Source organism: Gouania willdenowi, chromosome 4 (genome assembly GCF_900634775.1).
Source record: "Gouania willdenowi chromosome 4, fGouWil2.1, whole genome shotgun sequence".
NCBI classification, from domain to species: domain Eukaryota; kingdom Metazoa; phylum Chordata; class Actinopteri; order Blenniiformes; family Gobiesocidae; genus Gouania; species Gouania willdenowi.
This window is the reverse complement of record NC_041047.1, coordinates 14,406,403-14,550,581: the sequence shown is the minus strand read 5'-3', so window position 1 is coordinate 14,550,581 and position 144,179 is coordinate 14,406,403. Positions and strand designations below refer to the sequence as shown.

Below are 144,179 nucleotides of genomic sequence, written 5' to 3'. Positions count from 1 at the left end.
TTCATTTGCAAAAGCAGATAAAACTCTGTTTTCATAAGAGTTAAATCAAAGTTAAGTGGCTTTGACCAAGAAAAGTGACATCATCTTTCAATAGTCACTCAACTATGATTTGACTCACATTACCTGAACTAAATTATGATAAAACTCATTTATCAAAAATGTATAAAAACTGAGTTATCTGGTTTTTGTAAATGCACTCTTCACATATTCCTGTAGGTGTGCATCAAAGTCTGGGTCCTACAATATTTACTAGAAAATAAACTGTTAAGTTATCTCTTTTATGTATGAACTTTGATAGTGAAACTGGCTGTAATGTATATGATATAATATTGTGACTTTGTCTTTTATTTTCCATTCATAACTTCTCTTTATTTTATTAGCTAGTGTTAAAACGGGCATAAACTCCACTGGGTCATATTCACCTTTTCCAGATAGAAGCCCTTGGCATGGTGAGGTCAATGCATTTAAATGTGAAGTAGGAGCTATAGGCCTGCCTTTAATTCCTTTGAGGATGTGACCTCAGACACTGAAACACTGGCAGCATGTTGAGCCATTTAACATGGGGTCACAGCAGTGAAACTGGACTGTTACGGGTTTGAGCAGATTGTTAGCGCTGATAGGAAAATTAGTGCTGATTCACAGAGATTTCCTTATAGACAATTACACTGATGACTCATTTGGAATTGACTGCCTCTGTTTGTGTGTTTACGTGTGTCTCGGGGGTATATGTTTGTCCTCTGCATCATGTGTGTGATCCAAGGCCTCATCAAGAGCCTTAGAATATCATTGGATCTGCAAGTAATTTGTTCCTTATAATCTTTAAGGAAAGGAAATTTGTCGTCAGGCTTCTGATATGCCTTTATTTACTCCCCAAGTGCTGTTGCTTGTAGCTGCCATTAACAGACTGCAAACAACTCTGTTATGAATTCCAAAGGGAAATTGAAACAAAGATTGAACTTGTACAGATTTTTTTGCAACCAAGAGCAGTGTTTCTCAAATGGGGGTATGCAACGGCACTGTATACATATACAAAGCATAAGTCTTGGTCCCACCCCATGCGTGAGTTGACCGGAAATGATACAAACTCTAGGTGCCACTAAATCAGTGTTTTTCAACCTTGGGGTCGGGACCCCATGTGGGGTCACCTGGAGTTTCTGAAAAATAGATTTTTTTAATAAAAAAAAATAAATAATAATAATAATAATTCAAACAACACACAATCTTAAACAACTGTGTTTTTATATTTTGTGAATCTAGTTAAACTAAAATACAGTAATAAAATAAAATATCTGAGCTCAAACATGATCAAAAATTAATTCTAGAAAAACATTTATTTGGGGTCGCCAAAAATTCTTAATATTAAAATGGAGTCACGATCGAATAAAGGTTGGAAACCACTGCACTAAATAATGTTTCTTTCCACTTATTTACAAAATAAGATTATCTAAAATGTGTGTCATCACTCGTTCACTCCATCATTATGCTCTATAGTTGTTTTTAAATAGTTTTCTAAGCAAAATGTTGTAGTCTGACAAAAGGGGGTATTTGGATTCAGAAATAAGATAAAGGGGGTACTTAAGCCAAAAAAGTTTGAGAACGACTGACCTAGAGTATAATGATTTATATACAGTAACAACTGTATAAAACCTTCAGGCTACTCCTGATATTTGCAGTACTTCTCTTTGCTTCTACACACCAACCACTGGAGTTACATACTCATATGCTTCATTGGACTTTCAGGTAGAATTTCGAAAGGGAAATATGTTAAACTAACATGGCACATGTGTGAAATCTATATCCTTCATATATGAGATTTGCATATTTGTCAATACGTATTGCATTCATGCTCAGGTAACAGGTCTATTTTAAGGCTCAGTCTTAATCACACCCAGGCTTTCCTGTAGGACATCCAACTCTTTATCATAAAAAATATTACCTAACTCTTAAGGCAGGAATGATGACAAAGAAAATAAAATTACATTAAATGCATAAACTCCATAGAGACCCCAACAGGCGATGACATGCCCCAACGATGTCTAGATATCAGGTTTTAAATGCAGGGTTCAACCAAAAGCTGTGCAGCACTGAGACTATATGGGCATGCTATAGCATGAATGGGTTCATTATTGTTGGGATTGAATGGCAGTGGTTGACTTACACCCATAAATGTAGATTTAAACCCTCGTCTATATCTGTAGTTGGTTCAGTATTTTAGAAGCATTTGTAGTTACACTCCATTATTTATTAAAAAAAAAGCTATTTTTTGCTTTTTAGAAAGATGATCATTAACAGCAGGCTTGGATATCTGCCTGTAGTTTTGCCATTTCTGAAATAGCATCAGAGGAAATATTCTCATTATCAAAACATTTGGGGGGGATTCCCTCACCTTGCTGCACATTTCCACTCGTCGTCCAAGATTGTACAACTGGTCCTTGCTCATTACGGGCTAGATTTGGACAGCCTCCTACTTAGATTTTCCGCTTCTGGTGCTGAAAAATAACCCCTTCTTAGAGCTTTCTGAATACCTTGATGGAAGGGGCTCGTGTTCTTCCAGATCTGGTGACATTTGAGAGGGTTCCACTTCACGATGTTTACATGTTCCAGTTGCACTTACTTGAGCTACGGGAAGGCTGCATGCTAAAAAAAGAAAGAAAAAGAAAATAGACAGAAACACACTGCTGCGTGTTAATTGTTAGCATTCTTTCCAAGCACCTTCGTGCAATGTTTGGCTTTCTCTTGCCATTTGTTCATTATAGAGTCAGCAGTTTCGTTCATTTAGCTGGGGATTCCACCTTTGACTGCAACTGGTTTGTGTTCCACTTTCTTTGGATAGTCTTTGGGATTTAGACAAGGGTGTGCTTTCCATGCATCCATGAGTATAATTTCTCTTTTCAATATTCCACAAATTTGTTTAACCACTCTTTTTTTCAATGCTCTGCTAACTTAATGAAATTGGAAGTCGCTTAGCGGCATTGCTCAGCGATCTCATTTTCAAAAGGTTGCTGGGTTATGCGCCATTCTATACATTAATATCTACTCATACCCATTGCAGCAATAGAGGCTGATTACCAATGGCCTATAGACGAGGCAGTTAAAAGCATTCTGTATTTTTTTTTCCAGCAGTAAATTGGTTTTATAGGTTATGAGATCTTGTGTGACCGTGTCTTCTATAGAAAGCTGTGCGTTGCCTATAGGGCGTCATCAGTTCTCTGCCTACCATCGATGGAGTCTTCCTTGCCTTTGTTGGACTACTTTGGAACTCAGGAAATAATGAATCATGCCTGTAGTTGATGACTCTTTTGTAGGATTTGAGAAATGCACAGTGCTTTACCGCTCGGTTGTGGGGGATTAAAAATAGCTGCATCCTGATGTTATCTGTGTGGTTAAATGTCTGGCTTAGTGAGAGTGTAACAGCCGAAAGATGATGGTAGTGATATTTTAACTCTAACAGAAAAAAACCAGCCCATAAGTAGCTCCAAAGTACATTCCCCATGGTGCGAAGTCTGTAGTGCTTTTTAATTGATTCCAGCATTTTCTGTTTAATAACCCATCTGAGATTACACAGGGCTTTAATGGATTCACCCCTCGACTTCCAAAAGGAAAGAATTTGTTGGGTTAAAATCAGTTATTTTTTTAAATTTTTTTTTATGTGAGGACAAATAATCAGGTCGTTACGGAAAACCATAAAGTGTTTCTGAAATCCAGGCAAAACAAATGGGAAAAAACCAAGTTTGCCTTATGACAGGTGAAGCCTGTCAGAAAAACCTTGTAGAAAATGATTCCTCGTGTAATATTCCGATGTCAAAACATTTTCTTAAGAATATAAAACAGAAATAGTCAAAGTTAGGTCACCATTGAAAGATATTACATCTTTTTATGACATGGATTGGCAGACTTTGAGGTGAAGTTTTTATCCAACAACACAATTTTGAAAGGACGTTCTTTATTCCTGTATTTTCCACTAGATATTAGTTTGATTATTTTTTTTCTTATTTCATGGAAACGTAAGGGACCCTGTTTGGACAACATAAAAGACAAATGTTAAAGGTGAATTAACATAATTCATGATATCTTGAAATATGACATTGCATTTTTGAGAGCCAAGTACTCTGCCATCAGTGCATGTGTGTAGCATGTTCAATGATCTCCCCCTGCACAGTCAGATCTAAGACCCTCAATAATTCCTTTGTGTCGGGCTGAATGGGTCTCATTGGGAAACCATTTAGAAATGTGGCACCAAATACATTTAAAACATTTCTAGCTCAGGTATTAGCTTATAGCTTCATTTTAAAACCAGTGAGACAATGATAATAACTGAATATGGTTATACCAAATAGCCAACATTTTCAAAAAGGAGCAACACTGCACTGTAGCTCACTTGTGCATTTGTCAAATTATGATATTTAAAGACATTGAAACAGGTCTGTTTTTTTGGCCTCTTTTCTTACTCTGACAGACATTTTGCGCCATTTAAAAAAATTCCCTTCTCTGTCACTTGCTATTCCGGGCACCTTTTTTTGGAGAGGCATGGTGCAACCCGTGTTTACTTTCTACAAGATCACAACATGGCAAGCCTTGATAACAGCCATGAATGAGCCGTATCCATGTTTGTGCTCTTTATTCAGCCACTTGTAGCCAGGTCGGGAGGTCTGGGGGTGTGAAGAGGCGAGAGAACAAGACAAAGCCTTCAGAAGCACATGCTTGTTATCTGGCAGCTCCACCTCCATTGGATATATAGCTTTGAACCTCAATATCTGCCTGAAAGGGACGTGTTGACTGAGATTCAACATGTTACATACATACCAGGATCATTTCATTGAGCTTTAACTGAAATTTGAAAGAATTACTATCTGATGGCAATTACAAGACATGATGTTGATTCATTAAGGGTTTTTTAGGGTATTATGGAAAAAAAGTCATGAATTCATTTCAGTAAATCTATCATTTAGAAATGAAAAGCAACTCAAATGACCTCCCCTTCATTAGCAGTGATTGAGTCTATTGTCTACAGTTCTCAACTGGTCACACACTGGGACCCACATTTTGCCACGGTCATTGAATCGCGACTCACTTTTTTTTTTTTAGAATTCATCCAACCAAATTCAGTTTTTTAAAACCAGCTTTTGAAAACACACATATGTAATCTTTTTTAAAACATAAATCTATATATTTTCCTGTGCGACATGCATTTCACATGCCTGTTAAAAAAAAGTTTTTTCCAAAAAGAAAGACAAGTCCAACATGAGAGACATTAAGTATTTATTTATTTTTGACCAGCTGCCCACCACCCAGTACAGCTCTGCGACCCACTTTTGGGTCCCGACCCACCAGTTGAGAATCGCTGATCTACAGCTTATCGGAGTGTATAGTGCTCCTGGCCCACTTGACACATCACGTCAAATTGCTCGAGAAAAGTCATAGAAATGTTATTTTATTAATAAATGTTTTAAAACATGAACTTAAGAAAAGGACAAGAACTCAAGTGAGGAAAACACATTTTGTTTTTCTGGTGGCTTGTTGTAGTTGCATAATAGTTTGAAAAAAATCAAGATCAAGATGGTTACTTTAAAGGTCATGTGTTCATGAAAGTAGGAAAATCCTAACGGTGATTGGATCTTTTCCCTTTCCATCAGTGCTAATTTGTGAGTTGCTGTTGAGCCAGGCAATGTTACATGCTTTAGTGAACCCCAGTCATCCCACATCAAAACACATGTTTGTTTAATACAATGTGAGAACAGCGTTTTCCATCGACTTTGTTGCATGTGTGTATTAACTTGATAATACCCGATGTTGACTTTCTAAATCACAAGATATTCCAAAGGAACCTTAAATCCTATAAGTTGTTGCTTCTAAATCACTCAAAAAACCAAACCAAAACCACCTAATGTGTAAAACTTTGACATGTTTCTCATGGTGCTATAACAGTGAGCTACTTGGAGTACTTTTGCACATAAAAGTGGGAGTCCTGGGCAGCTTTTCAAGCAGTAAAAGGGTTTGTTTCCATTAAAATCTATGAGGGGGCTATTTATGATGGTGTTTCCCAGTGAGTCTGTGGGATTCCCTGTGCGCTGCTTTTGTTTTGTTTTGTTCTGGATGTTGGAATTAATATGTTTCCAATGATGACAAGCCCTCACGTAATCTCTTTCAGATTCCCAACAAGTTTCATAAATCCTCCTTTTCTCATTTTTTTGGTATTTCAACAGTCAGAACGATGAGTAGAAAATGTGATTTATAATAGATTTTGGCATCTATTTGAAATGATTTTACAAATGACTTATGGGTTAATTGTGTAATGGTCTTCCATTGATCATTCCCACACACGTTTTACAGCTCTCAAGCTGACAATGAACAGATAAATACCTCTTTTAACCCAAATTAATTTCAAAGTAAAGTAAAACAACACATTTGTATATTTATTCTATTCTTGGATGCACCACTGTAGATATCATTATTCACTAGCAAGTGACAAATCCAAATGATAACAGTTATATAGTTCTATAACAATAGACAGCAGTTGAAGTCACACTGTGTGTACAAAATAAAATAAACTACACACAGAAAGGACACAAGTGTAAATCTCGGGGCTTGAACCTTGGACCTTCTTACCTCTACACCAATAATAGCTATTATTAAAAAAATACAAATGAATACTTTTTTATGCATTACAAATACAATCTGGATATAATTATCTCAGTTTTCTGCTTTGTGAAATGCATTTCAAAAAGCAGATTCAAGTTTTTCTGATTCTGATTTCAAATATAATGAAACAAATTTAACATTCAGGAAATTCTTAAACACTGAAACTTTGGATCTCGATAGGCTAGGTTGAATATTGAAATAAAGTTCAAAACACTAAGTAAAATAGATGAAAACTGTTTAATATGTGTCTTGGTACAGTCATTACGTGATTACATAATATGTGTGGTAAAAGGCAGATCCATTGATCCAAATCATTACTGCCCCTACTGTAAAATGGCTTTTGGAACATTTTCTCTTCTAATATTGGAAAGAATGTCATATTAACATGTCATATACTTAATTTTAATTAACGTCTCAATAATTTATCATTTTTATTTCACAAACAGATAATTCTTGATTGTAGGGTGTTGGTCGAAATCTTAAAAAAAAACCCTGCTTGTTGAAGTTCATGCCATCTATTGGGTAGATCAGTAGGTCAAACTGGCCTTGTTTGACGTCATCCACTACTTTAGTGGCACAGTGTTCCCTAACAAGTATTGGGAACTGAGACTTTCACAACAAATAGGTGATTAGCATCTGAGAGAAAACAAATGGCGGACTCGTTTTGAAGTCACAGTGCAACATTGCAAGGAAGATTGCAGGCAGGTGGAGCCAATTGGTGAACAATGGTCCAGTGCCCAGTTTGAAGGGCAGATGATTGTTGACAGATGGGAGCCTCTGAATGCAAGAGGAAAGCAATCATGTGGGTGAGCAGGACAATAATGTGGGAGGTCGGCTTCAGGAGAGGAGTGCTGCTACCAAGCAGATGAAAGAACAGCCTGACGTCAGCCGTACTCGGTTTACCTTTGCCTCAAGCTTTGGTGATGTTGTATCCCTCTAATATGAACTGCTGTAGGATTTAAAGTCCACAGAGGCCATTGGAGATGCATATTTAGAAGATTACCAGTAGCGGAAGCCTCACATATAATAATAATAAAAAAAACTCTCTTTTAACGGGAAGAAAGCTCCAGCATAATTAAACTATAAAATCACCTGCCTCCACTTTTATCATTGACATCCATTCGTCCAGCTTGCTCCTTTTCAGGTTGCGGAGGTCTGCTGGTGTCCATCTCCAGCTGTCATCAGGTGCTAGGCAGGGTTACACCCTGGACAGGGCGTTAGTCCATCATACATGACACAGACGCATTCAAAGAAATCCCAAATTGGACTGTGCCACTTTCTCCCAACTTTTGTTTTAGCCATTACGTGAACTGGAGTGGGTAGTTTGTCAACATGTGACGTCACACAGTACGAGGTGCCATACAGCTGCCGTAAACCCGCAAAGCTGAAAAAAATAAACTAACCAAGTCAACTTATGAATAAATTACATTTACAAAGACAAAAACTAATAAATAAGTGCTTGAATTTAAGTTAGTTATTTTTGGTGTCACTTTACTTGAAGTTTTACACATAAAGGCTGACATTACGTTGTCATTATTATGACATGACACCTGTTATTAGCATGAATAAGGTGTCATAAAGGCTGTCATTAACTTTGTTACCTTAATCCCTTTATTACCCTAACCCCTAGCCCTAACCATAACCTTAAGCTTCACCTTAACCCTAACCCTAATATCACACAACACATAACCTTACGACAAGGTGTCCAAACAGACACAGAATGTGGGGGGTGCACTTATCCCCCACTTCTGTTCCCTGTTCCATTCCAAGAGAAGAACACAAATGACAAGCGTCGGCCCATGCCTGCCTTTGATTCCCCGTTTAACTAGGAGGGGCTCAGAACTCCTCTGGGGGTCTCATCGAGAAAACACATTCCTTTTCCTAACCTTTACCCTACCTAACCGCACTAGATCCCCCCACCTAACCCAAAAAATGTCAACATAGCTCCATGGATGTCATCATTTAGTGAAAGGTGAATAAGGTGTCATGAAGGCTGTAATTAAGTGTCGTTCATTACCCTAACCCCACCTACCCAAACTAGATCCCTCCACCTAACCCGAAAATGCAACATAGCTCCAAAGTTGTCAGAATATAGCAAACAACACTTAATGACAGCCTTCATGACACCTTTTTCATGCTAATGACAGATAATGACAGCGTAATGTCTGCCTTATTATATATAAAACTTCAAGTAAAGTGTAACCTCAGTTTTTTTCAACACTAATTTTAATTTTTATTGCAGTTATGAAAATGTTTTTTACTTCTTGTTTTTGTTTGTTTTAGTTAACTATAATAATCTTGCATCTCGCTAAGCTCTGTCTCAACCTCAGTAAATTGGTTAGACGTCACCATTACTACAGACACTGCCCTTTGGGGTCGACATCAGGGCCCCACTAAGCTGTACTGGATGAGGCAGGGTATAGAAGATGAAATATTTGAAAACATAGATTTGATTTTGTCCCAAAGCAGTGATCCTCACAGTTTGACCAACTGTATGTTGTGCTAATACCATGAAAATCTATTGGTTAGTGGGTGATGTCAGTACTAGGTAGAGTAAGGTCTTAGCAATAGTCTGCTACTAACTGACAAAAGTAAATTCATATCTAAATATAGAAAGACTGCATGATTTAGACTTTACAGATACGTATTCTGACATGTGGGGACAACAAATCCATTGCATATGTTTAATACCAAGTAAATCAAAACAAATGCAGAGCTTTGTGTAAAAGCTAAAGAGATTATGCACAAAGATGCAGCTATAATTTTACCTTTTAATTGGAGTAGCGGTACACCTGGAATCCCTCTCGGGTGGAAGTGACACTGAGAGATGCATCATCGTGATGTGATAATGATTTTACCTCTGGGCTTTATTCCGGCTGTTACTATAACAGAGTCCGGATCCATGCAATATACTATTAGTTTCAAAACAAAAAATAAGACGAACTAGAGGTGGAAAAGATAGCTGGATAGAACAACATTAAACAGGGTAGGGCTTTAGCAATGTATTACAATATTTCCAGGAACTTCATCTGTATCTGAGTCTGGAAAAGTTATTTATTCAATGGAAAATGTTATCCAAATAGAGTGGAAATCTAGTATTGAGATTTACTAATTTAACTATTTCACTTTTTCCATTCCATGCTTATTCTACTGGCGCCTTTCTCCGCTCACATTGGGTGCATTGATAGTGACACCCCTTAAAAGAAGCCAGTCTGTCACATACACACAAACAAACATTCACGCACATATTCAAGGATAACATCCATACAAACATGGTGAGAACATGCAAACTCCATACTTAGAGGGCCTAGGTCTCCACCCACCAGGAATCAAACCCATTGGGGATTCTTGCTTCTATTTAACGAGCCAGAATATAGAATATAATAGAATATTCTGGTCTTACAGTTTTAATAGCTCCTTTATGCAACACAAACACCGTTTCAGCACAAGCAGGAACAACTGTGACAGCAATAAAAATAAATGAAAGCAAATGTATTCAGGATTACTGTTGTGATGCACTGTGTCTACAATAATATTCTCAAGGCTACCTTGTTTGTTTGATGTAATTAGGCCGAGTCGTGCTGTTTGAGCAAGCACAGAGAGGAAGAAAGAAAAAGAACGGCTTCTCAACTAGAAAAAAATGCCTGCTTTCCCTCTGCTGCATTTGTTATAATAAGTCAACTAAATAATACTTATTATTTGCTTGAAGCTAAAGTATTCAATCAATGCAGTATATTAAATAAATGTGATATGATAAATAATAATAAGATGCACAAGGCTTTTGTTGACCACAGACTTATAGAAACAAATCTTACCAGTAAAAACTACAATCATGTGTCAGATGTTTTTATGGTTATTTCATATTTTATTTTATTTTTAGAAGGGTTAAAAAACAGATGGATTTTGCTCCAAAAACTAGGAAGGAGACTTAGATGAACTAATATGTCAGTTAATGTAAAATCAGCTGAGTTTATTTTAGCAGCCGTCTGTTTTGATAGTAATTTGTGCTGCTCATTTCATAATGTTGGTCTTGGATCTGGTTTAGTGAGAACAGAGAGCTTTGCTAGATTAGCCATCTGCACAGTGTAAACAGAGACCTATTCAGCAAAGAAAAGAGGTACAGGCATGAGATAACAGTGTTATCTTGTTAAAGGCACATGACGGACCAGATGCATCTCTGAAGCTTAATCCAGACATGTCATAGACCACTGTAAATGAAGAAATTAATTAAACATGAAAAGAAAACCCACTTTAAAACCAGCAGTGGCTTCAACAAATCAAGCGTCAGTAGGACGAGAACAGCATGAGAGTAGAATGTAGGAGAAAAGACATGAACCCAATGAGCATACAGCCAGGGCGTTGTCCGTGCAATCCGCTGATTTTTCTTAGAGATTTCTGGGTTTGTGAAGCTTCGTTTTAGGTGGTCCTATGGAAAGTCAGGCACCGGAGGGTTTCCCGGGGTCTGTACAGTGTTGAGCTTTTTTTCTCAAGGTCCTGGTGTAGGTCTAAATGTTATTTTTCTCTCCTTACTTTCTTTCACTGTTACTTTTGTTTTCTTTTGCCTTAATGAGACTTCAAAGACCAAAAACCCACAGCTGGAATTTGATGTTGTATGAAGTCATTGGACTTGGGCACCTTGTGTATACAAGCGTTAGATGAGCCTGGTATGCTATTTTGTGGGAATTGTATAGTTGCAGTCTAACACCATCTACAACAGATTTCAGTCAGGGTTTTGTAAGCACCACTCCACTGAAACAGCACTGCTGAAAGTGTCCAGCGACATCCTGATGTCTGTGGACTCAGGAAGGTGTACCGTACTGCTTTCTGTTAGATCTGTCCTTGACCTTTGGCACAGTTGTCCACTGCATCATGGTAAATCGGCCGCAAGATCTGGTAGGAATGTCAGGTCCTGTACTTGAGTGGTTTACCTCATATCTGACGGTTGGAGCTTCAGTCTGTCAGTCAATCACATCATGTCAAAGTCAGCTGAGCTATCCTGGGGTGTTCCTCAGGGCTCAGACCTAGGGCCACTTTTGTTTGTGTTGTACCTTCTCCCTCTTGGACAGATAAGTAAGAGGTTCAGTGATGTGTCTTATCACCTGTTCGCGGATGACATACAACTGTACTGCTCGTTTAAGATCTCCGAAGTCCACAAACTTACCTCTTTAGTGGACTGCCTGTCCCGTGGAAAGCAGTGGCTGAGTGAGAACCGTCTCCAATTAAACTGAGAGAAAACTGCATTACATGACATGCATTGTTGTCACTGACAGTGTCATCCCTGGTATTAAGCAACACCTGGGAGACCTGAGCATGTCAGTCAAAACTAGTTTGCGAAACCTCAGAGTTATCTTTGATAAAGACATGTCTCTAGTGCAGCATTCGAGACAGTTATTAAAGAAATGTTTCTTTCAACTGCGTAATATCGCCAAGCTGATACAGTTGGTCTCACAAAAAGAGCTGGAGACTATTATTCATGCTTTTGTGTCGTCGCGGTTGGACTATTGTTCACCTAAATAAGAAGGAGCTGACCCGCCTACAGTATGTTCAAAACTCTGCAGCAAGGCTCCTGACCTGCACCAACAGTTGAGACCATATTGCTCCTGTTGTGAGGTCTCTCCATTGGGTCCCTGTTGCCTTCAGAATCCTGGTTCTGACTTTCAGGGCGCTTTACAGACAGGCTTCAGATTATATCACTGATCTAATTCAACCCTACAATTCAGCTCGGAGTCTGAGGTCTTCAGGCCAAAACCTGCTAATGGTCCCTCGAACCTGTAACAAAACTTGAGGAGACTCTGGAACAAACTTCCTCTGTCCTTGCGCTCCCTTGATTCTGTGGAGACTTTTAAAAAGCAGCTAAAATACTTTTTTTATACAGGCTTTTTAGAGCCAATAGAGCTGCTTTTATGATTGTGATTGTGTGAAAAGTACTATATAACTAAAGTTTACTTCCTTACTTACCTTGCTTGTGATGTAACAAAACACGCCAGTGACAAAAAAGCCTGCAATGTAACAACTATATGGTACAAATCAGTAATTCATGTGCAACAATAGACCAATAAAGTTGATGATAAAAAGGTTAACAAATTTGTTTGTTCATTAGCATAATACGAAGCATTACAGCCTTAAATTACAGTAATAAATGTCACCATAGACGCATTCGATCATTTGCACTCCATAATGTAACACATGATAATAAAACAGCACTAAAAAACCTCATCATCTCCTCTTTTTTTCCTCGAACATTTGAAATGCTGGGTTTTTTGTTTTATATTTTAGATCAAATTAAAAACGTGAAAAGTTTAAAGCAACTTCTGTTTGATTTTATTTATTTTTTCTTATCAGAAATTAAAAAAAATATATACTGTATTTTATATATTTCAAGTTCTTCTGTCCCATATCTTTTCGTTAAATCTGATAAATGACTCTCAAAACAGTTGGGAAATGTTTTCAAACTTACAAAACTATGATTGATAAGAACAACAGGAGCAAATCCCCGCAAAAGACTATTCAAGGATATGATGTAGATATTTATGCTAAAGAAATGAGAGAAAGCTAACATGTGTAGCATTTGTTTTAATCGTGTACCATTATTGAAGGGTTTGTTGAGCATGAATTCAAAGCACAGATGGACTAATTGAGGTATCAGTTTTTTAATCTCTTATCTTAAAGTCTGTGTAAAGCAGAAATAAATGTGCGTTTTGATTTTTTCACACCACTGAAACATGTGTCATTGACCACTGAGCCAAATTTGAAAGATGAAAAAAATCACCAAGTATATGAAATTAGGTCTCAAAATCATGGAAAAACAAGCAATTCTCTCTGCTCTGAAACGCTGAGGGCGTGTCAGTTAGAGGAACCCCGCCCACGCGCAGTAAGGGCGTGTCTATGGGAGAGAGCAGTGTGAAAGCGGCTCGATAGCGCTTCTCCCATTGTTTTTCCAAAAGTGCTTGGATTGGACCAAACGAGGTGTCAGCGGAAAGGTCTGCTCGGCTCGAGTCCGAGTATGTGCATCTCTCCCAGGTAGAGTCAGAACTGCGGTCACGGTGCAAAAAAAAGACTTTGAGACAAAGAAAACTGGCTGAAGTCCTTGAATATAAAAATCATTTTTTCTTGTTTTATTTGATTTTAATTTGGTTTAACATTTGGACTAACACCCACATATAAATTATTTGTTTAGAAACTTAGTTTTCCTTCATTTTGTGTACTATTAGACATTTGTTAGACAAGTAATGGCAAGTATTCATTGGTATATTTTCTGTACTGGAATATCTTCTCTCCAGTTCTGACATATATCACAACAGTTAAAGAAAAACACATGTAATGTGACAAAATCTCTATACAGGACAAATGAGCTGATGAGAGAACTTGAAAACCTTTCTGCAAAATCATAGGTGCGTATGCTCAGATCCGTTGTGCACCACCCGTGAACCCCAGATGCACAAACACAGAAACAGTAACGTGATCCGTCATCTCTTCCCTAGTAGGCAGATTTATGCACATAAATCATTTCCTATGCTGTGTTTTGGTGGATTTATTGCAATAATAGTCCATCTCTGCCATTCCCATCCTGTTCCCCCGGTGCAGTCCCTGGGAAAGAGCGTTGCCGGTCTTAACTTTTGGTCACATTGGGTTTTTATTACCTTTGTCTAACCTCAAGGCCCCTAAACCTAATCATGTGTTTCTATGGAGTTACCTGCCCTATCTAATCTCTGAGCTCTTTGAACCAGCAGCAGGCCAGTGTGTTACAATATTTTGGAAATTGCTAACATGACCCCTTTCTTCTGTTTGATCGTGTTGGTTTTACAGGGAGGGGCCGCTGGTAAAACACAGAAACCGCTTGTACAATAATACCACTGCTGTCTTGTCTAATAGATGTCCTGGACGTGTGTCATTTGTTACTGTGAGGTCGATTATTGTGCTGTCTAAGATAGAAACATGTACGTGTCCAAGTGCGTGTGTTTTTCTGCTGCCATCAGCCAATTCTACTCCATCCAGTCCATTGTCATTGGGTTCTTTGGCAAAACACTTTATGCACTCTTTAAATTTATGAATGACTTTGGCGATCAATTTTTTTTCTAAGTGCTTGAATGACTGTTACTCGATTTGCAGAAAACACAATCAATCTTGATTATAGGTTTTTAAAAGAGTAGTTTATATTTCTAATTTACATATTTAAGTAAAATAAATAAGTGACCGCAATCAAATTTAGATTGAAGGCCAAAGAGCATGTCTGGAAACTTTTTTAGTCAAATCTATTTATTCACAAATTGTTGTTGAGACAAGACCACAAGTAAAAAATAAAAGAATATATATATTAATGATATATGATGATAATTATCTCACAAAATATTGCCTGAAAGTTACGTACTTTTGTGAATAGACCTTAAGATTCAGTAAATGCAGCACGCACAATTAAACTAGGCTTGTGTCCCACACACACGCACGAATACACACAGCCAACCTGCTGCTGCCTGACTGAAAAGCACAGCTGTGAGAAAGTCGTCACTACTAATGGAAAATGTCATTTTCAAGCTGAGAAGCCCATAAATATTCAGTACTCTTTATGACCATTATAAATAGATACCAAACACTGATTTTAAATAAATGATGTTTAAAAAATAAATGAACTCCTCTGATTATAAATGGCTAACATCAAAGGAAATGTTTAGCATGTTTCCCCCCTTTAAAATTGATAAATAACAATATTACAATAACAGCTTCTGAGAAGTCCAAGTTACTGTAGCACCAACACAGATTCTTGTGTTGTTTGTGGTGATAAATGAAAACAATATTAAAGAAAATACATAACCAAACAAAAACATAAACATGGAAGAAAATCTGAGAAATACACTATAGGTCAATGTAAATATTGCACCAAAATCAACAGATTCACATCAATAAAACGGTGGCTCCTTATGGATTTTAAGGTATAAAATCAAGCAAAAAAATACTTTAAATGTGTTTTTATAAATATGTTTATTAGTAATACTTTGAAGGCACACTCTGTAACTTTTGGCCACTAGGGGCACTAGACCGATAACCTTCACAAGCGCCGCAGCACTGTTGCAAAAATTACCAAACAGTCAGTCTTGTCTTTTGACTGTGTATGCAGACAGTAGTTGACCTGTAACTTCGGGATAAGGATTGGCTCCAAGGACTGGGGTGCAAAGCGGGAATGGGCTTTTGCACCACGGCTACAGTCTATGGGTTGGAGTATGGGCTGGAGGAGCAGCCGCCACCGCCGCCCTCCTCCTCTCCCCGCTGCTGGAGTCCCAGCACTCGGCCTTCCTCGCCGCGACGGTGGCACTTCCCCCCTACTCCCTAGCCTTGCTGCCGTTGTCGGCCCCCTTCGCCGAGGGTCGGCGTAGAGGGGCGAACCCGCGCACATTGGGAAATACAAACTACTCTTTTAAAAACCTATAATCAAGATTTATTGTTTTTTCTGCAAAGCGAGAAACAGTCATTCAAGCACTTAGGAGTGGTTTTGCCAAAGAACCCAATGGACTGGATCAAGTGCAAAAACTCAAAACAGAAGTCAGATATGAAGATAGACGAGGGGTTTAAGAGCTCAATTTTTGTGTGATCTGGAGATAATTACATACACATTTTAGGTTCTTCTCATTGTTATTGTGAATAACCAAGCAAGTCATTTAAAATAATTTACGAAAGCTCTTATAAAGAATCGATGAAACAAACTGCAGGAAGAAGAACTGTTTTTGGCTTGTCGTAACTTTGTTCACTTTGCCAATGAGTTGCATTCGCACAGCAAAACACATTCAATATGACTGTGTCCTTCTGAAGAGAGGAGCCATCAAGTACCAGTAGTCAAGAGAGGCATTTTGGTTCTACTATTCAATGACATCATTGAGGAGTATACCCTCATTAGACCAAAGGGAGGGAGTGCAATTAGAAAGTGCAATTAACCTTTAAAAGGCTGCCTATCTGCAATTAACAGGGATGAGTAATAGCCAGGTCGCCGTTATAAATCCAAGGCATTGCCATCCTCAGATCCTCCCGAGAGACTGCAAGGGCACCATTTAGGAGCTTGGTGCATCAAAAAAAGAAGATACTGTTAACTCACACTTTGGCACCAGTGGGATACTTTGTTAATTTGAAAATAAGCACATAAATGCAGTCATTTATTTTTTTTATATTTTGATATAAAGTCAATACTTATCCTTTAAATCTATCTTTGGATCTTTATTATTTCCTTGAACCTTTTACAAATGCAAACATTTTGATGTAATGGTATTAAAATGAGTTATTTTACTTCATGACTCAATTAAGAACTTTACAGCAATTGTTCCTTTCCACCTTTCACAAAAATCTTTTTTCACAGATCGCAATTTCATTTAGCAGACACTTTTATCCAAAGTGACGTACGGCACCAGCAGTTAGGATTAGGGGAATGAGCAACATCCCACATTTTTAAGATGTACATTGGACTAGCACACACTTCACACCAACGTCCTTCAACACTTTCTTGTACCGTCATTGTTGAATTTTACAATAATTTAAGACTTTTTTTTTAAGACAGCACAAACCATGCCCATGACTCCTACCCAGTGTAATTTGATTATATTTTTGAGAATACAGCAGCTTTTACATTATACTTCTCAAATCTATTTTAAATCAGTCAACTCAATACCAGTCTCAGAAAAAGAAAACAAAATGTTTTTTTGTTTTCCAATGAGCTTTTTATCCATTCCTAAACAAACAATCCAAACCATTGGGATCATTCAGCTTTAGCCAAAGTCTTAGAATCAGTTAACGTTACAACACAGCGTTTTATTGCTTCATTAAACAAGCTGGTACATGTGAATTACACAGTGGTAAATTGAATCAAAAAATAAACGTCAAAAAAAAACTGACTAAACAGTCCAAAAACTCTAGCAGCAATTCCTACTCGTTAAGTTAAAACCCACTTCCCGCCGCGTCACTTTACAGGGCTCTGCTGTTAACTCTTAGTTTACCTTCTTGGAATGGCGGCTTTGTCAAAAGGCTGGTTGTGATTGGCTTGATCACCATTCAATCAATCTAACTGGACCAATACATTTTCAACAATAATCCTTCTGTAAAAAGTGAGGGGGATAAATTTAAATTTTTTCTGAAAGTGCAGGTGTCGTATCCCCCGCATCCCCAACGGGTGAGCCACACCTGCCACCACCGCTCAAATCTTCTTACCAAGAGAGCATGCAGCACTCCGACAATGCCCTGCCCTGACACATCAGACAGTGGGCAGTCATCACATCATGACGTCTGTGAGTGATCTGAGGCATGTTTTAGGATTGATAAGGTTCACAGAGCATATCAGAATATTGTGGCGTTGCTTAAAACTCCCACCGACACATCAGCTGCTGCCACTCGCCTCCTGTGTTTCATACGTACCTATAAATGTGTGACAAACACCTGAGTATACAAGGGGGAGAGAAAGCACTGACTCACTTTTTCATTTCACGGTTGAGGAGATTTTTCAAAATTCTGATTTAAACTCAAACATGATTCAGCCGTTATGTAGCTCTCACGTTCATTTTTGCACTGTTATCAGTTGATATTGTGGGTATTTAGCTTTTCTATTAGAGTGTTTGATGTGCCTGTTAGAGTTATTAACATGATAATGTTGATCCAAAGCAAGTACAAGTCATTTTCTCAGAGCAAAGACTAAATATTTTGTGTACAAGCCAGACTCATTCCTGCTTAGCTGACTGCTCACTGTAGGCTTGGGAAAAAGATGCTTGAAATGCAACATCCTTTTGTACAAACTCTCCACTGTCACAGAGCTTGTACTTTCAAAAGTCAGTTTATGTAGACGTGCTATAAGCAGAAACCCTTTTACTACTGTAAAGACCACTTAAAGAAATCATACCCAGTGATGATTTAATACATATGGCAACTATCACAGTAATGTCCTCGGCTGTTTTCACAACACTCTGATGAAGTCGATGAGCCAGGAAACGTGCAGTTTATCCGAATGGTCTCTTTGGTGTCTTCAAGTTTTTGGCATGAAGAATGAAATGAATGAAGATGTTCTGTTGATTTCTACCACCAGGAAGCTTCAGATAAGTCATTTGGTTTCTATGTCGCTTTTTTCTGTGTATATTACATAACAATAATGTGCAATCTGGGCTGTTTGAGTAGTGAGTGGCTTTATGGTCAAGTGTTAAGACTGACTTCAGAAGATTTCAGGGAGATCTGTGTGTCAAGGCTGGGGGTGCAGTATGTAGGCCTGGTCCTGTCAGACCGATGAGGAAGTCGAGTGCTGTTTAATATGAATAGGCACATTTCTGTAATGTGGAGATTGTTGATCAACCTCTAGCCTGCTAAGTTTGAGAATTATTAATTTATTAATACTAATTCATGCATTTCTATCGGCCTTTAATTCCTACCTGGACTTGAGCTGACCCCAAATCTGGATCAAGTGTTTTGATTAATGACGCAACAAAAAAAAACATTAAAATCCAACATTTGAGTTAATGGATAACCTACTGTTCCTCTTAAGCTACCACCACCTGTCATCGGCTTTCAAGACTCTAAAAGTTTGAGTTTGACACATGTGCTGTCGGCCAATCACGGCACGCAAAGGTTAACAGCCGCACTTTAATTATCTTTTCAAAATCCATCAACAGATTCTGGGCATCTCTAAAATGACTCTTTCCCAATACATTAAAAAAGATGTACCGGTAACAGGGGTGTGACGTGACTCAATTGCAACACAGTTGCAGAGTGAAAGAGGGCGGGTTTCATACCAAGCTGTAACCAGGAAGTGACTCCAGAGAAAGTGCTGGAGAGTCCGGAAAGCTTCGTCAACAATCTAACCCAAGGCTCCCTGGAAGATTGTGAAACTCACGCCAATAAATCTTTTGTTTTGTGTATTCCAAAACCATTTCCCTATTCTTTTCATGCTGCTTTGATGCCAGGAATCAATCCCTGCCTGCCTGTGTGAAAGATGGCACCTTGAACACTGAAATAACTCAAGGTACACAAAATGATGTGGTACAGCTAATAATAAGGGGTTAGGGCTAGGGAAAATGGTAAGGGTTCCGGGTTACGGAAAAATGATATCTATTTAAAAACACCACTTTAAAATTCCCTCAAAAGAGCAGGGGAAAAAATCATTCCTAGCAACACAAAAATGATGAAAGCGTGTTGGTAGGCATGGAAGAATAGATTTCTTTACGTCACAGTTCCACAATCCTTCCGTGCGACTGGGCTGGATAATCACGTCAGGAGTGAATAATCTGCAAGGGTTCATATACTGGGTAGATTACTAATGAGGAGCAGGAGTGAATCAGGTGTGAGCTGTAGGGGGCGTGGCTTAAGTGAGTGGGAAAAGTAGGAGCAGAGGGTTCATTGAGCTGGAAGGCAGCAGCAGAAGAAGAAGCACTTAGAATAGAGATCATTCGGCAACACAAAGTATGAATTCATGGGCTGAATGATGTCCTCACGTGTCTGTGCTTCATCTTTTGTTCTCATTAATGGTTTTACTTCAGTTGGTGTGCTTAAGAATTTGTGCTGATGAAGCTACATTTCCGTGTAAGTCTAACACATTTTGGACGACAACAAGGTTTTTGAGAGGTGCCAACAATTTGTTTATGTAATGAAACCCCCATTTGCACTGAGCAAATGATGAGGATTCTCAGAGTTAATGGAGAAAAGCATATGTCTAATGTAAACGGGTTAATAACAAATGCCACAGACAAAGTTTTATCATTTATAACCATAGGTGTACATCAATAAATGTTACAGTCAACCTTATACAGTATAATCATATGTAAACCATCATTGGTGTACCCAAATTTCTTCTGCAGTGTTAAAGCAACAATTACTGACGTTACCAAAGCGGTTTGATTTCCTGCCAGTTACTGTGAAATCATGGCTCAAACAAGTGCATAATATGTGCAGATAGAAAATAAAACACGGCGATCAGAGCAGTAGCAGGTTACCGCACACACTGTTTTGTTTCTAGTAGGAGAGCCGTAATGTTCTTTTAAAATAAAGCTCTGAAAAATCAACAGAACTTCAAGTCGTGGCTGAGAACACGTACACAAACACTCGACCAGCTCGGCAGATTTAATCCCTGAAGTGGATGTGGGTAAATCTTCAATCGCTCACATGAGTCAGTGATTTTTAAGGGGCAAATGTTTTGATGTTTAGCAAAACTTCAAACAAATGGAAGCAATTACGGCACAACATACACACATACATACACGGACACGAACACATTATTTGTTCATTGTAGAAATAATAAAATGGAAGCCCGTGTCCACAAAAAAAAAAAAAAAAAAAATCACCAGGGCAAATCATAATTATGAGTTAGTTAAGTCATAAATATAAGATAAAAAGTCATAATTATGAGTTAGTAAAGTCATAAATATGAGATAAAAAGTCATAATTATGAGTTAGTAAAGTCATAATTATGAGTGAATAAAGTCATAAATATGAGATATATAGTCATAATTATGAGTCAGTAAAGTCAATTATGAGTGAGTAAAGTCATAAATATGATAAAAAAGTCATAATTATGAGTTAGTAAAGTCATAATTATGAGATAAGATGTCAAAATTATGAGTTAGTAAAGTCATAAATATGAGAAAAAAAGTCATAATTATGAGTTAGTAAAGTCAATTATGAGTGAGTAAAGTTATAAATATGAGATAAAAAGTCATAATTATGAGTCAGTAAAGTCATAAATATGAGAAAAAAAGTAATAATTATGAGTTAGTAAAGTCATAATTATGAGTTAGTAAAGTCATAATTATGAGTTAGTAAAGTCATAAATATGAGATAAAATGTCAAAATTATGAGTTAGTAAAGTCATAATTATGAGATTTTACTTCATAATTATGAGTTAGTAAAGTCATAATTTTGAAATAAAAAGTCAAATATGACATAGAACGTCAGAATTATGAGATAAAAAGTCATAATTATGAGTTAGTAAAGTCATATTTATGAGATAAGTCATAATTATGAGTTAGTAAAGTCATAATTATGAGTTAGTAAAGTCAAAAATATGAAACAGGAAGCCATAATTATGAGATACAAACAGCATTTGTCTACCAACACTGAACATAGTGCTTTGAGAAAATTATACTTGTAATTTGCACTATATAAATAAAGTTGAATTGAATGTTACCATTCTTAATTACACTTTGAATAAAAATTAATTCAAAAGTTCTTAGAATTCAACACATGGTACATAGTGTATGAAATAGAAGTACATAAATACATCTTTATTGCAAAATTATTTCATCGCATTTTTGTATGTTTCTTTGCAAATTTACATTAAAAATCATGTTTTCATAATTATGACTTGCCATAATGATTTTATTTTTTTTTAAAGTTTTTTTGTGGCAAAAACAGGCTTCCATAATTTTCAGATCAAAATGTAACGTCAATAGTTTTTTGTTTTTTTTTAACTCAGTTTTCATCATCAGTGTCAACGACTCGTAGTCCATCCTATAACTGGAGATGGAAGTCATGGTAAGCCATATAGGTACAGTATATATATTGAGAGATTCCAGATATGCATAAGGCAGTGACCAGCCATCACCTGACGGAATGTCAAATTGTAAAGTGACTGAAGAGATTATCAAAATAAACGCAATGGTCAATCACTGTGCTCGCTGTGATGTGAGAGGACAGGTTTAGGCAGTGTTTACCAAACCACTGTAACAAGCTTGGCCCACAAATGTAGTATTGTAACTTTTACTGCAACTACTAAGTTATAGGATCAATCTTATATCAATATAATTATATGTTTGACTTCAGCATTTGTGAGTGGAAATAGTTCAGACTCCTCCATGTGAACACGTGGCAGTCTATAGCAAATGTATGGAAAAAGAGCAGTAACAAAATAATAATATATAATGTAAAAAAAAATGTGTAATTACTGATAAATAAAATAGGTGTATTACCTAGGCCAGTGGTTTTTTTGGACCAAATTTCTTTAACTTCTGAATCCAAGTACCCCATGTACAACATTTTGCTCAGAGTATTATAAACAAAAACTAGAGGGCACAATGATGGAATAAATGAGTGATAACACAATTTTGTAAATAAGTATAGTGAAACAGTAGTGCCTCCTGAATGGATTTATTTTTTTTTTTTATTGTTTTTATCATTTCTGGTAATCTCCTCTTGTATTTTCAGTTCAAGTTTTAACCAAGATCATTTCCATCATTATTATTATAATTATCATTTTTAACAAAAAATAAATAAACATCATAAAACCTCAGATTTTTTAAGGCTTTTGTTTGTTAATTTTCCAATTTCTCTCTCTCGTGTACCCTTTGTTGCACCATCGCGTACCCCCATTTGAGAAACACTGAGTTAGGCAAATGGAGGGTATTGGGATAATTTAAAAAAAATAATAGCTTTTTTGTACATTTTTTAATTAAATTTGTAAATAATTGTTTAGATATTTTTAGGACAAATCCTGCAGTGTTGCAGACAAAATAAACTCAAACCAAGCTCCAAATATGATCTGTTTTTCTATCTTGGGAGATGCATGATATCCGTACCATTATCTAATTAAATGTGCGTCAGAAGCAAGAGGCATCTACATGATCTTTTTGATATTATGTATGAAATCACTCCGATCCTTTGAGACGATTGCGGCAAAAGATGAAGAGTGCAAGGGAGGTGCTTCAGGATAGTGGTAGCAAGCGTACACCAGTGACCTTTGGCTGAGCCTCCCTACTACTTGCACCAGCGGAAATGTGGGAGGGTGGGAGAACACACACAAAAAGTGCAGTAATACTAAAGAAGGGAAGGAGTGAAAGAGAGCAAGAAGCCACAGGAGTGGGGAGGGGCATGGGGGGGGGCAGAAACCGACAGGAGACGGGCTGGAAACAGAGAGAGCAAGACAGAGTGAGCATGGCTGATTAAGGGTTAGAGTTTACCAAAACATGACTTAAGCAATTAACTGTGAACAACCCATTCGAAGACGTCAACAAACAGCCGAAGAGGGGTTCCCGAAGGTAAAGCCACCACAAATGAATTTAAACCACACATCCGATTGCCTTATTTTGCATTTAAGGTGCCTATTCTGCCTTTCTAAAAATGCATGGAAAGTATGATATCATGTTACAATATTCCAGTTTTTCTTCGATACAACCAAATAAATGAGTTTGCCCTAAATCACCATTCCTGCTAAGTGTCTATAACCCCACAAAGGTCAGGTATCAGAAAAAGACAGCTAGGTTTTTTGAAACAATCCCACAGCCAGTCCTTTTAACACTTAGTTAACTTTGACACATATTAATTGGGACAAATAACATTTCTTCAGTTACTTTTAATGCATAATTATGAAATAAGAGATTTGAATACATTTTGTTGGTCTTCTGATCCATTCTTATCCAATCTGATCCGTACAAAAAAGGTAGGACGTATATGGGGGTGATTCAACAGTCAACAATATTACCTGAATTACTTGTATATATGTTCATATTCATATTGATCTTTATAATAATAATAATAATAATTATTATTATTATTATTATTATACTATTTCTGGTTTGTTTTGGGTTTTTTTCGCACCATCTATCAAGTAAAATTCTTCGTATTTTCTAAAAACTCAACTTGGCAATAACACTGTGTGAATTTATGCTTTTATTCTTTAAGCCTAAAGTCGAGTCTGGTGTGAAAAATGTCCTTCTTGAATGTGCCTATGGTGCATGGTGGTGTATGTACAGTATGAATGACAATAAAACTATATCTATATCTCTAAACTGATTCTGATGTCATGTGTTACATTTGCTGTAGTATATCTCAACCATGGTGCCTAATTGGTAATAATAATGGGAACACCCTGGCCCAATAACACAGCTACAGTAAACAATCAGGTACAAAGCAGATTACTGGACATGTCCACTCTCCATATAACCCAATAATCTTCTAGATAAAAGAAAATCATATTATGATGTTCCTAAAGTGATACACCTGGGTTTCATTAGCAGGGATTGCACATATTGTTTAACACACCATTAGGCACTAAAGTAAAAAGCCTGTTTTTTAATGTCGTCACAACATGTAATTGTTTCCTTGTTGCTATAAATATAAATGAAGGTGTGGCTCACACATCTGTTAAATTCTCCTCCTAAAATTGAGACGGGCTTAATACTTGAGTGTAAATAAGACGACTGACCTTTATAGTAAATTAGGCATCCAATCCCTGAAAACACACTGCAACCTTTGCATGTCTGAAAGCAGTTTTAAAACGAAATGTTATGTCTATAACTTCTGTTCCCTGAAGGAGAGGAACGAGGTACAACACATATAGTATGGGATATCACGCCCCCGCGTGGCCTACTGAAGAAAACCTCTAATCACGCCTTTAAGGCAGATGATCTGTGATGACGTAAATGAGGCTCCGCCTGCCTCATAAATACGCTGTCATCACAGTCATCCTTCAGTTCAGTAGCCGCTCTTCACCGAGCCCATCTGTGTAGCGGGGCAAAGAAGTGTTGTACCTCGTTCCTCTCCTTCAGGGAACAGAAGTTATAGACATAACATTTCGTTCCCTTTCAGTCGATTCACTCGGTACAACACATATAGTATGGGACATGTATACACGCCCCGCAGAGCAGCTATGAACCGGAAGCCAACCTCCAGCACCTCTAGTGCATGCTAGACCCAGTGGAAAGAACCGAATGGGCCACCGAAGGGGCCGTTACATCCAGACGGTAAAACCGAACAAAAGTGTGTGGTGATGACCAACTGGCAGCACGACAGATGTCACTCAAAGATACCCCCCTAAACAAAGCCCACGATGTACATACGCCCCTGGTCGAATGTGCTCTTACACCCTGAGGTAACTGAAGACCCCTGCTGTTGTAGGCCAGGGAGATAGCCTCCACAATCCAGTGAGAAAGCCGCTGTTTAGACAGGGCTTTACCCTTAGCTGGATTAGCAAAACACACAAACAGCTGGTCACATAAACGCACACTCCTAGTGCGGTCTATGTATTCACGTAGAGCACGTACAGGACACAAGGAATGTAACCTCCTTTGCTCCTCAGATGCAAAAGGAGGAGGGCAAAAACTAATTAGCTCAAAAATCATGGAGCTATGAGCTGAAGGGATGATCTTAGGCACATATGCCATGTTTGGGCGTAATGTGACCTTAGAACCATCTGAAGTGAACTGGGTACAAGAAGGATGCACTGATAAAGCATGAAGATCGCCCACTCGCTTAGCGGAGGTCAAAGCGAGAAGTAGTGCAGTCTTATATGACAGAAATTTCATATCTGCTGACTCCATAGGCTCAAAAGGGGGGCCACAGAGAGCATCCAGCACTACAGTTAAATCCCATGAGGGGATGATGGATTTCACCACAGGCCTCAGCCGGCGAATTCCCTTTAAAAAACGCATGGCCAGCGGATGCGCACCTGGCGTCACTCCATTGAAACCAACATGGCAGGCAGATATAGCCGCCAAATAAACCTTAATAGTGGAAAAGGACAGACCTTTATCCAACAATTCCTCAAGAAAAGTCAAAATCCCCACAATCGAACACTGAAATGGGAGTACATCTCGGTCCTGACACCATTGCTCGAATGCTCGCCATTTATAAGCATATAAGCCACGAGTGGATGATGCCCTAGCACTCTGGATCGTTGCCACCACACTTGGGGGCAGACCCTGAGCCATTAAATTTGACCGTTCAACAGGTAGGCATGTAGCTGCCACAATTCCGGACGTGGATGAACCACTTCTCCACCTGCCTGCGAAAGGAGGTCCCTGCGTAGAGGAAGCTGCCACGGCTCCGCTGCCAGTAGATTGATTATCTCGGCATACCATGATTTCGCAGGCCACCGAGGGGCCACCAGAATCAGGGACAGACCCTGACGACGCACTCTCTCCAACACAGGCAGTATCATTTCTACTGGGGGAAACGCATACAGAAGCATGTTGGGCCATGGGTGCGCTAGCGCATCCATACCCAGAGGTGCATTGTGGTCTGTTATGGAAAAGAACAGGGGGCAGTGGGCGTTTGCCCTGGAAGCAAAGAGGTCCACCTCCGCCCTGCCAAATCGAACCCATATCTGAGCCACTACCAAAGGGTGTAATCTCCACTCTCTCACAAGGGGACCCCCTCTGGAGAGAAGGTCTGCACCCAGGTTCAGGCGTCCTGGAACATGAGTGGCTCTCAGAGACAGAAAATGAACGCTGCCCCACATCAACAGAGAGTGAGTCAGTTTTAGCAGGGGAAGTGATCGTGTACCCCCTTGCCTGTTTATGTACGAGACCACTGTAGTGTTGTCCGTCCTGATCAGAACATGTTGGTCTGATAGCACAGAGCGAAAATACTTCAGGGCCAAGAAAGCTGCCAGCAGCTCCAGATAATTTATGTGAAGCCTGCTCTGTACTGAGGTCCAGAGTCCTCTCACTGCTGCTCCGTTGCACAGAGCCCCCCATCCCATCAGGGAGGCATCTGTGGTCACCACTTTGCGAAAGCACACCCTCCCTACCGGGGAGCCCTGGCTTAGTAACCCGGGATCCCTCCAAGGGTGGAGAGCCATCATACAAGACGGAGTTATTATCAACATCCGCTGGAGGTGACGCTGTGGACACAGCCGGTGTGAGCGAGACTAGCGCTGAAAAGCGCGCATCTTTAACAGTCCGAGCGGCACTACAGCAATCATAGACGCCATCATGCCCAAAAGCTGCAGGACCAATCGGAAACGTAGTTTGCGTCCCAGTTGAAACTGAGCGAGGCAGCGGTGAAACGCGGCCACCCTGCCCTCCGACAGACGCGCTCGGCCGGTTAAAGAGCATATCTCCAGACCGAGGAAAGAAAACTGCTGACTCGGGGTCAGCGAGCTCTTTTTCATGTTCACTGAAAAGCCCAGAGCTCGGATATGGGACAGAACAAGAGACAGATCTGCTGCTGACTGCTCTCTCGAACTCGCTAACAGAGCCCAGTCGTCCAGATAGGCTAAGACACGCACGCCTTTCTCCCGCAGAGGAGCTAACGCCGCCTCGACACACTTGGTAAAGGTGCGAGGGGCGAGCGACAAACCGAACGGAAGCACAAGGTATTCGTAGGCTACACCTTCGAATGCAAACCTTAGAAACTGCCTGTGGTCCGGGTGTATTGCCACATGAAAATAAGCGTCCGTGAGATCTATAGTTGTGAACCAATCCCCCGGATTGATAGCGCTCAGTAGCTGTCTGAGTGTTAGCATCTTGAACCTGTACGTCCGCAGATACCTGTTCAACACTCGCAGGTCTAATATAGGACGGAGTCCCCCCCCTTTCTTCGGAATAATGAAATAACGGCTGTACCAACCTCTTTTCATCTCCGAAGTGGGCACCACTCTCACCGCTTTCTTGCTCAAAAGCGTGTGTATTTCCTCCCTCATTACAGCTGCAGCCTCCTTCTTTACCACTGTGTTTATTACAGAAGTGAAGCGTGGAGGTCTGACCCGGAACTGTAACCGGTAACCCATAGCAACGGTCCTCTCTACCCAAGGGGTGAGTGCGCATGCGCGCCACCTGGGAAGGTGGGCAGCGAGCGGACTGACCTGTAGCACTGTGGGTGGAGTGCTGCTGCCCTCTAGCGTGCTGGGGGGTAGCAGCCTCACATGACCGACCAGGTTTACATGAGTTGGAGCTTGTGTTGTTTTTCTTTGTTTTTGTATACAAAATGCACTTTTTATTGAGTGCCACATGGGCATATTTGCAGTAGGCACAGAGTGAACCTTTAAAGGGGCACCAAGAAAGTGACGAACATTGCAAAACTTTACAGTAACCTGAGAAACATTCAACACCCCCGAACTGGGGTTTATAAACAGAGGTAACAGATGTGCATTTGTGTGCATGGGGGGATTGTGCTTGGGAGACTGTGTTAGGAGAGAACAATGCCTTTTGGGATTGGGCCCCTGAACAGAACTCGGCCGGCGCCTTTTCGGCGGCAACAAAATAGGGACAGCAGCGTCTCCCTGCTGCTTCAGTCCCTCTCCACTCAGTCCCACTGCTAGGAGGTGTGTGGCTTCTTCCGCCTATGCGCTGGGCCCTTTTGGAAGCCCTGCGGCGGACCTTTGCTCCAAGCCGAGTGGTGTGGAGCATGACGAGGAACCTGCGGCGCAGGAGGCTGCACCTTCCCCGGTTGTCCGAAACCTGACGGAGGTGTAGCCTTCTTGTAGGGCGGCGGAGGTGGCGCTGCAGGCCTGCGTGCACCTGCCGCTTGTTTGGGCTTAGCGTCACGCCTGGGTATGATGCTGCGCAGGGCTTCAGCTTGTTTCTTCCCTAACTCAAAACGTGCCTGAATGGCGTCAAGAGATTGCCCGAACAAACCCATGGGAGATACCGGCTCGTCCAAATAAACGGCCCGGTCTCTCTCTGGAACATCCGATAGAGTCAGCCACAGGTGTCTCTGTGACACCACGGTAGACGCCATTCCTCTGCCGAGGGAGAGCGCTGCACAGCGGGACACCCGGAGGATATAATCCGTGGCGACCCTCACCTCGTTAAGAAGAGGAGCCAGAGAGCTGTCGGGGGGAAGCAGCGAACTGAGCTCAGCCAGCCGCATAGCCTGATAGGTCTGCAGCATGGTGACAGAGCTCAGTGCACGAGCGGTGCCTGCCTGTGCTCTGTAGATTTTATCCAGCTGCGAGGAGGAAAATCTACAGTGCTTGGAAGGAAGCGATGTGGGGCCGCTCACGCCATGGTTGTGAGAAGGCGCCAGATACGCAGCCAGAGAAGGCTCCATAGGTGGAGGGTTGACTAAGCCAGCCTTTTCCGCTCCATCCAAATCCAAAAACTGTCCATAGCCGGGCACCGTGACGCGGGTAGACAGTGGTTTGTTCCATGTTGATGTCAACTCCGAGATAAAATCCGGGAACATGGGCAGGCTATTCTTAACCACCCTAGGCTCGGGAGGGAGAAAAAATCCCGCAAACCGTGACGGTTTTTGAACCGGGGGAGGAGAGGGCCACTCCACTTCCAGCCTCTCAGCTGCACGGCGGCACAGAGAGTAGAAAGATGTGTCGTCCTGGTTAACCGGCGCAGCAGCGGCGGCACATTCTCCAGGCGACAACGCATCTAGCTCATCCTCCGACAAACCATGAACGTCCAGACCGATGTCCAGCACGTCATCGTCCTCACGGTCGGCTTCTAGTCCTACCAGAGGCAGGTTAGAGCCCTCGGAGAACTCCGGCTCGACCTCGGCCAACCCGTGCACGTACTCCATGTGGTCAGCCCAGCTAGTAGCGGGGACTTCGACCACAGGTTCCTCATCACCAGACTCGGACGAAGCCGGGTCCCTAGACTCGGATAGGAGAGGGTCATGCCGTGCGACCGCAGCTTTTCCCAGAACCTTCTCCACGAAAGTGACCCGCCTTTCCAAGGTTGAACGCCGAAGCTGGCGACAAAACGCACAGGACTCGGGCTGTGTCAACGCTCTCCTGGCGTGGACTATTCCCAGGCAGACGGGACATGCTTCGTGCTGGTCCTTATCGTGTAAGGAGAAGCCGCACCCCTGAGGACAGGGGCGAACAGAAGACTTCTTCCTTGCGTTAGCCTTCGTGCTCATTTTGATACACCGAAGCTTGTTAATAGAACTAGCGCTCCGCGGGCAGCAGCAGCAGCTGCTAACACCAACAGGAGCAGTTAAACTAATTCTAAGTAGGCAGTAGCCAAGGCAGAGACAGAGCTAACTAGCAGCAGCTTGTTAGCTCCACTCGGTAGAGGTGTTCTTAGCGAGGTGAAGAGCGTAAGAACTGAAGGATGACTGTGATGACAGCGTATTTATGAGGCAGGCGGAGCCTCATTTACGTCATCACAGATCATCTGCCTTAAAGGCGTGATTAGAGGTTTTCTTCAGTAGGCCACGCGGGGGCGTGATATCCCATACTATATGTGTTGTACCGAGTGAATCGACTGAAAGGGAACAGCAGGTCAGTTTTATTACATGCCTTCAAATAAAAGCAAACCCACCTTGACAGAAAATGGCACCTCAGTCCAATGACGTACAAATTTAGCAAAGTTAGCATGACAGTAAGAGGAACGTTTTAAAATGAGCGCAATATGTGGATAGTTTAGTTAACTAGTTGTTATTTATGTGTGTAGATTTCTATAATTCAAGAGAAAAAGTACGGAGCCCTGCTGAACAGGGGTGTTTGTATTTTGTAAGTAAAGTAGTCTTGTGACTGGTTCTTCTGCATAATAAACAAAAGTCTCAAAGGAATGAAAAGGGAGAAGAAAAAAAGGGGCTTTTGAATCGATGATCGATGAGGGGACTTTATTTTGACTTCAAAGCCGTTGAGTTTTGCTCAGTCTGGGTTCTGGCCCTCTGTTAGCTCCTCCAGTGGTTGGAGAAAAAGCACACGATACATCTCAGTCCTCACTGGAAACCAACCCCTGCTGTTGCAAACAAAAAGATTTCAACAATGATACGTTCTCCTACTCTGGCACTACGGACCAATGGTCATTTTTTTCCCCCCATTCTCCACATTTCCCCCCATTTTTGTCTTCTTTTTGGCAGTTGTTTTTATTGGTGGTCCTGTTTTGTGCTTAGTGCCCGTGGGCACCTAATTGAATGATTCTTTCATTTTCTCTTTCTTTGGTTTTTCTTTGTGACCAGGTGCGTGCTGGGAATACCTACTACTTCTATCGGAGGTCATGTAGACCCCGCTATTCAACGGCGTGGCTTTTTTCTTTGTGTGTTCTGAGTGATGTTTACCATTGTGAACTAATCATGCAACAACTAATTCAATTAAGGAGGCCAAAAAATGGAGCATTTCCCTCTCTAAGCTTGTGAAAGTGCCAAGATGAGGTCCAACCTCCACTGACGTCATAATTGTGATTAACTCCCTGCACAAACATAAATCAGACTCTTTTTCAAGCCTATTTAGTTTCTAAAACTATGTCTAGTTCCAGGACCAATGTCACCGCTTCATCCCAGAAATCTACTTTTACATTTATTTGTTTTGAAATTCTATGCTATTGATCTCTTATTAAAGATGAAACATAGCTCCAGAGGTAGTAAGCCTGTAGCTTCTGCTGACTTATCACTGTTTTTTCTTGGCTGAAACTTTGCTTGAGATGCACAAATGTTGCTTCCACTGCAGCAGCAGCAATGCAGAGGCTGAGCACTTATGAGCTCTGTATAATAAATAGAAACAACAATGGGGCAAAGAGACAGTATATGGTGTGGACTGTGTGTGTGTGTGTGTGTGTTTTTAAACTGTGTCATGATGATGATGAACATATAATTCTAGTTTCAGACTTGTCAGTTTGAAAGAGGAACTTTCAGTTTTTGCACTTTAAAAAAGTTAAATATTTTATTTATTTATGGTTTTATTGTATATTTGATTATTCTGTTTGAAACTTGAAAAGCTCATACAAAGTTCAAAGTCAAATAAATTGAAATGTATAAACTTGATGACGATGATCATCATGATGATGATGATAATAATAATAAACTAAATACATTAAAAAAATTGTGGGTTTTTATCATATCGTGACCTCAGTATCATTTCACCTCTACTTTTTATTTATCAATTATTATTCAAATACTGAGTTATAATCCTTCTTTTTAGGACTCCAGCATCATCTGCATCACAAGTGTCAAACTCAAGGCCCGGGGCCCAAATCCGGCCCTTGAGGCCATCTAATTAAATGAATGTATAAATGACCAAATAACTCAGTTGTAGATATCTCAGCATTTTTTAAATACACAAATTCAATGAAACTCAACAATATTTGGAGGAGCACAATTTTCCCACGCTTTTTGTCACATGACTGCAGTCATTTTAAATCTCAAATTGTTTAAAGGTCTCAATTTTTTCACATAATTTCCCTAAATTAAAATAAAAATTGGTCATAAAATCAATACAATTTAAAGCTGCAGTTTGTAATTTTTTTTTTTTTTTCATTTGGTCAAAAATCCATAATCATCTTATCATATTGTATTGTATACTGTAATCCAAAGTGTTCTGAGTGGACAGTGAATCTCTGCTCCTTCTCCTGGCTCTGTAAATGAGCTTTAGAAATACAGGAGTCTGGACTTCAGCCAATCAAAGATCTTTCTACCAACAGGGCGATCCCATGAGTTGTTTTAAGCATTACTATTGACTGCTTGAGCTGCTCGTCAAAACTTGATGCGCGTTCCCGAGATTAGACTAGGGACAGTCCAATGGCATTATATTCCATCTGAAGTGTCTAATGCGGCTTTTGGTACAGCGGTTACACGGCAAAGCAAGAGGTAAAAGGAAGACTGAGATGGAGAAGCAACGGAATAAAGGCACAATTGTGTTCAGGAGGAACGCTTGTCCGCGGAGTCGGTGTGTGCAGCAAACTGAGAGCGATCCGTATTTAGTCAGCACAGTCCGCCCCAAGTCAGAGAGAGAGAGTTTTAACAGAGGGAATGAATAGCTTATTAAAAATGATTTAAGATGGAAATAACAGACTCAGTTAATCTGCAGTGTGGACGGAGTTTGTTCTGATCAGCAAGGATCAGCTCGACTGCTTGTGTTTGAGGAGCAGCTGTGACTCTGACCCTCTTACTCTGATCACAGTAGTGAGTGATATGTGCGTTCATGTCTCTGAAACATCAGAAAACTCTTCAATAACACAAGATAAAGTTCCTACATTTGTTACTAGTCTCTATGGAGAAAACAGTCCTCGCAAAGAGTTCCACCGTGTGCGCAAGCACGCAGAGTTTCGTTCAGGAGGGGAGGGGGGAGCGCCTCAAGATTCTACAAACTCCAGCTTTAAAAGAGAAAATCCTGCGGGACTGATATCCGTCACTTACTTTCTGGATATTGTTGGTGCCTTATGTACTTTTTGAATCATTTATACGGCATGAAAAGTGCAAACTTGGGGACATTGATATTGAAATTATTAATTTCCCAACGAAAATCTGCGGCCCGCTTAAGTTCAAACCACTTCGTATTTGGCCCCTGAACTAAAAGGAGTTTGACACCCCTGACCTCCATCCCTCCAAACAGAATTCATAAGCTTTCAAAATTTAAGTGAAACCTTAGTGAATCATAGAAGACATTATTCTGCCTTGGAAACAATATGGACAGTCAATTTTCTGTGCTGTTGTATGAAGCATAATGCAATGTATTGGCCTTCTGCAACAAAAACTGTTGATCAATGAACAAAGTCATTTTAGTATAATGGTGACAAAGCAAGGTTAATTGTTAACATTGCATGCAGTTTCTGAGTAGAATGTGTGCTTGTGTGAGTCAGTGCTGCACTGAATGTGCTTTTTTGGTGATGACTTCTCTTGCAACCCTTGTTGAGACAAAATGCTAATTTCTCTATACCAACTTCTGCTTGACACCATTAAAAGCTGTTCAGACCCTATAGTGTGCTTAAAGATAAAAGGGTTCATAAAATGCTGTATATTCAACCATGCAACTGAGGCCCAAGTTACAGTACATACAATGCCAAGATTTTACCCCCCTGAGCGTTTGGGGCAAACAGCTATGGCATGTCAGGAACTTTAAATATTCCATGGTATTTCTTATGTTAGATCATGTCCACAATAATATGTATGATTGATTTTATGGAGTCTGACAATAACCTGCTTTTGACCTGCATTGAAAAGCTTTGACGATAATGAGAGTGGAAATGGTAACTTTTCTGTGCAGCTTGTCAACACTGCCCTGTGTGGCAGAGAGGTAGGAGACAACAGTCGCAACCCTGCAGGTGAAAGAAAAGTTACTCCAAGTTATACGAAGCCTTTCAACACGATAGCACTGTCCTCACAAGGATACAGACCATTGTGTGAAGGTGCATGCTCATGCTCAATTGCTTGTGGTCTACCAGAGTTGATTTTTACGGGGCTGTTTTACAAATCAAGACTGTGGTAAAAGTTAGTTCCTATAATGGAAAAGGAGGCTGGTTTTAAAATAAAAATAGAATTGGCCTTTATTTTTGCTTTATTTTATTTTCATGAGGGCAATCAAACAAATGCATGCTGATGGGTGGAATGTATGAGCTTAATGTCTGCTTTGGTATTCGGCCACTTTGCTTCAACTCAAGTAATTCCTGTTATGGATACAGTGTGGGAAAACTGAGCTCATATAGCATTGCTATAAACCTTAGAGTATTAATTTGACTTCACTTGTGCAGTGCTTTTATCACATCTGGGGCAGTAACTCACTGCTTAAATCACATTCATCCATTTACTCACACATGCACGCACACACACACACACACACACACACACACACACACACACACACACACACACACACACACACACACACACACACACACACACACACACACACACACACACACACACACACACACACACACACACACACACACACACACACACACACACACACACACACACACACACACAGGTGGTATTCTTTACAAGAGCCTGCAAAAAATTGGCTAAATGAATTTGCCAATCAAGTTTCATTTTGAAATTTTATTCTGTGATACTCAGCAAAAAGGTCCTGGGGTGGACACTTGGGTCCTATCTGTGTGGAGTTTACATGTTCACCCCGCGCTGCATGGGTTTCCTCCCACAATCCAAAATTATGACTGGTATAGGTTGATTGGAGTCTCTAAATTGCCCACATGAGTGAATGTGAGTGTGAGTGGCAATTATAATTGTGCTTTTGTTTAGAGATGTTTGATATTAGCCTTTTGCGTATATCCGATATGCCAATATTGTCAAACATTACATTTCTGATTTTTGAAATTTAGGTGTCATTATGTATGTATTTCTCTTTGGAATTAATAACACATAACTAATTCAACCTCAGGTATGGAAAAAATGACATATTTTTTTCTAACATGTTTTTTCAAACAACACCACATTGGTTTTTCAATACTGGTGGAAAAACTGGTACTAATATTACATTTTATGGCACATTTAGGCCGGTAATATTGCCCATCTCTACTTGTGATGATGAATGGATGGATGGAGTCACTGATAAAGATAAATCATTTACCTAACATGAGGATAGTTAACAAATGACTGTGAAATAATGACAATTTCTTTTTCTAAAGAAGACTAGACCTTAATTCAGCTTATTGAGGCGACCCGCTAATAAATAAATCGTCTGGAGACAGGCTTTCTCCAAAAACCTGGTGCCATGACTCCAGTAACTTCACCAAAATTACTGTAGAATACAAGTTTCCAGCAGTTGAGTGGAAAATGAGGCCTCCATCATGAAAAGGAGACCACACAAGAGCCACATAGGTATTAAACTTTCCCACTAAAAGTTTATTGAGTTATTTTTGTTGCTACATCACAATATCCAGCTCAGTATGCAAAAAGGAGGGATCAACTATGTAGTTTCTCACAATTAAAACCAGTTCCCTGAAGCAGCAGCATGCTGGGCATGCAGGTAAATGCAAGCAGGGAATCCTCGGGATATTCTATACTGGGAAGGGGTTTCCCATAATTCAGGAAGTAAAGGAAAAGACATAACACTACAGAGCTGCTTGTGTGTCTCTTGATTAGCGTATCTATCCGGGGCTTCCTCTTAAGCTTTTTTATTTATTTATTTATTTTTTTTTTTCATTATTGTGTTAAAAGGCTGCAAATCAAAAATAAACTTAAATATTCATCTGGCACTGTCAATTGACATTGGTATTCCCTTTTATTGTAAATATTCTGCTTTACTTTAGTTAGGTGAAGACATTGGCATAGGCAGTGGGGAAACACCCATCCTTTACTAAGGATGAAAGCCATGATAATGCACTGCTATAATTAGAAACGGGTTGCACCCTTGATGAGTGTGATCCTCTACGAAAGCGTTCCTTAGACCGAGGAGTTATCATAATCAGTGATGTCACATCGCCCAAGGGGATTTCACAAGGACAATGGCGTCATCTACTCAGCAAAATGGAAATTCCTGATTGAAGCCCCTTGGCTTCTCCTCATAGTGTGTTGCAGAATAAATGAGTATTTTGTACACATTAGTCGTTTTACTAGAGAGTTCAAGTATGTGAACATCTAACACGTGAACTGCGTCCAACATACCTAAATACATGAAGACCATATCTCACAACTTTGTATAGTGCTTACATGTGAATGTGTTTGTTTTCCCAGGAAAGTAATGGAAAAGTCTTTGTTGGTTGGCAGTGACGGTGGAACGCTGGACAGAAGCAGACTTTATGAACAGGTTAACGAGTAAAAAAGGTTGGGAATGGAGCATGAATCTGTTGCTAATCAATGGAGGAGGACTTCTACCTCACAAATGAGATGTTTCATCAAATCTAAGCTTTTGCTCATTCAAATACATATAATACCTTGATGCATATTTCTTTCAGAATACAGATTGATTGTATCGGAGAACTATGAAGTAAACCAATTCTAAATGCAGCCTGAATAAAATATGGACACTTGACCATTAATAAAAGCCAATTAATGTCCATCAACTTGTCAAGGGACACGTATAAAGAGCTTTGGTGAAAAAACACAAACAGTCATGGCAACAAACAAGGTGTGTGCTTCGTTTAAAGAGCCTTGTGAAAACTCTTTTACCAAATTAAAGCATCAAGAGTTGTGCCAAAGGGAATTTCTCTTTTGAAAGCAAGAACATTGAAAAGTCTTATCCAGTTAATGACTTGGTGCTGCATGAAAAAAATAGTTTTCTTCTGAGATGAATGGCTATAATCCTTCATTCGTCCAAAGATTTGACTTTCGTCAGACACACTTTTCACATTTACCACATGATGGCTGACAGTGAAGAAAAGCTGAGTTCAATCAAAGGATTTGACCCGCTTGGCCTTTAACATCTAACACCAATGGAAAACATGGAGCTGTTCTTCAGCACCAGTGCTATGAGTGAAAATATACCATTTCAAGATCTGTATATCTGTGAATTTGTAGGCAGTCAGCGCTACAAAACAGTTGCTGTGTGGAAACTATTACAACTTTGCTCATTGTTGAAGAGTTGTTTACATTTTTATATGAGAAACTCATCTTAGTTTAAGAGCCAAATATGAAGTAGTTTGTTCTTAAGTGGGCCGCAGATTTTAGGTGAGAAAAAGAGCACTTTCAACATTAATTTCAACCAAGCTTGCACTTTACACGACGTATAAATGACACAAAGCATGTGAGGCACCGACAATATCCAGGCAATAGTTGCTGCAGGGTTTTCTCTTTTAAATTTCATTGATTTTGTGACCAATTTTTATTTACTTTGTGGAAATTATGTGAAATAACATCAAGTTCTTTGAACAATTTGAGATTTAAAATGACTGCAGTCATGTGATAAAAGCACTTGGGAAAACTGCAATCCTCCAAATATTGTGGAGTTTCATTGAATTTGTGCATTTAGAAGGGCTGAAATATCTACAACTGCATTATTTGGTAATTTAGACAATAATTCATGTTTTTTCTGTCTTTTTAACTTTCTCCTGCGCGCCAAATCGAATTGTCTAAAGGGCCAGATTTGGACCCCGGTCTTTGAGTTTGACACATGTGAATTAGACCAAGGTGAACCACTTTACCTGTGTTGCCTGAAGTAATTAAAGTTTTTTTTATGGTAGTGCCTGAATAAAAACAAAGACTTTGAAAAGGACAAATGATGAACAGAATCCGGTAAATTAATTTGCAAAACTTTGTTGCTGACCTTGACCTGGCAGTAACCAGCTATAGAGTCAACTTCACTCTCTGTGGTCTTAATTTCGAACTTTTCTTTTTTGCGAAAGCCACCACCTGAGCTGAGATCAGAGATGCTGTCAAACTAAGCAATACAGGTTCTCAGTCTGGCCAAAGGGAAATGAGTCCCTCGTTCAGCTGCTTTGAAATCGACTTCAATCTATCAGAGTGTGGCATGAAAGGAGAAAATGGCTTTATCTTTTCATTCAAGAGTCTCTCACTGAGTATTAAACTCTTTAAAGTATGAGCTAGCAACATGCCCTCTGAAGATCAAACTGTTGCTGTAGTCACAACGGTAACATCATCAATTTAGGCTTGTTTAAACTGATTTCTGGACATCAGCGCTCTGAAAACAACATTCAAGGTTGATGGTTTTGGTTTTCAATTACAATGACCTTTTCTAAACACTGTCATCTCAGAAGATGAATCGACAATATATTCAGTTTTAGATCAACTTCTAAAGAAAGTAAAGCTCTTTAATTTTTTGTTTGTTACTTTAGGTGCCATAAATCATAGCCTATGGAATAAATGCCAGAGAAAAAGTACAGCAAAATAAGTATAACTTTTTTTTTTTTTTTACCAAAGAAATATAAAAGACAAAAAGAAAATGAGTTGGACTATACATTATAATAGAGTGGAAAGGCAGCACAATAGGTTACATACTATAATCATTAAAACTGTAAAACACTTATATTTACCTAATATTTTCAAACACTATATCGTAATCTTGTAATAACAGAGACTATCACACTTTTATTCAAAACCTTATATTTGTTCATGTTTACATTAATCCTAAAAGTAAATACCAAATGGTACAATGAACATTGATCCTACAGAATTTAAGTGAAATTAATTTTTTGTTATAGTCACTAAACTCAACTCAATGCATGTAACCAAATAATGTGGCACAGCTTGCCATTCAAAAACATGACATTATAATAATAATCACACGTACAAATACAGATTTTTCCGTCAAAATAAGAAAGCTGTAGTGTTATTCCTAATCTGTAAGTGTCAACCAACAACACAAAGACAGAAGATGATGCTGTTGTCAAGAGCAGTGCAAGGAGGGTCCCAAGATTTATTGACAAATGTATACAGTACATCAAGGCTAGCATGCAAAATACGGTTAATCTCACTAAATATGATGCTACTTTCACTGTGTCTATGCTACACTTTAATAGTTATAAAAGTAAATGTCACTTTAACAATAGATTTTTTGAACTGATAGTGTCAAAGAAACTTGATATAATGATAAAATCCTCCAAATTTTCATCTAAATGTTGGATGCCATGTTTTGCCAGTGATTGTTTTTTCAAGGACTTCCACACAATGTCAGCCAAATCATTAGATTCATGTTCACACACAGGTACACACAGCTCTTCAATATTCTGCTCCCACCATTAAGCAGTCACTTCTCAGCCTTGCTTCCCTCCCATTTTTCCACTTTTTAATATAGTCAGCGGCATTTAGTGAAGTTCTGGTGATTGAAGTGCAATAATCAGACAACATCTGCCACACAGTAACCCAAACACCTGAGATGGTAAATTCACATTAGATCTGTCTCACTGAAGGAAATAATGGTGTAGGAAATGTAAGGTCAGACAGTGTTTTAGTTTATGTTACTCTCTATTGAAGATAGCAACTCGGGCTCTTGCTCTATTTTAATGTTTTTTGTGGCATATTTAGATGCAAATCAATGCCTCAGTTTGGTTCAGGTCCTTCATGCTTCAGAGGTTTGACTAGCCATCGAAGAGATTTAGGTTCCTCAACAACCTCTTTACAAGGTAGAGAACCTTAAGCCCCTATTTTAGGGTCACCTATTTTTATGCTGTTTGTACACATAACCACTTGAGAAAACATGGTATTTCATTACAACGCTATGCAGATGACACACAAGTATTTTTTCTTCAATTTAAAACTTTGTATTGTATTTTTTTTTATTAAAGAAAGTGTTTTTGGATTCCAACTTAAAAAAATAAAAATAGGCCTTAGATATTTGTATTTGTATAAGGATTTATAATTTGTTTAAGTATACCAATTTTCTAACTGCAAGCTACAAGTTACGAGTCATTAAGGAAAAACATGACACGACGTAACTAAGTGCTAAAAATTGGGAGCAGAACTACAAAGAGTAATAATGACATCACGACAACATGAAATGCAAACACTGAATGGCTAGAATCTTACATGTGTTTGAAGGCTAAAAGTTGATATAAAAAAAACATTGCATTCACAAATACATCATCTGAAGTACATTTATGTGATGGGTTGTGCATCCATCTAAAATGAAAAGTTATTTTAAAGTACATTTTTAATGGAAATGTAGTTGTGGATATATAACTTTATCAAGGAGGGGAATTCTTCCCATGACTTTCAACACAGTAACTCAATTTGTATTGTTTATGCAAAATCTCCATCTTTATTATTTGGACTCAAACTTGTATTCTTTTTGGCTCAAGTATTTTATTGTTTTTTTTCTCCCACTTCTTATCTGTCTCACTAACTTTCCATTTTCCTATTTCACCGCTGCTGTGAACTGACTTTCCCATACACTGCAGGTGTGGTTATACCCAAATTCAAAAGGGAATTACAGTGAAAACATCTCTGGTTACCGTTGTCTCTCTGACTATGTTCCTTACTAATTTTTTTTTTTTTAACACTGGCTTGTTTGAAGTCATGAATGAAAAATGAAAATAATCTCTACTGAGTGAGTGCTGTTCAACAGCAATTAGAAACCTTACACATGTACTGGATACAAGTGCTGGGCTACATTAAAGCCCTCTTTTACCGCTGTGATCAAAAGCTTAAATCAATGTGCAAAATCTCCCAAGTGAGTCCAAGTAGCGCCAAGTAAAACCAAGAATTTGGTTCTTGACAAAAGACCAAGAGTAGTAATTTAGCATAAAATCCGATCGGATCTGTGATGCAACATTATTACATCTGTCCTACTTTCTCATAGTCCAAAACTGATGATTTTATTCTTCTGCATATATTTTAGGATGTTTGATATATACTAAAATAGTTCATTTTCATATAATTTGAGTAAAGATAAATATAAGAAGATCAGGTCACACAGTAAACTCCATCAGTGTGTTAGCAAAATTAACGTTGCCTCTTGAGAAATGGTTGCTGGGCTTACCTCGCCAACCTGAGCATGACAATTATTTTTCCTCTTTATAATTATGGTCCACATTAGTCGAGGATGAGAGACTTTCACAACGAGCTTTCCTTCAAAACGTGACTATTCTCCTAAACTTGCACAGCTTGAAGATGAAACCAGGATATTCTGGCAAAGCCGCTTACTGTGATATTTCAATAGAAGTGATTAGTGTGAAAGTTGACCATTAATTGCTAGAACATTGAAATTAATTGATGTTCAGAATTGAAAGCTGAGCACATCACAGGCTTAAGCACATTAAATGATGTTTGCGGGGAAGCCTTTGTTGTATTCCTTTTTTCTTCTATGTCCCCCTCCTTTTTCCTGCAACTCAAAAGCTTCTGTGTCACAATGCACACCTACACGTATGAGTCTCACTCATTTTACATGTGGAAATTTTAGCATTAGAGAAGTAGAACTAGACAGTGACACATCAGTATTTTGTGTTTATGACTCAGTGAAAATTAAGTGTAGTAATTTAATCTGGTCAGTCACGAGCATTTAAGCACTGAAACAATTCTTCTTCTTCTGAAACTCCAATATAGTGTCCATATTTTACAATGTAAGAGTTTAATCAAAGATAGAACGTCGAGAAGTTGGAAAACAGTTAATTTGTTTCATCTAAATAGATTTTGTATATTTCTTAGCCTCAAAGGGTTTTACACTTTTATTGGTTATCAAAGCATTCAAGCCATAATAAACGATGTAAAATCCAGTCATTCATCTTCTATATGACAGGTATCCCAAGCCATTCCCAGCTGAACGATAAGCAGGTTACACCCTACGTCACTGGTTCTCAAACTTTTTGGGGTATTCCCCACTTTCTACGAAGGTGAACTTTCAAGCCTCACCTGCATCAATCAAAAACTAAATTAATCCATTGGACCCAGGTCCATTTTTAGTAGGTTTTTTTAGTAGTGCCTTTCGCCTACAGTGGGACAAATTCAAACTCTACCTTCACGAGAAGCACATTTTCAGGACAGACCTACACTATCTACTGATACCAGGCACGGCACAATCCCAGCTCTGAATGTAAAGTTATTGCAAGTCAGAAACAGGCAGCCAAAGTCTTCATTTTTCTCTTATAATACTTGAATATACAGTAAATATCATATATCAAGATGATTGTTAGGTTCTCTATTTTCAATTTAATTGGACTAGTTTTTCCATGCCACTAGGACTTTAAAAAGATTAGCATGAAAGTGAAAATGTCCTCCTGTTTGTCACGCCCCACCTATTATGTCTCCATTGCCCACCAAGGGGGCGTGCAACACACTGAGAAACATTGCCCTAACTGAACAACTCACCACTATCACACATTTAATATACAGAGAGAGAAATTCACACCCGTGGCATTATTATCACATAAAAGTTGAGAAACCCATCATGATAAAGGAGAACATGCAAAGTCATTTTAAACTGAACCCAGGATGAGATCAAACCTACATTCTATGTTCTGATAAGCATATTCTTAATGTCAATGAGCATCTACAATTTTTTTTGTTGTCGTAAAACGTCTTAATTTTAGATAAAATTTTTGCAATAAACAGAATTTGTTGAAAAGTAACTGTCGGACATTTATTATTGTAGGTCTATTTCATTCAACATGTAAAGTTACTTATCTTGATTGATTTTATTTCTCAAAGTGATAAACTATTTTTTAGTTAGGTGTGATCATAATACTGTATATTATAATAACCTTTGATACTGTTATTTAGAGCATGGAGTGCTTTATTGATAACTTCAACAAGCATATTTTGCCAAAAAACGAAAAAAAAAAATCCTTATTTTCACAGAAAATGAAGGTTTTCGTCCTTTTTCTCAGTTTCTCTCATGCCGACTTGTTCCTTGTTTTCTCATGGCACATCACATACAGTATGTAAACATCAGTGAAAAAAGACCAATGAAAATGTCTGCTTAGGTAAAAATAAAAAAAATGCAGGGAAAAAAACCTATGATTACATCACCACTTCCTTAGATAAACTCAGGACAAATAATAAGAACAATAACAATAATAATAATAATATGTTGGTTTTATGCAGCGTTTTTCAAAGATAAACTAAAGACAAAGGGCTTCTATCAATAGAATGGAATAAATCACCAGAGAACATAAACAGCTGTAGAACTTTTAGATCAATCAACATCAAACCTTAGACTAACCAAATTTAAGTTTTTTTGAGCTGCCAGTCCAAACTGAAAGTGATTTGCTAACTTGAAAAGCAACAAAGTACAGGAAAACTAAGGAAAAGACCCTGCTCCCCTTACCTTATTAATTATTCCTTCTTTTTAAACACATACTTTTACAGTAGCGTGTTGATTTCACAAAGTCAAACACGTTTTATTTAAATGCCATAACAATAGACAATTCCATGATATAATTCCACTATACAACAGAACAACACTGACATGCATGACTGCTGCTCTTCTTTATTGGGTTTCATGTGGAACAACAACATTGTCCAAGAACAAAAAATAGCCATCTCAATCATGCTCAAGCCATCATGTGCCTTCAGCGACTGTTTGATGTCTTTTCAAACAAAGAGAAAGAAACCCCCTGCAGAAGAAGAGAATGAAGACACAGAACACTTTCCATATAAATGTGAAATGGAAACAACACTTGAAAAAAGAGCAGATGTGCCAAACGCAGAGATGACACCATTGTTTTGGTCTTTGAAAAATCCAGATGTGTCTAACGTCGGGGACATGTAAAATGTCTATGTCATCTGAGGAGCAGACAGGAAAGTAACAGAGCTCCTGAAGCTTTTGGGCTTTTCTGTTACTTTTACTGGTTTGTTTGTGAGCAGTAACGCTCCTGCCACCTCCTGGACTTCTGTCAGGACTGATAGACATACAGTAACTAGAAAAGGTGAAACAAAGAAACACACACACAGAGGACAACGGGGGTGCTGAGGTCACTGCAGGGATGAGGATGGAGTAGATTTTCAAAGCTGTTATTTAGTAATGACAATGTGGATGCATGTGTTTAATTGTTTAGAAAAAGACAAGAAATAATCACTGGGTATGTTAAGGATTCATATTACCGGTATATTCACATATTAACACAGAGCTGTCATGTAGGGCGGTACCCCCTTTCTCCTATTTCTGAATCCAAGTACCTCTTTTGTCTGACTCAGACTACAATATTTTGCTCAGAATACTATGTAAAAACATCTATAGAGGACAATGATGGAATGAATGAGCGATAACACATTTTAAAACATCTCATTTTGTAAAAAAAAAAAAAAAAAAAAGTGGAATTAAACAGTATTTAGTGCCTTCTGAATAAATTTATTCTATAGTTTGTTTTTTTTTTTTACCATTTTCGGTCATCTCCTGCCTGGTGTGAGACCAAGACTGACCCTTGTATTTACACTTCATGTTCTATATAAAGATCATCTTCATTATTATTATTAATAAACTCAAAATAAACATAATAAAACCTTATATTTTTAATGCTTTTATTTGTTATTTCCTCTCTCTCAAGCACCCCCAGTAGTGTCATCGCGAACCCCCATTTGAGAAACACTGAACTCTGAAGGAGACGTCAACATACTGACAGGCGTATAGTCCTGAATTTGAACTACCTACTGTAATCAACAATAACTTCTAACTTCTTGATTAGAAGACAACTTCTCTACACTTGAGTCATGGTCAGGATCCAAGTGAATTCTTGAAGGTCCTACTAAAAACTAAAGATAATGGTTATAGTAAATATTCAGTTATGGTTATAAACAGAGAAATTATGCCCTTTTTTCATGGCTTATCTACTTTAGTTAAGGGCATCATCACTGAGTTTGGATTTTCTTAGTTTTTCCAGAGTTTTACAGCACAAGAGATTCACAATCTCCTCAAGACAAATCAGGAAAAGTAAATAATAACTGGTGGAAATGTGATTTAAAAAGCATAAATATGCTTACAAAGTCCGTACCAATCCTTTTCATTTTCAGGGTGAACTATAGGAGCCAGGAATTTCTAAACCAGGAAACTTTTCCTTGGAGCAGTTCATCACAAGTTAGTCACTGAGAGAATACTAATCATGATCCAGTACGATGCAGCTGAAGTCCTTCATATGAGCCACCCAGTCAGTTCAACAATACCTGTACCTGAATGTAATGTTTCTACTAGGCTACAAGCAACCATTGACTTCCTGGCTTGATAATTGAGAGAGTTACCACATTTACCCCCAAAAAACTATGTTCTTGTAACCTGTCATACTGCATATATACTCACACCATCATTAGCACAAATAGAAGCCACCACCCTTGTGTAATTAGTGACATTTTCCCTCAAATGTGGACCTCTAGGGCTGTTATTTAGGGAAAAACAAATGCATCAAGGTATAGATCAAAGACTTAATAATGATAGTGCCTGCAGGTAATCTCAAATATATGTCTTTGGCCATCATGTTTCCATTCTATTGCTTCACTACATTCTCATTTGCTCTGTGCTTCCCTACAGCCCAACAGGCTCCATAAAAGCCAATGAGCTAAAAAGAAGTGAGAAAATGTTCCCGTCGTTTGATGCAAACAGCATATGGTTTGCTCAGTTTGACTGCACATGGCAGCTTTGTATCAACTTCATTTGCTCTTTTGTATCAAGTCGTCCTCTTACCATCTGTGCAATCAGGAAGTTCCCATCCGTAAGTTTTGTAAAACAAGTATCATGTGGGTTGGTGCATGTATGTGTGTATTTGTTTGAATTTATTAGAACTTCTTAAACTTTATTCTTCAGTTTTTTTTCGTTCATTGTGTCCTAGTACCAAATGAGCTACAGACCGGTATCGGGCCACAGCCCAATGGTTGGGGACAATTTCTATTCCTATTTCATCATACGGATGTTCGCCTCTGACTCAGTTATGTCAGCATTTTTCTTTATGATCCCTCACATTACACTGAAAAACTTTTAGATTTCTAGTGACAGATGAAGATTTAATTAAATATATTCAAAATATTACATCATTAAAGGTGCAGTCCACTACTCTCAGATCCCTCTCTCCCCCTCCCTCCCCGCTGCTCTCTTGCACTGCCTCCAAATTTTCCAAAGTCCCTCCCTCAGAGGAGCTAACGTTAGCCAGACTGCAACATCACAGAAATATAACATGCTCTGTTATAAGCATATTACTGCAGTGCCTCTCTCAATGTACACACACCTCAGCAACAACAGTGTCACTTACAGCAGTCCACACAGAGGTTGCTGCTCGCACACAAACAACACATGCCCCACAGAGTTCTAGTGTCCTTACATCATGACAGCTTTAGCAAATATAACAAAAAGTCACTTTTATATTAGTTGCAGACTGCACCTTTAAACATTTGTTGTTAGTAAAACAACAGGTTCCACTGCCTTTTAAACAGGGAGCTCCAACCATGCATATAGAAACTGTTCAGAAATGACATGAACAAACATTTTTTTATGACTTACAGGATTTCCAACACATGCAAAGCGGCCCTTAAATAATAGTCTATGACAAATTCATTGCTTGACAGACTTGAAGATAAAGAACCAAGTTAATTCTCAAAGCAGACATTGATCACCAATGCATGCAGCTGTCAGGATCTTACAGATGCTTCCCTGAGGCGAATGAGAATAATGGTCTGTGAATAAACATCTGTCACACTAAAATAATGGTTTTTAAATTTCAATTAGCTCTACATTCTGAAGAAAGAAAAACCCGGCAGCATTTAAGGCTGAAAATTAGTCCCTTTGTCTTTGAAATGTTACATAAACTGCAAAAACAATAAATGACTGCTCAGTTTCTATTTTATTGGGATCATGTTTATGAAGTGAGCGGCAGGGTGATATAGTGGTAGCACATCTTTCTCACAGCAAGAAGATCCTGGGTTTAAACCCCCTACGTGGACACTTGAGTCCTCTCTGTGTAGAGTTTGCATGTTCTCCCCGTGCTTGGGTGTTCTCAGATACTCCTGTTTCCTCCCGCCAAACAAAAACATGACTGTTAGGTTATTAGAGGCAGTGAGTGTGAGTGGTTGTCTATCTGTATATGTTGCCCTGCGATGGACTGGCGCCCTGTCCAGGGTGTAACCCTGTCTAGTGCCTAATGGCTGCTGGCATATAGGCACCAAAGAGCAAGTGGGTTGGAAAATGATACATGGATATGACAAATAACAAAATAATCTCCCAGTGCTGGAAAAATGATTACAACTTAGATTTGTCTCAAATATTCACTTTATCTAATGTAAAAAATATTCTTAATATTGTCTGTGATTCAAACTAATCTTCCCTATCACCTAAGCTGATAGCTCCATCAGTCAGAGCAAACAATGGGTCAAGGGTTTGCAATGTTCAGTGGTGTAAAGAGTACTGATATATATATATATATATATATATACAGTATAAACACACTCAAGTAGAAGTACTGTTACTTCATTGATATTGTACTCAAGTACAAGTAAGTCATACATAAAATACTCAAGTACAAGTAAAAAGTAGCGCAAGTTATTTTTGTAATATATTACAGTAATATATTCCTTTTTGAAGTAACTCAGTAGTGAAAAGTGGTAATATATTACTAGTTACAAATAAAGTTACATGCATATTTAATTTAAGTGCATATTTGCTTTGTTTTCTCACTGTTTGCAATTATTTTAGGGGAAAAAATTGATCATTATAGTTAAATATAACTTATGGGGAACAAAAAAGAGCTTTCTGCTCCTGAAACAGCAGAGTTATTTGAAACAAAACTTAGACCGATGTTATTCGAACACTATCAGTGTGATATACTGTAATTAGTGTTCTGGACCAAATGTAACTCAAAGTAGCGTAACTCAGTTACATTTTAAAAAACAGTAATATTGTAATACAAATATATTACATTTTTATCCCAGTAACTAGTTATATAAATATATTACAATTTTAAAGTAACTTATCCAACACTGTTTAAAAAGTACTCAAAGTAAAAGTTACTTTTACTTTCACCCCCCATGTTTATTGTTGGTAATAAATGTTGCCACGGTTCCCTTGCATACAGTAAACATCTCATGTAGAAACTTAAAAAGGAAGAGGTCAAATCTTGCACAAATGGAACTTAATTTATTTTCCACAAATGCATCTGTATAAAATGAAAGGTTTGCCAAAATGTACAATTCCTTTCATAAATACAATAACACCAATTAATTAAATTATAACTAAGTTTATGAACTCTAAAACTGGTCATTTCATTTTTTTTGTAGTTTCACAATGTCCATTGATCTTTTTAAGCAAAAATATAATAATTTACTCAGTAACGGTTGGGTGTAGAAATGTTACAAATTCATTTTTTTCTTTTAAAATGTACAAGTAAAATTACTGATTTAGAAATATACTCAAAAAAAGTATCCATAAAAGCAACTCAATTACAGTAATGTTGCCTTAAAGCTGAAAGGCTTGAGGTCTACAGACTCTGCTCTGGTCTCTGTTGGCCTCAGCACCCAATGTAAGGCATAAAGTTCATATTCTCACCATGGTCAGCACATAAGAGTACAAATACATGCAACTATAACTTCTATTTCATTTTACACTTTGGCTATATCATTACTGTTTTATATTTTAGTTATGTTTGAGCTCTTTAAACATCAATATTAGAATGGAGAGTAGTTATTTTGCAGGTTCCATCTGTTAAGGAACAGACCAAATGTGACGAACAATACATTTCAATCCTTTTTCCAGTGCGTTGCTGCCCTCTACCTGCAGAATGACTGCCCTGCATGTTTCCTTGTCACTCAAACACTGACTGACAGTGGTAGTGGTCATTATACAGACACACACGTTATCCCAAACCTTTTTACTAAAAGTAGTAGTGAAAAACATGCAGCTGCCTTTGGTTTTGTTCGAGTATATAAAGAAAATCTCAACAAGCTGAGGTACATCATTTCAGTTTTCAAAAAAAAGCAGCAACAATGTAAAATAGTCACAATGTTTCTAATAAAAATTGTTGAACTCATGAAAGCACAGACATAAGTAAATTTCTTTAAAAATATAGACTTTTATTTGGTCAGCACTGTGCACAACACAACGGGTGAACATGAAAGCTTTCACCCAGAATCCCTCATGGTTTTTTTTGTACAGCATCATTCTAGGACTACAAAATCAAAGCAGGGGGGAGCAAATCATCATAACAGAGTAACACACCCTTAACCCGATTACATGCATTGTCAAAGCACATCTCAACTATTATTCAACAAAAAGCCAATTCCTATCAGACGACAACAGAATCAATATTCTTGTTGTTACCTATTGCTTTTAGTTTTGTATTTTAATCCCCAAACTAAAGAGATGTCATTAAAAAAAATGACTTTCAATATAGACAAGCCAAGGGTCCCATTTAGAATAAATATGTTGACCTAAAGCGACTTTAGTCGCTCTCACCGGAGCTAGAAGATGATGACTCATTCTTACTCTTCTTCTGTCTTTTCTTTTGATGCTTGCCGTGTTCTTTTTTGCTCTTCTTGCTTTTCTTTTTGTGGCTTTTACCTTTCTTCTTCTTTCTCTTCTCCTCTTCACTAGACGACTCTGACTTGCTTCGCCTCTTTCGCTTTCTTGATGAGACATCATCACTTGATGAGTTCGATCTGGAAGGTGAAACATGGCAACATGGTCAATATCAACAACTAAAAAAAAACAATAATGGAGAAACACTTTTAGCAATGTTTGACAAAAAGAAGGAATATTCAAATATTATGAATCAGTGCAAATTAATTTCAATGTGTTACATGTGATTGGGTATTTGACTTGTTAAATGTAACCTATTTGCATTATAAGACTAAACGCTATGGATAAACCTTAAAATGATGCACTCAAGAGTAGGCTTACCGCTTTCTTGACTTTCTGTCTTGGCTTTTTGTCCATCTGTGTCTCTGCTTTCGATCATCATTTCTGGGGCCTAATAAAAACAACATTTTTAAAAAAGGAAAAGGTAGACATTACTTGGAAAAAAGCTATATACGTTTAAATTCCCTAGAAAATCTCAAATCAATATTGCAATGAATAAACAAGAACAAACTATGCCCCCCCCCACCAAAAAGCATTCCAATTTACCGTATCTCTTCTTTTGTTAGCCCTATTCGCACGGGATTAGCTTTACCTAGGGACCACATGCGATTTGTACTAATTGCAGAGAATGTCTGTGATGTTAATCCCGTGCGAATCGGCCACGTCAGTAATTTGTAAAGTAAAAATTCCCCCACAAATTACCTTCTACATTTTGCTGAACTCCAAGGTCCTGTGATAATACTAATCCAATGTGAATAGGCATCTCTGTGATTTGGACAGAAATGGGCGGGATCTGATGTATGATTATGCGCATGTTTATTTACTTTTGGTGAAGAATGGAAAAAGTGTTTTGAAAACCTTTTAGGTCCCGGGCCAGCAAAACCTTATCGGCCCGTAACGTACGGCAACAAAAAGAGAAGGCTGAAGAGAAGGAGCAATATCAGAAGCAAACTATGGATCACGTTGTGCTTTGCACTGTGCGGTAATAATTATCATTTTTTTTTCTGTTTGTAGCCTTTTATTTAATACAGCTGGCTAGCGCTAGCAGTAACACAGCACAGAGCTGTGGTCAAAAGCCTGCAAAGTTGTTTTAACATCAACTCACACACTGTTTCACGTTTTCAGATGTCCGTACATTTCAGCAAAACCTCAAGCTGCGGTTAACCCGTGTGAAAGCGCCACATAAAAAGCAAACGTTTGGGAGTAATTTATTTATTACATGTGGCCCCAAGGTAAAACTAATCCTGTGTGAATAGGGCTTTTGTTACCAAAGACGCTTTGGCAGTTAGCCGTTAGCTTACAGGGGAAAACTAAACGTTAAAGTGACTGAATGCGCAGTGATTTAATAATTTGGTATGCGATAGTAAATCTCACCTTTTCGAGGCTGCAGACTTTGTCCAAGCTTTTCGCTCCGCGGAGCGGCGGATACCTCTTCTTCACTCTCTTCGGTGCTGGTGCTGCTCACGTCCAAAACAATGTCCTTCTGGGGGTCGACTCGAACAAAGTTTCGACACTCGAATGTCAAATGTCCCGCTACAAAAGGACACAATGACATTGTGATGTCATGTATATTATATGACTTCCTAATATTGTGTCCTGAAACCATTGCATTTACATCGGTTTATAACAACTTTAATTGCTTTTTATTATACAATCATCTTTTTACTTACGATATCCACATTTCTTGCACCCAGCTCTGATGTTGTCTTTATTGGGACCTGCGGAACAATTAGAGGTTTAGATTAAAATCTTTACATGCTTTTCAGGTCCATAAATACAGCAGATATTTGGGATACAGAACTTTAAGTAACGTGGTGCACCTCTCACGTGATCTAAACTGGCCAATGAGGGGCGCTGCTTAGTCTATTCATACGTTTCCGTAGCAATAGCCATTACCTACATTTATAAAAAAAAGTTTCATATGATGAGATTAACAACTATAGACTGACTGTTTTACGTAGTTTTGTGGTGAGAATAATTAAATATTACTATAATATTGATGTTATGTTACAGCTACAGTATGAAATGTTAGATTAGTCACTTTATTAGACAATAATAATGGTTAAGAATGGAGAAGAACGTTTCAACCCTTTGACTAGTAATGCTAGTTATAGGCTACGTGTTTCTACACACCTTGCATTGTTAGGTATGTTTTCATGCATTAATTAAACACACAGAGTTTATAGATGACGCCAAATACATTTGCATAAAGCGAGCAAAGCAACACAAATCATCAAAACGTTGGCTGTAGATATAAGCTAGCAGCAAGCTTAGCAGTAGCACAACTATTCACTTCAATTCATCTCTAATATAACTTATAAATAACCTGCATGTGTTACATTACTTTTTTATAAAACACTTACCGGGCAACGCCATTCCACTTTATAGCAATGAAACGGGTGAAACTTGTGGGAATCTGGTGGACGAAAAAAAAAAACACAATCAAAGACGGCGCTTCCTCGAAAATAATCACGTGGGCCGGTGTTACCGCTCAACTGGTGACCATTTTAATTGGTGACTGGCTTCCTGGGTTTGAAATGTACTGCGAGTGGCTGAAAATTACATAACCGAAGAAAACACTGAATGACAAAAACATAAAACACAGTCACAAATGTTCAAAACCACATTATAAAAGCCTTACGTCGTTACAACTAGAACCAAACCGGAAGTTGGTCAGCAGTCAAAATGGAAATCAGTTCAACCGTTACACCAAACATGGCCCCGCCCTCTATTTCTTCTTCTTCTTCTTCTTCTTCTTCTTCTTTTAACCCATCACCACCACCACCAGTCGGACGAACACATTATCAATACATCCAACTACCGCCACCTAGCGAGAAAAATGAGTAAAGGACAGTAAAAATATGGTGATATCAAAACACTAATGTTTTGTAGGAGGATATCTTAGGTTTCTACAGTCAGTCGGACCACAGCTGGTGCAGAACAAAAAGCTGATTTATTGGGTTGAATATGGGCACATTTGAAAGTTAATGGTTCAGACAATGGAAGTACATGATTAGGCTTAAATTAAAAAAAAGAGAAAAAGAAAAGAAAGGTGCTGAAAAATATATAGGAAAATGCGTGACACACTGTGGTCTATCCCAGCATACTTACGATGGCATATATCCGACCAAGAAGAAAGAAAAGAAAGACAATCACAGACTTAGAGGCAGACACTAATAACTTCAGTCAACCTATTGTACATTCATTTGGATTGTGGAAGAAGCCAGAGACACAAAGAATATCAATGGGCTTTGAGAGAAAATGTTCTTTAAAACTCTGTACTAAAAATAAATACACAGCGTTTGAGAAAACTATGATTCAGCATCACATTCTTGCAAAAGTGGGAGTTACAGTAATTAGAGGTGTGTGCTTTGAGATGGTATTTGACATGCAGAAGACTAGTGACCTGTTCATATTGTACCATGTCGTACACCTAGAGACAGCTACAGTAACAGGCTGTAGTGTTCAGCGAACATATATATATATATCAATAAGCAGCTGGTACAAGATGCACAGACATGCTTACTTTTAAGGTTTGTTGCATCCTATTTATTTCTTAGTTTGACTTAAAACCATAAATGAATAATAAGAATTTTTCCCATGAGGAATGTCATTCATATTTCCCTTCTCGTCACAATTATGGAACAGCTTTTACGTCCATAATATTTGTAATACTAGCCTAAAAAAAATGGATGTCACGTCTGTGCCTGTACATTGCAGTTGATGAATTAGGTATACTATTCCTGAGTCAAGTAAACTTTAATTTACAAGTCTTAACAAGTCACGAGTACATAATGTCCCACAGCTTGTGTCGTGTTACAAAGCATGTGTATTCAACTGATTTAAACAACAAATTGCTTGAACAGAGCACACATTTGTCAAATAACAGTAATATAATCTGATGTATGTTTTTATAAACAAATCAATCCAACATCTTTTTAGATTTTAACATTTTCACACTTCCTCCGTTAACCAAACAAACAATAATCATACTGAGAAGTAGAATGAGGTGTCATTTTTTAAAATCAATTATTAACCACGGTATAATCTTTAAATCCAAAGGATATCACTCTTGGAATCATTTTTTCTGCTCGTGCGCGTGCACGCCTCAGCCAAGCTTGATATTTTCAGCTGCTTTCTGATTGGCTGCAAGTTTGTTTAAAGGAACACCTGTCAATCAAACTTATTGCTCTTTCATAATTACATTTAATGAAATATTTTGTCATGGACGTGTAGGAAATCAAGTCTTTTGAGTCAATAGTTTGCGTTAAGTCACGAGTCATTTGTTTTCAAGTCGAGTTCTAAGTCTTTTGTGATTAAGTCTAAAGTCGTCACATTTGTGACTGGAGTCCAAGTCATATAGCTTGAGTCCACAGTTATCATCACCAGGGTGTAAATATTTAATTTCTCTGCAGCTTAAACTGCACATATTTATCACATGGTAACTGTGTCATCATACACTTTCTCTCATATCCAGTCAGGATTAACTCGGGGAACGTCTTTTTAAAAGTATAGGCTGTGTTTTAAAAGGGGGACCATCAACTTAAGTCTTAATTTTTCCCGACTGTCCTAATTTATAATTATACAGCAGCTCTATAAAGCAGAAGCACGGTGCCTGATTGCTTTTCCAGTAAAGCATGTTGTGGTTTTAGTCAAGGGGGTTAATTGAAGGCAGTCACAGTCAGACTGGTAAATGGAAAACATGGACAGATGCCAGGCCCCCAGACATGCCCTCATCATCATCACCACCACGTCTGAGGATCTGACGCGAGCACACATGTAATCTCGTTGGTGTCGTGTGTGGCGACTGCTGAAATTTGTGTTCAGTTGAAAAAGAAGAAGAAATAAAGAGCGTTTAGCCAGCTCAGCTGATGCGTCCACACGGATCAGATCAACCTTTGAGCTACTGTATCTCTCCTTATCTCTTCCAGTGACCTCGTACACTTGCCACATTAAACACACCGGCTTTTTTCTTTCCATCAAACCGATCCTCCTTCTCCCATTCTATTTATTTCAATACTTTTTAAATCAACCAACACAGGCAGTGTCTTTGTTGCTATACACTGTCATTTGTGTGAGTTTAACGTAAGCTTCTGAAAACCAATGGTAACGATGTGAAAATAAACAGTTAGAGATCAGCTACTTTTTAAAGGTCACAGCTTTGTTCACTCAGATGAGAGCAGCAACAGACCAAACCGTGTAGCTTATGTTATAACTACCAGTTTTGCTTGTAAGTGTTACGTAAATGGTGTTGTCTTAAGTTTTGTTCCTGACTTTTGTTCTTATTTATACTTCATTTACAGCTTTTTGAAAATCACACTAAAGACATCAGCAGTCAACTACATTTTACAAAAGCAAAGACATAGAAATGTCATCATTATTGATCCTTTATATTATTTATATGTGTCATATTTTGGTTTATCAGCTTTCCCAATGGGGCTCTGCTGGTTTAGCATTAGTTGAATAAATCCATCTTTTCAGAAAAGTGTGTTGACTTCTCTCTGTTGGTTCAAATGACCACTTTGACATTTCATGTAACTTTTTAATAACACACAGTGATACATCATCACATCTACGTAAGACATGTCAAACTCAAGGCCCGTGAGCCAAATTCCACCCGCTAAAGCATCTTGTCCGGCCCGCAGGAAGGTTTTTTTTCAAAGTTAAAGGTATTGTGGATGATGTTTAGAAAAGAAACGCCCTCTCCACTTTTTGAGAAAAATGCAAATACGCAATACGCCTTCGTGAGCGGGAGAGCGTGCACGAGCCCAATCTTCCTCGTGCACAGCTCTGTTTACAAGTTGGTGTGGACATCGATCATACAAGCTTACTTACCAAAAGAAGATTCGCACTTCTACGATGGCCTTACGTAAACATGATCGACAATTAGGAGGACCAATAGTCTTGATGATCCAAAACATCGTCCACAATACCTTTAAAGTTACGGCATTAAAATGGCTCTTTGTAGATCATCATATACAGTAAGTTGTAGATATCTAACTCCCTACAAATTCAAAAACTCCACCAAAGTACAATGCGGCTTGCAGTGCTAACTACATTATTTGCATTAATATTAAAAAGCAATTTTTTTTCTAAAACCTGGAAAATTCTTGCAAATTATCCCATAAAATTACATTACAAATTTCAAGAAAATTTGTTGCAAATTCAATCAATTTTGTGCCAATTGCCTGACATTCAGGATATTGTAACATACTTTAAAAAATGTCTTACACCACCTATTTTTTTCTTTCACAAAAACATGGATTCCGGCTCACTCGAGATCAAACTGAGTTGTACGTGGCCCTCAAACTAAGATGAGTTTGAAACCACTGACGTAAGAGATCCAGAAGCAGCAGTATGAATTAGCATCATTAATTGATTTATTTTGAAATTTTTACCTAATAAATGGAATCACCAACATGCAATGTTGTAGTTAGATGTGATACAAAAATGTACGTTTTTTAAAAAGTGTTGGATAAATTTGGATCAGTCCATCAATCAATCCATTGATCTATCTAAACTAGACTTGTATACATTGATGGAGCGGGTAGGGAAACCTTAAATTCAGTATATCTATTATGTAGCCTATAGTGCGCATGCATAGTGATTTGTTACTTTTTTCATCTCTGCTATATTTGAGCCAACTCAGTAGATTGAATATCTGAAAATAAAACAAATAACCATGAGATCATCATCCAATTTATTCAATATCTATGCTGCTAAGTAGCATTTGGCTAACAGTAAATCTTAGCCTCTCATAATGTTAACCTATCATGAATGTAATCTCTTGTTGTTGGTTTAAAACTAAACTAAAGTTTTTTTTAGAAATACAGCTGGTATTCAGCTGGGTCTTCTTATCTAAAACAGCATACATTGCAGATATTTACCAAGTACTTTCTCACAGAAATCTTATATTTTTCACTGGCCATGACCTGCTGTGACCTGTCAATCATCAGCGATGGCACATGAGCTATCCAATCAGGTTCCAGAGGTGGGCAGAGGTGGGCAGTGCCTCTACAGCCACATATTTAGCTAGGCTCACATAAAGACATACAAACAGCAAAATGGAAATAGTCAAAGTCAGGACATAGTACATTAATTTAACCTATTTTGCTCTCGGGATTGGAAAACTAAACCAAAGTGGTTAGCAGAGTCAATAATAGTTCTGTAAATATTACCTCTGGCTGTCAGACAAACACAGACATCTGCTGAATAAGGTTGCTGCATGAATACAGTGTAAATGAGGGCAAGTGTATTAAGAGCCTATGATGGTGAAATCTTGAAATCTGGAGTTTGCAGTGTTATCCAGATAAAGACCAAAAAGATAGCATGAACCAAATAAAGATATCTACCAAAAGAGTAGTCTTTGGAGCAATTATGTCAAGGTAATAATGACTGCTGGGATGTTTTATCTTTTTCAAAGTTAAAAAAAACATCAACATTCCATTCGATACAGGATGTTTCCAAACAAGTACTTCACAACCTGTTCTAGAGACGAGCAAAACGATTCAGACTGTTCACTGATGAAGCTCATGGTTCTAAACGCAAGAGTAACAAATGTATCGGATGCCCATGAAGTCCTCTGGGTGGCCCTGTGTGCTTGCCACATTGTTTATTGACACTCCATGCATGAATACATCAACTTTTTTTGACAGATTTGTACATTGAATGAATCGCTATTTAAAGACAAAAAAGGAAACCCCAGTTTATGTCACAGTGTTACACACTGGTCACCACCTGGAGAAGACCGACAATGTTGCAGAGCATGTTGTTGGATCGCGGCCCGCTTAATAAGAAAACAAACCAAAGTCTGACCTTAAGCGTCAGTCATTGAGATGTTTGCCATCACTGCCTGACACAATGTTTCACCCACAGGCAACATACAGTACATGGGTGGTCATGCAAAGGGAAAAAGGACTTCCTCTTTGCTAAGAATATAAAAAGCAATAACCTGGAACGTTCATTCCGCTGTCAGGTTTCAGTGTAAGCTTTTCATTCAGTTTTCTTTGGAATGATTTGAAATTCACTGCAGGTTTCAAATGGATTTTCTGCTTGTATTTGAACACTAATGGCTTTAGCTTGAATTATACTATTTCACATGATTATTGCTGTCCTATCCATCCTCCTACCTGCTCTCTTCTTTTTCTGTGTAGTGTGTGATGTATGGAATCGCAGGAGTGCCAAAATTAAAAGGAAATGCAAGTGGAAATATAAAGAAAATCAACAATACAAATTTGGAAATATAAATAGAATCAATAATAAAAATGTGGAAATATAAAGAGAATCAATAATGAAGAAATATACAAATGTAGTCATATTCTTTTTCCATTTTGTCATTGCTTTTACTTCATGACTCAAGCTGTCGGTAAAAGCAATGTCAAAGCAATGAGCAGCTGTGGGCGGGTCTTAAACACACACGTACTGCTATGTCCACTCTGCTTAGAAAACTCTTCAGTGCTCAGATATATTAAATCCAGCCGCTCTGAGTCAGTCCACGGACACGTTGGCCCGTTTCAAGACAAGCGCGCGGTGACTGCGCTGTTCGTGTCATCACAACATTGTTACAGCTTGTTTTACGTGTTCTTTTGTTGTGGTGAACTGCCGTAAAGTGTCTCAATGCGTGTGCGTGCACTGTGTGTTTGATGCACTGATGCATATTCTGCTTGCTTTTAAAATGGAATCCCTCAAAATGATCCCCGTTTTTATATATATATAAAAAAAAACCTAAAAAAACAAAACTGTAATCTGATTACACATTTTTTTAATATACTGTCACGGATTACAGTTACATGTTTTTTGAATACTGATTACATAACGCTGTTACTTGTAATCCGTTACTCCCCAAGCCTGCTAATACATAGCAACTGCAAGCAAGAATCATGTGATCAGGTATCGACTAGTCAGCCTGGACAGAAAGACCCGCCCACACCCTGTAATGTAAAGGGAAACTAGGAATAATAGTGTAGTGTGGATGGGGGCAAACTGTGTCAAATAAAACTGTTCCTTTTTCCCATCAGGCCTTTCCTCAAAAAGCCTGAATTAATTCCTATGAACTCTGTTGGCTGTCCTTTCTTCCCATTTCTAGTTTTAAACCATTGAGTATAGATAATTTTCACGTGCTGAACCATAAAACCTCTTCTCTCCTGTGTATCTTATTCTTTTCCAATTGCCACAAAGCCTAAGTTGCTGACGCACAAGTTTGAAAACAATAGAGTTTGATGTTTTTGTAAATGTAAGAAATGGTCTGTTTGGGTCAGGAAATAGCAACAGTCTTTGATGTGATGAATGTGTCTGACGCAAACCTTGTACAAGTCACTGTTTGGGGTGTAAATACGGATAAGTATCCCAAAATTTGTTTACCTGTCCTTCTTTGCAAACATGCAAGCCAAGGCTAAAAAGTCTCATATATTTCTATCTTTTCCTGGTACTCTAAAGTAGTGAATACTTTACTTGCAGACCAGATACGTAGCTGTTTGTAATTGTCAAGAATCATGAATATGTGAAAATAGTATAGAATATACAGATGAGTTCTGTGACAGAAGCAGCAACAACTGTGAGCAAACCAACAACCACAACCAAATAATTGATGTGGTCAACTTGAACCCATGAAAGCACTTTTTATGGCATTATTTCAAACATAATATACTCCTCAGCGCACACTGAAAAAAAAAAGAGACCTTGGCGACTGGAAAAAAGTTTACATTAATAAACTTTTTTCTCCAAGCCATGACTTGTTTGTCTGAAAACAGACATAACACAGTTGACTTGTTTGGACCCTAAAATACACAGAAGACTTTGTTTCATCATCTGCTTTTTTCAGATGTTTGAAAATCTGCTCTGTGTGCACGCGCCATCATTTTTATTTGTAATGTGCACTCATATAGATGCCCAATTAGCATAAGCTCAAAGATTTTTTACAAGTCCAATTAAAAATGAAGTGGGGCCACTTTCCTACGCTGTCAGACTGTTTGATGTTGAGGGGAACAGTTGGTGCAAAAGCCATTGTGTACAGCTAAAAGAGAGATGTGTCTTCTGAGCAAATATATTTGTATAAAGCGCATTCTACTGTTAATGTTGGTTACATCATTTGTGGTGTTGAACTGATAGAGGTTATTTTCTTCATCCGTCAGATGAATGTGTCTCTGTGTGGTTAACGTAAACGGGGTCATATTTGTGAAGAGTTCAAACTGGGGCTCACTGTAGGCGTAGTTTGATTGTTCCACCAGTCCTGTCTATGTTTTTGTTCTGCTTAAGATCTGACTGTTCTTCCACCTAATAGTTCCCCTCCTGAACCTTTTTAGTTGGACAATAATTCAACTCATTGTATGCACTGTATGATGACACAACAGTCAACATCTATTATCATTCAACTTTATGTTTAATAAACCGTCTAAAAAACAATCATCTTTCTCTGGATTGTATTAGAAAATGAGGCTATAATAATGATTTGACTCCTTTCTTGGAAACAGTGGCTGTGTGGTCAGGCACCGCCCACATGTGCAGTACATCCTGGCTTTGACAACCTGAAACTAAACATTTCCCTCCATGACTTCTAATCTAAACTTACCATCCAGCTAACCACTGTAATTTACTGAATCTATAGGTTAAAAGAGCAAAGCGTGTTAAAAGCAGAGCTGAGGGGGGCGTAGCATTTATAATTCACTGACTCACTTTCCAGATGTTAAAGTAAAAGTGTTTTTTTCTTGGATTCGTCAGATATCAACTTCCACTGAAATTATAAATCCAGTATGATGGGACAAAACCAAATTAGTAAAAAAAAAAATGAAAGAAAACAAAGAAAAACAACAATAATAGGAAGTTACCCACATATTAATTCATTCATACGTAAAAAAAAGCTGATACCTCATAACTATCAACTTATTGTTATTTCAGATTTTAATATAATAATCAGAGTTCAATGTCTATGAAGTTTCTATCTTAAAATTAAAAAAAAAAACTAAATGAAAAAAGACGAGTTTCTTTAGTTCTGTGTAAGCAAGTGCATTTGTGTGTTGTTGGTTTTTTCCTCTCTTTCCTCCTACAGCTACACGCCATGGTTTTCACTCATCCGTGATTTCAGTAGTTTATATCTTTCGACATATGCCTTGCTATAAATATCACTCCACAAATATCACATTTACACTTTGCTCTGCATCGAAAGCCACACAAAGAAGTCATGAACATTTGCTGCAGGCTACAGTACAAAAAATAAATAAAAAAAATTGGTAAGAGCTTTAGGAATAATAATAATAAAAAAAAGATAAATAAAAGTCACTATTATTATTAATAAAAATAATAATAATAATGAAATTATTGTATTCTGTGGATAACAAGTTTCTGTGAATATTTTTCTTTAAGATAATAGCGCTTGTATGGGGTCAAACTTGTTCAAAGCAAACCACGATGAAACATTTACAAACTGTTAAAAGTTTCTTTCCGATTGGTAAAAAAAAAAGTGACAAAACACCTGTAATCGTTTAAAGGGTCACAGGCTGGAGGCTATTTGACACCCACCTTATTACAAAATATAATGGTTTTTCAATTGAAGAATCAAATTGAAAACATATTATACTAAAGAAGCTTTTATTTAACCACCGTCAATAAGCTACAGTCAATGAAGCTGTTGTTGTTGTTGAGCGTTACTTTGTTTACGTGTGTTTCCTAAAGCCCCTGCTGTTTATGATGTTTCCATGAACAATTCAAGCCACCCTGAGCAAACAAAAGAGCCAAACGCACTTACAGGAGGATGGGTGACCCATGCTGAGACTAAAAACAACCATCAGGTGTTTACATTTGTCCTGCTGGAAACTAATTTGACTTTCCTACCGTAAGGTGGACTTTCTCTGAGGGGCTCAGAGCACACCCACATGCCTGCACACGTTTGTCTTGCTTTTTGCACATTACCGCTGGTATTTCCAGTTCATGTGGTGTGGGCCACATCATGTGAGGCCTCTTTACCCAGATTGCTTCTATGATTTTATTGCACCTTTGATTAGGCACATGTGACTCACTCCAAAGCCCTGTTGGCAAATTGTGAGCAGTTAGCAGGGAAGCAGAGACCTTCCAAATATGTGAATCGTAAGAAGCTTCTGCCTTATTGGTTCACCAGGCAAAGAAGCATTCTCTGAGAATTTTTTTGTCTTCGGGCTGTGTGTAGAAAAGTTGGCCCAATTCACCTCATTTCACACATTAACTGTGGTGCTTGCAGAGAGGAGAGAGGACATTTTCATTCTGCAAGGAGGCCCCATAACCTCAAGGAGAAAAAAAAATAATGTAACCCTGCTTCACCTCCCATGGAAAATCCAGCCAGGCAAGGGAAAAAAAAATACTGGGATCTTTAAGATGTAAAATTGAAAGGGGGGAATGGAAACATGATCCTATACCAGACATAAAAGGAAGCACAAGTTGAAACCAAAATCCAGAAATTTGTAGGAAGAGGTCGAAGCTCTATTTTTCTAAGGAATGGACAAAAGTGATGTGGTTGGGGCTGCTGCTGCCTGGAGAACCCTGATGGACTTTTAACCACATAAGATTTATCCAAACCAAAGGGAAGATGCCAAGAAAAGGTGGTATGACATAATTAATTCAACTTTAAAGCATAAAACAGAGAGAAATGAGTGGAGAGATGGTGATGCTTCACAGCTCTTGTGTGGTCCCAGCTTCTCCTTCTCTGCCTCTCCCCCTGACTCTTCCTTCTTTTCTCTCTTCCCTCTTCTGTGGCTCTGAGCCTATGAGCTGGCGTGAGCTCTTCCTTATTACACACCCAGTGGTGCTTTATAAAAGCAGGGCCGGAGGTCTCAACAGCCATACACGCTCACTCCCGCCTGAGCTCCACACGCCGGCTCCAGCATCTGTCCTATACCTCCAGGTTGCATTGGTTGAGAGATGGTGATGCAAAGTTACAGGATGCCCAAACTTATGGTCCTCCTGGGCTCCATGTTATTCACTGTGGGCCATAGCTACATAGACAACCAAGGTGAGGTAATTTAGAAGTAAATTTGCTATCTGATGTATCGTTGTTAGTTAGAGAAATATATGCAGAGGAAGCCTGAAGTATTTTCAACTTGGAGAAGATCTGGTGAGTAAGAAAAACTGGACATCCTGAAGAATTAAAATTGAGTGGAAGCATAAAGTTAACTCTGGTGTTGTATTCATCTCAACAACAGCTTGTGTCAGTATGTTTTTTTTTTTTTTTGCTTATGTTGACCTGTTTATTTGAGCTGGTGGACGAACTGTTTGACTTTCCGTTGTTTTGATTAGTTGCGGCCAGAACGTTTTGGATTTTCTGCTCCGTGAAGCCTCCACTGGGCAATGAATGGACAATAACCAAAGGGTGTCTCAGGCTATGTGTCTCTTTTTGACATTTCTTGGAAAACTTCTTTTCTTGGTATCCCCTGAGGGCCAAAGTACATGTCAAAGTGTCAGCTTAAAGCAGCTAACAGATGAATTCCAGTAAAGTCGATGTGCCGATGAGCTTTTGTCATTTTATACCTGCACATATCCAGCAGCCACTAATACTGACATGCTTCATTTTTGACCTGTAGAAACCGACAGGTCTCCTCATGTCCATCCACACTCCTCCCATATTATTTCATTCTTTCCCTGCTTGTTTTTTTTTTAAACAGTTCTTTATGACCTCGAGAAGGAGCCAGCCTACTGGGATACACAAGCAAGGACAACACTGGAAGCTGCACTGAAGCTGCGTCCTCGGGAGCACCGAGCCAAGAACACTGTCCTGTTCCTTGGAGATGGTAGGTACAAACTGACAAGTCACAGTAAATGGAGGATAATGTAGGTTATGCAAACATTTTTGTCTGTTAATACAGAATACAGGCTTATTAGCCAAAGGTAAAAGGAATGGAGGAACAGATGGAACTGTCCAGAGCTCTTACTGGCTTTATAGTAAGCTGTCATTGCCTCTCAGGCATTATGACAGTGGATATCTAAAGTTGCTTGCAATATTGTTAAAGTATCTCTTAAAAAATATGCATGAATTTGATGAATTATAGAATTTATAGAATTTATATTCAGACTTTGTTGCACCTTTTTAAAATGTGTCTTGATTTAACTTCAGAATGCTAGCATTATATCACAGAATGAATGTTCATGAAACAAATGGCATATTTTAGGTTTGAAAGGATTAAAAAGATGGTTTGGAAGTAAAAAAAAATAATAAAAAATTAAGAAAAACAGGATAATTTCCAGCTCCTTGACATATAAGGGGGTTGCATAACTAAATATAAATATATTTTACAATCGATTCCGTTACGTTGTATGCTGCTTAACTGGATTTGGGAATGGGGGGGGCAAGATTGTTGTGCATCGTTTGGCACACGGTATCTGTTAGCTGACCCACAGACCCGCCAGGCTCTACAGGCTACATATTCTCCCCTTGTGCCTCCCTTCACCTCTGCGGTCCATCAATGGGTTTGGAGATTACCATCACGACTCCACAGGCAGCCTTGGGGCCCCACTGTATGTTGTTGGGGGGCTAGCCACAGATAAGCCCACCCAAGGTAAATTGGTCCTAGGTGAAGGGTCAGATAATGGGCTGTATGAATATGCTGATGACAGATGAAATTAAGAGTTAATGTACCCGACCCTGAGGTTTAACGGGGCCCTGCCCTGGAGCAGGAGCTCGTAGGCGAGCACCTGGTGGCCAGGTGGTTCGGCAGGGTGACATGGGCTCATTCCCCTATGAACCCACCACTCGCAGCATGATGCAGAAGGATCCGGTGCTTTGTAGTTTGGACGGAAAATGGCAGGGACCTAATACTCAGTCATGGAAACTGGTTTTAGAGAAGAAAACCCTGAACACCCAATAGTGAAATGATGTCATTTGATCAGTGACTCAATATGATAACCATATTTATTTGATTTACAAGTTGTCAAAGTAGCACTTTATTGGGAAAAATCTTGATTTGATGATATTTAGTAAATTCTGCAAACATTTGGCATTTTGCATGAAAATGCTCGTGATGTAAACTGGTTTTGAAATTTGTTCCGAATGCCTTCACATACTGAACTGTTGCATTTTTTTTTTTTTTTTTTTTTTGTTTCACTATCAGATTAAATTTGACAAACATACAAGAAACTGTTGATAGATCTGCCTTGACCTATAGTTTTGCAGGAACAATGTTGGGTCACTGTAACTTTTCCTATACAGATAACATGGTTGTTCCTTCACAGTTTGTTAAAGCCAGCAGTGATACATTTATCATATCATCACATAGAAAATACAACAGGGTTCAACTGTGAAACTAAACGTCCTTCGTTGGTCATGTGTGTGATTGGATGACTACAATTATTTTGCACTTTAGGACAACTAAATCAGAGTAGATTTTATTCAATAAACTTTAGAGTTATGTAAGTGATGAGTTCAACTGCTTTTAATGAATGAATTATTTCCTTATATTGCACGTTAAAATGCAGTGTACTGCAACACGCTGTTGTATTTTGCTAAATTTCACTATCATTTGCAAAGCAGTTTTTGGAAAAAGTTTATTTACGTACTTTGTTCTTTTGTTTGTGTTTTTTTTTACAGCTTTTTACCAGTACGTATAGCTGTATAGTAGTATAGCTGATTGAATGCTTTGGCTTGAGCGACCCCAGTGTGTTCAAAAAATAGTTTACACATTTATACAGAATATTATATGGTAAATAACTTTTTGAGATCCCTTGATGATGTGATGAAGTTATCACGAAGCATCACTGAGGTTTGGTCCTACCACAGTCTGGCATTGTATGATGTATAAAAAGTAGTGGACCGCATATGAGTATTTTTCACTTGAACTGTACTTTATAGCATGTAAGTCATTGAATGAAACAAAGACAACAGATCAGGAATGTTTTTTTTTTTCTTGTTTTCTGTTATATCTGCTTCTAATCAAACCTGCTGAGTCACAGTTCTGGGTGATCAGAGTTGTTTTCCACTATTAAAACTCTGGAAGGGAAAGTTAATGGTATCCTATTTATCAAGCTCAGGGAAAAGAAAATCTATTGTCACAGAAGATTGTGTTAGGAAAAATGATAAGACAATTATTGTATGTTAAGCATTAGTTTATCGAATTCTAGTTTTTTCATATTTGAACATTTGAATGGAGAAACATTGACTGGTTTGAGCGTTGGTGTATAATATACAGCAGCTCTCCTTGGAAAAACCACAGTTTTAATGCCTGGCTGCCTATTTGTGTGTTTGTGTGTAGCTTTATTAATGAGTTTCACATTTTTCACCAACAACAACAAATAATATTGATTTTGTCAGCAATTTATTGTTCACCGTGTCAGTATTGGGATAAATAAATCATTTTATCAATCTTTGTCTTGTAGGAATGGGAGTTTCCACGGTGTCGGCAGCTCGGATCCTTCGAGGTCAGATGGAGGGCGCTTCAGGAGAAGAAACAGTGTTGGCTATGGATGCCTTCCCATATGTGGCTCTGTCTAAGGTGACAACATGACAGAACTGATCTGATCTGATCTGATTGACATTTTACTTCAATCATTGTGTAGAAACATAACTTTTACAGGAAGCAGTGAGGGTGAGGCATCATGTGACACCAAAAATCTACTTTTTACCTCTCAGGAAACTATTTTATTAAAAAAGTCCTTTATGAACAAATACAAGTTTTGTGTACTTTCAAACTTGTATTTGTTAATAAAGAGTTTTTGTAATCAAATAGTTGCTCCAAAATTTGAATTTCCAGTTTTTGACGCTTCATTAGTAAATACAACTTAATGGTACTCACCTAAAACAACTAAATATTTGTATGCACATTAAGAGTATTTGCTGTTCTTCTTTTATTATAAAGTTTGTAACACCTATGATATGTTTGCCATAAAATTGTTCCAATTACATATAAAAATCATATTACGTGACCTGCTTCTGCCAAAAAGGACAGATACTACATGAAAATGAGGCATTACGCGCTCAAGTTGGATTTCAAAGTAAAGTTGAGCAATACATTAGGTGAATATAACATTAAAAGATAAAAACATGCTTTCCTGGTAAATACTCCTGAACAATGAGGGGAGTGTCAACAATGTGTTTCATTGTAGTAAATGATTGTGTTCAATAAACTCTTTTAAAAGATTGAGTTAAAGCCCACAATTCAACAGAAGTGCTGGTGTGGCAGCACGAACAGTAAATATAGATTTGAGCCTGACTCAACATCCTGGCAAACATAATCTCTAAATTATGGGACCTTAGATATGATTGAGGGCTGCGTGGCGCACAGGGTTTGTTTTTCCTCTGATGTATCGCCCTGTAATCAAGGAGAAGTTTAGCTTTGTTATACTGAATAAAAATACACAGTTCATAGCAATTTCTCATCAAATTAGCTTCTAAATTGTTTCTGTATAATGTTTAATGCATGAATATTGAGTCTTATCGACACTAAAATATGTACCATAATGCAAGTTTAAGGAAGACTACTCGAGAACCAATGATAAAGCCTCTTCTAAAAGCAACATGGTGGTGTAGTGTCTGACTCACAGCAAGAAGGTCCTATGGGTTAATAGCTCAGAGTGTACCCCTGGTCCATCCTGTGTGGAGATTGCATGTTCTGCCTGTGCTTGTATGTTTTTTGTTCCACGTATGTTAGGTGAGGTTCCTTGGAAACTCTATATCGCTCATAGGAGTGAGTGTGAGTGGCTGTCAGGAGGATTAGGATGAAGACCGTTCCTACTGAAGTATTCTTCCAAGTGTCCTAAGATGCATTTCAAACCTAAAACGACAAAAACCTGAGGCTAAATATCTCAGTTGATTCGCCACCTTTGAAAGTTCTGAAAGCGACCAAGTAGAATAGAAACAATGTCATTTGTTCCATAAAACTTGCAGAAACACATTTCATGCCGACATTTTGGAGATTTTCAGAGACTACTGACAAAACTTCCGGTTAACTTTAAAACAAGAGCCCTATTTACAAAAGTGTTAAAAACTAATGGAAGACAATAAGATATGCTTTTACTATGAAAAGGGAATGTTTGACTTTTAGCTTGAAGCCGGTCCCAGGACGATTTTACATTCCGCTCGCAGTGCATCGTGTGTGTGCCTACCGTGCATACTTCAAAAATGTCCTGATAGAGTATACATCCGGGTATTTCTTGCTTACTCAATCTTTCCCCACAATCGAATTGGAACACACTACATACTCATTTTGATTTCAGAATGAAATCATATTACGTAGTATGAGTAATATGTTTCTGAAAGCATTTTCCAAAGTGCCTATAGGTTACATACAAATTACAAATGAGAGTCCAGAAGGTGAGAGGCTGTGGTTCATTTATTATATTTATTATTGTGAATGTGATTATGTCCTGTCTCCACAGACCTATAGTGTAGATAAACAAGTTGCTGACAGTGCCAGCACAGCGACAGCGTACCACTGTGGAGTAAAGGCCAACGCCAAAACAGTGGGACTCAGTGCCAGCGCTGTGGCCTATGAATGCAACACTACCTTTGGCAACGAGGTCTTCTCCGTATTGCGGCGTGCGAAAGCACAAGGTGAAAACTATCATGTTTATATAATTTAAGAAATGTTTTACTATACAATGGAAATATCTAATAGTCTGAGTTATATTCTTCTCCTAAGATGTGCAGAGGCTATATTGTTGGGTAAAGCATCAACTCCTCTAAATGAAAACTGTTACATTAAATGGAGAAAGCATTTATAAAAGAACATGGGAGCCAAAAATGAACAAAATGCAAACTTTTAAAACAGTTTGAAAAAAAAAAGAGTTTTGAAAAAATGTTACATTATTGTCAAAGTTAGTAAACAAAATATAGGCATAGGGACTTAAAGTACCGTAACTGTGACAGTGCCCTCTGGTGGTCATGAATTTGTGAACGTTGCAATGAAGGGAGAGCTGTCAAACGCAAGCGAGAACTATGGCTTTATAGATTATTTGATCTGATCTTTTCAAATCTAAAAATAAAAAGATTTGATGTTGGCATCAAAAGTCGAATATGTTTTTTTTTAAAACATGTAAGAGGATTAATGAGTTGATGACAATAAATACCGTATTTGTTGATATCATGATTGAATATTATAAACTTGTGTATATGGCTTTATTTTGAAGGTAAATCAGTTGGCATAGTAACCACTACCCGGGTCCAGCACGCGTCCCCGGCTGCTGCCTACGCCCACTCAGTCAGTCGCAGCTGGTACAGCGACGCAGATCTTCCCTCCATTGCACATGAACAGGGATGTGTCGACATCGCAACGCAATTGGTCACCAACGTTGATATTGATGTATGAATCATTTATATTTGCTAAAATCCCATTATTGATGTTTTATTTTTTAACACGTTCCTGCTAATGTTCAAACAATACATATACATACAGTTCAGACCATATCTTCAAAAGTAAAGTTGATAATATATATTTATATGAATTAACCATACCCTGCATTGTGCTGCTATAAGAGTTAGCTTTTTTGTGTGTGATGCTAATAGACTTTTAATCAAAGCATGGTAGAACATTTAACATGGTGGTGTATTAGCTTTTATATTTTGTGTTTTTATTTATAATAATAGGTGGTTTCTGACAGATATAGAGATGTTTGTACTTTAGGTAGTGTGAATAAATGTCAAGTAAAGACAAAATTAGGCACATCAGCAAAATGCGCCGATATGACAGTTTACCTTAAAATGACAGTGGTTACATTTGACATATTTTTGTGTTTACAAGGTGGTTCTCGGCGGAGGCAGAATGTACATGACACCAAAAGGCACCCCAGACCCTGAGTATCCTACCTCCAATTCTCGAAAGGGGGACCGCAAAGACCGGAAGAACCTCATTGATGTGTGGCTGAACGCCAAACCTGTAGGTTTTTTAAAGTTATTCTGACAAATTTTGTCCTTTCCACCACCCTTTTTATTTATTTAACGAAAAAAAAATTCTGATCTTTCTGTTTTAGAACAAGAAATCACAATATGTTTGGCACCGGAAGGAGTTTGATGAAGTAAATGTGAAAAATACAGACCGTCTCATGGGTGAGTCGCTTTAAATTCAGTCATCACTTAGACACTAGAGAAATATGAACTCACTGTATGCAAGGTATTAATCATCAAATTTGACATATCAAAGTGAACGGTGCAGTCATCTTTGTCTACAACAGTGTTTTTCAACCTTGGGGTCGTGACCACATGTGGGGTCGCCTTGAATTAAAATGGGGTCATATGAAATGTCTAGAAATTGGTAAAAAAATATGTATTTTAATTAAATTAACACATCACACACACAATACATATCAAACAACTGTATTATGTACTTACACTTTCTCAAATATATATCTAGTTTAAATAAAATGCAGTATAAAAATATCTGAGGTGGCGCATCTTATCACTTGTCACTTTGTGCACTAATCCTGGCTAAAAATGTCTCTGGGGTCGGAAGAAATTTGGGATATTAAAATGGGGTCAAGACCCGAAAAAGGTTGGGAACCACTGGTCTACAATATGCTCAACAGATGAACACCAAAAGTTTACTGTCAAGTAATCTTCACATTCATCTTTATTGCCGTGAAGTGATATAGATAGTGCAACGTAAACTTTATTTATATCACCTCACACCATACTGATACAAAGTTATGGGAGTCTCATGATATCATTGACCATAAAAGTAGCACAACACACCATATAAACAGCCATTATACTCACACATATGTAGACTATTGTTTTTTCTGTATTTTTCTGTACTTTTTGGGATTCTTCATTTTCTAGTTGTGTATCCACCTTACCCTGTGCATGGGTTTACAATATGTGGGCGTCTATATAGGTCATATTCAAGGCAAGGTGCATCATTGTTTGCATGACAGGCACTCTTACATACACTCTAATCAACCTTACATCATGATTTTTCTGCTGGATCCCAAAGAGAAAACTTGCTCAGGGGAAACAAGTAAACTTTAGACAGAAATGTCTTCCTTGAAGGTGGAAGTGCTATTCTCTTTTTTGTTTTAAATAGGCATTATTCAAGCTGTTCCTCAGCTAGTCAAATAGGTATTAATAGGTAGATTAAAATGAATGGTGATCATTTTATGGTGATAGATCCAAACTAAAGAGACACTATGGGAAAACAGAAAAACTAAATATAATAATTATTAGTTCTATTGCTTTTCTGTGACACAGACGCTGGATTCTCTGATATGACTAACAAAGCAAATGTTCATATTTTTTTTTAGTTCTGTGATGAACTGGCAACCCTGAATTTTGACTTGATTCAAACATATTCTGTTGTTTCCTTTCTATCAGGCCTGTTTGAACCCAAAGACATGAGGTTTGAAGTTTTCAGAAACCACACAAGGGATCCTTCTATTGTAGAAATGACAGAAAAAGCCATTCAGATCCTCCGGAAGAACCCTAAAGGATTCTTTTTGTTTGTTGAAGATGAGTATCTTTAAATAGTTGCACAGCTTGAAATGTATTTTTTTCTCTTTATGGTGTCAGATGGTAACACGTAGATTGTAGAAATCCTGTGAACCCCTGATAATAACTAAAAATGCCAAATTTTCAACTTGAATTTAAAAAAAAAACAAACTTTTTTTCTGATCACGAGGTAGAATTGATCATGGCCACCATGATGGAATAGCCAAACTGGCGCTGACTGAGGCGGTGATGTTTGACCGTGCTATTCAGCGAGCTGCACAGCTCACCAGAGAATCTGACACATTAACTGTGGTCACTGCTGACCACTCACATGTCTTCACTTTTGGCGGCAACACACCTCGAGGGAATCCCATCTTCGGTATGACTCACAAACACAAACACTCTCATGGTGGTCTAGACTAAACTCAAATGGAAGAATGCATTATATGTGGAGAATCTCAGGATTTTCAGATACTTATATGAAGAAAAAGTATTTCATTAGAGTGTCAGAATCATCCCCTGCATTTGTTTTTCTTACTGAGGTCTGGCACCAAAGAAAGCCGACGACAAAATGCCTTTCACCAGCATTCTGTACGCCAACGGTCCGGGATATGTTCATGTAAATGGAACCAGAGGAAATATCACAATGGTAGATTACTGTAAGTACAAACATATGTCTGTCTCTTCACTGCACTGATGTGTTTATGGACAGTTTAAACTGACTCGACCACAGCTGACTCACGTCTGTGATTTTCCTTGGGAAGCAAAAATGAAATATGATGTTTAAAGCACCCGCGGTTCAGTTCTGCACACGCCTGTCTGTCCACATGACACCGCTTTGAACCTTTGTTTTTGTATAGTTCTTTGTTCAACATTGCACGCCAGCTATCCAGTCAGTCTTCATGTTTTGCAACATTTATTGTATCTGAATGGAACTGGAAATCTGGAATGTTGTCATTTCTGATGTGCTTGACTCGTGTTTCAAAAAAGCTTATCAAAGGGCAAGAAAATGGGTTAATCGTTAGCCAAAGAAACTTTGTGATGCATTATGGTAACTAAAAACCTGGGTTAATTTATAAACAGAGGTGTAAAGAGTACTGTTATATTCTACTGAAGTAGAAGTACTGTTACCTGATTGTAATTGTACTCAAGTACAAGTAAGTCATACATAAAATACTCAAGTACAAGTAAAAAGTAGCTCAAATAAATAGTACTCAAAGTAAAAGTTACTAGTTACGTTCACCCCCCACATTTATTTTTGGTAATAAATCTTGCCACTGTTCCCTTGCATACAGTAAACATCTCATGTATAAACTTAAAAAGGAAGAGAGGAAATCTTGCACAATTGAAACTTTATTTGTTTTCCACAAAGGCATCTGTATAAAATACAAGGTTTGTCAAAATGTACAATTATTTTTTGAATAAAATAACACCAATGAATTCAATTCAAAATTTAAAAAAATGATCAGGCTCCATGTATAGCTACTTTTATGAACTCTAAAACAGAAAAAAATAATTGGCATTCAATGTTGTTTTGGCGCCGTACGTTACGTTTTATCTGACTGGAAGGCTATGATGTGACGCATTTAAATGTTGTCTGGTCATTTCATTTTTTGTAGTTTCACGATGTCCGTTGATCATTTCAAAACAAAAAATCATAATTTACTCAGTAACGGTTGGGTGTAGAAATGTAACAAATTACTTCTTTTAAAACGTACTTTAGTACAAGTAAAATGACTGATTTCGAAATATACTCAAAAATGTACAAGTATGTATAAATGTACTCAATTAAAGAAACGTGAGTACTTGAAATCCATTACTTTCACCTCTGTTTATACGTAAGTCTGTAAAGTAGAACATAAAAACAAAGTTTGCTGAGTCATGTTTTTTACTTGTTTCTCTTTAGATGATGAGGAGTATATGCAACAAGCTGCTGTCCCACTGGATTCTGAGACCCACGGTGGGGAGGATGTGACCATATACGCCAAAGGCCCGATGGCTCACCTGTTTCATGGGGTGAAGGAGCAGAACTACATAGCACACGTCATGGCCTATGCTGCCTGTTTGGAGCCCTACAGGAACTGCCCTCCGCACCCACACATCCATTCTTCAGCTGGCTGTTTGAGCACACCTTTGGGTCTGCTTTTAGGTCTCCTTAGCCTCTTCTGGATGATCAGATGACATCCAAAAGACTGACATACAAAAAAAACTCCCACAGCTTTGTATTCTTACAGCGATAAAGACAATGCACTGACTGTTCTCCTTATAGGATAAACAAACATATTGTACTGTATTGGAGATAAAACTGTTCCACTCACTGTCAATCCTTACCTACTATGCAAAAAACAAAAAGAAAACAGACCATACGTGCTTCTGCAACATATTTGATGAAAATACATGAATGTATTTTGTAATAAAGAGTGAAATTATTTTTTAAAATTTAACTGGTATCATATTGTCTCTTAGGTTCTATCATATGAAACCTATAAGACTTTTCACACTCTGGAACTGCACATGCGCGGCCCGGGGGGGTCATAGGTCGAGAGGGATGTAAACGTAAACAAGCTTGTTCACTTTGTTGATATTTCTATCCATAACAGCCTATGTCATTTTATTTCAGTGATCTTTTGTGTTTTAATAGTTTATTACACATATTCGGACTCGAGGGGGGACGCAAGGGTAGTCCCCTCGCTTCCACACAGGTGACCCCTGGTGCACGAACACACCGACTATACCTGGGTCTCCAGCGGGCGTAATTCAGACTCTACCCATATCCGAACACTTTTGTAAAACCGATGTGAGAAACAGCATCAAAGCGACAGACCTCTGTTTCCACATTCCTTCTACCAAGCTTTTAACTTGTGATTGTTTTTCTGTATTTACCTTTATTATTGTTAGTTTATTTTTTTGATTTGTGTAATTGTTTTAACAACAGTAAAGTGTCTGAGTTTTTGAAAAGTGCTTGTAAATAACATGTATCTTTATTATTATTGATGGGACAAGCGAGATGTCCGTGTGTGAAAAGGACAGTATGAGTTCTCACTTTGAAAAGGTACATTTCCGAGTTCCACCATTCACTAACAGGGTCCATGATTATTTTTATTAAACTATTATTTTAACTAAATTAAGAGTGATTGGTCACTGTTTAAAAAGCGGGAAAAACCTGAATTTTCAGCTCGTGTGCAGCATTAGCGTTAGCATCTAACTCGGCATTTCTGCCTAGGAGACCGAAACCACTTCTCCGCTAAAATTCTTTCAAGGAATCAAAGCTCCATTGGTAAAAATAATCTAAATCTGTCAGACTCGCTGTCAGCCAAGGCGAGTTTATCCCTCTTGACCTTTGAACTCACACACGAGAACTGAACGAGAGTGAGATTTCCGAGAGTGTGAAAAGGCTAATTAGTGCAGTGGTTCCCAACCTTTTTTGGATTGTGACCCCATTTTTATAACCCAAAATTTGTGGCAACCCCAAATAATTTTTTCTAGAATTTGTTTTTGATCATGTTAGTTATGCTGTTTGTTTTGTTTTTTTTCCCCTTCATTTTTATTTCTTATCTTTATACTGCATTTTGTTTGAACTAGACTTATATTTGAGAAAGTGAAGGTATAGAATACCGTTGTTTAAGATTGTGTGTTGTCTAAGTTTTTCTAACACATTCCAGGCGACCCTGTTTAAATATCAGACGACCCCAAGGTTGAAAAACACTGTATTAGTAGGTACTGACCTTAAATATACATGTTATTAAACAATACCAATTTTAAAAAAGGTTATGCTTTGATGTAGAAATATTTATTTTGAGCTTTTTTTTCATGTGGTGAATATTATCTACAATGTCTACAATGAACCAAACAGGTTTTTTGGTTTACAAGAATTGAAGCTGCAGAAATCTTTTCACACTGACACACGCACACGCACACGCACACGCACACGCACACTTTAATGACACAACCCACACAGAGCTGAGCTGCTCATCCCACAAATGTGAGTTGCAACAAATGTGGCAAGATTTAAGAGGGAAATAATCAGGCTTGCCAAAAGTAGAAAATCTATTGCCAAGAGGCATTCACAGTAAGAAATATCACTCCACCGCACAGAGAACCCACATGTCCCCAAATAAACCTGCCACAAAATGTGACATGTGGCTGCACAGAAACTCAACTGTTATCTCTCTCAATAGAATACATACTAAATGAATGAATGATGGAATAAATATATGAATGAATGTTTTTGGTTATTTAGCTCTTACAATAGCCTGTTTAATGTGATTGGACCACATTACAGCTTTGATTCAACCATATACAGATAATATAATACAATCCAATGCAAGTATCTTGAGTCTCGATCAAGTCAAAAACTTTGGTGTCTATCTGTCACAATAACAGCCTTCTACCACCTAAAGAACAACTCCAGAGTGAAAGGTTTAATGACTCAGGAGAAACTGGTCCATGATTTTATCTCCAGCAGACTGGCCTACTGTAACGGTCTTCATCAAACAGCTACAGCTGGTTCAGAACGCTGCAGCTCGGGTCTTAACCAGAACAAAGAGGTCAGAACACATTACTCCAGTTTTAAAGTCTTTACACTGGCTCCCAGTCAGCCTCAGAATAGACTTTAAAGTTCTGCTGCTGGTATATAAATGTGTGAATGGGTTTGGTCCAGAATACATCAGTGACATGTTAGTCAGGTATGAATCCAGCACATCTCTCAGATCTATGGACACAGGTCAGATAGTGGAGCCCAGAGCATACAGCAAACATGGTGACGCTGCTTTTAGTTGTTATGCTGCAAAAAAAGTCGAACAAACTGCCAACAGAGCTGTAGTCAGCATCCAATGTGAACATATGTGAACGTATATGTGAAGAGGGAGATTTTTGGTCATATTGTTGGTGATGTAATGGTTTTGATTTTAAATGTTTTTACTGATGATTTAAATTGGGGGTTTTTTTGCTGCCGATTCTAATGTTATGATTGATTTTAAGCTGTTGAATGTTTTCTGTTGCACTTTTTGATCATGTAACGCACATTGAGTTGCCTTGTGTATGAAATGCGCTGCACAAATACATTTGCCTTGCCAACTGTAAACATATCAAAGTGTTTTTGATCCATTGTTTATTTTTTTTAAAGGATTTTCAGCACTAAGTGATCCGATTGTTACCATTGTTGTCTCACAGAGCAGAACAAGTTGACTCAACATTGTGCTCTGCCTTGCAACGGTGGAAACGTCAAATAACGTATTCCCCTGGTTTTCTCTCACAGTCTAAAATGGATTTCTTAAGTGCGTTTGGATTTAAGAGGCTGATGCATAACTGACTTCAGAAGTCTCTCCTTAGTTTATGGCCTGTTTAGGTGTGTTGTAAGTAACCTCCCGTTTATCCTTGTGCCCTTTGCTCCAAAGCTACAGCTATAAAGAGATGCCACCATGTGAGCAGAAGTTATCCCAGGTTAAAATCAGCTAGTCCAATATGGACAACAAGCGCAGTTTTATTTTCACAGGTTTCTTGTTTTTCATTGCAGTGCAGTGGACTTTGTGCATTCAAGGTAAGGATGTGTTCCATTTTGTTGCTGTTATTGAGAACTAAGAAAACCTAGAACTCTAGGATTTTATGAACAATATAAAGGATACCCAATTACATTTAGTATAATGGGGTCAACGTGTAGAGAAGAACACAGAACATGTTAAATTGCCAATCTCCATGCATATTATATGAACTGTATGTTTATGTATAATAATTTTAAGCTTAATAATTGTCATTAAAAAAAGTGCAAAACAATCATTTATAAAAAAAAAACAGTATATCCATAATCTTTATATAGGGCCTGTTGTACATTTTCTTGTACTGTAATTTGGTAAATTAGTCTTGAATGACACATCAATATGTACTGTACAAATTTGGAAGATTACTTGAATTTATTCATGTTATCTTTCAAGATGATGAGCTCCATGCAAGCTACTGGAACAATAAGGCAAAGCAGTCACTTCATAAAGCTATGAAAATGCAACGTGATCTGCACCAAGCCAAGAACATTATCCTTTTCCTGGGAGACGGTAAGAGAAATATCTGGGTTTAAATGAGTATTTATGACCTCTTTACATGATTATTATTATTGTAAGACAAACAAGTCATTTTTGTCACCATCATTTTTTAGACAATATTTAAGCAACATGAAGGTACTAAAAAAAATGTGAACATGATCGGAAACACTGCTTTAAAAAACGCATGCATGTTCATTTCTCAGAATGCATGAAATTCTGGCGAAGTTGTCTTGTCTGTGGTGTTAAGTGATGAGTTAAAAGTGTAGCACCAAGTTACAAGATGAACATGGGTTTATGTTGGGAATGAAACATCCATTAGTGGAGCACTCCAGTGAGGAGTTTATATAAGGAGTCAGTATAGCCTGGGGTGAAATCTTGGCACTCAAACCAACAACCCTTGTGAAGACTGATAGGGAAAGCCACACCTGCACGGAGGATTGCCAGAAGTGACCAAGAAATATTGAAATTCATGTGTTTTGGTCTACATAAGCTTGAGGAAAGTAAGCAGTCTCCATTCTTATGTGACCCCGAAGGCTTTACTTAAATACAGAAAGTAAATTCAAGGACATAAAGTATGAGGATTCTACCCGTTTCTCCAAAACTCTGTCAAACTTCAGTAATTTATCTGTTGATTTTGACAGAGTTTAGGCAAAGCAATGCAATTTTGGTTTTGAGGAAAGAAATCTAAGCTTCTGAAATATAGCTTTTTGGCCATGAAATTGATGTGAAAATAATGTTTCTGATTCACATTGGACCAACATACCTATCAAACACAACCAGCTATTTCTGTTGGTCCTGGTTTGACATGTGATTTGGCTTCGTAAAAAGAAAAAGTAAGACACATACATTGAGTTTTTTAGTTAGTCAACCCTTAGGTAGGTACCCTTAGGTTATGGTAGGGGTCAAAATCCATTGAGCGAGAGTTTGACACATTAACTTGAGTGGACGTTGGGTAACAAGAGTCACATGGATAAATAACCTCATTTGGCAACTCAAATTAATTCATAGGTGGAACATTGATTTATGGCACAAGCAACAAAGGCTACTCATTAACACTGACGTACAGATTTTTATCTTTGTTTGGGAATAATCAGTTACATTTAATAACCCCATCAAGTCATTAAGGGTTAACAACCCCATGTATGTGTATTTATGGATGTTTAAATTCCACCCACCCACAGGCATGGGGGTCACCACAGTGTCAGCAGCCCGTATCCTAAAGGGCCAGTTGGCTGGAAGATCTGGGGAGGAGAATAACCTGTTTATTGATACCTTTCCACACGTGGCACTGTCCAAGGTCAGCTCTCATTTTACCAAAGCAACATCATTGTTTCCTGGCAAGAATGTGTCTTTACGACTTCAACCTCTTTATGGCTCTTAAAATCATCAAGCAATAATTTACCTATCAGTTTTATAATTCATAATGATGTTGGCATGAACTCATCCAAGAGGTCGTTGTTCACATTAGTCGACAATTTGAAAGTTATTACTCGCATAATATTTATTTCATTATGTATTATGATTTAGGTAAATATTCATTTGGTGTCAGTTTGACAACATGGCACTTTCCAAATAGTATTTAGACATTTTTAAAATTGTATACTTTGTAGACTCCAATTGCAGATTGCTATTTTTTTTTTTTAATTACATTTCAGTCTAATTTAGGGGAGTCAAACTCATTTTCGTTCAAGGGCCAAATATGGACCAATTCGATCACAAGTGGGCTACAAGTTTAAGGCGGGAAAATGAACAATTTCATTATTAACGTGCCCAAGTTTGCACTTTCAGTTATAAATTAGACAAAGTAAGGCATCAACAGTATCAAAGCAATCGGTGACAGATACTTAAATGTCCTTCAATTTATTAATTGTTTTTTTTAATCAATTTTTATTTCATTTGGGGAGATTTTGTGGAATAATTTGAGAAGAATTGTAGAATTTTTTTTAAACATTTTGAGTTCTTTTAACAACAATTTAAAACTGAATTATTTGGCAATTTACACAATGATTCATTTTCCCTTTCTCCAGCATGCCAAATCAGATGCTCTTAAGGACCGGATTTGGCCCCCGGGCCTTAAGTTTCACACATGTGGTCTAATTAAATGTTTCAGTACTTTTTTATTCTACCATACATGTATTTTTCTTTCATGTCTGAGGAAGAAGTAAACCTTTGCACAAATGTGATTACATTGATTAAAAGTCATATATTCAACAGTGTAACCCTGTAAGTCACTGTGGTAAGAACTGTGCTAACTCCATGTTTATTGTTGTCCCACACCACTGCAGACGTACAATGTGGACCAGCAGATGCCAGACAGCGCTGGCACAGCAACAGCTTACCTGTGTGGTGTGAAGGCCAACTATGGCACCATTGGTGTCACAGCTGCTACCACGCGGTACAACTGCAGCGCTACCTTCGGCAATGAAGTCACATCTATTCTGCACCGAGCCAAACAAGCAGGTAAGCTCACATCACCACAACATTAACAGTATTTACAAATCCTGCATGTGGCAGGAAATAGATACGCTGTCAACCATTAGGCAGCTTTTTTTACGTTAACCATGGGGGTTTTTTAAACATCGCAATGAATAAAGATGAATTTTAATGTTAATTTTGTGTGCTTTAGGAAAATCAGTTGGAATCGTCACAACAACTCGAGTGCAACATGCGTCTCCTTCAGCTGCTTACGCTCACAGTGCAAACAGAAACTGGTACGCAGACTCTGATCTCACGGATGAGGCAATCGAAAATGGCTGCCGTGACATTGCGTATCAACTTGTTCACAACACAGAAATTGATGTAAGTGTGAACCTAACACCAAAGTATATCTGTATGCAAACTGAAGGAAAATGAAGTGGTCCAACACGAAATTTCAGATTTACGCTGATTCCATACTGACACATACTGTACATAGAGGTTAAGGCTACTTTTAAGGTGATGCCAAACTGGATGTATTCCACAAATTAACATTATCTGTGGAAATTAAGAATACTCATTTAACTTTAGATATAGTGCCATATACTCATTTTTATTAAAAAACAGCACATAGCGGTTTTCAATGGTAGAATAACTGAAACCGATTTTGACCAATATTACATTTTCTGCCTAATATTGGTCAATAATATCGGTGGTTCAATGATATTGGCCATACTTAGATTATTGGCATTAGGATTTGGTCAAATCATTCATTCACTCATCTTCTGACAAGCCTGTTCTTCTTCTTGTTCTTTCTTGGTTTATGGTGTTTTGCCTGCTGTAATACTCTCATAATATTAAATGTATTACATCTGAAAGAAGCATTGTCTCTATGCCACATATTGCAGGTCATTCTCGGTGGAGGTCGTCAGTACATGTTTTCCAAATCAGCCTTTGACCCCGAGTATCCGACCAGTAAAGGAGACCGGAATGATGGACGAAATCTGGTAGACGAGTGGACGTCAACTAAAACGGTAAATGGAATTAACCACCAATGAATGTAATTTCAATCCTTGCATAGATTCCACTTTTAAAATGCACATTATTCTTCAATCTTTCAAAGAATGTTAGGTACGTTTGGAACAAAGCTCAGTTTGATGATGTCAAACCTGCAACAACTGATTTCCTGATGGGTGAGAACAATGTACACATGTGCAATACAAACTAATAACTCCATTATTAGTTTGTATTGGTAATCACATTACACTTTCAATAGTAAAAACAGTAAAAATTTGCATTAAGTCTGTGTCTGGGTTTAGGTCTGTTTGAGCCTAAAGACTGCCGTTACGAGCTGGAGCGTGATCCAACAATGGATCCCTCGCTCACAGAGATGACAGAGAAAGCAATTAAGATTCTCAGCAAGAACCCCAAAGGGTTTTTCCTCTTTGTGGAAGATAAGTATTTAAATGTCTCTTTATTTCCCAATTAACGTTGTCATATTGTTTTAGTACATTCTTCTACAAGCCTGCACCAACATCATCAAGCTTTACTTTTCACTAGTTTGTGTAGCCAAGTAGCCTTTAGGAGCTCAATGTTAAATATACACAATCCATGACTACAACAGGAGAGACTTCTTACCCAGTGGTTCTCAAACTTTTTTGGCTCAAGTACCCTCGGGCCTTTCCCTTAATTCTGAATCCAAGTACCCCCTTTGTCCGACTACAACATTATGTTTAGAAAACGATTTAAAAACAACTATAGAGCATAATGATGGAATGAACGAGTGATAACACACACTTTAATGAATTTCATTTTGTAAATAAGTGGTAAGAAACAGCATTTAGTGCAGTGGTTCCCAACCGGTAGACCCCAAAGACAGCATTTGTTTTTCTAACTGCATTTTCGTTTAACTAGATTTATATTTCACAAAGTGAAAATAAAAGATTGTGTGTTATTTATTTATTTTAAGAATAATAATTAAAACGTTTCAAAAATCTATTTAAATTTTTCAGAAATTTCAGGCGATCCCACATGGAGTCCCGACCCCAAGGTTGACAAACATCGATTTAGCAGCTCCTGAATGGATTTATTTTAATAGTTTTTATCATTTCCAGTCATCCCACGCCTGGGGTGGGACCAAGACTGACTATTTGTTAATTTTCTATTCTCTCTTTCTCTCAAGTACCCCCTGTAGTGTAGTGCATGTCTACATGTACCCCCATTTAAGAAACACTGTTCCTACCTTCCGTCTGACCTTTCAGAGTAAAATTATCATCTTCACCATTACTTTTTCGTAAGAACTTTTGACTAGTTTAATATTGTACTATTTAAAATTTTTGCTTGGAGAAGCGATGGAGTGATTAATATTCATTAATATTTGTGTTACATTTCAAGGGGGAGAATTGACCATGGTCACCATGGAGGGAAGGCCAAAAAGGCTCTTACTGAAACCATTGAATTCGACAATGCAGTCTCAAGGGCAAGTGAACTCACCAGTGAACTAGACACCCTCACTGTGGTCACTGCTGACCACTCCCACGTCTTTGCTTTTGGGGGACACTCTGCTCGAGGAAACTCTGTTTTAGGTGAAGTTCACAATATAATAAAAGCATGTGTATAATGTATAATGTAGTGCATATACATTATTTTACATTCTATTTGAGGTTAAAACAGTTCTATTAGAACTTGTTCTACAATTTTAGGGGTCTCTCGTGGGTTGGCTGATGACCACAAACACTTTACGACAGCTGTGTATGGAAATGGACCAGGATATCAGATCGTAAATGGAACTCGGCCAGATGTGAATCAGTCGGTCGCATGTAAGTACCTGTTAACAAAAATTTCAATGACAAATGTAATATTTTACACTATCTTGTGGTGAATCAGGATTCTTGCCATACTGGTGCATACAGCACATATCACCAGTCGACCAAATATATGTAGTATATATGTAGTATTCCACGACTTCTGCTACAAGAAAAAAAACCTAATACGAACAGTAAAATGACTCAAGAATAGCATTAAAATAAAGAAGAAACTGTACTTTGAGTATATTCAGGCTGTCAAACATCAAACCAGTCTAAATCCTGTAGAAACACTGCATTCTACTAATCTGTAATTTGCGCTATATGAATAAAGTTGAATTGAATTGAACCTTGTAAATTGTCATCAACTCGATTAGTCTTGTAACAATGGGAATACATGACAACAAAAACATAAAAAAAGCAAAAATACACAAAATTGCTCAAAAACATACAAAATTACAAAAGACTGCACAAAAGGACAACGGAAATACACGGATTTACTCAAAAACTCAGAAGATGGGTTCAAAAATAACAAAATGACAAAAACACAACAAGAACAAAAATGACTCCAAAAATACACAAAATGACCCATAAAATACAAAAACAACAACAAACAAAACACAGAATGACAAAAAAAAATATGCAAAGCGACAACAGGAATACACAAAATGACAAAAAAAAATGCAAATAACAACTCTAATAACAACAAAAACAGACTAAAGCTGTTATTGTTCTTTGTATTAGTCTTCACATTGGTCCTTATTCTAAATGCTGACATGATATACTTATATTGTGGCCCTCGGATCAGACAATCACATTTGTGGGGCCCCATTGGGATCAAAGTTGCCCATCCTTACTCCAGTTGATTACTATGGCATTCTCATTGTGTATGCTTTTATTTTTCCTTTATATACTGTTTGTCCCAACTATTTCATGTATGCATTTGACATAGTTGTACAGTACAGTATGTAATTAACCTCATTATTGGCCAGCAGAACTGCCATTTGTCATAGGGCTACTGCTTGAAAAGTAATTAGTATTTTTTACCTGTTTTTTTCTTTCAGCTGATAATAACTACAAGCAGCAGGCTCCTGTTCCTATTGATTCCGAAACCCATGGCATAGAGGATGTGGCTATTTATGCTAAAGGTCCCATGTCACACCTTTTCCATGGTGTGCAGGAGCAGAACTACATTCCACACGTCATGGCGTATGCGGCCTGTATCGAGCCCTACGACACCTGCAACCTCACTCCTTACAACCACGTGGCAGCAGCCTATCCTAGCCTGATGCTGCTTCTGATCAGCTTTCTCTTCACCTACCACTCTGTCTGAAGGGACAGCCCAGGAAAATCCATCCTTTCCTTGAACCAGTGATAATAACTATTTATATGATATATGTATGAGTTGGCATCTGACTTGTGTGATATTTGTATATTTTAAGCACTATTAAACAAAAAAAAAATTTTCCAGTTCAAAAACACATTACCAGACTTATTTATAGTAAAACGTGGCTGAATTAATACCCAGAAAAGTGGCAAAGTTTCTAAATTATTGTCAGTACATTTTAATAAAGATAATAGCGTCCTTCTAAGCACACTTTTTATGTAACGACAGCTTGTTTTCTTTGTGTAAAAAAAAAGGACTCTCTTTACCGTGAAATCATCATGTTGTTTTTAAGATTAAAGATAAAGTGTCAATAGCCTATTCACCATGGTTTCCTGTTTTTTTTTTTTTTTTTTGTTTAATTATTATTATTTTGATTAGAGTACAAATTTGATTTTTGGTACAAGTGATTTCTTAGTTTCTTATGTTTTTTCATTTGTTGTTGAATGATGTACAGTATTTTAAAAACAAAAACAAATTATTTTTTTTGACACATTCCTTCCCTTTGGTCTAGAAATAAATTTAAAATCAGTGGTATAGAATCTAGAACTAACATTACAACTGCCTTACCTAAATATTTGGCTCAATTAGTATAGCAAGCATGAGCTCTGTACACATGTTTAACTAAACAAATATACTAAATAGTTACTAAAGGATTAAGAATCTCCACCAACTAACATGAGACAGTCATGTTGCGGTTCAAAGCATAGATATGAAAAGTTAATTGTTGTTTTCGTTCATGTTTTTTCTCTGGATTTAGATCACACGGAAAACGAAAAAGTAGATACTTTATAATTGTAAATTTATAACATTTGAAAGCAAAGTTTTTCTTTACACTGGGAAGAGTGTAACTGTAATTATGGATAAATTTTTTATTCATTTATAATCATATATTTATTATTATTATTATTATTATTATTATTATTATTATTATTATTATTATTATTATTATTATTATTATCTACTCTATTTTAACCGTTCCATATTATTGGTGGAAGATTGTCCAATCAATGTTGTCTTAGGGCGGGACATCCGGCTGCATTTCCGGCTACACTCTGGGAGGGAAGTTTAATCCGTCATTCACACTGAGCTTCAACACGAAGTCCAGCAAATAATTAATATTTGCCTAATTATGTTCAATCAAAAAAATTAAAAACAAACAAATGTACAGCTAGAAGTTCTCGATCCAATCTAAACTCATAACAGGATCAATACGGGAACCAGCATTTTTAATGGAACTCATGGTTTAAGGGTGAAAGCTTAGTTGCTACTATTAGCCTCGGTGGCTAACAATAACATAGAGGAAGCTAGTTTAGGCTGATTGTTTGGCTGTCCATTAAAGGATGATTTTGTTTTGAATTACCTTCACCGCTGTCTGGAACATGGATGGGAAAAAGAAGAGTCTGGAGAGTCAACTTTGTAAGGCGGTGAAAGATGGAGAGCCGAGGTGAGTTTTTGCTTCTTCTTTGTTATGCCTAGACATGTCTTTTCTTTACTTTTCATCAGCTTGACCACTGACAGTGTTCTCTCCTTTCATTTCCATATGTTCATATATTCCTCCTACATTGGTATCAAGTAGTAATAGTTCTGCATCGGACCACAAATGATCTGGGGGAAGTAAAACTCCTAATAAGCTTGTTCGATTTAATATTGCAGCTATTGTTGTGAAAGTATGCACGCATCGTCACTGCCGCTCACATAAACCTTGCTCACGGTGCACAAATAGCGCACTTATTTCTACCTTTGTCACTCAATAAATGAAGGCACAACTTAGATATAAACAGCCACTTCAGAACATTGCCTAATAAAGGGCACAATTCCACTATAAAGTGGTAAACAGGACACAACTGTGTACTTCCCACAATCCCTTGCAGTCGGCTTCCTCTCCACGGCTGCAACAATATGTAGTTAATAAAAATAACAATAATAATAATAATAATAATAATAATTTTGTTTTTAAATCTATCTTTGATGTACCTGATTGTTAAGATGTGCCTTGCATTTTTACAATTTATTTCTTAATATGTCAAGGCTCTGGCATGCCTTATTGTAGCCTAGTACATATCATTCTGTGTAATTTTATTCTTTTAGTAAAAAGACACAATAACCCACATTGAATTTATAACTCCATTCACCTCTAGGGTGAGTATTGGCAAGGATGTTGCAATGATTATTAGTGTTTTTGCACATTTTCACGGAAAAAAAAGAAAATGTAGTGTTACACACTGCCATCATAAAATAAAGTTTCTTTTCACTGAAACTACTGTGTAGAAGTCTCAAAATAACCATTACAACATAATGGCGGCATTGTAACAACTGTAAGTGAGAACATTGAGAATAAATCACCATGAGTTACTGATAATGCACAAAAATAAGAAAAAATTATTTCTCCAATTGTGTCATTTAAAGCACTGAACAGATTATATGAAAATAAAATGTACATAAATACATGAATATTGCAGGCACAAATACACAAAAATATTGATTAAATATAAAAACATTTTTAAATAAAAATATTTTATTTAAAATCGGCACCCAAAAAATTGCGATATATTGTGAAATCGATTTTTTTTCACACCACTACTTTCCTCACATTTTGCTCATTTCCCTTTCATTTGAGACAAATTCATGTAAAACAGCATGTTCTGTCATTTTTTTTTAAAATGAGTAAACATGAAATGTAAATGTTAAATCTAAATGTAAATTGTAAATGTTAACTCTAAATGTAAAAGTTAAATCTAAATGTTAACTGTAAATCTAAATGTTAACTGTAAATCTAAATGTTAGATCTAAATCTAACTGTTGATCACAAGGCTCCGCCCACACTCCACACACACCCCACCCTCCAAGGTCTTGCATCCTCGGTCTTCATCACTGGCAAAAGCAAGTTGACATACAGACTGGCTGAACTGATTACACAAGATAATATGCACAACTATAACATCACATTTCACTCTCACCTTAAAACAGTCGACTCATCCCCACCCCTTCCATTTTCCTACCTTGACTCCCTCTTCCCTGTTCCCTGTTCCCCTCCCCCTCACCTAGGTGTAACACTGCCCTCTCTTTTTATATCCTCCCTTTCATAAAGTGTTTCTTACCCTCCCTGAGGGAGGGCTGGTGACGGTCACAATTATGCAATAAAATAAAAAAGTGAAAAAGTGTACATACAGCATGGTGGTACTCTCAGCAAATCTACATCTGGTAAACTGTGTGAGGGCTGTTGTCCACACATTCCGACAGCTGTTGTGCCGTCTGTACGCCAGTCATTACCGAGTTCGTCAGTTTGGAAATATCTCGCTCTTCCCCTCTTCTCACTCACTGAGCCGCGGTCAGTTGTGTGGGCGGGGCCTCGTGATTGACAGGTGCTGACCAGCCCACCTTGTATAATTTCTAAACATTTAGCTTTACCCTTGGCAACCGATTTAACATTTATATTTAAATTTAACTTTTATATTTAGATTTAACATTTACATTTAGATGCATTTTTCATGTGTACACATTTTTAACTATGATATAGAACATGCTGTTTTACATGAATTTATGTCTCAAACGAAAGAAAAATTAGCTAAATGTGAGGAAAGTGAGCTGATTGTTCAAAATTTGTCGGCTATGAAAAAGTAACTGAGGTTCTACATTTGGCATCCCATATTATAGTACTATCATAATGATTGTTTTTACCACTGCTACATAGGGTAATTTAATTTCTTTTTAGGTTTTCTGAGTTGCATCATTTCCATTAGTTGGACACGCTTAACTACTTATCTTTGGCTTGTTTTTCTTTTATATCCTATTAGTTTGTTACATTTACTATCACTTTTTAAATGTATTTTATGTTATATCAACTTTGTAGTAAGTTAAAGACCAGGACAGTTTGTTGTCTCATAGTTCATGACATTGTCATTTTCTCTGTGCTGTGGCAGATCTGTGCAGCTGCTTCTTTCAGCAGGAGCTCACCCTGACATGGTGGGTCGTAAAGGGGTGGCTGCGATACACTTGGCAGTTGGCAAAGAAAGTGAAAAGAACACACGCTGCCTAAGACTGTTGCTTCGACAGGGAGCAAACCCCAATATTAGGTAGGAATAAAAACACAGTAACCCAAACTTTGATCATTGTCAATGAGTAAAATATTTACTGATGCTTTGTTTTTCTTTGTCAAGTTTTAGTTTGTTTATTTCTTTTAATTTTTGTGTTGAAATGAACCCCAAACTGTGACTTGCCACATGTAATTACAATATTCGTGTATTTTAAAAAATTGTTTCCATTCATGATGTTTTTCCAAGGTCGGCAGAAGGTCTGACACCTCTTCATGTTGCTGCACTTTGGGGATGTTTTCAAAATATTAAGCTACTATTGATGAATGGAGGAAACCCCAACATAAAAGACGATGTAAGACAAGTTTTTTTCAGTATTTTTATTAATAAAATGTTCAAAGTTGGAAGATCTGAACAGGAAAGCTGTTCATTTATAGAAACCACGAACCACGTGATATCAAGCCTTCGTTGTGTCTTTGTATTTCATACTTGGATGTTGTTGACCAATTATATTAATTTAAACTTGCTTCGGTTTACATTGATTTGTTTTATTGATTGATTTTTTTCTCCACATGCAGGAAGGAAACACCCCACAGCAGCTTGCAGAGCAGCAAGAAAATCGGAAATGTGCTCTTCTTCTTCAGGAGTACCAGAGCAGCTCGGTGGAAAAAGAGGACGAAGACCTACCACAATTCCACTACTGTGAGAAAATGTTTCTGTCAATTCTGTCTTGTAAGGATTTAAATACAAATATTTAGGACTTTAAAACTCGGGTTTAAATCTGCAAATATTCAGAATGCATGCTTTATAGATAGAATCCTCGATACATTTGTACATGTATCAGAGGCCTCAAAAACGTATGTATGAAATATGACACGTTAAAATTATCACGTTTGAATTACTAGATTACCATAAAATTTAGATTTTTCAACCAAATACTGTAATCCATTTGAAGTAGAGGTGTACAATTGCAACTCACTAAACTAAGTGTATACAAACTAATGCTATTACTATAGAGCTTTGAATATTTGCTTTTTATGTTAAACAAGCTAGGAAACCAAAGTCCAAAAATGTAATGTGCTAATAACATTATTGCACATTATTGACTTCAGAATCTGGTCATGATTTAATCGATATTCTCCTTTTTTTCCCATCAAATCTTATATTTATTTTATTTTTTTTTTCAACAAAGCATGCTTGCATAGAAATACTAGATAAATACTGATTACAGAGTGATTAAGCCATTTGTGCCCCTAAATGTCACTGGTTTCCCTTTTATCTAATGCAGGGGTGTCAAACTCACTTTAAATCGGGATACGAAATAGTTTGATCTTAAGTTAGCCACAGATTTTAGATGGGAAAACGAGCAATTTCAACATTTATGTCCCCAAGTTTGCTCTTTATACGACGTATAAATTATACATAAAGTATGTAATGCGGTGACAATATCTAGGCAAAGTGACAGATATCAGTCCCTGCAGGATTTTCTCTTTTAAATTTCATAGATTTTGTAACCAATTTTATATTTAATTTGGGGAAATTATGTGACATAATTTTATGACAATTGAGTTCTTTGAACAATTTGAGATTAAAAATGACTGCAGTCATTTGATAAAAAAAAGAAAAGACAATTGCGATCCTCCAAATATTGTGGAGTTTCATTGGATTTGTTACATTATTACAACTCAATTATTTGGTAATTCAGACAATAATTTATGTTTTTTCTGTCTTTTTAACTTTTTGCCTGCGGGCCGAATTGGAAGGTCTAAAGGGCCAGATTTGGCCCCTGGGCCTTGAGTTTGACAGATGTGATCTGATGGATGAAATCTACCTCTCTGTCTCCACAGCTGTGTATTCTGATCTGACGGACACATCAAGCTACTCAGACTCTGACTACAGCCTCACCTCGCATCTCTCTGGAATAAGCGACTTTGGAGAAGTTCCACTAAGCAGCACAAGACGCTCATCTTTTTTCAACTTATCCACGATTGACAACAGGCCAAGTTTCAGAGGAATGCCATCGAGCAGACCCTCTGGTGCCTCGCTACTTTCTAGTACTCGCATGTCAGAGATGGGTCTTCTGAAAAATGATTCTTTGTTTACTGATCATGGCACACACTTACCTAAAGACAAAGCTCTAACAGCTCCAAATGAAGGCATTGCCTCTCCTTCTAGAAGAGACAACCTTCCTGTATTTTCCTCTTTCAGGACAAGTCGAAAGAGTGTAAGTTTCAATAATATTGATGAGCATTTCCCTGTTTTTAGTCCAGAATCTCCCAAGCAACATCCTGGTATCAGTGCTAGCCCAAGCGTCTGCACTTTACCCTTCGACATGTCCGACTACTCCGACTTCCTTGATACAGAGCGCATGGCGACTGTGTTGGACACACAGGGCATCGATGTCACGTCCCCCGATCATGTTTATGTTTTCTGCAGGGAAAGCAGCGAGAGCACAGAGGAAGACTTGGAGAAAACAGTGATTCGTCCTCGCGTTCTGGAAGAAAGTGACGATGAACAAGAAGGCGAAGATGTCAAAGTGATTCAGATGAACGTACCTGACAAGAATGCTTGTTTGTATATTGGCAGCAGCAGTAGTAGTGGTACTGGTGGCAGTCATTACAGTAGCTGTGAAAGCGACCACTACACCAGTGCTTTGGATAGTTCTGAACATCCTAGACAGCTAAAGGAGGTCGCTGACCAAACACCTCCGATTTCTACTGATTCTGAGCAGCAATCAACAAGACATAATGAAATTGATCCACCTACTAAAGCAGAGCCTGAGATTGGTTTGAAACCAGAAACTACAGGACCTGTAATGAGTATGCGTGATAATCTCACCTTGTCTGAGGTCAATCATACAGCAAGTGACTCTAGCACTGGTCCATGTGAGAACAGTTCCAGTACACATAGTGTTGACCAGTTAGTGCCAGCCTCCAAATCAACTTTACATGAAGCATCAGCACAAAGCAGTGGCCTTAAATTCACACCCAGTCCCTTTGTCACAGGCAGGACGTGCTCAAGGCTAAGTCGTTGCTCCATGAAAACAAGTAGAACTGAAAGTCTCAATGCTACGTCCTTGTTTGACGACACTCTACCCACGCCAGTTCGATCATGCCGCAAGACTCCAAGATCTCAGAGCAGTAAAGACACTTACGGTTCTCCACAGACATTTTGTAATACAAGCAGTATGACAGGAGGGGTCGATAAGCAGGACAGCCAATCTTGCGCGCACACACTTGGATCAAGTGTAAGTAACAGCCAAGCAGATACGTTCATCCTGCCTAAAGGTGATTGTACTGCTGGATCACAAAGTTTGTGCGACACAATTATCATTGAAAAAAAAGAAGATGATTCAATGGATGCCTACGAACAACACCTTGCAGAAATTATTTTAGTTATTCAAGGCAAGAAGCGGAGCCAGGAGGAGTTTCTGACTGACGATCTGACCAGTGCAGATGAGGAGAAAGCCACAACTGGGAAGAACGTCTCTGCGGTGGAAAGTCAAGATGACCCAAACACCCAAGATGTGTGTATCACAGAGGACTGTAGCTCTCAGTCAGACTCAGCATCAGTATCTGCATCTGCATCCTCCTCATCCAGCTCCAGCTACTTCTCCCCACGGAGGTCTAATGAAGACCATTTACCTTGCAGTCAAGGTACCGGATGCACTCCTAGATACAGCATGAGTCGACTCTCAAGCCGTCAGCGGCCACAGAGCCTGGCTAGCCTCTCCTACACTCCTGGAGGGCGTCCGCTCATTCGAGACCTGGACGAACCAGTGGAGTATCTTTACACCGACACGGAACAGGGTCACAGACTGATCGAGACCCACGTCCCACCAACGTCAGACACCACTCTCAGCTCCAGCCTGAGCATCAGCAGCAGCGAGGAGACCGTCCTTTATGACTGGCGTTCCATGCTGCAAGACATGAAGGCCTTTAAAGGGAAAGAGAACCAGAAACCGCAGGTGGAGCCGCTTAAGGAAGAAAGTAATGGATTTTCTGACAGTTTACTGAAAGAAACCAGAGGATTGACCGACAAGAAGTTGAGACAGAAGCTTGTGGAGCTGGGTGAGAGTCCGGGACCCATCAGCAGCCGTACTCGACCCACTTACATGCGAAGGCTGTGTCGTCTATTGCAGGACTCCAACAGCCAATCACAACATGGTGAGGAGCAGATTGATCCAAGTCAGACAGGTAATGTGCAAGAAGGTTTCTTTTGTTTGATATGGCAGGCTACAATGTAACCTAATGATTTCTGAGCTACTGTATAATTAGGATAAAACTCAAGACATTTTTAAATAATAATACATTGAATTTAAAGAAAGATAAAAGACAGCATATAATACAGAGGGTGAGGAACAAAATTATGCAGGTATAGTGAGTAGGCCAGTTGAAACTGATGGGTTTTGAGTTTGGATTTGAAGGTGGGGTGGTTGGTGGAATTACGGAGATCGGTAAAGACTTGAGCATGGAAGGTTTTGTAGCCATGTTTATTTTCTCTCTAAAAAGGTAAATATAACTACCTGTACATCTTTTCAAAAGTAAAATGAAAGTAATTTATTCACATGTATTTACAGTTTTTTGGGAGTTTTTGTCTCTAGTTGACATTGGTTCAGTGGATGACATGGATTTAGTATGTTTAGTGTTTGGTTTAAAATATAGAAATACATACTATCTCACTAACTTGTGTTATTTGTTGTTTTTCACTTAATTCTTAGATTTAGGTTATTCTCCCGAGCTGTGCCGAGTCCTCCGGACCTTTAATCTGCCTGATTGCAACGCTGACGAGCAGGCTCTGTGTCAACAGTTTGACCAACCAGATCAAAACCGTAAATGGAGGGAAGGCAAAATCAAGTCCAGCTTCAACTACCTGCTGCTCGACCCGAGGTCTGCCATTTGTTCTTTAGATTTAGTTTTTTGCTGAGACATAGTTAAAAAATTAACACCAATGAACACCAACCTGTTGATGAAATATTTTCTACCAAACGATGAAAAAGTCAACTGTAAAGGGAAAATATTTATTTTTGGTATTCTTTTGTGTCATGTTCATTTAAACTTTTTTTTTGTTGAGCTAATGTATTGGACCACCACCCAGTGTAAGTTTTAAATCAAAACCCTCCCTAAAAAAACTACGGTAAATTCATATTTACATATTTTATGCTTTGTAGTTTGCGGGTGATGCTCTATGTAGAAGAACTTTAACAGAAAGAACATTTGTGAGAAAAAAAAAATGAATAGATGATTAAAAAACCTAAATGAATATATCATTTTAACATCAACAATAATTGTTTCCCCTGTTCAAAATGACCAGTTATATCTTAATAAAGAAGCAGAGGGATTCTTTTTTTCACATGAATGATTTTACAAAATTAAATATTTTAACAAATGTCTAATAAATGCATCAAACTTTGTATAAAAGCTCCTTTTAACTTCCATTATGGCTTCTTTGTCTTTCTCTGACAGGGTGACTAAAAACCTCCCATTTCGCAGTAACACAATGACCCCACACGAGTGTTTCCAGACTTTTATCCATGCCATCTTTTATGTGGGCAAAGGAAAACGCTCTCGTCCCTACAGCCATCTCTACGAAGCTTTGGAGTACTTTAAAGGAGACAAGACCGCCAAGGTAAAACATATCATGACTAGTCTAGTTGGGCTGTAGTCACCCATGGTAATGGTTGGTCGACCAAGGCTATGGCACATGTAGCAATTAGTCAACCAAAAACAAAAAACAAAGGGAAAAAAGGAGAATGAATGAACAGGTGCAGAGGAGGATGAGGAGAAAGAAAAAGAGAGACAAATATTTAATTTTTGTGGTGCCGATTTGCTTTTAAACACAGACCATTTATGATATGAACCTTATTCAAGCTTTGACCAGAACCCGACAAAGCATAAGAGAAACCCACAGGTCTGACAGACAATAGGTATTTATATCCGTTCCCGACCTGAAAACGACAATTAAAACCTATTTTTTCCTCATACAAATGACTTGTTTTAGTGGTAAGTCTGCTTTTATTAATAAACAACTGTTAATGTCAACATCAGATCAGCACACGGGGAAACTAACACATGGCGCCACAGTCAGCAGTGGATCTATTTACATAATTAATGTATCAAATTTAAGGATAATCCATGTTCTTGTGCAGAAAAAGGATTGATTCAATAGTGGATGCTTGTGCAACAAATCTTGGTCGACCACGATGGCATCGACCAATTAGTCGACTGAATGACCAAAGTTGGCAGCCCTATAGTCTAGTCAAGGATCTCATCCCTTTTGTTTTCTGGCAGAAACTGTGTCCCAAAGTGCAACACATTCTTCAGGTGTGGAACGCGGGGCAGGGCGTCATCTCTCTGCATTGTTTCCAGAATGTCATCCCAGTGGAGGCTTACACGAGAGAGGCCTGCATGGTGGAGGCCATCAGTAAGTACACTCTTATCCAGGGTTGGGATCAATTATAATTGTCATTTTTAAAATGTGTTGCTGTCGTCATCGTAATGAAATTGTAATTGAGTTTAGATAATGGACTGTAGTTGTATTTGCCTTGAAAATTCTATAAAAAATTGTCAGTTGTAATTTAACGCACAACTGGGGAACCATGTTCATATGTATTTAAGAATTATTCAAATATGTTCCATATCAAGCTTTCCCACATTTTACCTTTTAAATAAATAAATAAATTGAGGTATACTGACGCAAAAAAAGGCTCAAACACCCACACCAAAAATATTAAAAACTTATTTTCTACTTTTATACTGATACTATGCTTTTTATTCCGACAGACTTTTACCGTAACTTATACAGTTTTTATGATGATTGTGTCTATTTGGCATGAATCTTTGAAATGTTCCTGAACGTCGTTGGGAGAGACATGTGCAATGTACATGTGCACGTGCAATGACAATAAAAGGATTCTATTCTATTCTATTTTCATTGATTAGAACGCCTAACAAGGTAACCAATAGATAGGAAAGAACTTATATGATAGATGTATTTGTTTTTACTGTATTTTACACCTGATTTAGGACCCGTTATTATAAGAGATGATAACACAAGAATGAATTGTAGCTGAAAAATGTAACCCTGGTCTTATCACCAGTGATGTCTGTAAAGTGAATGATAGAAATAGATTTCAAATGAGACTCAAAGTTTATGAACTGTCGTATATCGTGTGATTATTCATTATTTATCCCAACTACACTGAGTATTCAGATTCTAATCTGCCGTTTCAGGCTTGAAGATGCTGACCAATCAGAAACGAGGAGATTTCTATGGCGTGGTGTCTAACTGGCAGGGGAAAAGGAAGCGGGAAGTCGGCGTTCATCTGCTTTACCGAGCCATGCAGATCTTTCTGGCTGAGGGGGAGCGACAACTAAGACCAGCAGATATCAGACAGTAGAGCCCCCTGCAGCATGGATGCAACATTGGCTTCAAAACAGCATCTCACACAAAAAAAAAAAACACTACTGACGGCCGAGAAAAAGGATTGTTAAAATACCTTAAACTGGCCAATTTATTGGAAAAAATTATAATTTTGCACCGCTTTAGCTGTGGATTCTGTCTTTCTTTCATCTCCAGGGACATTTCTGTGACTGGTAATTATGGTCAAACATACTGGAGTGAGTTTTATGTGATTTAAAAAGAAGAAAAAGTTTGGATTTTAGATGTAATTCAGGACTCAGCAGTTAGAAGGTGTTTGCCTTCAATGACTTTTATTGTGTCATTTTTAGTTTGTAGTTTCAGATAAAGAACATCATGAGCTCAGAAGCTTAATTGTTGTCAGAGAGGTACTCGAATTATGCAAACTCATTATTTCACATTTCCAAAAGTTGTCAATTATGAGACGTTATAGTTTTATTAAAAAGATGATTAGTGATAATTTTTGTGTAGTAAATGGTTGTAGGTGCATTTCAATATTGTGTCAGTTTGTTCTCGTACTTGTTTATATTTTTGTGTTTTACTAGAGCAGCTTTCTTTGGAGTCACAGCTCAGAGGCTTATGAAGTGTAGTGAACATTACTCAATCATTTGGAAGTTAAAATTTTTTTAAACCAAAAGACGCATTAAAACTATGACCTTTAGTTAAAGGTTTAAAACTGCAAATATCGATATGGTGCAAATTTTTGCTCTGAAAATGACACCAATGCTTTTGTAAGATGTGTGTGTTGAACACCTTTTCAGTCAGGTTTTGTAAATAAAGCTTCTTAAGTGATCTTTTTATTTGTTTCCTGGATTTATTTGCGTCAGATTTAGGTTTTGTTTCATACAATATCAATACTTTCAGTAGTTTCTGCTGTAGGTCTAAACTTGAAATCACCCTTTTTTCCTCGTCTTTAAGCTCCCTCTGTTGGATAAAATATGTTAGCTCACCTAGTATAAACGGTATAACAGTATTTTAGTAAATTTGACTTTGATTTTTCTCCACTTGTAATGTGGACCATTTTTTTTTTTCTCTTGTATTTTTCAAGTTTCATTAATCGGTTATCAGAACAACTGTTATGATCGTGAAAGCTAACCCTACATTTCACAGATCAGCTTTTGATTTCTTTAAACTAGTTCATTCACATCAGCAACACACACTGGCTCTGCTTTTCAAAGACGCACCAGACTAAATAAAAACAATCTACTCGGGTACTTCTCAGCATCAACTGACCTCTGCCATCAGCGTGGGCCACATGCAGGTGTGTAGCCTACATTAACATAGGTTAATAAAACATCTGTATTAGAAAGAGTCAACACGTTGAAACTAATTGACTACTTTTAAGTTGTAAAATGTCATTAAACATGGCAATTTAAATAAGTCATAAGAGGCTCTGATAAGCTTCACTGGAGATTGGGTGATTTGCTTCATTTATTCAGCGCAATGTTCTGCTTTCTTCTTCCTTTTCCTTGTCCTGAAAGGTTAGACATTGACCCCTCATAGAGATGGTTGGGGGTACTATTCTAACTTAAGTTTCAACCTGTATCACATAGCAAGCATCTCCTTCCATAATGTGAGGCTTTGTTCAGATATAATTCCACACCCATGAATCTTTAAAGGAGCATCATTTTGTTTACTAGATAATATCGACTGAAAAATAATTTACATCAGCTCTTGTGTGTTCTGTTTAGTTTATATATTATGTCATTAAAAAGAAATTATTTTTTTGCTGAATTTTATTTCAAAATGAAAACACGCTTTTGCTAATAGTGCAAAAAACCCAAACAAAACCTAGTAATAATGCCACTGATGTAAAAAAAAAAAAAAAAAAACAAAAAATGATCATGTTCGTGGTGCAATACAGTAAGATATCACTATACAAAATTATATATATATATAATTTTAATTATATTAAAGAGCAAGAAATAATGTATTAAGTCAACTTATGGATTGTGGATGTCAAATATCCAAATAAATCTGAGGTAATGTCCTCACGTCACATTTTATTTTAGTTCCATAAATTCTTTACTTGCAACACAAACAAGACACAAAGAAAAAGCAAATACGTTTATTTCACTTGACATGAAGAAACAAGACAACGCATAAATCAAAATATAAACAATTATTCATTTATTCTTTTTGCAGAAGGTCATGCTTCAGTTGAAATTCATTTGTTTACATTATGCAATTTACTTTATGATGACATAAAATGAGTGAATAATTCAAAAGTCCTTAACCATAAAGCCAAATATTTTTTTTTTTCTCCCAAAGTCATATTTCTGATTGCATTGGGCTTGTCTTTGTAATCTCATGTCCCTGTAGCCCAACTCCTGCAGCCCGCGGTGCGATCAAGATGTAATCTGTGTTGCCTGTCAGTTCACACTACCCACGTGTGGCTGTTGTGCACGGTAGGCAGTGACATAAATAATGGCATCATCAGCATATCGTGACACAAATCTTTGTGACGGTCGGATGAAATCTGGGACACAGTTGCATTCATTGTTCAGTGAGCTCTTCCACAAAGTTAAACCCACCGACAGCAATGAATGTTGATTGTGACCTTTGCTGTAGTTTGGGAGCTGGAAGCCCTTTTTTCAGAGTTTGCGCAGCAGGAGCGTCCGTCGTGCTGCTGCTGAGATTCTCTTTTCCAATAAACTTGTCAACCTCGCGTACATGTTTTTAGCTTCATTTCCCTTCTCTCGAGGACACTTGGTGACAAAGGCTGGCCGCAGGGTACAGTCAACGGTCGATGGTTTTTCCAATCTAGCACAAACTCACCGACAGCGTTGAATGTTCACTGAAGCGATCACGGACCTGATGGTGACCAGGGATGACAGTCTGCTTTGAAATGCAGAGCTAGCATGTTTCCAGTCGGAGCTTCTGAATAAGCAGCTTACATATCCTACATTTTCTAACTAAAACATTGTTTTTATTGATAAGCAGGACGCTGGGAAAGGTCACACGTGTTTTATGAAACTTTCTGCGAATTACTGTAGCCTATTCAATGACTCCTAAAATTAATATCTGTTATAGCAACAACTTTGTACAATGAAGATTAAAAGGATAAAAATGATTACGACTAGCTTTCAAACAAGCTTTTACTACTTTTATAGAAGCAGTCTGATTTTCCCATTTACACACGTTACCCACCAACAGTAATAATATCATGAAATATTACAGGCGTTCTCCACGTTTAATGTCCTGCACATAAATACGTCCGAGCTTAGAACCAGGAACAGGCACAAATGACTTGTTTGAGATAAAAAGGCTTTCTATCAACCATATAGGCCAGGGGTCAATAACCAATGAATATGATGATACAATACAATTTGCATGTCACACTATGATATATCCAGATATTAAACAATACCGTACATTGGGATATCAATAGTTATAAAGTACAAAAATGGTATGAAATACAATGTGTTTCATTTTTTTTAAACTGAACAAGTAAATGGTAACTAACTGTAATTCAAGAGCCAATATGAAAAAACAAGTGGTATGTTTATCAAACTGTCAAATTACATTTTTTTTTACATTTTTTAAAGTACCCATATATACATCTATAAAAGTGCCCAGTATGTTTTAAGAAAATAAAGTACAATCAACTTCCAAGCTAAAATGCATTGAGGAGTGAGATAGTAAACCAAGTCTGATGTTCACTGACATCTAGTGACTGGGCGTTTCTGTGTTATGCTTGTTAGCGCAATTAAATGTTTTTCATTAAAAAACATGATTAAATAAATCAATGTGGACATTGTTGGATCGATACGAAAATCACGTGGTGAAATATCACAATGTAGTCGCCGAATCGATTTTTTCTTTCACCCTTAATTGTAATAACTTACAATGGAGCTTGATCTGCCTCTCTCAGGGTCCTGTTTGTTTGATGGGCGGAGCTTAAGTGACTCTTATTATGCTTTGGTTTGCTGACCCCAATCTAAGCCAGAAACATGACCTGTGCCATTAGTTCTCCCTGATCACACTTTGCTTTAGATTCCTTAAGATTTCAAACAAAAATGTGTATTTATTAATGACTCTAACCTGATATCTCACTCATAAACACACTGTTATCTACCGTAAAGCACAACGATGACTAAAGCAAAGGCAGCGTTGCCGTCATCGTATGGCAACGACTGAATATGTTGAAACCCACAGTTAGTTGGATCGAGTCATCTCGAAACTCCTGAGTCATGGTGGTTTTCATGCACTCAGCTCTTTGGTGGACATCACAGGCTGTTTTTGAAAGTCACTGTTGCCTCCAGAAAAGCACCAACATGCCTCAGTAGCTTCAGGCTAGCTGGAGGATAAAACTGGCGATTCACGCTGATCAATAGCAGTTGATGTTATTTTTTTGTTGTAGCACACTAATACCTTCAAACGAAAACAGCACACACTGCTGAGTCACACACTTAATCTGAACAAGGAGGATGACTGAGCAACAGATCGATGTTTCTCACCTTTACATCAGACGTTTGGTGACCTCCTTTATTCCTGTGAGGTTTTTTTTTTTTTTTTCTTTTTCATACACGTGCTTGCAAGTTGTTTAAAGCAGCGATTCTCAACTGGTGGGTTGGGACCCAAAGTAGGTTGCGGTCCTGTACTGAGTGGGTCACGGACAGCTGGTCAAAAATAAATACATACTTAATGTATCATGTTGGACTTGTCTTTCATTTTGAAATTTTTTTTTTTTTTTTTACAGCCATGCTGTGAAAAACATGTTGCACAGGAAAATATATAGATTTATGTTATATACAGTATGTGTGGGTTTTCAACAGCTATTTTTGAAAAACTAAAATTGGTTGGTTGAATTCTATAAAAAAAAAAAAAAAAAATGGGTCGCGATTTATTAAGGGTGGCAAGATGTGGATTTTAGGGTGAGACCAGTTGACCAGTTTAAAGTGATCCAAGCTCCCTGTTCTAATACAAGCACTAGAAAATAAGCTGTTACTTAAAGGAAAATGTAATGCACTTTACTGACCCTCTTTAAGTTTTGTGCCAAAGAACAAACTAATAAATAAATATAACAACTTTTTTTTAAATTGTCACACATAATCTATGCCTGGACTGTCCTTGCTGCGAGGGGTCCGGCCCACTCTTCCCAGCCACTGTGATGTGATTGACAGCGTTGGAATTGACAGAAGTGGATGAAGAGGGAATGTAGCTTTATAAGGTCTTCTCTGGCCGCGGGAGTGCGACAGTGGGAGGAAAGATCCGGGACACGCAACCAGAAACACACACAGAGCGAGTGAGTGAATAGCCCTGAGCTGACAATGAGGCTGTAATCTGAATGACAAGGTCTGCACATCAGCCCTCTAACCAGCCTGATTTGACTGATAGTGGATGGGTGGAGGGAGGTTGGATCATGGACGATGTGAAGGGAAGAAAGAGTGAGACAGGAGCGAGAGTGAGAGGAATGAGAGGAGACAGAGAAAGGAGGAGGCAGGGAGGGTGAGGGTGTGTGTGCGGGAGGGGGGGGGTCCTCCCTTCAAAACGGCTGGCCTTAATGGCATGGACAGCTCTGACATTTACCCACTGAATCATCGCTGCATAAGGGGACAGAGTGGGGAGGAAATAGATTTGTGGAGACAATTTTCAAAAATAAACTTTTAAAATAAACTCACAATGCAGTGAAATAAACACACAGAATGTGAAGGGTCAGCTCATAACGTGTCTATGTGTCAACTTTAAAAGACACGTGTGTGGGTTTCAGGGGAAATTAGTCATGGGTGCAGAGATGGCCTCAATCTTACGGCGGCAAGATGTGACTCAGGTTCAAATCCTCCAAACTGGCAAAGATAAGGTTTGGGTAGATTCACCCACAGCATCTTAAAGGTTGGGTTAAATTGGCATTAGGAACAGTCCAAGTCACACAGAGGGTGATGGAAGGACTCCATAACAGTCTTCTTTAAGATATTAGGGAGTTTAAGCGAGGGTGGATTTACGGCACCTGGAAATGAATCTCTCCTAAAGTGGGTACCGTAGCTGTAGAATCCAGAGTTATCATTAAGGAAATTCCTGCAGCTGTCAGATGGAAACAGGGGGTGAGTATTAAGCATAGTGACGTGAGCTGTCTCAATCCTGTCAAAATGTCATTGAAAAGGTCCAGAGAGGTGTTGCTATGTGCCTTCGATGGCAACTGAATTCCAGAAGCGGAGTTTGTCTCTAGTCTGTGACGTGGACCAACATAAATGAGCTGAGTTATAAATCCAAGCTTTTACATCATTTATGTTGTGAAAGGTATATGAAAATTATCTCTTGCATCAATGGAGAACAGGTTATTAATAAAAACTAATGCATTTTATATGTTTTTTTTTAAAAAAGGGGAGGAGACTATGAACTACAAAGGCACTGGACTAAATTGAGCCAAATGGTGGCGTCTATCAGAGGCACAAAAATATGGAATACACTTCCAGAAAACATCAGAAACTGTGGCAATTACCCAACCTTCAAAGCAGTTCTGAAAAATTAGCAGAAAACAAACCAGTCATGCACCCATAGATAATATTGTATTTTTTTTTTTTTTTGGGGGGGGGGGGGGGGTCTCTTTTAACTCCTGACTGTTGTTTTTTTATTCTAAATCATACATGTGGTATGTTTGTCTCATTGTGCCATGTTGCTTAACTATATGTTAAATGTTATTTTTCAACTGTATGTTATATCACATGTCTACCTGTCTTAGACAACAGATTAAATGTAGCTATTTATGTAGACGCTGACACGTTGATTAATATGTAATGTCCTAATTCAAATAAAAAAAAATTACATTTCACTATATCAATTTCATCAGACACAACTGTATAATTTAATGCATTTTGTTACTTAAACACCATTCTGATAATGTTTCAGAATGTGTAAGAAGCCGTCTCTGCAACATGACATCTGTGTACAGGTTGTATATTCAAATACGTGAGGAAAGTAAAATTACAAATGTATGAATACATTTAAAAAAAAAAAAAGATGCACATATAGTGTCTGCTTATGCATTAATGCAAAATGTCTTTAAAATATAGTTTGAAATGTAGAAAGAATCCCAGCGAGGCGGCTGTAAAAGGTGCAGCTACGAACCCACCTCCTCTGTCTGCAGATATCACACTGAGACGTGATCTGTTTAGCAGGCGGACTTAATGCTTTGCCTGCTCACACTTTTCTGCCTATGAAACGTTGTGTGTGTGTGTGTGTGTGTGTGTGTGTGTGTGTGTGTGAATACTTCCTCCATTTCCTTACAACTAGAACCGTGTCCATTCGTCTTTATCTGCTGACCTGCAAAAAACAAACACACCAAGATACATGAATGTCTTACACTGCTCTGACGTGATACTGTATTTTAAAAAATAACTTCAACATGTAACTTATTATATTATGACAATAACCAAAAAAAAAAAAAAAAAAAAAAAAAACAACAAAGGCTGGCTTAAAAGTAAAGGACGGATTTTTAATACTCAAAAAATAAACCAAAAAATTTGAGTAAGAAATCCATATTTATCCTGCACACACATGATTAGACATAGTGGATAAAATATATATGCACTGGTGAGTAAATACATATTTGAAATGCAAACTGCAGTCACTAAATATTTAAAATAAAAAATGCTGACACGAGCTTGTCGCTGTTTTTGGCGTATTTTATTTTTCCAGTATTTTGTTTTGTCGTGCAGCAGATTTTTAGGCAGTGCATGAACATAAAGGGATTTATTTCTGCCTTTTTTTGGGTGGTGATGAGAAGAAGAAGAAAAAAAAGGTGGATTTGGACAACAGACCCGAGTGGGTGTAGAATAGGTGGTAGAAAAAAGGGGACGCGTTAAACGGCAAAAAGCTGGAGGAGCTATTTGAGTAACACAAACACACACACAGAGAGACACACAGGAAGTGAGGAGAGATTCCATGGGGGCCAAATAATAACCTTTCTTGTCATTACTATCGCCAGGCAAAATCACTCCCTGCTCTTCATCCTCCTCCTTTTTTTTTTTTTGCTCCACACAATCGTTGCCCTATCGTTTGCCACTAAATGGGAACATCAATAGACATGTCCATTAGCAGTGTGAGTGCATCCCTCTCTTATTCACTCGTGCTCTAATAGCAGGCTGGCAGACACACACACACACACACACACACTGGCATGCATGTACACTGATTTTCTTCCTTGCAAACTGTTAACCAAAGTGTGAGGAAAGGCTGAATAGATAAAGTGTATTATTGCAGCTGCTCGCTAACTGTCGCTGTCTGATCCATGTTTTCAGGTACCCTGAAGCTACAATTGCACACAGCGACTCTCTGATTTAAGCTGCTGGAATACAAGCATTGCTCTTTAAAGTGTCAATAAGAAAGACTTGACTGGTTTTCAATAGGTGGTGAGCTTAAGCCCGGGGGGACAAAAAACACATCGAAGGGGTCCATGAGTTTTCCAAAAAAAAACAAAAAAAAAAAAAAAAGGCATTTAATAACATTTTAAAAAGTTTTTTTTTCTTCCTAATAGAAAGAAAGAACATTTTCAAATCCACATTTTTCCAACCAGTAATGTTATGAACTGATGAGTATGACCTTGGCTGAGAATGTATTCTTTAAGCAATCAGAATAATCCCTAAAGTACCACAAAAAAGTCTGATTTTAATACTTTTTTAATTCAGTTTTTGTCAAAAAAAAATTCTAATGAATTTTATTGAGCTAATTTCTAATTCAGTCAAATACATTAAAAAAATAATTCATAGATTAAGTCTGTGGATGATTAACTGGCTTGAATAAATAGTATGAAAAGCTATACCTTACCTAGTAACATATTGTTATTAATGTTTGGTACCGACACATATTTATTTCTTATAACTCAAACTTTAAATGCTTTTTATTTAATTTTTCAGGTTCATTGCTCTGCCGGGTTTGCATGTTCTCCAATTTCTGTCTTTTGTCAAAATAATCGATTTACACCTTTGTATTTCTTCTTAACGTTTACACTTTTACACTTTAAATAATAATAATACTAATAATACTACTACTAATAATAATAATACTAATAATACTAATAATAATATTTACTGTTTTTTCATTTCATTCCTGCTACATGTGTTTGCTGTCCAGTTCTTTCCTGATAACTTGTCATATACCTTCAGTTCTGACTTTATATAATTAACCATTTGATAACAAAAATCTCATATTTCATCAAATATTGTATGCCACTTAGCTATAGTCTATAGTTTCACTCCTGTTAAAGTGTTGTTAATGAAAACATTGACAAAGAATACAGCCATTAGTGTAGAATAGATGCATCAGAGGCACCTTTGTGTTATTTGGTATTTACAGCTGGTAATGACTTCTATAATCATTATTCATTCAAATAAGAAACAAACATTAGGAATGGGTCAGTTTTTAGTTTTTCTGATCATTTACATAAAATGCAGGACCATTATATCTTAACAGCTTAATGCGTGCTGGAGAGGCACCAGCAGACCCTCGTGACCCTGAACAGGAACAAACGGGTTAGTTACGACTCGAGCTCAATGTAAACTACTCAATGTTTGTATTTAAAGCACATACTTTATCAGGTCAAAACACAATGAAACACTCAGTTTATTTAGCAAAGGTTAACAAACCTATCAATATAAAGGCTTGGTTTTAAAAAAAGAAAGGAAATATGTACTTCAATAAACTTTATGTTTTTGTTGTTGCTTTCAAACACTGTTTAATGTTTTTTTTTATTGTTTATTATTTTCTGTTGCACTTTTTAATCATGCAAAACACATTGAATTGCCTCACGTATGAAATGCGCTATACAAATAGATTTGCTTTGCCTTACCTTGCCTAACCTCAATGACAACTTAACTAACCCTAAACTAACATGACCAACACTAAGGAAATATGATTTAATGAAAAACTGAACCTTAGCTTCGACAAAAAGAGAAACACATGAGGGGGGAGGTAAAAAAAAGAAACGGATACGTGCAGGAAGGAAAGGTTCTTCCCAGAATGCCGTTTTGCACACTGTAATTTCAGCAAGCGTGGCTTTTCTGGAACGCCGTGTGAAGCAGGAAGCTGGGAGAGGCACTGGGTGGGTGAGGGGTAAGCTTTATAGATGTGGGATTTGCGGTACAGATGTTTAAATTGGCATGCGCTGATTGGTTCTGACAGATGGAAATTGAAACCGAAATAAAGATTTGATACACTCACTAAAAGAGAGAGAGAGAGAGAGAGGGAGAGAGAAAGAGAGAGAGTGGATGAATACCAAACATAAATGTGAGTACGGAATACATAAAGTAAATACATTAAATACAATTAATTGTAATGCATGGATTTAGTTGTATCTCTATAGTTTAAAGTAAGAGTTCACAGTGTGTTGTTAAATTTATTTTGAAAGGAACGGTGGGATAAGTTGCCAGTTTTGCTCGAGGAATAAAACCTCAGTAGATAATGAGTCTCTGAAACTTACCGTGACATTTGTTTGTGCCAGTGGCAGCGAGGCGGTAGACCACAGACAGACTCAAGGTGCCATTCTGTGTGTGTGTGTGTGTGTGTGTATTTGTGTGGTAGTGTCTCACTCCGTGTCTGGACCTGGAGAAGACAAGGATAATTCAGGTGTTGCTTGGTGTCACACACACACATCCACACACACACACAGGAGAGCCATCAGCATTGTTTCATTGCTCCGTTTTTAAAGTGCTTTAAATGTGGCCTTGCCTTGCTTTCTCAATGTGTTGACAGAAGTGAAATGTGTCCTAAATTATTCAGCACGCTTACACTGAACCGTGAACAGCATTAGCCGTCAAAAGACAAACATTCACACGGTTCTCAAACATGTCAACAAGTAAACCAGTTCCTTCAAAATCCAGGTAAGGCTTTTATACAGCGACTCAAAGGCAGCATGTGTGGACATCGCTTTAACGTTTATAGGCAATGAAAGGAGAGAACGTGAAGGAACAAAAATGTGGACTCAGTGTTTGAGGTCACTTTGGAATGTCTGCAAATTCAGACCTCAAAATGATGATTGTTTACAGCGATGGCTACTGACATATTTTATTCTTCTTTGTCAATGCCAGCTCATGTAAAACGAAAAAAAATCTCTGATTTTGATCCTGTGGCTTTAATGTATTTTTTTTATAAAACTAAGCAGTGTTTTTCAACCTTGGGGTCATGACCCAATGTGGCCTGTGGTCGCATGAAATGTCTAGTAATTGATCAAATTCATTATTGAATAAAAACATATTTGATATTGAAATATATATTAATTAAATTAAAACACGAAACACAATGTACTGTTAATTTCTCAAATATAAATCTAGTTTAAATAAAATGCAGAGAGAAAAAAGATTTTTTTTTTTTTTTTTAATAAATTGATAAGTAAAATACAGTATGAAAATAACCGAGCTGGCACATCTTGTCACTTTGTGCACAAATCCTGGCTAGTCTGAATTTGTAACACAGTATAATAAACAAACAAACTCATTTTAGAAAGAAAAAAAGGTAGAAAAATGGAGTCACGATCCAAAAAAAGGTTGGAAACCACTACCTTTAAGCAGAAAATCATTTAAAAAGTTATTTTAACTGTACAACAGCAACTGGTTTTGACAGTTACATATTACAACTAATGCATCCCAATGAAAAAAAAAAACGAGCACTCCTGTCATAATAAATGAACCTGAATAGTCTTGTAATCTCATGCAGGGGCTAAAGTGTTCTACAGCAAAGCTGGAGAAAAAAGGACGGGAGACAAAGGTTATTAAAAGGTTTGCTGAAATAGACTTGCCAATGAAATATGGTTCCCCCGCAGTCCTCCGAGCTGGAACTACACTCACACAGAGAGAACAATGATTGACCTTGGCCAGATGAAAAATTGCCTCAATTGTTCATCCAACACTTTGATGTTAAATACTGTGAGACAGGCCGCACAGGAAGGCGGCTCCACAGCCAAAAAAGAAATTTGCCTCACAAGTCCAGGCTGCCTCGTTTCTCTATCTAACAATCCACCTCCCTTCAACAGCCAGAATGTACATGTAATTTACTATTTCCTTCTGAAAACACTAATGTATTCTTTGGTTACGGCTTTTTTTTTTATTATATCGTCTTCTTTCCTTTGGTTTTCTCTTATTGTTTTCCGTCTGCCTCCCACTCCTATCTCTTTCGCTCTGCTTCAGTACGCAGACTTTCCAAGACAAAGGAGGACACCTCCATCATTAAAGCTTGGTGGAGAGTCACCGATTTACTTTAAAAAAAAAAAAAAAAAGAAACTACTAAAAACAATCCAGACCACCCATGTTCTCCAGAAAGAAGTAGAACCATTAAAATCTTGCATAAATGAGTTGAAAGAAGAAAAGAAAGACAAAGGAAAACATTGGAAATGGCCTAATGTTTGCTGGTTTGACTGTAAACCAGGTGTCCATTTATGAACACGAGGATACCATTAATTAGGAGTGAAAACGTCCAAAAACTCCTGCAGTGAGAATGACTGGCACTGCAATTTTGCTATGTTGCCAAATTTCACAATTCAGTCTGAAGCCCATTTTTCCACTTGTTAAAGAATATACTATTAGATCCGAGTTTTCATTGATTTATCAAAAATAATGAATATTGGATCCATTTTATTTCGGTGTTTGATCAAGACAGATGGCATTATGGGAATGTTTTCCTCAAAATGCCTGAAAAAGCAACACAAATCTAAAAAAAAGGAGGTTGAAACATCTCGGAGTAATACGTTTCTGCCTTTATTAGAAACTGATTTTTAAGTGTAATGTCTGCTGTGTTGCAGTGCAATAAAATAAATATATATAAATACATTACTGATAGAGCCTGGCTTCTCTTTGTGCTTTTTAATACATTTTTGTTTTGAATTTTGTTGATGACTTGTATTATATCTATTAAAAAGCAGGGAGTATTGTTTCTTGCACTGTACATTAGTGTTTTATGTGCACATTAAAGTGCATCATATGTGTTTGCTGAATGCTATGATCAACTGTAGCTTCAGAAAAAAGCAGCCGTGTACATTTTAAAACTCCTAAATGTAAAACCTGTGGCAAAGCTGTTGCTAAGTAGGCATTTAGGTTGTGCTACGTATGCTAACGTTTTTTTTTTTTTTTTTGCTTTGTCAGTATCATTTGTGTTTTTTTTTGTTGTTTTTTTTTTTTACCAATGCGTCTGTTTGTAGTAAAACTTGTGCTGACACGTAGAGCTGGACCACCCAAAGAAGCTACGCAAACACCCTCCTTATTCACTAAAAAAAGGGTCTCGACTTAATTATATCCGTCCACTGGGTGTGTCTTCCAGCTCAAAAACCGACATACGAGCCACCCCCCAAACCGATAGGCCACAAACCTCATGAGGCAGCCTGATGGAAAGAACATTTTGGTGAACACGCAGGCCTTAGATGGGAATAAAACCTTCAGAAGAGAGTGGAGCTATTTTTACTGCATGGGACCTGAAAGGCAACCTGATTTTGTTACGTTTAGTGCCGCATTGTCAGCTCTAAACTTTAAGATTTCAGACTTTTGACAATGAATTCGAAGGCGTACAAAATGAGGCACTCCGAGTGCATCACTTATCAAACTGAGTAGAAATAAATAGCTCGATAGAACGTCTGTACGATAGATAAAAGACAATGCATGGTACCTTCAAGCATTCCGTGTCAGGAAGTGAGTAACCCCAAAGGGGGGAGGTTGTCGTTACTGCACAATGCTGTTTTTTTTGTCTTCATAATGTCAAATTTACAAGATGGCACCGAAGGGGGCAATGTTGTGGCGTGCACGTACAAAGGCACACTTTGAGCAAATGAGAAGGTGCAAGAGTGAGAGAACGGGTGTGTACATGCAGGACCCCAGAGACTATCTGCCAGACTAATCCTCCTCAGGCTTTGATCCTGTGCCCACTTCTTTCTCTGTGGTTTTTTTTTTTGTTTTCAGGCTAACTACTGTGATGTTCAGCTGAAGTGCAACGAGACGCCAAAGCTCAGATTCAAGAGAAAAACTGTCAAGATCTACAGGAGTGAAAACAGGCAGAAACACAGCACGAGTCGAGAAGAGCTAATTTTAGATAAAATGTCAGAAATAAAGGAAAATTAGACAGAGAAAAATGTTTTCAATCTGCTTTTCGGTGAGGATCAAAGGGTTAATTTGCCTCCGTTGTATTGCAGTCGAGATGTTATCGAAGGCCATTTGTTCCAAATAGCGAGGCTAATGACCCTGATCCGATGCTTGGCGTTTAGCCGAGAACTGAAAGCAGAAGAAGGTAAGTAACCTCATACATTCTCAGGAGGCTCAGCTAATGAGAGGGAATGGGAATAGGAATACGGTCCATCATCTACTTAGGAGCGAGACAGCCGCACCATCTTCCTTCCACCGACTCCCATTCACAGAGAAACAGGAAAATAATCTAATGATAAAACTCTAACTGCACTTCTGAGCCTTAAATTTCCGTCTGTCTGCAAAGGTGAACGCACCACACATGGTAGTTTATCATCCATAGGTCAATAGCACATTTATTCTGGGACTTTCTATTAATATTATTAATGAGGAATTCTCAATATCTGATGGTGTTTTCCTCTAACCCTTTACCAACTGTCTCAGCCTACTGGGATGTACTACTTGTACCAAATTAATAATAAAAAATATCCAAAAATTGAGAAGATTTTGTGAAATGTTTTGAGACCCTCATAATGACGCTTGCACATGACCCTGCTCTCATTTTGAGTTTAGGTGTTTGTATGGTGTTTATTTGAAAAATAAAATTATAATTCTAACCCGAACCCATTTAAAAAAAAAAAAAAAATAAATAAAATGCAGCCCCTTAATAATCATCAGCTATGTCAGAACAAGTCACAAATACATTGTGTAAGTGCCAAAAGAACATGTTTGGATTATTTTACTGAAACTTAAAGGAGGCAAAAGCTGCATAATGATAATACTGAATACTATTTGTATTATTATGATGATTATAAGCATTTTTTTAAAAAAAAATAATAATGCTGATTCATGTTAAATCTCCATGTTTACCTTTTATATTTGAATCATTTGTGTTACTTAACCTGTAAAAAAAAATATATATATATATATATATATATATATACTGTATATAAGCATCAATAAATACTTAAAGACAACCCTGTTTCAATTGTTTATGATAGGCTGTACATTACCTTCTAACCTAAAAGAGCTGAGGTTCATGATATAATACACATGCACACACTTGTCTGAGTGTTTCATTTGCTGTAAATACAGTTTGTGAGCTAACAAGGTGCTGGGCATGGTTGTCCCTGGTACGTCGCTGGTTTGGGGCTGAGTGGATTCTGCCCTGATGGGAAACCAGCAGGGGGTCGCCTTATTCCATTCAAGACAAGCCTGGCTGCCTCTTTCACCACTGGCACGCACAGAGATATATTTATGCGTCTGTATGTGGAAGAATAACAGAATGGGAACTGGAATAAGTGTACTTTTGTGTATGTGTGTGCAGTGCAGCAGCAGCAGTGTGTTTGTGTGTCAGTAATACCTCCAATGGCAGACTAATGATAGGCCTTATCGACACCTAGCAGTGAATGTGGGCCTTTGTCTCCTCTCGGGACGCATTATGAAAAGCTTAGGGGGGGCTGCCTTTGACTCCTTTCAGTGTCTCAGCCACAGATAGATAAAAAAAAAAAGAAAAGCGCACACACACAAAAAAAACTGTTGTACAGCTGCTAGAGTGTGGCAGGTTTAGTCAAAACACAACCCCCACATTGTCAGTGCAAAATGCCAGTTCACCACAGTGCTCGCAAACTCATACGTCAATAACAAAAAGATAAAAAAAAAAAATGGAAATTCTTGAAAACAACTTCAAGACCTGACATATATTGTTTTTTCCAAATATACAGAACAGGTAGAATTTGAACTCTAATATTATGGAAATGGGCCAAATCTAACTGAGTGTATTTTATTATTGTGCTATCTGATTAACCTTATAATATGTATTTACATCTATGAGTGCATAGAAATGGTTAAAACAAAATGAAAAAAATGGTTAAAAGCAAATCAGTCATGTAATCACCTATAGAAGTTTTGTTCAATAAAAATAGCTTTGGTTGGTTGTAGATAATGTATATATTATGTCCATGTCTGTGTCTCATGGATGGAAAGTAGCTCATGGATAAATCTGGCACATTTACACAAAGTATTGTTCTGGTGTTCATTAATGTGCACTGTCCTCTCCAAATAAACACATTTTAAATAACGATTAAAAAAAAACAACTGCTAATCAATTCAATTCAACTTTATTTGTATAGCGCAAATTACAAAAAAAGTCCTCTCAATAAGTGTTTTCAATGTAAACTTTGCCTTACTGAACTTTTCTATGAGTTTATGACAACACTTTAATTTCTAATGAAAGTCAATGTTAACTTTCCATGTTTTAGTTCAGCTAAAAGGTCTCCTTTGGGTAAGTGTGGTGGCCATTTATATTTATATAGACCCTTTTCTGCTGAGTCAACACAATCCTCCGACACTGCATCAGTGTTCATACAAAACAGTTAGTCTAAGCAATACTCTGAGAGTGCACTGTAAGTAGAGCGCTTTCTCTCTTATGACGCAGTTCTTTATATTTTTATCCTCCATGTTAATCTATCGCAGAGCAACCAGACCATTCACACGCAGAGCTTATTAGAAAAGCCCTATATATATATATATAACATTTTTTTCTGTTGATGTTACTGGCATAATATAAAAAAGGGACCCCTAAGGCCAGGCAGTGGGGTTTCAGGGGCCTCATTCAGTATAACAGAGACTCCTTGCAGCAATTAGAGACAGGCCAGGAAGTGTCGTATTTTATAACCTTATAAATACATTAGTGTCTTCCACTCAATTGGCTCTCGGCCCGTCTTCTGTGTGCTGTATGCAAAATCTGGGGTCACTTTTGAACATTTTTTCAGCTCCATCTCAACATGTTTTAGTACCGACTTTGAAATTTCTCTGAGTGTCTCTATTTTCCTTAATGTTTATTACTCTCACCGGGGATAAGATGGTGGGCTCACGAAAGCCCACCATCTTATCCCCGTTCCACTCAGTCTTTTATCCGTCCATCCATTGTGACACTGCTGTGTCTTCTTCAAACTCAATAAAAAAAATTAAAAAAAAGCACTCGTTTTTATCTTCAATCCTCTGGCGAGAAGGAGAATGGGGGTGTTTTTTGATAGCGGCGCGCTCCCTTGTTTCTACGCAGACACAAACGTTAGCATTTTCAATACTTGTCTATGAGGTTTTCATGGTCGTTCCCTCACTGGGTGAGTTCGTCCCCCCCCATACCCCCCCTGCCATTGTAAACCATTGTTTATCATTTGTCAATTATTCTGTGCGAGCATGAAACTGACAATTACGCGCTCTGTCCTCCACTTCTGCACTGAATCAATAAGACATGACAGAGGAACTCATTTGCCTGTCATTTCCTCATATGTGGGCGTTTGAAATATGAAACATTTTGACACCATGGTTTGCATCTGCGCACAACTGGACACAGGTTGAAGAAAAAAAAAAAATATATATATATATACACCGCATTATATTATGGGTTGGACAAGCCCCGAACAGATATTGGTATTAAAACTTAATGTAGCTACAAGCATTGAAAAATGTAACGTTTAAGTTGTTTTAGGATTTAAGTTAATCGTCAAATTATGTTTTTTATTGATGAGTTTAGGGAATCCAAGTGCACTGTTTAAATAAATCACGCATTCATCTAAGTCACATGTGTCAAACTCGAGACACGGGGGCCAAATCCGGCCCTTCAGAGCTTCCGATTCGCCCCCCTGGAGAAAGTGAAAATGACGGAGAAAACCAGAATCCTTGTGTAAATGACTAAATTTAAAACTAAGTTTTAAATTTATGCTGTAAATTTTTCCCCAAATCCTGCAATTCTTCTTAAATTATTTCACAAAATCTCCCCAAATTAAATAAAAATTGGTCAAAAAAATAAATAAATCAAAGCACATTCAAGTATCTGTCACTTACTGCTTTGATATAGTTGATGCCTTCCATACTTTGTCTAATTTATAACTGGAAGTGCAAACTCAGGCACATTAATGTTGAAATCGTTTGTTTTCCCGCCTAAAACATGCGGCCCACTGGTGATCAAACTGGTCTATATTTGGCCCTTGACAGCCCTGATCTAAGTAATACTTATAAGCATCTCAAATTACTGTTAGATTCATGTATGTTTATTTGTTTTGTGCAATAAAAACGGCTTTAAAGACTTTTTGAGTCAAGTCAATCTGTTAGTTATGGAATAAAATCAAAAAGCATGAAGACAGCAAAGAAAACGTGCAAGTTCTCCTGTCTGATTTTATCAATTAATCACTTTAAAAAAAAAAAAAAAAAGATTATTGGAAAAAAGACCAGAGACTTACTTACATCATCATCTACATTTTTCTTTCCTTTTCCTTTTAAGAGCTACGCAATAGGAATCCTTTCATCATTTAAAGGTCAACATGTTGACAGGTTTAAAAAAACAGTTATAATACAAAAGAGCTAAAAAAGTAAACTAAGTTTGTCACTTTGCCTCATAACACATTTTGTAAAAAGACTGGGCCATAAAGCTACAGTGTGATCTTTTTTTCTGTTAGACAAACATCTTTAAAAATACGGACGTAAAGCGATGAAGGGACTGAAAGAAACATATTGACAAGTTGCATCAACAAAGGCCTGCAAAAGGAAACAAGTTTGTCACCAGTTTTGGGGGAAAAAAGTGAGAGCGATGGGGTTCATGGCAGTGTGTGGATATAGGTGAAGCTAAAGGCAAGAATTGAGTGTAATAGAGTAGATGTGAGAGAAATTCACATTACACGGAATGAGCAGAAATCCAGTAAATTGAATTTGCTCTGTGGTCTGTATGACTTCAAATAAAGAATTGCACACAAAGAGTGACACGGAAATTATATATATATATATATATATATATATATATATATATATATATATATATATATATATATATATATATATATATATATATACGGAGAAAAAGAACCTCACTAAAGGCAGAACATATTGATTCCTGCAATAGTTGAATTGCAAGCTCAATTCACGTCACAGATTATCATAGAACATTCACAATATAACATTAAGTACATTACGTTCACTAATTACGGGCCTAAACTACTGGAGCTTTTTTGATAAGAGGAAACGTCACACGGCTTCTATCGTAACCCCTGGGAGGAGGAAGGCTAAAGTGGGAGAGAGTCCCATCGGAGAGGGGGGATGACACAAGCTGAGAAAAACATCTATCTTCACTGCCTCTCCTCTTTAACCATCCCCCTATCTGTGCAAGGTAGACAATGATTGACTTCTGCTTTCAGCCTTATACTCAGTGAGAAGATCATTCTCCTAGAAACTGTTCACCTAAAGCCCAAAACCAAACTATACTTCGAAAATAAACAAAGCCTCATCCTATATTAATTACACTTTGGCTTTGATTTTTTTTTTCTCCTCTTTTTTTAAGAAAAAAAGAAAGAAGAAATTTGGCTTTGATGTTCTCAAAAATCTACGTTTTTTTAATTCCTCACTGATATGTTTTAAAGTTGGAGATGATGTAGCTGATGATGCTCATTTGGACAACAGGTGAAACTAGTAGTGGTAGTAGCTACTGGTGGCTCCAACGGATTGATTAGTTGTTAACCAGGATGATTAACACAACACACACACACACACACACAACATAAACAGGCTCATGTACTTACCACAAACAACCAATTGGAAAGAACAGAGATCCACTAACAAAGAAACACAATTGTATAAATAAAAGGAACCTGAGCAGACAGAAATGCCTTACCTCATACTATATTTACTCTTGTGTTTTCCAGTCATTGGTTTGGTTTGGAGGTGGTTTGGGCTTCTTTTCCATCCATCTGTGACTATTGCTGCGTCCTCCCGTGCCAACTTTAAATGACCTAACAAAGTAAACAAGAAAGAAAAATGGAAAACCAGTAAATAGAATGTTTACATTGGAAAACCTCAGCAGTGTCACCCCTAATAACTCACTCACAACAAGAAAAATAACAAATAAGGTTTTTACTAATTAATGTGGCTTAAGTTCAAATCCAACGTGTCATGGGTAAAGGTTAGTTACAGAGGGTCATTTATGTATTTCCAGCAAGTTCACTTTGTCTTCTTTTTTGAATAATATGTTAACGTTTTATTTATACAGACAACTTTTCTCAGGAAATTTACTTTGATCGCCTGACGTGTTTCAACTGTCAACTGCCCGTCTTCTTCAGAGGCATCTGCTGAACGCTTTGAATTACAGAATTACAAAATGTTAGTCCTCACTTTGCGCTCACTTTCCTACTGATGTTTGACCTTTTTAATGTCAGATACTTTAAGAAAGTAGAACTTGTCCAACTTTAAACTTCGATACATTGAAGTCCACATACAAAGATTGCATTGTATTGATTTTACGGCACATATTGTATTAGAGAAATGTCTGCCCTAAAATGAGTGAAGTCTGCGTCGTCTCACATCTGTGTTAATATTACCTTCCTTTGATCATATAATTGCTCACACTCTAATATGTAGTTGTACGGTTAGACTAATAATCTTGTGGTGGAACAGCATCCATAGGAGGTGTCCTGCTATATACGATAGTAAAAAGACTAACAGCTGTGACAGCTGGCATGCAAACTTTTCGCCATCTCATTTGTAGCATGCAGCTGCGCAGATAAAGCTAAGCTGTTCAGCAAATATTGTATAATAGCCAGAAAACAATGTCCCCATTTCCCATCTCCCTCCTATTATTCAAAAACAATAATTACAGTATGCATGTACAGTATGTGTGTGTGTGTGTGTGTGGATAAGTATATGATGTTAAAAAAAAAACAACTACACCCATGTCTTTTTTTATTGCTGAAAACCAAAGAGACAGCCCTACTCCCTCTTCATTCATTTTTAATCTCTTTTCTTCATTATAAAACTCCTCAGTCTGTACCCGTTGGACCACACCCCTCCAGTCTGGGGTGCAGCAACACTGCTTCTTTGTTGTCCCACCTCCCCTCGTCTCTTCTTGCCCCCTCGCCCTGTCCTAAGTGCTACTGGTTGGCGGGGATGGAGGCATGCCTCGACATGGTTGTTGGAGAAGCAGAAGAGACAGATAAGGAAGGAAGCATTTTGGTGTACGACCTGTCAGCGGTTATTTAAAAGCAGGTGTGGATCCCACCGTCGTTCTTTCTCTCCTATTTTTCATTTGCACTCTTTTCTGTTTATTCAGCCTTAGGTGACTGGGTTTAAGTTTTTTTTATTTTTTTTCTAGTGGGTGTTTTTGGGGAGGGAGGGAGTGATTCGAGTTGACTGTGAATGGAAGAAAGTTGTTTGCAGAGGACTATTTTTGGTTTGGACAGGAAAGATATTTTTACACACGAAAGCTGTGAAAGATGAAAAATAAGAAGAATGTGCTTTTTCTATTTCTGCTTTAAAATATAAAATAAAAAATAAATAAAAAATCAGACACTTTGAAAAAGACAAGTTTTCTGGCTCTTAATTTCTATGGCTGAGAAATGCTGTGCTTGAGATAATTCTGAACCATCCCTCTAAGATTTGTTGACGCATAATATTAAGATTTTTTTTTCTAGTTCACTAACAGCATAAATACAACTTTTCCACTAGATTCAGTGGAATATCTCATTTGGAAGAGATGCAACAACTAAGAACGGCCTTATTTTCACAGCCAAAAACACACGTGTGCAGGAATACACACATATTGGCATCTCTAGGGCTTTCACAGGTTATTACTGTGGCACCAAATAATCTAAAAATAATAATGAAAAGCGTACACTCTGCAACCTTGTTCATTCATTTTGAACATATGTGGGGGTTTTTTTTCTATTTTTTGTTTATGGTTGCACACACTGTATACGTGTGTATGATGGCTGCCAGTGTCGGCTGTGATAGACACTGAGTCAACATGACTGGGACTGAGAAAGAGTGGGAATGTTGGTGTGAATGGGTGACTGACTGTATCTTTGTGTGGTGTTTTATCGGCGATGCAGCACAGTCTGCTGCCTCCTCTCTGACACCTGCTGCTCCTGCTTCATTAATCAATAGCACAGATGAAGACAGAGTACCGTACTGCTGCATTGTGAGGAACAACGGTGGCTTGCATGCACGAGCACGACTGTGTGTGTGTTTTCACTTCTAAAAAGATGCAAGAGTACCCTTGGGTAGAGCTTGGCAGACACAATGTTAACCCTCAAGGCTTCCTTCCCACACACAGAGATCATCAGCACTGGGTTTTTTTGTTTTACCTCAGGGTAAATTGTCAATCTTTATTTAATAATTAGTTAAGACTTTTTAATTCTAGTTAGTGACAGTCTATGTCTGTAATTGTTTGATCAACCCACTGCTTTTCCAACCTTGGGTCGGGACCCCATGTGGGGTCAGCTGGAGTTTAAATGGAGTAGATTGAAATGTCTAGTAATTGATTAAAAAATGCAATCATTATTATTTTCAAACGCTTATTCTTTTTCAAATTAAAACGCAGTCTTAAACAACTGTATTTGATACTTTCACTTTGCCTAATATAAATCGAATAAAATGCCAAAAAACAAAGAAAAAATATGAGCTGGCACAACTTGTCACTAATCCTGGCTACTCTGTATTTGTACAACAAAATGTGATCAAAAATGAATTCTAGAAAAAAAAATGTCTTTGGGGTCGCCAGAAACTCTTGATACCAAAATGGGGTCACGATCCAAAAAAAGGTTGGCAACCACTGGTTGAAACCTGTCTAGGAAGAGTAAACTTGAATGTATTAGGTAAACACTTTAATTTAAAAAAAAATCTCAAGAAAAATCAAGTATGCCATATGAATGAATCAGAAATGTCTATATCAGTTTCAGTCAATGTGAGGCTTTACAAAGGCATATGAAGAATCTTGTTGAGTACATTTACAATCTGGTAGTAAAACTGTAAAAGGGCAGATTGTAGGCATTGTTCAATAGCATGTGATACCACAACTCACTGCACGCTGCCTTTGTGAGTCAGAGTGAGCAGGAACTTGAGAGATGCAGAATGACTTTCCATAGATCACAGCGTGATACATAGTGACACTTGAGTCTTATTCCAATCAATTATTTTGGTAGGTTGAGCCGGTTTTAGCAGTACTGCAACATTTTGTTTTGAGTTTTATTTCAATGTGTTGATTTAAACATTTTATCATTTTCTCTTGCGATAAGAAGAAAAAAAATCTACCTATCTTGCACTTTTGTTATGGTATCCTGCTGTTTCAAAAAGGAACGCTGGAGTTCAGTTATCTTTGTTTCCTAAAAAGCAGCATATCTACTAGTTCTTGGTTCGTTGAATGTCAACATAAATGGAATGCAAAACTGCGTAAACCCTGTATCTCATGTCAGCTAAATCCCGCTTAACTCTTATCAGTCATTGAAAGGTTCAGCCTTTTCAGTATACAGCTGGAGTGTTTTGTTTGCTTTCAGTGTAACTTGCAATATTTGGCTAGGTCTCAGAGTTCTCATTGTTACGCATTGTGCGATGATGAATGGATCATTCTTCCTGATTCATACAGAGAGCCACTGTTGGCAGCCATAGAGACACCTATGAGACCATTGAACTGATATTCACAAATCTACACAACAAAAATAACAATATCTAGTCACGTTTGTGACCCGAGTACACATCGAACACTCATCTTGCTTAATGGGTTCAAAGTGCATTTTTGTGTTCTGTTTTAATTAATACTTTTTTTTTTTTACTTTCCTCAAAAAAAGTCTTTCTTCAAAAATCCAACTGAATTATTTCCACCACATCATAAAAATTAAGTGGACAAAAATGTTTCCTTGTAAAAACTGTAAAATAAAGGCGATTTATTAAATATTTCACACTGGCTTTTATGAAAGTGTATGAATGCCATCTAGCAACAGCACATTGCAGTTAATTGAGCACTTCTTCTCCTTCAGTGCAACGTAGCAGAAATACATTGCATTACCAACCAATTTAATTCCCAAATCATATCCAACCTACTCGAGATCTTGTCAAATGGGTCATTGAATATGGGAATAAACAATGGGAATTAAAACACAAAGTGTTTAATTGTAAAATTTTCCGAAATCCTTTTTTTAAAACTACAACTAAAGAAATCAGTGCAACAAATAAGTTGTTTCATTGAAGTTTCAACTTTAGGTGAAGTTTGAAAGAAGTTCTTTGTTGGTTTCTAACCCGAGATGCCATGAGTGTACAGGCACATTGTGCGATTTGACGTTGTACGCCTGACACTCAGACAAAGAAGCCAATGTAGGCCTCGAGGGGGCAGATGACAAACACTCCTAAAGTATGGCTAGAAATAATCCCCCTTCCTCTACCCAATGCTGAGTGGTGGGGGACTTATTCAGGGCATATTAGGGAGGTGAACGGGGCCAGGCACTGAGGGACTCTCTTTACTCGCCTCTCGTAATCATCTATGACAAGCTTTCCAGAGGCAGACCTTCCCGCCCACAAACCCCACTCCACCCCCTAAGCCTAACCCAGACACATCCTGAGTGTTTACAAGGGCAGGCGGCCATGAAGTGCGAATGATGGCCAAAAACGAGCAGCCCCCTGGGAACTGTTGTTTAATTGTCCATCTTCTTCATCCAGATTAACCAACCTCAAGTGCACAGACGTGTACGGACATGCACGGGGCCCCGCCCGCCACATCTTTCCAGATTTTAACAGACTGGCACGTTCCATAGAGCAAGCCATTGCGGCAGAATGATGAGCGAGACACCATTGTCTTGTTATATTGTCTTCAATTAGAGAGGAGATGATCGGACACAATGAGGGAAGCATTTGTAATCATGAGCCTCCCAAACTCATGCTGGGAAACAGAACTTCATTATGCCCAATGGTCCCTCATTGATGATAAAACACAGAAAATGTGTGGAAGTTTCGAGCATAAATGGCTCGGAAAGAAGTGAGTCACCAGGAAATACTGTAGGGGTTTTTGAAACCAAAAAACAACAACAGATATGGGCAGAGGCAAATTTCCTTTTATCTACACAGCAAGTGAACAACAAATTCCACAAAGCAACTAATTGTATCCCCGGCTCACTTACCCTGTGCACGTTTACGACCCTCACTTTCTGGAAAACTGTGAAGTGTGTATTAAAAAGCTGTGAGGTGGCGGAAATTAAAAGAATGAAATCATAAATCGAAAAGGAAAAAAATGCATCTATCAGGCTATTTTTCAGGCTTAAAAGTATATCGATGATGTCTTCTCATCATTGCCACATAATGTTTTACATGCTCAGTACTGAGAACAGAAGCTCTGGCAAAGCGGGTGTCAGCTTAGAGCCATCTGTGAAATCGGACTTCTTTAGCAAAGAGAAAAAGATGCTTGCAAAGCCCATTATCTGCTTTTACCTGAGGAGCGTTCAGCTGTAAAAAATGATTCTAACCCAGCATCATTGTTGTCTTTGTAGCTCACCTCGACGGTTAATCACGTTCTGCGGTGGCTGTTGGGCTATGATAGAACCATCGACCAGGACACAAATGGCTTTCATTAAATTGTGCAAAAGACTTGTTTCGATTCGGATTGTGGAGGTATGATGTCCCCCCCCACACACACACACACACACAACCCCAACACAGCCTCGTCCCCTTTTATTTCTGCTCACTGCACAAATAGCTAATCTGAGGGAAACACATATAACAGCTCTAGCTCAAGGCAAAGCCAAGGTAATTTTATTTTCTTTTTAAGTGGAGCAAAAACCCAAAAAACCCACCGTTCATGGAGAAGAATCAGAAAAATGTGTATTAATTTCCCATTAAGGCCATACAGGTATTACACCACACATCAGGCTCTCTTCTTATAGGCCACCAGATATATCCTGAAACAATTTGATAGTATAATTTACAAATGAAATCAGTCACCACTGGTTGCCAGTAGGAGGGATATCGTTACGTAGAGTAGCCCCGGGGCTGAACATCCTTCTCTGCGATGCACCCCATTCCCTTATCTGATTCCACCAGATGGTGGGAGATGATGCCCATGGCAGCAATTGTGTTTATTTTTTAAAAAGTCTATCTCTTTGCTTATTACATTGTTTAATTTACCAACAATGACAAACCACACATTGCCCCCCTTGCTTTGAGAATGCTCAGTTTGAATTGCCATGAATACCCATGAACACAACATAGGTAGACGGATACTAATCCACCTTTCCTTCCAGTTGTTGCCTTCCTCTTGGGCGCTTCTTGGTGTACAGTCATGTCAAGTATGTGCCTGAAGCCTAGAAGACCATTTTTATCTAAACTTGGAATTTTGTTCCTTAAAGTGAAGAAGTCAACATATTTCCTCCTCTTGGTTACTAAATAATGCAAAGCAAAGCACACAGAACAAAGTCATTCTGGTGCATATTTTGTTCCTGTGACACCTTTTTTTTTTTTTTTTTAAGCAACATGGATGTCTTGCTCATTAACAAATACAGTCAACTACATATTTAATGTGGAATATGCTTATCTACTCTTGTACTTTCCTTTGTGCTTAACAGCAAAATGTAACAGTACAGAATTCTAAAGCATCTGCCTCGTCGCTTCACCCAGATGGCAGCAGAAAGTATGCAAATTGGTTCATTAACCTTACAGTGCTTTAACCAACGGGCCATGCGAAGAGTTCGTTCCATTTGGGTTTTTGTGAATTTTATTAAAGCCCATTAATAACGGAGGGGAACTTTCCCTGATGGCCTGAGGTGCTTTGCACTGGGTTTATCAAACACTCAAGTAATTATACATGACATCGCTCTGATTAACACTCCTGTGATTATTACATTATGTCAAATAATCTGTTCTACTTTGGTAAAGATGGTTCTCGGGGTATAAAAAAAATGTCCCAACAGTTCCCCCAATTTGTAATTTAAGTGAAGGTTTGAATCTTTAACCTTGGACAAAAGAACGGCATGGAGGAAAAAGAGAAGGGGGGTGAAAATGTGAAAAGGATCTCTGTGTTCATGTGGCGTGTCCCCCCAGTGCTTGCAGAGTGTGTGAAAAATTAGCTTGGAGTGTTGTCTGTGTGTGAGCTGCCAGCACTGAGGGCTTGCACCTGGAGCAGGGAGGAGCCTCTGAGGGGCCAAGGGTCACCTCCTGGGCTAAACACTATTTGAGTTCTCCCTCTTCCTGAGAAGACCAGACGACCCCTGTGGCTTCATCGCACAACACGAGCTCCTTTCACACTCCTTCCCTCTCCTACCCACCTATCCGTCCATTTCCTGGTCAACTCCCTTTTCTTTTCCTTCTTAGAAAACGCACAATAATCCATAATTCGCACAACTATCAACAGCTTCATAATCGCTCCAGATCCCCAATTTTCTCTCCTCAGAATGAGATTCAAAAAACAATTAACCTCTTCATGCCTGGGGATTTTTTTTTTCCCAGGAAAGGGCACAATACTAACTGAATGACTCAACCATTCACATTCCTGACCATGACTTCAATTTGCTATACATAAATCTGGAATACCAAAAACCACAACAATACAAAGCTAATTCCGTAGCTTACTCTTATATAACGTTAAATTACCCGTAAATATGGGTTGTTGTTTGCATGTTGCACTGAACTTTGTATAACTACTCTTTTCAAAGTAAAAGCATGGAAAAAGTCACCATACCATGCTACCATACATACACACACTGAAATAAGTGGCAGTGTTTTATCTAAAGCTTTGTGAAAACTTTACCCATACTTTTTCTTCCAAACATCTCATGTGTAAAGCCCAATTCAGCCATGAGAGCATAATCCTTAAAATAACAGTGTTACAAAAAAGCAACCCGAAATTCATTAAAAAAAAAAAAAAAAAAAGTACCAGCCTGATTAAACGAGACACAGCGAAGATTTCAAACAAAGAGTCCAATGAACCATCATCCGGAGCTACGCTGTTATCAAACCACCCCAGTAGAAGTGACGTAATCCCAAACCAACCCAGAATAAAGTCTCAGATTTATATTTTATACAGCTCGTCCAAATTTTACACCTTTTAATTAGCTTTTAGCGAGTGTTGGGATTTGACTTCAGGAGACACTTCGCTTTGAACCTGAAATCAAAGTCAATCACCGTCAGAGCTTGTGTGGTAAAACATAGCTAATGCAATTAAAACATTTGAAAGAGCAGAAATAAATAAAAAAAAAAAAAAAAAAAAAATGACACGCATGCATACATTTTATAGTTACATTTGAAATGATTGTCAAACATGACCTTTTATCTCTTTGAACAAAATCACAACGGTACTTAAATTAGCACCGACAAAAACTTAAAAACAAAACTGTTATGGGTTGAAACTGTTCTTATTTGAAAAAGGTATAATTAAAAGGCATCATGCAAACTTCCATTCTTGTCGATGCAAACACCAGCACATCTGAAATCCTACTCTGTCATTTGCACACAATGGAAGAAGGGAGAAGTCTTTGATGTTTCCTCACAACAAGCATGCACTGCAGCTTTGTGAGTCACCCATCATTTGATCCAAGATCCCATAAAGGCAACACGATGAAACTGTAAGCCCATGTGCCACACAAACACACTCGCCAAAATGAGCTTGCGTGTCATGATAGTGAAGGAGAAGGCAAAGGAAAAGAAACAAGAGCACGGGCAGGGCAAACCAGGCCATTGGGAGGGCAGGAAGAGGAAAAAAAAAGAAGAGGAAAACCTTAACAACTGGCTGTGCACCAGACAGACTGGAACTTCTCTTGATCATTATGTCTAGCCTTCAGGTGTCTGAAGCAGGGCCGATAGTTAGGGTGAGGGAGGTGGTAAGATGGGGGGGTCATGGTGGGGGGATGAAGAAAACACATCAGCCAGACAAAGAGGGAAGAAGAGTGCTGCCTACATACCACCAGCATCAAGAAGGAGAGGGTGGGAGGCATGAGAGGAAGCAACAAGAAGAAAAGAGGAGCATTATAAAATTTTGATTATCCTTTAGCTGAAGTGAGTTTCTGTGTCAGTCTTGCTTTTCTTTTTTCTTTTTTTTTTTTTTTTTTCCAGTTCCCCTCCCATCTTGTACTGCCTCAGAGAACAGGCAGACAGATTTTATAGGTCCTATTAAGCCATCTGAAGCCTTTCAAACATCAATGGCCCCGGTCCCCCCCCCCCCCCCCTTCTTCTTTTTCTCTTTCCCTGTGATTGTGCAGACAGCACATAGAAAATCACTGGGCACTTTTTTTTTTTCTTCCTATACCTTGACTCCTAAAATTGACAGAAATGTTGTAGCCCCCTCACCTCATTCCCCTGACCTCAGGACCCACTAATTTCCAATCAATAAAAGGGTTCAGTGAGAGACATGACCTCATAGGAGGAAATTCAATTATCTGAAATTTGACCCCAGAAGAATATTAAACTTTAAAAACCTACTATTTAAATGAGGATCCACTTTTATTTTATCATGGTGGAGTGAGGTGCAGCAATCTCTCTCTCTCTCTCTCTCTCTCTCTCTCTCTCTCTCTCTCTCTCTCTCTCTCTCTCTCTCTCTCTCTCTCTCTCTCTCTCTCTCTCTCTCTCTCTCTCTCTCTCTCTCTCTCTCTCTCTTCATAGAACCGTGTGGACCGGTTGCACAGCCTGTCTCATGCCTGTCTGTCTGAGGTCAGCGGGTTTATTCTGGGTTTTTTTTTTTTTTTTTAATCTATATTTCATGCTTACAGGTCTGCTTACAGGCAGACGGTGAGACATTTCACCCAGACGCACAAAGAATGTCAGCAAAGGGCGAAACATGAAGTCAGACTCTGTGAGTGAAGTCACTCAAGATAAATGAGATTATTAAAAATAAAAAATAAAAATAAAATAAATAAAAACTGAAAGATTGCAGCACTATTCTCTAAAATAAAAGAAAAAGCGTATATGACAAACGTCAGATTTACTATTGGAAATGTACAACAAAGTGATGAATGACACTCGAATTAATTTAAGTTAAAAATAAAAATAATAAAAAAAGACATTTAAAAGTGAAAATAATCATTTTTACGCGTAGGTACTTACGTTCCCCTTCAATAAGTTAAGGGCGTTGTTGCGTCGCCTCTGCGTCTCCGCGCGTCTCTTCGTTTTGCAGAAGTCTGTGCGCTCACGGACACAGACGCTCGTCTTCGTCAGTAAACTTTGCGTAAAGATAAACAACCGCGCAGACCAGCGGTGAGGCAAAGCACGTCCGATGACGCCGGCTTCAGGTCCTCAGTGATGCCTGTGTTCGCCGGGATTGAGAGCTGAGCGGAGTGGGAAGCGCTCAGAAAGACGTCATGTGAGCCGGGCAGAGGTGCGCTATTGGTCAGCCATGGATGAGCGTGATAAGGCTACTCTGTGCGCCATTGGTCCAGGACAGGAGCGCAGGCGGCGCCTCGCCTGGCTCTGTTCTGCGCAAGAATGTGAGTGCGGACCAGTGTTCATGATTTTCAGCGGGGGGTGGAGAGGGTGAGAGGGTGGATGGGGCCATAAGTAACAAACTGTTCCAACGCTTTTTTTCTCTCTCTTTTTGGACACAGTTGTACAGGCTTCTTTCTCTCCTCTGCTAACATGTCAATGACTGACACTTTATGGATGTTCACTTTAAATAGGGAACATTGCTGTGCAAACTTGTTTAATGTTATTACAAAAAATGTATTTTAAAAAAAAAAAGAGTATGTTTTAAACATTGACTAATAAACCAATCAAGGACTGTGGCCAAACCATTTTTATAATCAAGTTCAAATCATAATTTTTCCTCATACATTAATTGTTTTTAGTGCACGTTTGCTTTTATTTCTGATATAATCCTCACAATACTGGGTTTATAATTTAATTTCAGTTTGACATTTGTTAGTTTCTGCCAAGATGTCAATGACTGTCAACTTTGGGATGTTTACTTTCAAATGAGGCAGAATGCTATGCAAATGTGTTTGTTATTTAAATTTTAAAAAAAAGCAAAAATATGTTTTAATGAAACATTGACAAAGAAAGCATTCAAGGACTGTTCTTCTGTGTCCTTTATTAATCAGGCTAAACTTACTATTTTTTCCCCTTTTTATAATTACGTTAAAGTCAACATTTTCCCCCTTTTACATTGATTGTTTTTAGTGCACATTTGTGCACATGTTTGCTTTTAATTCTAATATAATCCTCACAATACTGGGTTTATTGTCACGGTTTGTGAATGGTGTGGACCCAAAAGCAGAGACAGATGGAGGCAGCAGGCTGGTGTAGCGTTCATTTATTCTCCAAAGATGACAAAAAACCCAAAATCCAAAAGGGGCACAAGGGAAAACCAGGGAGCAGGGTATAACACGCAGCGAGACACAAGGAGGTTGACATTAGACAATGATCCAGCAATCACATTGTGTTCAAACACTCAGCTAAATAGTGAGGGAAGCTTGATTGGAACGGACAACATCTAAGTGCAAAACATGAGGCCAAACTCAAAAAACAGAATAAACTAAGACTCGGAAAAACTAAAAGAGGACAACAAGGGTTAAACACAAACAAAACTAAACAGAACCTGACATAACATATCACTTAAATTGAACTTAAACAGGTTCATCTTCTCATCTTCTTGGTCTATTGTTGCCAGTAGAATAAGATAGGTATTACTGAATGTTACATATGACTGCAAGTTAAACACAACTGGTGTCCATGTATGAATGTTGACTGTGAATTTGTGCATTTTTTAATTATTTGTAAGACTTTGTGAGGTGAAATGAAGAGTTTATGTTGTTAGTTATTATCATGAGGTGCTAGTTAATTAACAAAAAGCGATTAAATAAGTGTACTTCTTCCACTCCTTTTAGAAAATGTAAACTGAATTGTGAAATTTTGTTGAGAATCTTTTTGTTTTTCTTTTTGTTTTCTTGTTTTTCATGATATTCTGTTTACATGTTCGAAACAAAGAAGAAGAAAAAAAAAACTTTGATAATCATTCAATCATAGTTTGAATCCTTGTGTCCCTCGCTAACTTATTTTCAGAAGTCATTGAGATACTCTCAATCAAGTGACCAATAAGGTTTGGATCTTTATGCAGTTCTGCTTTCCTCTTAATGACTCAATATCTTCATACACATTTGGGTTTCACTCGGGGACGCCAATCCATAACAGAGCACCCACTTTCAGTTCCTCAGTAGTGGAGGCAGAGAAACTCAAGGTTCTGTATAGGTGGGAAATAGAGCGCACATAATCTGGGCGCACGCATCTTCCCCTTTGCTCAGGCTGCAGCATTAAATCGATATTCCGCAAAGCTTTCTCTTGTTTTCACATCCACTTGACTGCTGCCGTGATGCGCCATCAGGGTCGGGCAGCCGCTCCCTGATTTTTGTGACGCTGCACCCCCTCTTCATCTTCATCTTCTTCCTCCTACTCCTCCACCTCCTCCTTCACTTCACTTCATTTCACTCCACAGCAGACATTCTCATTTGGATGGCTCCAAGGCGATGTGCCCATTCCATTTGTCTCCTACATTAACAGGAGGCAGCAGGAAAAAAAAAAGGCAACATGTTATCTTGACACAAAACATTATCTTCTCTTTACTCTTCCAACACCGTGAAACAATAATTATTAGCAGCTTTGGTAGGTTTCACGGAAAACTAAAAGAAGTGAACGCACAAACACCCGTTTTAGCAGATTTTGAAAACAGGATTTTTGACAGAAGATAATGCTTCTCCTTTTCCCACCAAGTGTGACTGACACGTCTGTCGCCCCCAAGAAGAGTATGGCCAAAGGCATTATGACTGTAGGTGTGACAGTATAGCGAGATTACAAGCTACCAGCTCAGCACTTTGATTTTAAGATTTAAAAGCTCATCCTTCGGTGTCAGATTGGGGTTCTGTATTCAAACACTCAAGCGCTCACTCACACTCCATCGTTATGAAAGCAAAAACCCTGCCTCTGCAAAGTGGGTCATACGCTGCAGTCACTTTATCTCAGCAAATGCATTGTGCCTATGTGAGTGTGCGAGTGGTAGACATGCGCATGTGTGATGATTAAACATCAAAGGCAAAGCTCCAGTTTTTTTTCCCCGCATTGGTTTGGTGTCTTTAACAGGAATTCAGTACATCGAGCCATTGGAATTTTTCCACTCAGGTTTCTACAATAGTTAGTCCTGAGAGCCTAAATGTCAGTGTATCTTTAGTTCTTTTAAATCACCAACAGAAGATGTTGGAGCTCTGGTTTGTATACGATTCTTCTTTTACCGCTGCAGATTCTCAGTGCACTTACCATCAGTCAAACGCTCTGGATTGGCTTCAGACAGGAAAATATTCACCCTCGGTTCATGCTCAAAGATACACCGTCAGACTGAGAGAAAGAAACAAACACACACATACACACTCTCTCTCTGATATATAACCATAAAAAATAAATTCGAGCTGTGGGGTTCAAAAGCTGTGCCACTCAACGAGGGAAGAAGACAGCTTTTTTCCGCCACCGTCTTATAGACCCATCATTGCAAAAGCTAATCTGCAGCGCATTCGGGTTCTATAATTTAGACCAATGTTTTGTTAAAACTTGGCATAATTCACTGAAATGGAAGGAGCCCTTCAAGCCTTTAACAGCATCTCCTTAAAAACTCAGTGAGTTGTAACAGCGGAACATTTAATAACACCTGTTCTCGTTGTAATGTTTTTTGTGCTTTCACATTTAGTGAGAAATGATGGCGCAATGAGAAGCTTCCGCTCATGAACTTTGGTGTCAAAGGTTTCACCTCTTTATAACCCAAAGCAACAAAATTGTGGTGTACAGTGTAGTTGGAAAACAGAACATCCGTTTATGTTTGGAAAAAATACGTCATTCAGGCATGTCAGTGTTTCTCTCACACACACAAACAAGCTGGCCTGCTTTGGTTCTAAATCCTATCCCTTGAGCATCGTAAACAGTATACACTTTGGCCACAAAAACATGTCACACTCGGGGCCTTTGTGGCATCTGCCCCCCAGCAACAAAGTGCCAAGGCATGGGACTGAGGGAGGGGCCGGGGGCAGAGATAAGCGCTTCCTTCCCAGGTCAATGCGTCACCATTGGGACCGGACAGGCCTAGAGCCTCAGCTGAGCACCACTGATAATATCCACATGAGTGTACACGTTTGTGGTTGGATACGTGTGTGTGTGTGCCAAATGTTTCTACATGTGTGTATATCTTTCATAGAGAGGAATTCGTTTAGTTTCATCAATCAGCTATGAAGAAATAGTCTTCAGTAGGGAAAAAAAGAAGAAGGGACGGTATTCTCCTCCAATTGTTTTGTAAGATATTTTTCCTAATATTTTTTATTGGGAAACAGGAACAGGATCACCACAAACATGACGACTTTTCCAAAGTCATATTAAAACAAACAGCAAAACATACTAACAGAACAGAGAAGATGAAAAGCAGCGTATTATCCTTCTAAGAAGATGATCGTTGGTCTCCAGATCTTCTCATATACCTCCAGTCTGTCTATCAGAACATACCTGATTTCCTCCACGTGAAAGGTATCTGTTAAGCCAGTTATCCATTGACTGAAGGACGGAAGTTCTACTCCCTTCCAACGCTGCAAAATCCATTTTTTAGCACAGAGAAGAGCATACGACAGTAATTGGTACCGAGACACCATGCAGGATCAGTAAAGGATCGGGTCTCAATTGCACCTTCAAGATCCCTGTCAGAAAAGAAAAACTCTCCAACCAGAACCCCTGTAACTTTGGACACAAGACAAAACTGTGCAGCAAGTTGGTTTCTGCATATTTGCATTTAGTACAGATGGGTGACAGATCTTGGTAGATTTGACTCAGTTTCTCCTTTGTGTAGTGAAACCTGTGAATGATTTAAACTGTATTAAATGGTGTCTTGTATTAAGAGAACATCGGTTAACAAATCGCAACAAGTCCCAAGGATCATGGTCCCAGTTAGACCTGAAACCTTTGTTAGTGAACTCCAAGTTCTGGTTTAATTTCATCCCATGCTTCTATCTTATATCTCAAGTTTAGTCCCACAGTCCAAAACAATGTTAGCTTGAATGGAATCACTAAGAGTATTGGTAAATGATGTGTAAATGTAATTGTCTGTTTTTGTGTCTTACCCCTGGGATGAACTGGCATCAGGTGTACGCCGCCTGTGAGTACAGGATAAAACAAGCACAGAAGATAAATAAATAAATGAGTTTCAGGGAGAAAAGGACAGACTGAATTAAGAAAAAACGAAAAAACAACTCCTCTTAAATACACTCAGTGACAATATCGCCTCATCTTTCTGCTTTTAATGCTGAACCTGAAGCAAAGCTAAATATTCAATCAGCACACTGTTGCACCATTAAAAATATTCCATTTCAAACCCGCTGTGTAGAGGACAGGCTTTTAATGAGTGCAGTACATTACAATGTGCACAATGTATTTGACAATAACATGAGCCAAGCAGCTGTCACAATGGTGAAGATTGCGTTTTTCCTTCACACCATTATTTCCTGTCCCCTCATTTACAATCTGAAATTAATTGCCGTGCCTCGAACCACAAATGAGTCTGTTCTTTCTCATTTACTCAAATTCATTATTTGTTAAACACATTTTTGTATTTAGCTCAGTGACAGAAAACGGTCCCTCGTGTTCATCGGCTCTGACCTTATCATCTCACCTCAGCGTAATCAAACACTCATTAGTTAATCATGTTCGGATTCATCTCACGTAACACAACCGTGAGTCAAATTGGATTAATCCAGGGCTACTTTTAATTGTTCTTATGCAGTGAGTGACACAAAAGATCAGGATGATAATAGAAACATTAGATGATTACTAATGGGAATTCAACTGAAATGAAATGTACTGCTGTACAACAAAAAAAGTGAGTGAGGATCATCAAAATGTATTTGCTGTACTTTAAAAAAATGAAGAACTGTGTTGGGACAATGTGTTGCTGCAACCGCTACCATTGAAGTACGACTCAAGGTAGCATAAAAAAAGAAAACAAAAGACATGCATGTAGGGACCTGAAGATTATGCAAAAAAAAAATATGGTCACACTTTACTTGGTTTTATACATAACAGCTGACATTATGCTGTCATTATTATGACATGACACCTGTCATTAGCATGAATATGGTGTCATGATGGCTGTCATTAAGTGTCGTTAATTACCCTAACCCCTAACCATTTGTTATCCTAACCCTAACCCCACTAGATCCCTCCACCTAACCCAAAAAATGCCAACATAGCTCCAAAGGTGTTATAATTTATAGACGTTTTTTGGTTCTTTTTACAGACATTAAATTTAAGAGTAGATGTTGCTCTATACATTTTTTATTTTACAGTTTCGGCGATGCCTCTCGCCTTCCTCAGAAGCGTCTCACTGACAGCGTGTGACGTGTCAGCGAACGACACTTAATGACAGCCTTCTTAACACCTTATTCATGCTAATGACAGATAGTGACAGCGTAACGTCAGACCTTATGTATAAAACTTTAAGTAACGTTAACAGATATATTAAAGTTAGCAAAAATGAACTAAAGTAATTGTAGTTGGTCATGAATGTTTCTAATTGCAGTAATATGTTGCTCTACTGTTTGTAATAATTAAGTAAACCTGGACTATTGACAGCATCCTTCTGTTGATTAGACGTAACAAAGTTACTACAGCATGAAAGGGGTCGACACATGTCGAGGTGAACTCCTTGCCCCTGTTTTCTTTCTCCTATACTGTGGTTCAGTGAGATAAACCTGACGAGTGAGGTGGAAAGAAAACCTCAGTAAAAGCTCTTTCAAAACTTCTCACAAGGACAACCGCCGTGGCCCAGACCGGTGTCACGGTCTGAGTTTACCTCGTACTGAGGTCGATAATGAGCATGCGCACTACCTGAAAATGAATTTGTGCTAGTTCCGCTGTGAGTTTCGCTACTTCCGTCATGCTGAGATTGAAAAATTTGGTAACACTTTAGTTTAGGGAACACCTATTAACCATTAATGAGTTGCTTATTAGCATGCAAATTAGTAACATAGTGACTCTTCATTTGTCATTATTAAGTACTTATTAATGCCTTATTCTGCATGGCCTTATTATACAACCAGTAAGTCATTAACTAAGAGTTTTCCCTCAATAACCTCAGAATTATTACTTATTAGTAGTGAGTAAGGAAGTTGTTAGGATTAGGGTTAGGGTTAACGTTAACCCTAATCCTAATCCTAACCCTAACCCTGTTTGGACTGCGAGACTGCCATTAAGTGTATAATAAAGCATTAATAAGTACTTAAAGATGACTAATTAAGTGCCAATGTTACTAATGCTAATAAGCAACTAACTAATGGTTAATAGGTGATCCCTAAACTAAAGTGCAACCAATGTCTTTTATTATTTTATGTCTTCTGTTTGTGTAAAAAAAAAATGTTTTATAATTTATTCTATACAGTTTTTTTTATCATTACATGTAATCTGATTGGATAAAAATAAAGCACATTTAATTTCCCATGCTTAGTATGGCAAGCTGAGTGACAACCTCAGTCAACAACTGGAGTAAGTAATAGTGTCTCATGCAGCAATCTCAACACAAATAGGAATAGTTTATTCTCCAAAAAAACATGATTATAATAAAACTCAATACGAAACGGAATAATTTATTTTACAAAAAAACATGATTATAATACACAGTGCAATATATAACAGTTAACCTAATGTAACTTTACAATAATAAGCTGTTGTATTCATTTAAATCTGATCATGACAATCATATTTTTTTTTTTTTTTTTAATCATTCGTTGATTTTTTATCGATGGTCGATGTTTTAAGCATTTTTTTAAAATCAGCACAACAAGCCCGGGTACATCTCAGTACGTAGCAGTCATGTACTGTGATGGCAAGAGAATCTCAGTACGGAGGTAAACTCAGACCGTAACACCGGGACTGGTCCGTAGATCATTTGGTATTGATCTGCACACCCGAGTTACGTTAAGATATTTGCAGATTCAATTTGATCACATTAACATCTCATGATCTGGATGGCAGACAAGAACAATCTCCACCTGTCTGTACTCAGCGTAACACAGAGAAAACACACAGACCTGTTTTCTTCATTAGGGTTTGTCTGTTGAGCCACAAAGATACGTTGATGTCAATGAGGTGCAGATTAAGAGTGAAATAGGGGTGTGCATTGAATCTGAAGATACGATGCGATTTTCACGTCACGATATGATATTTCCCAATATATCCGGATACTAACAAAAACGATATACATCATGACATATTGCAATATCAATAATTACATATTTCACCTTTACAAGTACAAAATGGTATGAAATACAAATTATGAATGTTTTTTAAAACTTGCAAGAACACCTAAACGGCAACTAACTTTAATTCAAGTACCAATATCAAAAACAGGTGGTGTGTTTATGAAACTGTGAAATTACATTCTTCAAAACAGCTGAAATTTTGCTTCTACAACAGATTCTGATTCTGTTAAGTTATTACATGCTTAAAAAACAGTAATTACATACTGTAATTATGTAATTACTCTATAAAAGTGCCCAGAATGTTTTATGCAATCAACTTCCAGGTTAAAATGCATTGAGGAGTAAAGTACTTTCACAACGTCTGATGTGGTTCACTGACACCTCGTGACAAAGCGTATACGTGCAAATGTTAGCGCAATTATTATTTTTTTACTTTTTAAAAAAACTAATAATAATTTGACACATTTTGCATCGATACAATAACCGTGCAGCGAAAATCACAATATATCTTTGAATCGACTTTTTCTTACACCCTTAGTGGGCAGGGACCGTCTACAAAGTGCCAAACTGAACGGAAATTTAAAAAATAAAATGAAAATAAAAAATAAAAGTTATTTGACCTATTTTATAACGCTCTGGAAATCATGTGAAATGTTTAGCAGACCATACTGGTCATACCACAACATTTGTTTTAGGAAATACATTTTATTGAATATGTACTGTATTTGTAAATAATCATCACTACTTTGAACTCATTAGCAATAACTGTCTAAAAATCCCTGTAGTACCCCGAAAAGTTTGTGTGAGTCTCACATTGCTCCTTTGTAACAGTTTATTGATGACTTGGTTTGAAGACTGTGTTGGAGCCATGTGTAGGAAACGTCTTTGTTGATTGTAGCAACACAGTTCTTATGGACCTGAGACAACACACCTCATTTCTTGGATGATAGTAGCATGGAGGAAAGATGAAGTACCTTCTCATCTGTAGTGTGAAGTGTTGTGACCTCAAGACTACAAAGCTAAACTACTAAAATGTATTTTAGGCCTTCCGTTGGGACTAAAGATTTATCTTCTAATGTAAGATAACGTCTGAGAAGTTGAAATCAAACGTTGCAACACAACTGCTTGCCCTCGACTCTCTGCACAATTAACTTTTTGTTTACTTTAAAATTTGCTATATGTTTGGTTGACTTTGTCAGTAACTCCCACTGTGTGATAAATATTGTCATTTGAAATTTAATTTATTCCTCTTTCAAAGAGTTGAAAAGTAGTTTGGAGCCACTCTCCTCTACTGTCAAAAAGAGTAAATATCTCTAATAGGAGAAATACATTGTTTCTGCAAAAAAAAGGAGTGTATTTTTAGACATAGAGGCAGCAGGGCGCAAGCTCCTGCAATGATTTGTAGCCAAGATGTTGACTGGTTGAGAAGCTTGCCACATTAAATGAATAATAACAAACCTGGTGTAACATACCTTGTCATATTTGTAGCCGGCAGAGTTAGTGCAAGCGTTCTGACAGGGCTAAGAGAGACAGAGAGGAGGGTGTAATAGAGCAACATGGATGGAGAGAAATTTCCAGAGATCCAGGTCAGCTGTGAGGCCTCAGCTGGAGTGGAAGGCTACACCTGTCAGTGCCCGGGGACCTCTCCTTTCCCCCCCCTTTCCCTCTCTGTCGCTATACTGCCAGTCTCTTTCTGTCCAGCTGGACACGCAGAGCCTTTCAAACCCCCCAACCAACATCAACCTCCCGGATCCAGGCCAGTTCAGCCTAGCCATGCGTAGCCATCCCTGGGAATTCATTCCGGATGCTTCCTGTTCATCGCTTTTATGTGTTTGCTTGCTCCCTTTCTTTCTTTTTCTGGCAATGCTGTTAACTTTTCTGTTTTTTTTTTTTGTGTTTTTTTTTTACAATCATTACCAACTTTACTTTACCTATCACTTGGTAAACCTAATTTGGTTTAAAAATTCTTTTTTTCTTTTCTTTTTCAGACACAATCAAAGCAACAGAGACAATTTCTCTATTTTGTTTGAACTGTGTTCCTGTTGTGATATACTGTGTAGCAATCCTGAGAGTTTTAGTCCTGGCTTGGTCCTTTGTTTTTTAAGTAATATTTTGTTTTTTGTCATACCTGTTCTCGTTTTGTCATGTTGTATTCTCTCTGTATTTTAATACCTTTTACATTTTACCTTGCCTTATAAAATGTGGTCAGGGACACCAGATGAAAACCAGCCTCTTTTGGCTAACTCTGGCTCATTTACAGCATGTCTGTTTATTAATGTGTATCTTCCATTTTAAATAAGTCATGAATTCATATACTTAATGTGGCTTCACTCAGATGATGAAACATGTTCCTCTTCTTACTTATTGGACAATAGATCCCAACAGAGAAATTTTGACTGGAAGCTGAATACCTCACATCGTACAGGTAGATGATAGTACAATTACATCATGATAATCTTTCCTCTTTTTACTCTGAAGTTTAATCAGGACATGCTGAGAACAACACATTTCCCATTCTCTGTGACTCCTGCTGTTCAACCAAGGTCTGGTTTTTCATCAGTCAGCAGGGCCAGCAGCTGGAAACATTAAAGAGTTACAAGCATCCTCTTTATTCAGTCTCTTTCCCATTTTTCCATAAAAGTGTGCCTATAGTAAAGCAATTTACTCTTTATGCAGCTATTTTCTACAAAGAACCGTGGATCTATTTACAAACAATGCATTTAGCTCCATTACCATTTGATAAGTTCAAACTCAAATTTTCAATTAAAAATGTTTCTGAATATAAGGTTAAAAGGCAAAATGTAATCAAATTTCAAATGTAAAGTTCTAGGCGTAGCCCATTTATTATTACAACAGCACAGGACCGCTTTAGTCAAAATGAATTATTTATTAACAATGAAAATGCATTTATTTCACGCCTGCAAGCGCTTTACAGTGATGGGAATGTAATCTTGTATTTGGCGGTATGGGTCTGTTCCGGGACCTGCTTGGCCTTTCCGTGTGCTTACGTGGAAAGTCGTAGGTAGGGAGAGCACTCTTCCTTGACCTTCCATGAGCCCTAGCTAAAGGCTAAAGCAAGTAGAGCAGTTTGCTCTCCTTGCCCATTTAGTGCTGAGACAGTTGATAATCTTTTGGATGAGTTTAATACAAAAGTCTGTAATGTCATAGATGTGGTGGCTCCAATCAAAACCAAGAGAAAACCAAACACACAAAAAACACCTTGGAGGAGGACTGAGATAATGCAGAATTTGAAATCTGATTGAAGAGGAGCTGAGCGTAAATGGAGATGAACAAAACTCCAAATTCATCTAGAACTGTACAAAATAAGTCTGCGTAAATTGATGGCTTGTTCAAAGCAATGCAGCAATACTTTTCTGAAATTATTGCTAAAAATGTCAACAACTCTCGCACATTGTTTTCTGTAATTGAAAAGCTCACAACCCCCCCCAGATCAGATAGCCCCTGAATTACTGTCAACTGGAAAATGCAATGAATTTGCTGTATATTTCAATGAAAAAATAAAATCAATAAGGTCAAACATCGGAACAAACCAGCAAAATAACAAAAAAAACTTGAACACCTTCAACCTCTGAGGGATGAGTCAACTAGATTGTTAGAGTTTATCAGAGTGAACCCAAAAACAATAGAGGATACTGTTAATGCCTTGACACAATACCCTTAAACTTCTTTAAAACTGTTGTAAAGTCAATTCTCATTGATTTGTGTCAGATAATTAACTGCTCATTCCAATCAGGCACCGTACCAAAATGCCTGAAAGTAGCTGCTGTGAAACCTCTGTTAAAAAAGAGAACACTTGATGCCTCTATACTGGCTAACTATAGATCAATCAGAAACCTTCCATTCATAGCCAAGATCATAGTGAAGGTGGTCTTCAACCAACTGAGTCAATTCTTAACATTCACCAAAATATTTGCTGCATTTCAGTCAGGTTTTCGTTCTCATCAAAGCACAGAAACTGCTCTAATCAAAGTGATCAATAACATAAGGTTGAACACTGATTCAGGAAAAGTAGCTGTTCTCATTCTATTGGATCTAACTGCTGCATTTGACACTGTAGACCATACAATTTTGTTGCACAGATTGCAAACATGAGTTGGACTAAATGGAAAGGTATGCAATGGTTTAAGTCCTACTTGGAGGAGCTAAGTTATGTTGGAAGCATTGGAAACTTTGAATCTGACAGATTACCAATGTCTTGTGGGGTTCCTCAGGGCTCGGTTCTTGGACCTCTTCTGTTTAGCCTTTACATGCTTCCTTTAGGACAAATTTTACAGAAAGGTAAGGTTGATTATCAGAGCTACACAGATTACACAACTGTATCTATCACTGAACCCAGATGACTATGGTCCCATTGAGGTGTTGTGTGACTGTTTAGAAAAAGTAAACTGCTGGATGAGTGAAAACTTCCTTCAACTAAATCATGACAAGATGGAGATGATTGTCTTTGGTAACAAGGAAAAGAGGACCGCTGTCAGCAATTATCTTGAGTCTAGATCTTTAAAAGCTAAAGACCAAGTCAAAAACCTTGGTGTCAGCAGTCAGAACAAATCTATCACAAAAACAGCCTTCTATCACCTAAAGTACATGTCAAGAGTGAGAGGTTTAATGACTCAGAAAGATCAGGAGAAACTGGTCCATGCTTTTATATCCAGCAGACTGGACTATTGTAATGGTCTTCTGACAGGAATCCCCCAAAAGAGCATTAAACAGCTACAGCTGGTTCAGAACGCTGCAGCTCGGGTCTTAACCAGAACAAAGAGGTCAGAGCACAATACAGTTTTAAAATCTTTACACTGGCTCCCAGTCAGCCTCAGAATAGACTTTAAAGTTTTGCTGCTGGTGTATAAATCTGTGAATGGTTTGGTCCAGAATACATCAGTGAGATGTGCAGGTATGAACCCAGCAGATCTCTCAGATCTATGGACACAGGTCAGATAGTGGAGCCCAGAGCTCACAGTAAATATGGTGATGCTGTGTTTAGTTGTTATGCTGCAAAGAAGTGGAACAAACTGTCAGCAGAGCTGAATTCAACATCCAATGAGAACATTTTTAAATCAAAGTTAAAGGCACTTTTTTTCTCTACTGCGTATGATTGAGATAGAGATTTTTGGTCATGTTGATGTAATGTGTCTGTTGATGATTTTAAATGATTTTATTGATGATTTGAAATTTTGTTCTCATAGATTTTAAGCTGTTGAATGTTGCACTTTTTGAACGAATCCATAGAAATGTTTTTAGTTCATCCGTGATTTCTTATGTTTGTCCCCAAAAACTCTGCCAAAGTGACTTCCTAGCATATTTTTGGTGTTTTTTTTACTGAGTGTAGGTTGTGACAAAACAATGGCAAATGTTTATTTTTATGGTTTACCAGAAATATTGAAATTCAGCCAAAACTGAATAAGGAATACCGGGAACATAAAAGAAAAAAAGAAAGTGTCTATTTGTACAGTTGCCGTACGGACAACCCTGGGTGCTATTGGTATGGTTATCGAAGTACAAGTACGTAGCATCTTAGGGTTAGGTTATGACCCAGTATCACAACAATTTTTAGGGTTAGGGTTAGGGTTAGGTTAGGTTTAGGGTAAGCTTTAGCCTTAGTCACGCGACCTAAACTGGCCAATGACTGACCTATCACAAACTAGCCAAATAGGGGGCGCTGCGTACGGATAGGATGTTGGTATATTGATACGGTAACCTTACAAATAGCCACTGCCTAAAAAAAATCACTGGCAAAGAATTACAAGAAAACCACAGCAAGAAACATTTACAATGCATCCGTCTATGGGACTCACATCCCACAATGCAATGTGCGAAACCTTTCTGGCAATGTCAATAAAAACAGTTTTTTAAACTGTACTTGGCGAATAAAACTTTCTGATTCTGATTCTAAAAGAGTGTTTAAAGAGGAGATAACACAAACTTTCAAGATTTTTTTAATAATGACTTGTGCTCCCAATATCAAATAGGAAAACAGCTGCATTTTGCTTGTAAACTATGGCACAAATTTTCTTTCTTTAGGAATACCAAATTTTTACTGAGTTGGTTTGTGTGACAGACAAATCTCCCATTTTACCTCAGTATATCTCATCTTGTCTTGTTGTAAGATGAAACAAAGGTTGGACACCAGTTAGTTCACTCTCCTGCTGCACCCCCCTCTATATCTTATCCTACATGCCAACTTGTGAATTATTCAACAGTTTGTACCTGTGAGGCTAGCCGACCCTGTTAAGGGCGGCCCAATTGTGATCTATAATTAAATATAATGAAACATGAAAGTGCATAAAACATGAAAAAAGGTTTTGGTCAGATCGTTCACATTTCCTTTAATGAAAAGCTCTCCATAGACGCTGATATGCTGACAGCTGCTGTATGTGCTTCTTTTGTGCAAATTAAAACAGGTGGAAATCTCTTTAAAAAACATGAGCTGATGTTTGCAGGGCAATAGAATTATCCCTATTTCTGTACACTGTGATATTTATACAGGATACTCATCTCAACCAGTTAGTTTGTTCTCTTTTCCCTTTTTAGCACGCCCACAAAGATCATTCTCATGTAAAATCGCACTGCATTTCAAAATGTTACTGAAAGAAAACTATATACAGGTCCCTATGGGGATATATTATACCCAGCCGTCATTCATTGTTCTTTGCCAGCTTCCTGTTTGCCTCAATCTTATCCGTACTAAAACAACATTTCTTCCCAAAAAGACACATTTGGGAAACTTTACTGATCTACCAATAAGATTGTTCTTGTTTAGAACAGATATCTGCAAAAATCATGCATTTCTTGTGCTTTTAAGTTTAGGACAATCTGTGCAACAGCTGAAGTCCTTAATCTTGCATTCATGTGTGCTTGCAAATAGCCTACATACATACATACAACTCAACAATTTATTGAGATCCTCACATCTGTCCAAATGTGAGCAGCTATATCTTCACCTTGCAGGCAGTTGTGAGAAGCAAAGGCTTAGTGGCTTGCTCACTTTTTTCCTTCACTGACTAAGTGGAGACTGAGGTGTCAGGAGTTTTTTTTTCTCTCTGTCAACCCCTCCACCCACCCCCTCTTCCTTTCATTCTCGCTGTGCTTTCCTCTCTCCCTCTTTTTTTCACAGCAAAATACATCTTCATAGTAGTTCAGGCTGTGCTTTACAGGGAACACTGCAAGCGGCTGATAAGAAGCTGAAAGCATAGATATATACATCCCAGAGTGAGCTGCAGACCCACAGTCAGTGATGCAGTAAACAGATCACATACAGTGTGTTCTTTCCCTTGTATATGATACAAATGTTGGGGCATATAGTCAATATAAAAGGTTGACCAGGTAATTCCAACCCAAAGGAATGTGGGACATTAGCAGATATATAATGGGGAGGAAACACATTTTCCATTCCTGGTTCTTCTGAGTTTGCACAATTTGAGTTGCTGTGCTGAACAAAACACATTCTCTCTCAAACACACACACACACACACACACACACACACACACACACACACGTTATTGAGTGTCTTTGTTCGGAACATTGTGGAGCAGAGGTTCAGATTTCTATAGAGCAGACATTAGTAACTGGCGGCCTGGGGGCCACATGTTGCCCTTGATCTAATTTTGTGCGGTCCCTAAAACAAATCCTCCCGAATTGTATTTCAAGAACTTGGAAGAAATATAAAACCCAGCATAATACACAAAATAACTCCCAAAACACACAAATTGACAGCAAAATACAAAGAGTACACTAAAAGACAAAAGAATTCCAAAAATACACAAAATGACAACAAAGGCAGACATAACAACCACTTAGACAAAATGACTATGAAAACAACAACACATTACGGAATAGCTCCAAAGACACACAAACTGTCAACAAAATTACACAAAATGACAGGAAAATACAGAAAGTGACCCCAAAAACGCACATATTGACAACATTAACGCAGTAAAAAATACACAAAATTACAAATAAATAACAAAAATACATTACTCCAAAAACACAAAATGACTAAAAACAGAAAAAACAACAAAAGTACAGACAAAGACAGAAAAAAAAGACAAAACCCTTTTTTCCCCCTGTATTTATGCTCATATCAATTATTCTAAATGCTGGCATAAATGTTGTGGCCCTCGGATCAGTTACAATCACATTTTTGTGGCCCCCACTGTCATAGTGTTGCCCATCACTACTATAGAGCCTTCCAGGCAGAAACACGGCTAAAAAGCGCCGTAAACATGCTTTAATAATGTACAAAAAAAGCCTGACAGATGAAGCCCCAAACCTGTCCGAGCCCCAATGAAGCCGCTCTCTCTTTAACCCTGAACCCGTTGCAGCCCGACACTATTCACATCCGTGCGTGCACACATAATTACTAGCCACTTGTTCTGCATACAACTATAAACGTGACGAGCAGCTTCATGTGCCGCTACACATACGTACTCGTTTACTTCTGTTGTAAAGCATGTGCTAACACTGCTGTAACACACAGTTCAGAGACCCGCTCTCTATGTTTGTGCATATGTGACAGCACACAGCTCCAGAACCAGTCCTTTATGCATTTTTGAAACATAATCTATTCATGTGCCAGAGACCAGCCTTCCATTAACCTCCTCAGCATCCATTTGCGCATCTTTCTTACACTAATCGAAACACATCACCTGAAAATGATGGAAATGAAATTAAGCCAGAAACGGGCCCCAACGGACCAGCATCTCTGTATGATCAATTAAAAGAAGGTCAGCGATGATCCAGATGTTACGGTTTTTTGTAAACTTTGCCCGCCAGGTTACAAGATATATTCTCAACAACAGGAGGAAAAACCTGCTCTGGAATGGTCATTTTTTAAAGACAAATTCTTAAAACACTAGTCCTAGAAAGTGCCATATTATTCCAAATCTGGAAACAATTATATCAAATTCCATTTTAGGTCCATAGTAGCCGGGGTGCTTTAGTTCAGTGTAGGGAAATGCCAGGATTCTGAGGGGAATACAGTAGCTCACAGCAACGTATTAAAAAAAAAAATTAAAAAAAACAAAGACGAAGAACTATGAGCAAGTTAATTTTTGGAACTGAGCATGTTTGATATATGAACTATGAACGAGTTCATTTTCCATTTTGTGAACTGAACTTTGAGCTAGTTAGTGTAGAAAAGAAACTTTCCCAACACTGCGTACACACACACACACACACTCCCTTTCCCCTCCTGAAATACAAAGTTTCCCATCGTTGCCATGGTTACAGCAGGGATTGGTAAATCCAACCATTGAGGGACTCTTTCATTTCCCTTAAAATCATCAGGGGTTTTTGGGGGTTGGTTTTGGTGTTGAAACTGAGGAATGAGCAGTTCATCAGCAGGACACGGTTAGATGAATTTGGATTACGCAGATAGGGGCTCATCTTTCTCCTCCAACGTGTCCTGCTGAAGCAGATGGTGCCATGTGTGTCGGCCATATACCACTGCAGGCGCCTTGTGAGCGCCGCTGCCATAAGGAGGCAGGTTAGTGGGAGATTTGGGGTGACAGTGTTTGGCAGGAGCTACAAAGTGATAATGTGTGGAGGGAGAAAGTGTTTTGGTTGCCTGACTGACACCAAAGCAAGCAGCTTTCTATGTCCCTGTGTCTGTGATATCAAAGCCTCGCTGGTACAGCAGGTACTGAGCAAAGACACCTTTCATGTTCTTCATCATTTAAGCCTCATCAGGATGTTTGTAGCTGTTGTGATGCTTCTCTGAGTAAGACATGTATTTACTGCTAAACCGAACATGTCACTTTTAGTCGATAAAAAATCATTTAGAAATGTATAGACCAAGACTAAGATAATTATAAAGACTATAAAGAAAATTGATTAGTTAACCACACACACATCCCACCCCCTTCAGCAGACTCTCTTTGTGCTTTTGTATATAGGTACTGTTATTGTGATAAGGGAAGAATTGTATATTTTTGAACTTTTGAATATGAAAATAAAAGGTTTTAGTGGCAAATAAGCAGAAAAAAGATACTCATGTTGTCTGAGGAATATTGTTTCATCACGGTAGATTTCGGAAAAGAAAAAAAAAAAAAAAATTGTTAAAGGGGGTACATGAATAAAAAAAAATACATTTGGAAACTAGAATATAAATCTACCAGCAGTCAGGAGCCTCCATGCATTGCTACATATTACACATTATTTGATTTAAGACTACCCATGGTTACAGATTATTATTATTTTATTATTATATATTATTTCTCAACAGAATAGGTACAATTAATTGACACATTTTACTGGACTACATTGTATGTGACGCCATTTTAAAATCACACATTTCTGTCGTCTCCAGAGACTTCTAGAATTAGCTTTTGATCATGTTTGTTGTTGTTAATTTAGTGCACAAAGTGACAAGATGAGCCAGCTCAGATATTTTCATGCTGCATTTGATCTTAACTAGATATACTAGTGAAAGTTTAGAATACAGTTGTTTAAGATTGTTTTGTGTGTGTGTGTGTGTGTGTGGTGTGATAATTTGAAAAATAATAATTAAAACATTTTGTCAATACATTTTTCATCAGTGTTTTTATTCATCTAAATTATTAGACATTTCTGGGGACCCAATTTGAATTCCAGGTAACCCCACATTGGGTCACGACCCAAAAGGTGAAAAACTCTGCATTACATTATTATGTTTTTGAAGTGTGCAGAAGTAGGGGGTACATGGCTTTAAGTTAAATGTCTTAAGGGGTTTGAGGACTGTGAAAAGTTTGGGAA

The 144,179-nt window shown here is 38.0% G+C and overlaps 4 protein-coding genes and 1 long non-coding RNA gene across 6 annotated transcripts; 3 read left to right on the top strand and 2 right to left on the bottom strand.

The window, feature by feature from the left end:
* Window positions 1-49,346: 49,346 nt before the first annotated feature.
* srek1ip1 (SREK1-interacting protein 1) lies at window positions 49,347-52,603 on the bottom strand. 2 transcript variants are annotated; one of them, XM_028444997.1, is made up of 7 exons: window positions 52,518-52,603; window positions 52,365-52,428; window positions 52,240-52,292; window positions 51,547-51,594; window positions 51,251-51,409; window positions 50,198-50,267; window positions 49,347-49,956 (listed from the first exon to the last, which is right to left on the bottom strand). In XM_028444997.1, the coding sequence occupies exons 3-7, from the start codon at window positions 52,250-52,252 to the stop codon at window positions 49,740-49,742; spliced, it is 507 nt and encodes a 168-aa protein (XP_028300798.1). In that variant the 5' UTR covers window positions 52,253-52,292; window positions 52,365-52,428; window positions 52,518-52,603; the 3' UTR covers window positions 49,347-49,739. The 2 variants fall into 2 exon arrangements, with proteins under 2 accessions (XP_028300798.1, XP_028300799.1); XM_028444998.1 differs by having other exon boundaries at window positions 52,365-52,588.
* A 10,100-nt stretch (window positions 52,604-62,703) lies between these two features.
* On the top strand, window positions 62,704-74,057 carry alpi.1 (alkaline phosphatase, intestinal, tandem duplicate 1). Its single transcript, XM_028444441.1, has 11 exons — window positions 62,704-62,852; window positions 63,502-63,627; window positions 66,206-66,321; window positions 68,204-68,378; window positions 68,954-69,126; window positions 69,565-69,699; window positions 69,794-69,869; window positions 71,130-71,264; window positions 71,431-71,622; window positions 71,786-71,902; window positions 73,150-74,057. The coding sequence occupies exons 1-11, from the start codon at window positions 62,762-62,764 to the stop codon at window positions 73,422-73,424; spliced, it is 1,611 nt and encodes a 536-aa protein (XP_028300242.1). The 5' UTR covers window positions 62,704-62,761; the 3' UTR covers window positions 73,425-74,057.
* Window positions 74,058-76,644: 2,587 nt separating this feature from the next.
* Window positions 76,645-84,089, top strand: LOC114461794 (alkaline phosphatase-like). The gene is made up of 11 exons (XM_028444161.1): window positions 76,645-76,782; window positions 77,174-77,290; window positions 78,460-78,575; window positions 79,564-79,738; window positions 79,905-80,077; window positions 80,602-80,727; window positions 80,817-80,886; window positions 81,013-81,147; window positions 82,087-82,278; window positions 82,396-82,512; window positions 83,562-84,089. The coding sequence occupies exons 1-11, from the start codon at window positions 76,707-76,709 to the stop codon at window positions 83,828-83,830; spliced, it is 1,566 nt and encodes a 521-aa protein (XP_028299962.1). The 5' UTR covers window positions 76,645-76,706; the 3' UTR covers window positions 83,831-84,089.
* An 883-nt stretch (window positions 84,090-84,972) lies between these two features.
* Window positions 84,973-95,968, top strand: LOC114462083 (uncharacterized). The gene is made up of 9 exons (XM_028444690.1): window positions 84,973-85,328; window positions 87,805-87,957; window positions 88,165-88,270; window positions 88,494-88,617; window positions 89,763-92,111; window positions 92,636-92,804; window positions 93,381-93,543; window positions 94,206-94,338; window positions 95,148-95,968. Exons 1-9 carry the CDS (start codon window positions 85,264-85,266, stop codon window positions 95,312-95,314), a joined length of 3,429 nt encoding a protein of 1,142 aa, XP_028300491.1. The 5' UTR covers window positions 84,973-85,263; the 3' UTR covers window positions 95,315-95,968.
* A 6,086-nt stretch (window positions 95,969-102,054) lies between these two features.
* LOC114462027 (uncharacterized) lies at window positions 102,055-125,603 on the bottom strand. Its single transcript, XR_003673903.1, has 4 exons — window positions 125,268-125,603; window positions 115,096-115,213; window positions 105,752-105,873; window positions 102,055-102,597 (listed from the first exon to the last, which is right to left on the bottom strand). It is a non-coding gene; the product is annotated as an uncharacterized LOC114462027 (long non-coding RNA).
* Between the last annotated feature and the right edge of the window lie 18,576 nt (window positions 125,604-144,179).

Bases quoted from the DNA above. Each gene is read 5' to 3' on its own strand.
- srek1ip1 (XM_028444997.1), bottom strand. The intron at 51,410-51,546 runs GTAAGTAAAAAG...GTCCTTTTGTAG, and splicing joins GTGCAAGAAATGTGGATATC to CGGGACATTTGACATTCGAG. The intron at 49,957-50,197 runs GTAAGCCTACTC...TTCACCTTCCAG, and splicing joins GACAGAAAGTCAAGAAAGCG to ATCGAACTCATCAAGTGATG.
- alpi.1 (XM_028444441.1), top strand. From the start codon at position 62,762: ATGGTGATGCAAAGTTACAGGATGCCCAAACTTATGGTCCTCCTGGGC. The intron at 66,322-68,203 runs GTGACAACATGA...CTGTCTCCACAG, and splicing joins CATATGTGGCTCTGTCTAAG to ACCTATAGTGTAGATAAACA. The intron at 69,700-69,793 runs GTAGGTTTTTTA...TTTCTGTTTTAG, and splicing joins TGTGGCTGAACGCCAAACCT to AACAAGAAATCACAATATGT.
- LOC114462083 (XM_028444690.1), top strand. From the start codon at position 85,264: ATGGATGGGAAAAAGAAGAGTCTGGAGAGTCAACTTTGTAAGGCGGTG. The intron at 88,618-89,762 runs GTGAGAAAATGT...CTGTCTCCACAG, and splicing joins CCTACCACAATTCCACTACT to CTGTGTATTCTGATCTGACG. The intron at 93,544-94,205 runs GTAAAACATATC...GTTTTCTGGCAG, and splicing joins AAGGAGACAAGACCGCCAAG to AAACTGTGTCCCAAAGTGCA.
- LOC114461794 (XM_028444161.1), top strand. From the start codon at position 76,707: ATGGACAACAAGCGCAGTTTTATTTTCACAGGTTTCTTGTTTTTCATT. The intron at 76,783-77,173 runs GTAAGGATGTGT...TTATCTTTCAAG, and splicing joins GTGGACTTTGTGCATTCAAG to ATGATGAGCTCCATGCAAGC. The intron at 79,739-79,904 runs GTAAGCTCACAT...TGTGTGCTTTAG, and splicing joins GCACCGAGCCAAACAAGCAG to GAAAATCAGTTGGAATCGTC.